This window comes from Clinocottus analis, unplaced genomic scaffold, assembly GCF_023055335.1.
Source record: "Clinocottus analis isolate CAN_PGR_092001 unplaced genomic scaffold, fCliAna1.0.p SCAF_23, whole genome shotgun sequence".
Lineage (NCBI taxonomy): Eukaryota > Metazoa > Chordata > Actinopteri > Perciformes > Cottidae > Clinocottus > Clinocottus analis.
The window spans coordinates 9743316-9880000 of record NW_027175965.1 but is presented as its reverse complement, the minus strand read 5'-3'; the positions used below and the strand labels follow the sequence as shown (position 1 = coordinate 9880000).

General features: G+C 42.9%; 6 protein-coding genes, 2 long non-coding RNA genes and 4 other non-coding genes across 16 annotated transcripts in view; 3 read left to right on the top strand and 9 right to left on the bottom strand.

Moving 5' to 3' along the window:
- Positions 1–24041: 24041 nt before the first annotated feature.
- Positions 24042–30869, bottom strand: mfsd8l1 (major facilitator superfamily domain containing 8-like 1). Its single transcript, XM_068589824.1, has 11 exons — positions 30629–30869; positions 29750–29935; positions 29089–29151; positions 28801–28920; positions 28433–28512; positions 27998–28346; positions 27821–27894; positions 27353–27566; positions 26958–27080; positions 26727–26857; positions 24042–25723 (listed from the first exon to the last, which is right to left on the bottom strand). The coding sequence occupies exons 1-11, from the start codon at positions 30702–30704 to the stop codon at positions 25643–25645; spliced, it is 1497 nt and encodes a 498-aa protein (XP_068445925.1). The 5' UTR covers positions 30705–30869; the 3' UTR covers positions 24042–25642.
- A 1824-nt stretch (positions 30870–32693) lies between these two features.
- On the bottom strand, positions 32694–35539 carry polr2h (RNA polymerase II, I and III subunit H). Its single transcript, XM_068589831.1, has 6 exons — positions 35335–35539; positions 34882–34974; positions 34347–34430; positions 34068–34161; positions 33866–33949; positions 32694–33098 (listed from the first exon to the last, which is right to left on the bottom strand). Exons 2-6 carry the CDS (start codon positions 34952–34954, stop codon positions 32981–32983), a joined length of 453 nt encoding a protein of 150 aa, XP_068445932.1. The 5' UTR covers positions 34955–34974; positions 35335–35539; the 3' UTR covers positions 32694–32980.
- Positions 35540–35963: 424 nt separating this feature from the next.
- LOC137793387 (lisH domain-containing protein ARMC9) lies at positions 35964–60472 on the top strand. Of its 5 annotated transcripts, none has more exons than XM_068589485.1 (26): positions 35964–36127; positions 36359–36512; positions 36969–37094; positions 37415–37585; positions 37952–38107; positions 38320–38412; positions 39462–39486; positions 40090–40247; positions 40560–40658; positions 41282–41317; positions 42502–42536; positions 42619–42730; positions 42927–43019; positions 44303–44393; positions 44872–44995; positions 45304–45443; positions 45789–45865; positions 46404–46478; positions 46755–46845; positions 47163–47215; positions 47611–47709; positions 47945–48060; positions 48828–48997; positions 49094–49193; positions 51964–52154; positions 60423–60472. In XM_068589485.1, exons 2-26 carry the CDS (start codon positions 36438–36440, stop codon positions 60455–60457), a joined length of 2541 nt encoding a protein of 846 aa, XP_068445586.1. In that variant the 5' UTR covers positions 35964–36127; positions 36359–36437; the 3' UTR covers positions 60458–60472. The 5 variants fall into 5 exon arrangements, with proteins under 5 accessions (XP_068445586.1, XP_068445587.1, XP_068445584.1 ...); XM_068589486.1 differs by lacking the exon at positions 60423–60472 and adding an exon at positions 54238–54741; XM_068589483.1 differs by lacking the exon at positions 60423–60472 and having other exon boundaries at positions 36449–36512; positions 51964–52406.
- Positions 60473–61486: 1014 nt separating this feature from the next.
- Positions 61487–64924, top strand: b3gnt7 (UDP-GlcNAc:betaGal beta-1,3-N-acetylglucosaminyltransferase 7). The gene is made up of 2 exons (XM_068589863.1): positions 61487–61682; positions 62482–64924. The coding sequence occupies exon 2, from the start codon at positions 62483–62485 to the stop codon at positions 63731–63733; it is 1251 nt and encodes a 416-aa protein (XP_068445964.1). The 5' UTR covers positions 61487–61682; position 62482; the 3' UTR covers positions 63734–64924.
- A 972-nt stretch (positions 64925–65896) lies between these two features.
- LOC137793389 (uncharacterized) lies at positions 65897–68182 on the bottom strand. Its single transcript, XR_011078217.1, has 3 exons — positions 67874–68182; positions 66860–66925; positions 65897–66770 (listed from the first exon to the last, which is right to left on the bottom strand). It is a non-coding gene; the product is annotated as an uncharacterized lncRNA (long non-coding RNA).
- Positions 68183–68607: 425 nt separating this feature from the next.
- On the bottom strand, positions 68608–75723 carry ncl (nucleolin). The gene is made up of 16 exons (XM_068589487.1): positions 75564–75723; positions 74445–74543; positions 74248–74356; positions 73902–74012; positions 73321–73518; positions 72924–73085; positions 72699–72782; positions 72428–72551; positions 71901–72037; positions 71538–71664; positions 71024–71160; positions 70769–70898; positions 70318–70457; positions 70000–70126; positions 69505–69797; positions 68608–69385 (listed from the first exon to the last, which is right to left on the bottom strand). The coding sequence occupies exons 1-16, from the start codon at positions 75579–75581 to the stop codon at positions 69321–69323; spliced, it is 2061 nt and encodes a 686-aa protein (XP_068445588.1). The 5' UTR covers positions 75582–75723; the 3' UTR covers positions 68608–69320.
- Positions 70558–70688, bottom strand: LOC137793804 (small nucleolar RNA SNORA75). The gene has a single exon (XR_011078240.1). It is a non-coding gene; the product is annotated as a small nucleolar RNA SNORA75 (small nucleolar RNA).
- LOC137793806 (small nucleolar RNA SNORA57) lies at positions 71280–71416 on the bottom strand. Its single transcript, XR_011078242.1, has one exon. It is a non-coding gene; the product is annotated as a small nucleolar RNA SNORA57 (small nucleolar RNA).
- Positions 71737–71873, bottom strand: LOC137793807 (small nucleolar RNA SNORA57). Its single transcript, XR_011078243.1, has one exon. It is a non-coding gene; the product is annotated as a small nucleolar RNA SNORA57 (small nucleolar RNA).
- On the bottom strand, positions 73651–73788 carry LOC137793805 (small nucleolar RNA SNORA57). The gene has a single exon (XR_011078241.1). It is a non-coding gene; the product is annotated as a small nucleolar RNA SNORA57 (small nucleolar RNA).
- A 3971-nt stretch (positions 75724–79694) lies between the features above and the next one.
- nppc (natriuretic peptide C) lies at positions 79695–82731 on the bottom strand. Its single transcript, XM_068589966.1, has 3 exons — positions 82519–82731; positions 81223–81516; positions 79695–79841 (listed from the first exon to the last, which is right to left on the bottom strand). The coding sequence occupies exons 1-2, from the start codon at positions 82609–82611 to the stop codon at positions 81244–81246; spliced, it is 366 nt and encodes a 121-aa protein (XP_068446067.1). The 5' UTR covers positions 82612–82731; the 3' UTR covers positions 79695–79841; positions 81223–81243.
- Positions 82732–135785: 53054 nt separating this feature from the next.
- Positions 135786–136685, top strand: part of LOC137793435 (uncharacterized) — a 1509-nt gene continuing 609 nt past the window's right edge. The window contains exons 1-2 of the long non-coding RNA XR_011078221.1: positions 135786–135904; positions 136026–136145. This is a non-coding gene — a long non-coding RNA (uncharacterized lncRNA). The remainder of the gene's footprint in view (positions 135905–136025; positions 136146–136685) is intronic.

Here is a 136685-nt window from a genome sequence, read left to right as displayed (position 1 = left end):
GGTCTCTTTTAATGTGGTCTTAATCAGAGAGAGGGAATGATTTAACAGAATTCATTACCCCGAGCTGGCAGGCCCATGCGGTTTCTGCGCACACAGCAGCGGGACGCTGAAGTCTATAAAATGCTATAAAAGCCTAAACAGAGATATAGCGTCGGTGGGAGAGGCCGGGGGTTTAATGACTATAGTCAAGTCAACGTGTTCATTCAATTACAAAGATTAATTTCCTCCCGCACGAAGCGGACGGCTTTGATTTGCCGCATTGATCGGATCAAACCCGACCACGGCGGTCAGAGATGGAATGAACGGATCAAAACCTGCACTGCTGAGTACATTACCACTCATACTGGGGGAAATAAGTTGAAATGTACCTTTTAGAAATAAATACACTGAGGTTTTTTGGCTTCTGCACATGCAAAACACACAAAAATGATGTTTCACAACAAGCCGTCTGTGCATCTGTTTGGGGAATTAAAACGACGGGACGAGTAAAAATCAGCATGTTGTTGTTCTCGAGGCTTTCTGCAGCCAAACCTCACATCCTGGAGTTATGGTAATATGTGACAGGCAGCAGCACAACACTTTATTGTTAAATCTTTTAATATAGCCTCTACAAATATGTATTTGTCCTGTATTGGGCTCATGAATAATTCAGGTGTGACGAATAGGGAGATGTTGTTGTTGTTGTTGGTCTTTGTTTGGCCGAGCCGGACCTCTCCTCTCACTGCGTATCTGGTTTTCTTCAGAGGAATAATCACTGACGGTGCTTTAGTTTGCAGAAGGAGCAGCAGCCGTTACAGCCGGCTGCTTCCTGAGGAGCGAGATGGAAGTCAGTCATGTTCAAACTGTTTTATTGGTTTTAAACTTCACCGACACGCTGACGGCGCCGTGAGGCTCTAAAGGAACAACGGAGCTGTTTGCATGTGGACCGCCTGAGTTTATATTTTTAGCATGCTAACATTTATTAATTAGCACAAAACACACAACACAGCTGAGGCTGATGTGTGTTTTGTGCTCGCTGAAAGACAAAGTGTTACGAATAATGAAGGTAATAATTAATAATAATAATTAACAAGTAATCATCAAAGTGATTACAATCCATCCTGAGGGCGACGTTCATGCTAACGCCATGTGTCATGGTGATAAGAAATGCACTGAAAGGGAAAACATTTACCCATTTTCATTGAGCGTTGTGTATTAAATCAAACGTATAAATGAAGTAAAAGCATCCTGGTTCTGCAACATCTTCAAATGTTTGAATACTTCAAAGGGAAAAGTTCCAAACAAACCATTTTAAATGTCAATCAAACTCCTTCCTCTCTTCCTCAACAACTCTCCTCATCCTCTGCTCTCAAAGTCCGTCCTTGACTTCAACGTGCATTAAACCTTTCTAAGCGCTCATCGCTTCAGCGTGGTCCGAGTGAGTGAATTACAACAACAGCAGCAAACAGCCGTCTCAGGAAAAAACCTCCATCACGTCAGAGTTTCCTCTGCCTGCCGCCCTCGGCCTCTCACGGCTCAAAGCAACCGCCGAGTCAGCGATCGTCTCTCGCTGCTAAACAAATGCAGGAGGAGGAGAGCGGACAGAGTGCTGATGGTGAGAGGAGCGAGCTAATATACATCTGGAGGATTCAAGAGTGAGCGGTGAGGAAAAGGGCAAGAGAGGTGGAAACGTAGCGGGAGAGAGACGTGAACTCAAGGAGACGAGGAAGCAGGAAGTTGAGATCGGCAGAAGCAAATTTGAGTTGAGCAGCTGATGAGTCAGCGCTTTGAGAGCGTTGCAGAAAACAGAAGGAAGAGCGTGAAGCGTGTCAGTGGAGGTTTATTTTAAAGGTGAACTCAGAGAACGCAAAGATACTTTTGAGATGCTGCAAATTGCAGATTTCATTTGCAGATATAAGGAGGCAGAAACTAAACCTGATCAGAGTGATCAGAATGAAAACAGATGCAAATGTTTCTACAAATACTAGATTGTGACAATGAGAAAGCAGAAGAGCATGCACTCAACTCATGCACACTCTGAGACGTCGCATGTGTCCTCTCACTAGAGCAAATTCTGTGCTTTTGATTATGAAAATGCTTAAAGTCACAGATCAGTAAAGAAAGATCAATATTCATGGTGTCATTGCTTCCTGGCTCTCAAACTAAAGATGAAGAATCTTTAGTTAAAAATGAATCCATGAAGACGGGAGCTGGTGACGCTTTGCTCACTGGGGAAAACTGATTCACAAAGATACACAAAGATACACAAAGATACACAAAGACACGCAAGGACAACACAAAGATGCACAAAGACACGCCGGCGTCGCGGCGGCGAGCTCGGCCGGATGATTCACAGTAGAAAACTGTTAAAGCTCGTTCGATCATCCTCAGGTGAAACACAAAGTCAGGTGAAAATCCCTCGAACCACAAGACAAGAGACTTGATGGTCGACGGTTCACAGTTCATCTGGAAGATGAACCTTCACAGACCGGATCAGTTCATTTTGCACTATTAAAGACCCGCGCTGCTGCGCAGCGATCAATACCACGAACCAGGCTCCGGCTGCGAGGCCTCTTTTCCCACAATGAAGAAGAGTGTGTGTGTGTTCTTCAACGTCTGTGAGGTCTGTGGAGCCGGACCACCGAGAGCTGTCCTGCTGCATGCAGACAACGAGAATCTTTTACTGCTGCAGACGCATAAAGATAAAGAATCTGCAGTGGAACATGGAGAGCGCAGGATGGAAGATTTAAGGTGTTGTACCCTCCCTGCTGAGCCGCAGAGTCAAATGTCTGTTTCCTTGATCTCCCCCAACTGGTTTATAGGCCTTTTTTTTATTGCTTTTACAATTTTTCCCTCCATAGGTTATCTGGTCAACTGTGTTCATGCATAAAAGCACTTTGTCTTCTTCTTTATTCATTGGCTGCTTCACTCTTTGGCTGCAACACAAAGACAGTGAAATGTTTCTTGAAAGAAGCAGTGTTTACTTTATAGAAGATAGCCACGAGTCGATTGGAAAGCAGCGTCTTTTCAGGCTTCAAAGAAACAATATATTCACTAAGAAAGTTGTTGGATCACATCCCAGAGAAGACTTGGAGGAGGAACCTGAAATACTCTAAAAGCAGCTCCACATCACTGAGACTCTGCAGAGTCACCTGTGATGTGAGGCGACCCGAAATGAATCCATGAGAATATTGCTCAAAAGTTAAATTGTCTTCCACTTTCTGCCTTGGTGTCATTTCCACTTTATTAACCACACTCACACTCACACACACACACACACACACACACTCACTTACACAACCTCCATCTGACTCCTGCACTTCAACTCCCCAACAATCACGTCCAGGATTTACAGATCGGCGGCCGGAGTCACTTCCACGCCGGCCTTTAAACGCTGCGCTCACATTCTGAGACGAGAGATTCCAGACCTGAAATATTTTCCTCTTTTTTTTTGTGAGTCACCAGGGACGCAGAGAAACACACCGACATAGATCTCGTAGATATCGTTCAGCTGTCAAACGACTGTCTCCCGGCCGTATTTAAGCTTGTGTAATTATTAAAGCCGGGTGACAAGTTGCTGACAGATGGCAGATAGATGCGATGTGCCCTTGAGTTTGGACTGCACCCACATTGCCTGTTCATCAAAAACATAATATTACCGTCGGTGCAGAGTCACACACAGACACCGAATCCAAGGACGCAGGAGCAGTGGAGGTTTCTGCAAAAACTAGATGACTGTTATACACTCCAGTCTGAGTGTTCAAACTGTTTCTCTCCCCAGGAGATAAATACTACCACAAGTGCCATAAATGTATCAGCGCATAAGTATCTTTGACAGCGAGTAGTCTGTCCTGGGAGCCGTTTAGTTAATGCTTGTTGGGCGAGAAAATGAAGGATTTTAAGACGTTGCATCAATCCACAGCATCGTTTCCATCTGAGAGGAGGCGGGGGCGGCCATGATGTTACGTCATCTGCCAATACAACGCTCTCTCGCTCCCACGGCAGCCGTGCGGTGCCATCCTGTTCGGAGCAGATTTAAATGCATATCGTCTTACCCATAATGCATCAACTATGTGGCCAGGAATATTTTCTTTCAGCTGTTTTGAATGAAACAAAGGACGGCGACCGATATCATATGCACACACGGCAAATGTTGCCGTTACGTGAGCGAGCAGTTAATTTCTAGCCACACATTGCGATCATATTAGTCAGGTTTGGCCTCGCGGTGACTGGCCCCGTTTCGCTGCAGGAACTCGGTCATAAACCTTTCATAATTCAGTCACTGCAATATTATTCCAGCTGCTGCGGCCGCTCACAGCGGGGCCAGAAGACGCTTGACGTCGCCGTTGCAGTGCAACAAAAGAGCGCATCAGAAAGTGAGAAGCGCGGCGCCAAAAACCCTGAACCATCTCGTCTCCTTGTGCTCTGCTTCTGGATCGCTTTCATAGTCGAATCTGGAAAACTCCGACTTTCACTCGCGGTTGCAGCTACTGCTTCGTGTTGCGGTGAATAAAACCAAACTATCCTGTGAAATATGCCTGCAACGCATCTGTTGCTCACACGTTGGTGACGAACAGGAACACTGAACACATCCCAACAAGGAAACTGGATTCAGCTCCTCAAATCACCTGCAAGGCCGCTGCCACATGGAGGCCAGTTGCACTTTAAGAAGGTGGAAAAAAATACAGAACTTGCTTTAGGTATCATGAATATATCATTAACGAGGGAATTAAAGGCGTCTGTGAGGCCCAGCGACGCACAACACTGAGACACTCCTTCTGTGAGCTATATCACACAGATAAAGACTAAATCAGCCATTTGTTTATTACCCTGGAGGACAAGGGAGTGAAATGTTTACGAGCACACATTACGTTGTGTCTCATTATTTGCAGGCAATCACAAGAAAATATTTACTGGCGGGCTTTTAATTTCCTGCCTGGTTTCAGCGACAGTCTGCGAAAGGTTTAAACATTCTCGTCGGTTCGGGTCTTGTTTCTGGTTGTTAATCAGACGGCGGAGCTGTTCAAATATTTCTGTTCACAAAAAGATGATTTCACACGTTATGAGGAGGAAAAGTTCTGTCAAAAGATTTTGTAAGAACACTGAGGTTCATAGAGAGATAGTTAGCAAAGGACATGCCGTCATTCGGTCAATGTGCGTGTGTGTGTGTGTGTGTGTGTGTGTGTGTGTGTGTGTGTGTGTGTGTGTGTGTGTGTGTGCGTGCGTGTGTGTGTGTGTGTGTGGCGCAGGCCTCTGTACCCGTCATCCTGTCTCCAGAAGGATTTAATCTAGTCCCTCAGGCCTCGTGCTCAAAGGCAGTGACTGACAACTGGCAGAGGCTGTGAGAGACACGCACCACACAGTGTACTGTAAGAGTGTGTGTGTGTGTGTGTGTGTGTGTGTGTGTGTGTGTGTGTGTGTGTGTGTGTGTGTGTGTGTGTCTGTGTTCTATATCCAGCAGCACTGCACTTCTTTGCAGTATACCTGCATGGCCAGACTGTCTCCTGAGTGAAAGTCCACCCGTGTGTTTTACAACTGTGAGGTGTGTGTGTGTGTGTGTGTGTGTGTGTGTGTGTGTGTGTGTGTGTGTGTGTGTGTGTGTGTGTAGCAAGAAATGGAAATTCAGCTAATATGGAATAGCAAAGTTTTTTTTAATGGCCACAATGTTAATAATTCAAAAAAGTGTATCTGGAGCTTAAAATTGAATATCTTTAATACAACAGCAATCAGCAGTTCATATATATATATAGTTATAGTTATAGTTATAGTTATATTTACATGTGTGTGTGTGTACAACATAGGGCGTCTCCTAATGTGTTAACTTGTTTTAGCTTCCTGGTGCCATCCCCGTGTCTTAAATCAGCTGTAAAATACATTAAAAACTATTTTCTATCATCCAATGTGTTTCTCATCTCTTGGTTACCTTCTTAGGCTTCTGATCCATGAAAATATTGGTTTTAATATTTTTGGTGGGGCCTCTGGGCCTTTTCTTTGTCAGTAAACCTCAATTTAAAATTAAAAAGATGGTGAAATGAACCTGAAGAGAATCCTGTAAATAAATAAAAGGTTGTTGTGTTACCTGACTGTTACTGTTACTGAACACATCTCCTAAATACATTTGTTCAACTTATTTTTTCATTTTAAGGGCTGAACTAACTGTAAATGTGTGTGTGTGTATGTTTATATAACCGTACAGCGTGCACGGCCTGCATGTGTCAGCACACACACACGCACACAGGAGTGTGTGTGCGTGTACCTTGTGCGTGTGTTGGTATCAGTGTCTCCTCAGTCATCTGTGTGCTCTCCATTGTGAGAGCGTGTCAGTGTGTTCTGGCACATTTTCAGATCCTGCGCCGACAACAACAGGACGCCGGCTTCCAGTGCCAAGTCACACAGTGCCCCCTAATTCCCATAATCCACTCTGTCTCCAGGCAGGTGATCCTGGTGTCTTTGTGTGTGTGCATGTGTGTGTGTGTGTGTGTCTGTGCCGAGCCCTGCTGCTCTGGTGACATCAGGAAACTGTGGCTTCTCTCTCTCGATGCCGTGGAGACTCGTTCCCCATCGGCCTGTCACTCCGCACAGTAACCAGAAAGCTAAGCCTGTCACAACCCTGGTTAAGCCTTATCATGTGCTTTGTCCCTCACTGGGGGGTCAGGGGGCTATTACATATCAAAACAAGACCACTTTGGTCGTGCCATTAGTCATTTTGTCAGCTACTCGTGGAACATTTCTCCAGCGGGGCTTTTCATTGGCTGCAACGGCCCAAAGTTAAGCAGCTGTCTTACTTCAGAATATACTTTTCAAATATCAAGCAAGTTGAGTTAGATTGTAGGATTACAGATATATTTAAGCTTATTGTTGAATGTCAGACATGTCCATATTCAGAACTCTGCGTTCATTTATTTGAATACATATAGCTTACTAAAAAGTGAACGGATGGAATAAACAAATGAGATAAAATGTTTTTATTCGTTATCTTTAAAAAGTGATTGTAGGCATTTGGAGGGTTGCTGAACATCTCCTGCCTTCAGCTTCATATTTAGCTTACAGACAAACAAGTTGAATTTGTCTGCAGATCAAAAACTAACTAAATTAATCCATTTCTTAAAACGTTGCACTATTCCTCCGATAAAGCCGCAGAAAACTTTCCTCTGTGGAGACCGCCGGCATTCAATATCAGTATTACATCAAGAAAACCCCCAGTATGGCTGCCAGAGGATGTGTTACATTACCTGAAAGTTATTTCTTGCTCAAATAATACCAGATGTGGACTATAGGAGAAGCTGAGGCCCACGCTCGTGAACGCAGCGAGGCGAACGCATGCACTCAGACATATGTTCAGACCCCAGAAGGCCCACATGGACATCTGTTCGAGAACACACTCTTGCAATCACACCAACGCGCAGGACTCCATCGCCCCCCACCGCAACGTCACCCCCACCGACTTTAACATGCCCGCCGCGTTGTCAATCACCCAGTCAGTTAGGCCAGCTGTCAATCATCTTCGCGTGCTGACCGGCCATCACGCCGTGCAGCCGGGGCGAGCGCCGCCCCCCCGCCGGCCCCCCCGCCGGCCCCCCCGCCGGCCCCCCCGCCGCTCTCCAGCGTGAACTCCTCACCTCAGCCATAATGCAGTTGGCCTCCCTCCAACCTCCCTTCAGCCTCCCAGCTTTTACCTTTCTCTCTCTCTCTTCACAACACCAGCGTTTATGGACCCGAACAGATCCATCACTCAGAGTAGTCTGTACCAGACCCCCCTCCCCATCCCTGGTTCAGCTCTTATCCAACTATTCCTGGTATTTAGCCTGAGTGACAGTGTTTAATAATGTGTTCAAGAATAAAAGGGCATTATTAAAAGGGTGGAGGGGGAGGGCGGCGTCTAAAGGCCAGCCATGAGGACGGCCAGGTGAGAGCGCACGTTTGCATGATGGCCGCTTGTTCACGGGCACAAACGGGTCACTGCTGCTGGTAACGTGCGCTGGCACGGACGTGTAATTAAAAAGAAAGCGCACAGGAAGGTGTAACAGCTCGCACGATCAACGGACATCAATCCTCCCATCAGACGGCCCTCAGTGCGCTCAGCGCAACGCCGCTAATGTCCTAGCGGCAGCGCGCCGCGGCGGCAATGCGCCGTGTAGATCTATGTGAAGTTAGCTATAGTCAAACATCACAAAAGGCATTACCGGCACGTCTAGGAATGTGCGCCGCGCGGCCGATCCCGGCCGGTGATAAGGCGCCATCTGTTCCCCATGAGGCCGTGCACGCGGACGCAAACACACACCATTCGTGTCACTTGTTCCAAAGCCGCCCTGCGTGGCCTCGATGAGGGGTTTTTGGGGCTCCGAGACGTTTTCTGTTACGCTTTTGTTATTGTAACGACACACACACACACACGCACACACACACACGCACACACACACACACACACACACACACACACACACACAGCTCTTTGGTTTCTAGCCGGGATCACGAGCAGCGAAGGGGGGTGAAGGAGCGGCGCTGCACTCCGGTCTCTATCTTCAATGCATTTAGAGACACATGGCCGATCCTTCCAGTCTGATTGGATGTGCCAGTGCCAGCAGGAGAGAGGCTCACACTGAAAGCGGAGGAGTGACAAGAAAGAAGAAAAAAAGAGGAGAGATCACGTTCTATCAGTTTTTCCTCATGCTGCGTGAAGGCCCTGCTTGTTGTGCTTGGAAGCGGTTCAGGCTCGCAGTGCGGAGACGGTGACTCCAACTTAAAATAGTCCCAGGATTGTATTTCCACAAAAAGCTTTAAAAAAAAAAAACACCACGGCTTCACATTCTTTCTGACCTCACTTTGGTTTAATTAAAGTGCAAGTGAGATGAAGGTTGATTCGTTTTGAACGTTGTTTTTTTCCCTCCTCGCTTGCTTTATAACACACGCGACACTGAAGCAGAGAAACACGTCTCATCCAATCAAATCGTCAGATTTACTTTCTTCAGTTATCTGATGAAGGGTTGGACTGAAACGCTGTCCACAGATAACCGGCTCAGACCGGTCTGGGCAAGTCACTGCTGGACCTGTTACCATGTGCCTGATATGAGGAGGGGAATTAAATATGAAGAAAAATCTGTGTACTTAATCCAGCAAGATCATTTATTCACGTCACCTCTTTTAGGTAGAGGGGACTCTGACGCCATCTTGTTAGTTGATGGTTCATTGTGAACATCGCGGTTAAACACGGCGACTTCAATTAGATTGTTTTGGTTTTTCACTTTTGCGCGATGGGAAAAGAATATTTCAGGTAGAAAAAAATATTCCAGGCAAAAGAGTTAAACACTGTACTGATGATCACACATCAGTTCACCTCAGCGCTTCAACTTCCCCGGCTCACCTGGAAGTCTCTTCTAACTTTCCTCCCATCACCTGGAACTCAACGATCTCCAACTTCTGGTCCCCGAGGAGCCGCGCGACGGAGACGGAGGGACCAGAAGTAAGATGGTTGAAGGAGGACTGTCGCACAACTTGTCAGGAGTCTGGTGGAGAAGCAGCAGGAGGCTGACACACAACTCATCGGTGACGAGGTCTTCAGATCCGTGGGACGCCACCGGGGAAGCACCAGCAGGGGGCGGAGCGAGAGAAGTCAGCGATGGAGCGAGAGAAGTCAGCCATGGAGCTGGCGGGTTCCTCACTGGAAAGATGTCACTTCTATTCATCCAACCAGCTCAAAAGATACGCAGAAGGAATGAGTAATGCAGACTGCTCTCATGAACACACACTACGTTATTTATGATATTTATATTCACAGTTTCTGTGACCTCTGACACAACTTAGCCTCTTTTTTCACCTTGAAACATGTGTTTTATAAAACTAATGATGGTTGATGTAGAGCTGTGTGTCCTGCCTGCAAACTGTGTGCTGCTAGTGGGCATGCTATCACTCCACTATCATGCTATCACTCCACCGTCATGCTATCACTCCATCATCATGCTATCACTCCACTATCATGCTATCACTCCACTATCATGCTATCACTCCACCGTCATGCTATCACTCCATCATCATGCTATCACTCCATCATCATGCTATCACTCTATCATCATGCCATCACTCCATCATCATGCTATCACTCCACCGTCATGCTATCACTCCATCATCATGCTATCACTCCACCATCATGCTATCACTCCACTATCATGCTATCACTCCACTATCATGCTATCACTCCACCGTCATGCTATTACTCCACCATCATGCTATCACTCCACTATCATGCTATCACTCCATCATCATGCTATCACTCCACTATCATGCTATCACTCCATCATCATGCTATCACTCCACTATCATGCTATCACTCCATCATCATGCTATCACTCCACCGTCATGCTATCACTCCACTATCATGCTATCACTCCACTATCATGCTATCACTCCACCGTCATGCTATCACTCCACCGTCATGCTATCACTCCATCATCATGCTATCACTCCACCATCATGCTATCACTCCACCATCATGCTATCACTCCATCATCATGCTATCACTCCACCATCATGCTATCACTCCACCATCATGCTATCACTCCACCATCATGCTATCACTCCACCATCATGCTATCACCCCACCATCATGCTATCACTCCACCATCATGCTATCACTCCACCATCATGCTATCACTCCACCATCATGCTATCACCCCACCATCATGCTATTACTCCACCATCATGCTATCGCTCCACCATCATGCTATCACTCCACCATCATGCTATCACTCCACTATCATGCTATCACCCCACCATCATGCTATCACTCCACCATCATGCTATCACTCCACCGTCATGCTATCACTCCATCATCATGCTATCACTCCACCATCATGCTATCGCTCCATCGTCCATCTTTACCCACTGACAACCTGCAGGTACTTAGAAATGCCCTTTGGAGGAGGAAGACATGTCATGTGAGCATGCAGGCGTCTTTCCATCCTCCCTGTTCTGTTTTTTGTTGTTTTTCCATGATCATTTCCTTGTTTTCCATCATCTTTTCCCAGCATTGCAGTCCACCCAACCGAGTATTAGCAGTGACAAGTACAAGTGTGTTTCTCTGCTTAATACGTTTGTATTTCTTCGTGTGGGTCTGTGCATGTGCGTCTGGAGTGCATGAAGGAAGACAATATGGCACGCAGACTCCATTTTCTAACCCGAACATCCCGCCCTGCCTCTCTTCACCTCGGCCTGCTCTCCACGCTGCAGACGCCTCAGCTGTCCTGCTTCTTCTCTGTCAAGGTGCTAACAAACAGTGAAAGGTGTCAATATGGAGGTCCTCTGATCAAACTTTGGCATGCACATGAAAGCTGTCATACATGTGTGCCGGTCTTTGCCCCGGAGCGCTGAGCTCTGTGCGTGACGGCAGGTCCACGGCTCTGGGAGGAAAAGCCTGACGGTGGGCCAAACGGCTCAACACACTCTCGATGCACATGTGAGCAATGCTCTGGCTGAAGCAGCTCGGTGCTGATCCAAACCTGCAGATCTGATACCAATTAGTGTCTAATCATGTGCCTCCCGGTCCTGGCTTTTGTTAGAAAACTAAATAAAGAGATGGAGAAAAGAAAGGAGATGGAGCCAAATGAAAGGGGGGTAAAAAAAAAGAAAAAGTCCAGAAAGTGGAGAGAGAGAAGAAAAGAAAGGGACCAAGGGATTGTTTAGAGAAATGATCTCGCAGCAAAAGGCTTAAATAGTCTCAATTTAATCTGTGGGGAAAATGTTCCCTGTGCTTCATCTGTGGGAATAAGCTGGGATACGACAAAGTGCACAAACCGGAAATTAGGGATGAACAAGACCTCGTGTTTCCTGCGCTGCCGGCCACATGTTAGCATGATCCACCACACCCAACAGCTCACCTAGCGCTCACTTATTGAGGAATGCAAATACAAGGACGTGCACACAGAATCACAGCCGCTCACACACACACACACACACACACACACACACACACACACACACACACACACACACACACACACACACACACACACACAGACGCATCTTTGTCAGTGTTGTCCAGGCGCAGGTGGAGCGTTGGCATTTCACCAGTCAGCGATGCCCCGCTGGGCTCGCAGCAGATTTGCAGTTCATCACAGGGTCACATCTCTCTCACTCTCTTCATCTCTTCAGTCATTACAGCAGCAGCAGCAGCAGCGAGGTAAAACATCGCCCCCTGGTGGAGCCTCTCTGCCACTCGGCCAACAGCGGCGTCGGCCCTGAGACTCCTCCAGCTCATTTGAACCGATGGCCTTTGTGTGAACTCGTGTCAATCAGAGTTCATGCTGTCTGAGTTTACGGATAAGCTCCTTTTTATTCCCTCATAATAAAGATTACACACATGTCTTGTACAATGCACGAGTTGAGAAATGTGTTTGTTAGTTTCAAGCGTTTTATCTGTTGGCGATGATGTCAACGGGCAGCGTTTCGCCGGCTGAAGGTCGAACCGCTGAGTAATAAACACGCATTCAGAAAGAAGAGAAGATATGAATTAAATATCTGTTATTTTTATAAAGGAAAACCTCCCAGGTCGTTTCTTTAACCTCCAGTCGTTTCGCTTTATTTATGATTTCCACCAAAAGCTCTTCTGAATGTTCTGATGTATTTTGCTGAAGATTTAAACACACTGAGGTTATTTTGCAGTTTCATTAAATATCACAATTTAATGTGGTTCAGTCTGGTTTTTACTTCTTGTTATTTATTAGTAACTACAAATAGTTCACTTTTATTAAATACTGTGTGCGTGATCATGATGCGTGTTTCATGAACATGTCCATGCTTTACAGTGTGAATATGTTTTGCACATGCATATTACATATTTCATTCAGGAAGACTAATTAATATTATTAACATGAATAAGAATTTTTGTAAGTTGCTTTCAAAAGAGTCAGAAATAAGAGAAAAGAAATATTAACATAATAAACACAAGACAGAATCAGAGCTTCAGAGGGAAAAAAGCAAAAGTATTTGTATTTAGAAACATAAAGTATTAAATGTGAAAATACTTTTAAAGTTTAGACGTCAGCTTCTTCAACCCACCAAAGAAATATCTGCAATTTTATAATTTCACAAATTTCTACTGAAAGTTAAACGTTACTACTTTAAGTCTTGAAGATTAGATTTTAGCTTTTAATCAACATAACTTCTAAAATTCATGACGGCAAACAGTAAAATGTGTTTATGATTAATGTTCGTACGGTTTGACTTTCAGGGATTTTCATTTATGTTTTTTGTTGTTAGTTAATTTTAATTAAAACATGTATATTTCTTCAAATCTTCAAGTGTTTTGAAAGAGTGGGTGTTATTAAATATGTGTTAACATTTGAAATCCTTCATTCATTATTATTCAATAATAAGAGGGAAAACAAACATCTAATAAAAATAAGACAATTAGACATTTATCTGTTGTATTTCATCAAATGTTTTGTGGTTTTTATTTCCTTTTGTAATAATTGATAGTAATGACTTTCATGGTTTTAAATATTGTCTACAGATAAAGTACTAAAACATGTAAGTATTATAAGCCTTTAATTCATATTTGAGGAGGGTGAAACGTGTCCAACACTGAGGTTTCTTTCTCTTCTGCACGTTCTGCGCATCACTTCTGCTTTGTGCACATCAGGAACACATCTGGGCTCATTGTCAATGTTTATCACTGTTGTCGTCCTGCTGACGTCCACACGTGACGGGCAGCGGTGTGGACGTGGAGATGCTAATGAACGTGCTCAGTGTGAGCTCTGGAAAGCCACACGGCTATTTACAGAGAAAGAAAATGGCCCGGCAGCATTTTCAGCCAACAACTGGTCTGCTTTAGTGGACGCTTTCATCTTAATGAGGTTCAATCCTTTGTTCGGCCCACACGGATCCACAGATAGGATCGTTTTTTTTAACCGGCCCCCCACGTTCCTCGTGTACCTCTGTCGGCTCGCTGTCTGCGCCGCCGTCCATGTCTGAGCTGCTGAGACGTGATACATCAGTGTCAAAGTTGTCATCTATTCTGGGACCGAGAGCCTGTTAGGAAAGTTGTCTCTGTTTGTCTTGAGGGATTGAAAAGACATTTGGTTTAACTGTCGCCCTCAGCCAGGCGGGTGCATATTGAGGAGAAGAAGGCGAGGCGGGACGATGAATATGCTGAGTCCGGGTGCTTTGAGACGTCATAAAGGGGAGTTTGTCGAGCGTTATAACCGTCTGTTGTATCTGAGAAGCAGGTGAACAGAGTGCAGGATAGCAGAGGTCAAGAAGAAGTCACGCCGACTTTTACTGTGAATCCAAAGCCATGGAGGACTTCCTCGGGCAGAAAGACATGAACCCCGATGTTTCCGCGGGCAGCGAGTCGTCGTGTAAAGGCTCAGCGAGCTCGGGCGTCTACTAAAAGTCATCACTTCCACCTCGACCCAGTCCAGATCTCTGCAGCGCGTCTATCTCCTGATCGCTGGCGGCCATTTACAGAAAACAATAAAACTCAGGGTGAAAAGTTCATCGGCTGTGCGGCACTTTGCTCTTTGCTCCTCGTCTTCATCCTAACGGTTACTGAAGGCAGCCGGCAGCGACACGTGAAATGTTAACTCATGGAACATTGTGTCCATGTAAACTCCAGACAAAACCTTCCATGTAGTTTAGCTGCTGCCCACAGAAACGTCTTCAAGTGAGAGAACATCAACACTCGTGTGTGTGTGGAGCTTCGACCGGCCGGCGAGCGCCAGAGAGCGACTCTGAGGGCAGATCAAGGTTCAATGTTCAGCATTTTGTCTCAGATGAAGTCCAAATTAAACTATAATACAACATCAGCACATTGACAAAAATAGAAAACCAAAAAGTTCCACTTTAGAGTAAAAAAGGCCATTAAATGTGTTAATATTCATAATCCAAGGAGATGAAATATTCACACTTTTTTTTCTTACCATTTAAATTACTTCTAGAAATGAGACTCAGCAGGTTTGAAACATCTGACTTGTTTAATCTTAACGAGTAAAAAAGTCTTCAACTCGCTGAAGATGACGATGCTGAGAGGAGGAACATGGAGGTAAAGGTAACGCCTGACAGATTATTGATGAAAGATTATTGATGAAAAGGAGAGAAACAATATTAAACATTAAATATGTATTTTATTTTATGGAGGAAAATTGTGAATGTAGTTGAACTTCTATCAAGCTGCTGCAACATGTACAACATGTACAATATGCACAACGTGTACAACGTGTACAACGTGTACAACATGTACAACGTGTACAACGTGTATAACGTGTACAACGTGTATAATATGTACAACGTGTATATTAAACTATTAATTTAATACATGTAATTCACTTCTCACCAGCACTGAATACAATATGAACATATATTTGTTTTAATGTATTTGTTCTATTTGTATTAAAACTTAATAAAAATACTTCAAACTTACAACCAAACCATTAATTTCTATTGTATTATTGTGTATTATAAAATGTTAAACATTTATTAAATATGACTATTTATTAAATGCAATACAGAAAAGAACGAGTGTTTCGTATTTATTTGAGTCATTTATTTATTTTTATTCAATGTTGGATTTCACTTTTCCAAAGTAATGAGTAAAGTTAATAATTCATTCTAAATAGTGTGTATTATTAAATATGAAATGCTTCATAATTCATCTGTAATATCTCAAAACTTTAGCATTAACTGCACTTATGAAGATATAAAGATAACATAAAATATACTTCAACGTATTTCTTTATTTTTAAATACTTGAGAGGATGTTGCTGCTTTTTAAATAGTTTTAATTAAAATGCTTTTGGCCGCAACAACACAGTCAGTGTTTGAGTTTGACGCTTCAGTCAGAAACAATATTCCTGGTAAAGCAGCAGCTTCATTAATCAAAGGCAGTTAAATAATAAATATATATGTTTTCACTGTTTGAGTCCATTAAAAAAAACTTTCATTGTTTTCCTTTAACAGGAAAAGAAGTGAAGAACGTTTCTGCAGCGATAACTCAGAGACTGAAACCAAAGCAGCTCCTGAGTCCAAAACAAGTCATTTAAAGCAAAAAATATAAAGATAATAATATAATATAATCTGTATTCAGACCCAGAAAGAACGAGTAAATATCTACAGAAAGAACAGAAAGATACGCGAGAGCAAAGACGCTGATGAACATACACGAGTTAAACTAAAACATTATGAAAAGAAAAGCAGATAATACAGAAATAAAGCTCAGCACATTAAACTCTGAGACCCTTCCAGCTGTAACACCATGTCACACGTTTATATATTATAATTTATAAGTTATTAATTTAGGTCCATTTCAAAAGAAAGTACAGTTTCTCAGTTAGCTACATGATAAATACCTTATATGATCATACCTTAGATTAACAGGCAACGTGACAGATGAGGAAAAACAAAGAGCAGAAGAGCAGCGACGTGATGACGAGTAAACTATGACGTCACAGATCAACAGACCCACAGAAGAGGCATCAAAGTCTCTCATAATGCGTCCTGCTTTGTTTGTGCTTAACCAATGCACTCTATTTTCTATTTCAGAGACAAAAACATTATAAACCATGAAGAGGAAAAAGATTAAAATGAGAAGAAAGCGAAACTGCGAGTGAGGAAACTGAGGATGGATTATTAAAGAGCTTTGTTCACGACGAACTCTCACAGCGAGGTCGTTGAGAGGCCTCAGCAGGGCGGTGTTGTGTGGTGTTGTGTGGTGTTGTGTGGTGTTGTGTGGTGTTGTGTGGTGTGGTGTGGTGTGGTGTTGTGTGGTGTTGTGTGGTGTTGTGTGGTGTTGTGTGGTGTTGTGTGGTGTTGTGTGGTGTTGTGTGGTGTTGTGCGGTGTCATTGTGTGGCGTTTGTCTTGGCACAGCTCCGGTGTGACTGCGCTGTCTCGGCACAACACGAGAGCAACACTCAGCCGATGGTTTCCTGTAATTTAAAGAGACGTTCATTGGCCTGACGGTGCTGGTCCGACCTGTTGCTCTCTGTCGTGTCCGCCACCATCACAGCTCACCACGACGGCTCAAAGACAAAGGGAGGGGGAGGAAGAGGAGGGGGAGGAGGAGGAGGAGGAGGAGGAGGAGGAGGAGGCGGAGGAGGATGAGGGGAAGAACGAGGGGAGGAGAAGGTTGGGAAAGAGAGGCGACGTGGGGAGTCCCACCACAGGTCAGGAGGTCAGAGTGTTGTCACCTGCTCGACTTGGCACGCAGTCTTCCTCAGGATGAAGTCCGCTGCCTCCTCCACTCCCTCCCTTCTGTCTCCCTCCACCTCTCGCTAATTGGATTTAATGAGCAATTTAACAACATAGCACTGTCCGATCACATCAACCTGCTGCTGTCCGCTGCGCTTCGTCCCGGGTCGCTGCGTCAACTCCTGCTGCCTCAGTTGCTGCCTCTGTTGCTGCCTCAGTTGCTGCCTCAGTTGCTGCTTCAACTCCTGCTGCCTCTGTTGCTGCCTCAGTTGCTGCCTCTGTTGCTGCCTCTGTTGCTGCCTCAGTTGCTGCCTCAGTTGCTGCCTCTGTTGCTGCCTCAGTTGCTGCCTCAGTTGCTGCCTCTGTTGCTGCCTCAGTTGCTGCCTCTGTTGCTGCCTCAGTTGCTGCCTCAGTTGCTGCCTGACACGTTGCCTCGCTGCTCTCTCAGCCTGCTGTCTGAGTCTCTCGGCGTCCAGCCGGACGAACAACAGGCGGAGAAACACGACGTTCTCACACGACGCTGGTACAAAAGGAGGATGTCCTCCAGTGTGAGTTGCTGAGCTCGAGGTGAGTTGCTGCAGCTCTGAAGGAATCAATCTGCAGCAACTTAAGCTCAGTTTGTGGTGCAACTTAAAAAGAGTTCAGAGCAACTGAATAAAACAACTTGACTGCAGAGGATCATCTGTTAACTACTGCTCAGTGTGCAGAGGCTTTACTTTCTGTTTCAGTTTGTTCACTTTAATTTCTCACTTCTAATGAAACAAACTGCAGTTTAAAGCTGAGACTCAATGCTTCAGGCTTTTAGTCTTTGTCAAGACATCAGAGGAATGTTCCCATCAGACAGAACAACATGGTTTATTGATATCAATAATAATAATAATAATAATAATAATAATGTGACGACATCCGTCCAACACGTACTGACACATGAATGTACACAAAACACCTAAATATAGGATTTTAATATAAGAACATCTACATTTTTACTTGCAGCCATTTAGTCCCCAAGTAAATGTTTCATAACTAGTAGTAATAGTTTCCTATCATAACTAGTAGTAATAGTTTCCTATCATAACTCGTAGTAATAGTTTCCTATCATAACTAGTAGTAATAGTTTCCTATCATAACTTGTAGTAATAGTTTCCTATCATAACTAGTAGTAATAGTTTCCTATCATAACTAGTAGTAATAGTTTCCTATCATAACTAATAATAGTTCAACTGTTTCCTGAAGTGTTTGTGCACCTTTCAGCACTTGAACTTTACATTCATGTAATCTGCGCTGCATAGTTTCAGGATTTGTCAAAGCTGCGTTATCGTTGAGAAAACACACTCCAGACTTTTCCTATTAATCTGCATTTAAACAGGATTACCTTGTAACAATAAAGAAACTGCTGGAATCAGTGACTGTGATGGATTACACAACCTCAACCAGTTTAAAGAGTCTGCAACTGATTTTGATGGAAACCAAAAGCTCGTTGGGCTAAAAACAAACTTTAAAACCACGACGGCGTCGTTTTAAAACACTTCATTGTCATAAAGGATGTTTGAAGTGAAGTAAATGGGTTTCAACTCACTGCTGTTGTCCTTTAATCTCATTTCATGATGTTGTGACGATGACGAGCTCGTCCTCTCTACGTCTCGTCTCCTGCAGACTCGCTGCTTTTCCTCCAGTTCCACGTTCAGGCTCCTGAAACAAAGCGACCGTCATCAAACCTGCAACTCCTTCAAATTAAAACGTCTCTCCTTCATGAAACTATGTCAACAAATATGAAACATACTCTTCACTTGGATATTTACGCTGTTATTGTACGCAGTGTGATGATAAAACAGTGTGGAGTTTAACAAAGGAAGCAGGTTTAGTTTATAAAACCAAAAGCTTCATTATTATGAGAAATATCAGGATCTGATGGAGGGAAGAGACAGAAATCAATGTTATTATCTCTGTGTTTGTTTATTGTATATTTCCAAATATATAAAATAATAAATAATAACAACCCCATCCCACCATGACAGCCACAGTGACATGTTAATAGTCATTTTCTTATTTTTTTTGGCACATTTAATATAATTTGTTTATTATAAAAACCTTAACTGCATTTAAAAAATTGGGCCTTTATTTCCAATAGAAAGCGTGTAAAATAAAGCGTAGTGGTTTATTTATTAAGTGCCTAAATAGATCCAATTTTAAGTTTAAATTCATACGACTCGTCTACCCAAATGAAGTGAATAAATGAAGTGAATAAATGAAGTGAATAAATGAAGTGAATAAATGAAGCGTCCTCTCAGTCTGTGTGTGGTCTCGGTTGTCGTCGGTTGTTCGGGAAGGAAAAGCCAGAAGTCTGATCTCTCTGACTCTGGACAAGCGTACAAACCCACGACTACGGACGCTCACATGGACACTGGGAATGAAAATGGTATGCATTCCATAAATATCTGCACCTATATTTGATTTAAATTGTAAAAACACACAATGTATTGTCTCTGAACCAGATGAGCTGAGAGCTTTTCCCCGTTCAGGTGCAGCAGGTCTCGTGGGTTCAACGTCCAGTATTTCTACATGAAGCTTAAACTCCAACACACAAGATGAACTCCTGCCCGGCGACACGCCCGACGGCTTCCTGTCAGCTCGGTGATGTCACGATGACGATATGAAGGCCGTGACATCTGGTCTGACTTGACCTTTGAGACGCAGCCGCTGGCGGCGACGCAGAAGAGAGACGAGCGGACGCATCTTCATGTGCAAGCAGATCAGATTTAAGTTTCCTCTGTGAGAAATGATTCAAAGGACACCCAACTGGAAGGCCTGCGTTATGATTTAATACGCTGCTGTGTATCTCCTCCCTGTTAAATGTTATCCGACAAGGAATTTATAGTCTTTAATTATTTACAATACGAGCCGGTCGGAGCAGAAACAATCCGGGTTCCTCTTTTGTCCTCAACTCTCAGCGAGTTGGGGACAAAACACACAACACATCCTTATTTTAATGAAGGGAAATGAAGCTGGTCTGCGTTTACAAAATGTAAAAATATGCAGCAAACATAAACCCGTCTCTTCTGTCATGATGATGTCACTATAGCTGAATCTTTCATGTCCTGTTGCATCCAGCAGCTCTGCAGAAAAACACTTTATGTTTTAACGCTGTAGTCCATATTGTAACCAACACCCAGTTTTCAACACATTATATATGCATATATCTATATATATGCATATATAAATATATGCATATAAATATATGTGTATATATGCATATATGTATATATATATATATATATATATATATATGCATATATATCTATATATATATATGTTCCTCCAGCGTAATATTTAGAAGCGTCAAGCCGCCTTAATCTCTTTGAATCACTCGTTTTTAATTGTTTTCACTCCTCTCTCTCTCTCTCTCTCTCTCTCTCTCTCCCTCTCCCTCTCCCTCTCTCTCTCTCTCTCTCTCTCTCTCTCTCCCTCTCCCTCTCTCTCTCCCTCTCTCTCTCTCTCCCTCTCCCTCTTTTCTTGGCTCCTGTTCCCATCTGCCGTCCCCAAGTTTGCCCGATTCCCTCCGGTTCAGCGGCAGGGCAGTGGGTCACGGCGCTGGCTTGATTTTCACACTGTTCCCTCGACTGAACGCCACATCAAGTTAATCAGGGTTAACAATGGCGGCGGCGCCTCGCTGAGCGGGGCTCCCACCGGCTTAGCGAGGCCGGGCTCTGGTGATGCAGATGGGCTGTAATCTGTGCTGTGGGAGCAGAGGGGGCGAGGATGGAGGAGGATGGAGGATGGAGGAGGATGGAGGAGGATGGAGGAGCATCGCTGGGTGGGATGACGCTCGTCACAACTTGTCAGAAGTGTGTGACAAAAATAGGGATATTTGTCAACTCTGAATAGAAAATATATTCAGGAAATATTCCCGCTCAGTAAACTTCAAAGACAACAAAAGACAAAGTATAAGGCGATTATATTTTCCTGGCGCTCTCGCTGCTCGGTGGCTCCTCTTCTCCTTTGTTTCGTTATTTCTGGGCCAGAGTTAAAAAAAACAACTTTTTGACTCCATTCATAATGTGTTTACCTCGACAAATAATCTCATTTCTATACCTCCAGAGCATCCAACGCATCCAACCAAAGGCTTCATGTGAGGAATTGGGCGATTCAGTGAGATGCATGAAAGAAAGGACAGAAGAAAGAATAGCAGCGCGATGAAAAGCACAACTTGGTATTTTTTTAATAGACCAGACAACCTGAAGAGTTGGAAACGGTGTCAAATGGGACACAAGCGTCCTAAATCCCTCCCGAGCCGCTCCGCTCTCGTTGACCACGCGGGTCAGGCCTTGAAACAGAACCAGCAGCTCGTTAAGGATCAAAAAGACCGTCGGCGTTACGGAGCGAGAGCGAGAGCACGACGTCTTACGATCAAAGGGAAGGGGAAGGAATGTCGTTAGGAGGAAACTTCCAGCGCTGAAGACGACTGGAGCGTGACACAGAACTCTCAGCACAACAACAGCAGCCGGCCGGCCGGCTCGCTCCACCCGGCCCGAGGCGGCCCGGCCACCGGCCACCAGACTGCATTATTCATCCAGACACAAGAAGCGTTGCACAACCTTTCTGATAGCCGTCCTGCACGCCGCACAGCCCTGGGTGACAAGAAATAGAGTGCAATTTTCCTCTGGATTTCCATTTCTCACAGCAAACTGAAGCAAACTGGATCCTCTAGATGACCTTTTGACCTGAAGCAACGAGGTTGAAGTCTATTTGTGGCATGAGATTGTGTTTTACCCTTCGTTGTGTCTGGCAGGCGTCCCGCAGGCTTTAACCACAACTCAAGCACTGTGCTTGTCCCTTTTTTTCTTCCCATAACCGACTTGCTCTGCGAAGTGACATATGTATTATTAACACAGGTTTCAAGCGCCGCTCGCGCGGGGACACTCACACACTTTCACAGGTTTCTGTCCGTGCCACCATTTTGATTTGAGCGCGGCTCGAGAAGTTTTTGCGAAAACATTAAGAAGCCGCGACACTAGAGCACAAACTAAATATTTCATCCGCTCGGCAGCTCGAAAAGCTTTGAAGTCCGGCTTTAAGAGCCCTTCAGTCCATTTATTACCCATCTCAACCGCCGTCATGAAAGTCTTATAATGACCAAATTGAAGGTGTTTTTCATGACCGGCTCAGCTGTGAATGAACGGAGGGTCTCGTAAAGGGCAAGAGCGAGAAACAGCGGCGATGTGGAGAAAGTGGCGGCTGAGGCCTTTACTCCCAGGAGTAAAATATGTATGTGGGACTGAGCTGGCCTCCGTGTCGCAGTGCATCACCAGATCCATCCCCACGATAACCAAACCCAGCGAGGGGAATGCCATAAACCTTTTTTTTAAAAAGACGTTTAAGTCCCACTGAACTCTCGCTGCCCTCGCGTTGAAGAAAAACACAGTTCATGGGAAGTTCACGTCCCTTCTCATCGTTTAATTTGGCTGTAAATGTCTCGTCTGCGTCCCTGTGATTGGCAGGAAGGAGGAGCGAGCGCATCAAACTCTACCCGACAACCGCTGCCGCTATGACACACAACGTGTTCTGTACTCGTGACCCCGATACGCGAGGTCACCGCCCGGTCAGACGGCCGCTGCAGGCTGTGAGTGTGTGTGTGTGTGTGTGTGTGTGTGTGTGTGTGTGTGTGTGTGTGTGTGTGTGTGTGTGTGTGTGTGAGTGTGTGTGAGAGATCGGGGGTGTTCCAGTTAGGGAAAACAAACAAATATCCCTTTAACTGGCTCTGTGTCGTAACATTTCTGAGCCCCGCCCAACACGAAAACGGGTTCAACAAAAGTTCACGTCCAAGGCCACGCCCCCTCGCCACCGCGTCAGCAGGCAGACGCCGCCTCGTCACGAGAGAGGAAGACACGGCCGCGGCCTACTTCCTGCTTCTGGCGGCGAGGTCACGGCGAGGTCACAGCGACCCCCAGCGGGCGCCGTCCACTCACGTAACCGTCCAGACGGCGTGAAGAGCAGCCGGTGAGAAACGTGCTCGTTTGTAAAAACATGCTGAAATGTAAAATCATTTGCAAATAAAGGCCTGAGGTTCATTTATTAAATCAGATTCCTTGTACTATAAATTGAATATATTATGTTGATGTATCAATAAGCAAATGTTGATTAAAATGTATTTTTTTGTATAATGCATGCTATTTTTTAAATATAATTGCAGACAAACACATTTCATTAAATTTGCATTATACAACTGCAAAGAAAACTAATATTTATACATTATGTAGTGTAAATAAATACAAATAAATTATGATTATTTGTACATTACAAATTGCACATTTATAGATTATTATTACAGAAATATCCATATATTAAAAACAAGAAAATTATGTCACTTAAAATGATTCTACAGGATGGTAAATTTAATATAACACATGCGGTGGAAATGAACATTGATAACAAAAAGACTTAGATTACAGATGATTATGTTTTTAATTAAGATTTAGATTAGACAGTCATTAATATTATCAACATTATTGACAATTAGTAATATAAACTCTGATTTGTTACAATTTATGTTTAACATAAAAATAAATTATATTTTGTTTGTATGAAAAAATACTAGACCTAAGAAATAATACATTTAAAATGAAAATATAAAATTAGAATGATGATATCCATGTTAGGAATCTGATAACCAAACATATTTTTAAACAATCGTTAAAAAAAACATCAATGAATTGAATAAAATTATTAATTAGAAAACAAAGAAAAGATGTTTTCGTAAAATTAATCTGGCAACACGATCTCAAACCAAATTTTTATATATATATATATATATATATATATATATATATATATATATATATATATATATATATATAGAACCTGTATTGTTTTAAGAAAAAAAAAACGCATGATCTTAAACACTGTATATTAAATATAAATGTATTACTACATCATATATATACATATACTTTTTCTTGTAAATTATGTTACAATTAATACCATGTTTTATTTTAGGTTTTAATAATTAAGCACAAGCTGATGTCGTGCAATAGAAGTTACAATCTTTTGTCTAGAGAAATTAAAAACAGGTTTCATGTTCATGTCAGAGGACAAAACATGTACAAAAATTAAATAAATGCATCATACACATGAAAATAAATCTCAAAGCTTATAAAATGTTTTGTGATTATAATCATTAACCGCAACAAATTACATGTCAAGTCTAAAACAGTCATTTCCCTGATTGGTGTATATTTTGTGTACATTTTGTGTACTGCAACCCAAAGCTAGTATAATATTGATGCACAACAAAGTTCCCAATGAAGCAGTTTTCCCCAAAAGCGTTAGTGGGAAAGAGCAGACGACCTCATGGAGTAACTCAGTTTACACTACGACAGAGGAAGACGGGATAGAAAGACTAAGAGCGCCCACTAGTGTTGACGTTATGTACTACAAACAATGAGGTTTTTTGTAAATCAGAACCCTAAACTCATCCTGTCAGCCTTTAAACCAGGAAGATTAGAATTATAATCTCCTTTGTGTTTCACGGAGAAGTTTATTGCCGTGAGGCTTCAACCGCAGAACGAGATGATAAAAACTAACGATAAATAGTTGAAACAAGAATTCAGTTCTTTTATGTGAGTGTTATAGTTATTTTAGACAGCGACTTATCACACCGCGCCAATGGAAGTATTAATTAACAAAGCACAAAACTCAATAGCTAAAAGAAAAAAAGACCTGAAGCAAAATAAAAGTTCTCACATATTTCTGTACTTCAATATAAAACAGACGCAGACGGAATAAATATCAGTAGATTTTGGTCTAAACTACTAAAAGTATTTTAAATTTGAGGATAATAAGCCGGTTTTCAGTATTAATCCCGACACACAAAAAACATTTGGTAATTTCATCCACCAGATTCTTTTCTGTGAGCTTGATAAATATTTGAATTTTTTTTTTTAAATCAAGTATCAAAACATCTCATTTATTTCCTTACAGCTCAAGAGCTCCACAAACACTCAGCGAGTCATTCAGAGCACAGAAGAATAGAAATGTTCATCTGCAGCCTGCACATGCAGCAAGAGTCCATATTTCCATTGGAAATGTACATGGAGACATATTAGTGTTTTCATTAATCTCTGCAGACAAAGCAGAGCAGTTGGATTGTAAATGAGCCCGAGGAGGACGGAGGCGTGTGCTGCTGCAGGAGAGGGAATCTTCCGTTGTGCACAGGAAGAAGGGAAAGAAAGAAGATGGAAGACAAGCTGCCATTCAGAGTCTGGAAGTTATGACAGAAGATGTTTGTTTGCCAGTGAAACCAAAAACATGGAACATAAATGCATCACGAACAAAGTGGTCCAAAGTCCCAGCGACCATTTTTATTGTTCCTCGGTCATAATGTGTATACATGCGAGAACGCACAGTGTCTCGCATTAAGAAAATACAGATCGTCTTTGGATACAGATATTACGTTTGTAAGAGGCTACCTTCCATCTCTTTTACTGCACGGCATTAGCCGCAGTGGTCCGAGTCGTCCGCTTGCTCCTCTGGAGCCGGAGCGACCAGCCGGTCGTAAGAGAAGGCCAGCATCACCTGAGAGAGACGACGAGTTACAACAAGAAGAGACAACAAGAGAAAACTACAGTGTTGGAACGTCTTGTTCTTCTCTTTCATCTTCTCAGATCTCTGGGATTAACTCAATTTAAATCTCATGAAAATAAGTTTCTAAAAAAAGATTTTTCAGGAATCTGAAAACTATGGAGGTCCATTTCCGCACAAAAATAGTCATAATTGTGACAAAAAAAAAATCACGACAAAAAAAAAAAAAAAAAAAAGTATGACCCAAAAAAAAAAAAAAAAAAAAGACAAAAAAAGTATGATTAAAAAAAAGTCATAATCATGAACAAAAAAAAAAAGTCATGATAGAAAGTCAGCAAAATTTTTTTTTTTTTTAAAAAAAAGCAGAATTTTTTTGTGTGGCAGAAATGGGCTTCCATAGAGAAAATGATAAATTAGGATAATATTAAAAAGTCTGATGCCTGACCAAATAACAGATCTTCACACAAAGCGCTGTCCTGCACTCGGGTGTCAGGATTCATTTTGCAGCCGACAGATTTGGAGAAACCTTAAAGCTTCAGACCGTCGGTGATGTCACGGCACGTCATTAACAATGAAAACATGGACAGAGACGACGGCTGTGAAGGGAGCTTCCCAGTGGGCCCAATTAAAAAGAAAGGTGGACTCAGTTTCACCTGTTTCAAAGTGCACACACACTCCTAGCAGGCGTACACACTCAGCTTCTCTTCCTCTCAGTGAGGGGAAACATCCGGCTGCTGGACTCTGGTTTGCACGCTTCAGCTCCATTAGAGGCATCATGAGCATCTCGATAAGTTGGTTTGTTGCAGAGCGCAAGACGCTGCTGGCTATAAGACGTTGACTCATCTCTTCCTACATGGAAACCCTTTCATGCGCTGTGTTTCCTAGTTATTCTAATTAAATTATTGCTGCAAGAACAATTCAAACTGTCCTTGTAATTTGAGCTTGAGACAGAAACTAGAGCGACACATTCTCTGTCCTCCAGCCTGCTGTCGCATACCGTTATCAGCATCAGCAGCGCCATCATCACACCCATCATGATGTACAGGTTCTCGGTCAGGCCGGCCGCCCACAGGGGGCCCAGGATGGTGGCCAGACCTCCCACAGAGCGCCGCACGCCCTGACTGAAACCTGCAAAGCAAGGAAGGCCCAAAGACTCAACACGAGGGACAGGATGCACTTCCCAACACGCAACGCTTTCTACCCTCCAACAGATGGAGCGGTTTCTCACCTTGTGTTTTCTCTGAAGTGATTTTAGAGAAGAGGGAAACCTGAGCCACGGCGACAAACGGCAAACCCAAAACCTGCAGAAATACTCCAATGATGAACTCCGTCAGCTGCAATTCGAAACCACCTGCAGCAGAAACCACGAGACACTGAGACGAGCAGACAACTTCCAATGGGACATTTCAAATGTTTAATCAAGCAGATTGTTGTGGAAACGTCGACGGTATTCAAGACCGTGTTTGGAGGCTTTAAGAATGTTCTACATTAGTAAAGTTGTTCATATAAACAGACTACACCAGTGAATTCTGCACCATTAAAGCGACTCTTTGTGTGAGATCAGGTGTTGTAGCAGCGTCAGGTACAATTGATGAAGACATACGTGTACAATCAAAGTCTGACCTTGAGGGTTAGCCATGAAGATGATGCACCAGACAGCTGAGATGTTGCAGATGGCCAGACCGACGACCAGGACGACGCGCTCGGTGACACGCTGGCTCAGCCAGCGCACAAACAGGAAGCCAGCGATCACCTCCACGCCGCACAGGCAGTACATCACGCTGTTCTCCAGCTCGCCGTAGTTGAAGTACTTCTGGGTCATCGGGGTCACCATGGTCTGAGGAGGAAACGTGTGGAGCTCTTGGTAAAGTGCATACAAGCACATATTAACACGCCATTTGTCACAAAGTGCAGAAAACAAAAACTTAAAAAGTAAAACTGTCTGAAGCAAACTCAGAATAATTCATATCGCAGCATGGTTTCACTTATGAATCAATCAACTCATTGAAAGCAGAAATACAGCTGCTAGTTTTAGGAAAGTGATCTTTAACTAAAGTGTGTGTATGTGTGTGTGTGTGTATGTGTGTGTACCTCCAGCGCTGTCTGATTGAAGAGGGTGGTGAACTGAGCAGCCAGCAGCACGACCACTTCTTCTCTCATGAACTCTACCAAGAGGGTCAGAGACATTATTTTTATTTAAAATTTCCATTATGTGTTTTAGAACTTTTCTCTGACTGTTTATGATATTGACACGAGGTCGCCGCCCACCTCGGGATATGCTGAAATTCTTAAACGGGCTGGAAGACGTTGGGCCCTCTGGCGGCACCGGAGACGCCGGCGGCGAGGCGCGACTCAACGACTCGTTGGAGGCAGAAGAGGAGTCGTATCCGGGCGGGTCGGATGCCAGCACCGAGCCGTAGGAGCCGCCCCGGTCCCGCGGCCCCATCAGCGGCTTCTCCTCGCCGTTGTCCTCTTCCACGAACCCTTGGTCGTCGTCCTGCTCCCGGCTGCGGCTCGTCGGACTCCCTTTGGCCTTCTCCTTCTCCAGAGGCAGAAGGTCCCAGTACATGAAGATCACGGCCACTTGAAGAAGAGTCCACATCAGGCACATGAACAACTGCAGGAGATGATGAAGAGTCAGAGCGTCTTCGAGGGAGCAAAGGATGCACTAAAGAGAGGAAGCAGCTGTGTGCGGACGCTTACCCCTGGGGCAGTGTACTTATTGATCATGAAAGGACCCAGCTGGAAGTCACACAGCCGCAGGAAGATGTTAAATGCTGGACCTGTGTCAAACAATGTTAAAACATGCATTTTAAACACATTACACTGCAATAGTTGTAAAGTAATCTAAAAGCAACCACAATCATACAGTCCATGTGTTGGTTTTCAGCTGCATTGATAAATTATTATCAACATTTTCTCGTGAGTTCGAAGCAGTCACTGTGTTGACTGTGAAAGGTAATCATCTTATTTTCTGTGTAAGGATCATAACTTGATTGCAGTTCATAACAAATAAACTCAAATGATCCGCCGGCAGACTTTGAAACGCGTCATAAGAAAGCAGAGCTGACCAATCAGAAGGCCGGCTTGTCGACATGCCATGACGGCAGCGAAGGCGGTGGCGCGGTCCTGAGGGGACGTGCTTCGGGTCAGGAAGCCGAAGATGGACGAGCCGGCGCCGGTGCCGATGCCTGGGGAAAATACATATTTCATGAGTAAATTAAAGCACTGAAACATTGGGGTTGGGTTGAATATGAGTCACATCTCAAATATGCTGAACCAAACATTGTATTTACAAGCTAGAAGTGTAATCTTTACATGAACATTTAGGCTAAATGAGTAATTCGGTGCATTCCCACCTGCCACGAGTCTGCTCGACAGTAACAGCCACTTGGAGAAGCCCATGAAGTACATAAAATTACCTGTAGAGCAAAACGTTGGAGAAAAATAAAGTCAGCCATGTATAATAATAACACACTTAGAGAAATTATGTTGTGCTTTTAACCCGTTGAAAACTGAGGAACCAATTTTTGTCTACAAGACTTTTTTCCCTGTGTTTGAGTCGTCAAATTACTTCCAGTACTTGTGTTTAATGTATGCATTTCTTCAGCAAAATCTTGGGGAAAAAAATGCATTTCTGCAAGAAAACAATAAAAATAAAAATCACTTAAAGATATTTTGATGGTAACTATGAACATCCAGCATGATATGAGCCAGATTACCCAAAATGCCTCCTGGAGCGTCAATAAGACACCTTTTTGGAAAGATTAGGACCTAAAGAATCAGAACCTGCAACAACAATCACAATAAAACAAAGTCTTGTCCTGTTAGGAAGGAGTTTCAGTCCAAAAATGGTTCATTTTTGGTTCAAAAATGGAAAAAGTACATATTGTATGCCAAGAGATTGTCTGGATGGGGCATGCTGGGACTTAAAATGGGCGCAGGAGTTTCCAAAAGTTTAAAATAGGAATACGGTTTCAAGGCGCTATAGTAGTGTAAACTCAAATACGATGGACTCACCAATCATCTCAAACAGGTTGGCAAACAGGATGATCTTCTTGGTGGTCCGCGTCCGGTCGGACCAGAGGCCGAACAGCGGGCCCGTCAGGAGGCCGCTCAAGCTGAACGCCGACAGGGCCAAGCCCAGGAAGTAGGGCGGTGCATCCAGTGTCTGCAAATACTTCCATATGGTGGGCAATATTACCGCTGAGGACTCAAAAGAAAGCACAATTAGTTTGATCCGCCTCCTGAAGTAGTGCTACACTTCAGTCTGGACACACATGAAGTGAACATTGCAATACAAATCTGCTGATCCTACACTTCTGATATAACTCAGCGATGCCGAGTCATCTGTTGTCATCAGTTCCTTTGTGTCGTCAACGCTCTGTTGTGTTTGCATCCATGAGGCATCTTATCAGTTTCTATTGCAACACTCGTGATGTGTATCTGTGGCTGAAACACATTATAGATGTCTGTGCGTTTAGTTCTCGGTCCATGAGCTCCTTCTCCATGTCAATGCATCCATGGTGCTGACGCAATGCATCCAAATGAACCTCTTGGGTCATAACACACTACAGCCTGCTGGTGTCCAATGAGGAACCTCCATTATATCTACAGCCAGTGACCAAGAACAAAAACACATGTGCAGTGAAACGCAATCCAACACAAGAGTCCTGGAAACCATCTCCTTCTGGATTGTACTGAGGTGTTAAGCAGTGTGGTTAAAGGTGTTTCCATTATAACAACACCGAAGGACCTTTAAAGCACTTTACATAAGGAACCATTGTTCAGTTATGAAGCGTGAGAACTTTATCTGCAATACGGAATCAAACATGGCAACACAAACATTTCAACATGTAGATTTTAAAGGGAGCGTCATTCATTAAAAACGAAGTTTACCATATTCCACACCGCTCAGAAGAAAAATGAGTCCAATGGTGAAGAATGTCAGCTTCCTTTTGCGTGGATTATCCATCGTGTTTCGCTGCTATAATCCTACACCTGAAGGTCCATGTTCATTCCGGTCTGTGGACATGAATCACGCACGCACCGCAGACTGATCCACGCGCAGCGACATCTCACCAAGCTGTGCGCAGCCAGTTTGAAATGTGTCTGACTTGTGGAGAAAAGCAGCGAGTATTGTGCTGCAAACCGGTGAAGTTCAGTAAAGTCCGTGGACCGGTTTGACTGGAAGCACCAGCCCCGACGAGCAAGCGAGCGGCTCGGGAGCTCCTGCGCAGTCTGACCCGAATACATCACTTCCGGCGGGCTGGAAGCAGCTGACCCCGCCCTCCCGGAGGATTGGATGCACGTGTGCGCAATTGCCCGGCAGTTTAATGAGGATGCTAATTGATGGATCCTTCTGCGAGTTTAATGTAATGTTCACGGGGAAATTATTGGAAATAAGGAAATGTCCTGAGGGGAAATTATTAAATTAAAAAGCTTTGGGAATGCTCCCAAGTGTTGCAAAGTAAACATTAGTTGTAGAAAATTGGCATAAAGAGGCAACAGAAGCTAAACCTAGTCAGATTACACTGCAGAAAAGCAAATAATCCAAAATGGGAGTCTTTCAGTTGGATCATCTAATACAGGACAACACAGCCAGGACACCATTAATGCTCCAATGTTGTTATTCTATGTTTATGTAAAGGAAAAACTATTTAGAAAATGCTGTTTCGGATGCATGTCCATCCTGAAAAGAGGACTCATGGTGAAAAGCACTGAATTAAACCATTCACATCCATTATTTATGATAGAAAGCCCAACATTTATATTATTCTAATAACTTGGTCATTGCAGTGATATCATGCATTGTTCTTTTTTGTTGAGGAAAGCTTATTCTTCAGCTACGTTCCAATGTTGTGAGTCGTGAGCAATGTTCCCCCTCGTCCTGTGACAGCAATTACAGCTGACATTAAGATGCCTGTTACACACACAAGCTGCCTCTTCACCCTTTATTGAATCTTCTGTCTCATGAGGATCCACATTTTAGATTGCTGCAGTCGGACCTTTGCCTATGGCATGCTGGGTAATGATGTACCATTACACAAGTTAGACATTCTAACTTCCTACATTCTTTGCCAGAGGATCTCGTCAACATCTCAACTTGGAATGTTTTACTCAATGATTCATCTGGGGATTTATTCATGTTACACAAAGCTCATCAAGTCAAGTCTTTCTTTACAATCTGTCTGCAAGTTTAACACCAAATCTGCAGATTGACTCAACAGTCAAACGAATGAGCAAATTAGGTTTTATACAATTTGACAAACGATGAGATCCGATCTGACTTCTATATTTGTCTCTTCAAAAGATGAAACGGCAATTAAAGCATTCAATCTTCTCCTGTCTTTTCGTTCTTGAACATTGTTTAAGGCACTAGTAGTTTGCCATTTGCAGAGACAAGCAGTAAGAACAAAAGGCCGCTCCACATGTTCTGCTTGATCACTGCGATAAGGAACAAAGAGGGGTGAAGGAAGGTGTCAGCGTGGGTCTGTGGGATGGAAGAACACAAGGAAGACGTTTGCAAAGCGGGAGAACATAAAAGCCAAATAAAGTTGCAGCTCCTCGTTCTGACGACAGCAGGATAAACATAATTATTGTCTAACCATTTTAATTATAAACCTTTTGCTGCGAGCGGTTTCCAGTAACTCTGAACCCCGTTTTAAATTTGAACTTTTCAAAGCTGTGTCTGGATCACAGATCCAGCAAACGTGTCAAGGCTTCATTTACTGGTTGGAAGAATGACTGCATACATGTATGCTATGAATTAATACTATTTGATGTGGTTCAAGATTTATCAATTATATATTTTTCTTCTATATAAAAATACTTTCCCGCCCTTTTCACTGCAGTACAAATATTGCGGAACGCCGTTAATAAATATAACACATGTGTGAGAGCCTAAAACAGATGCTGAGGTATATGATCAGTTAATAAAACAAAAAGAATGCCAAGATAAAAACAAATATATATTTAAAAAGGTGAGAATTATGTATAAAAGAAATTTTTATTTACAGTTTGCCGGCAGATGGAGGTTGCAGTAGTTCTTAAGTCTCACAGTCTAATCTGTGGTCCATCTCTTCGAAGGAAACATTTTGTAACTAAAAGAGTAAAAAACTAAACGTGTTTTCTTCAGCCTCTACGTGGATGATGATCGTGTGCTGCAGATTTGAGAATACAAAAGCTTCAGTGTACAGTTCTTAGGGACTTTAAAGTTGATTGTGGCCATTGAGGATGCAGCGCTGAGCTTTAGAAGGCCAGTTTCTTCATGAGGAGGTAAACCCTGGCGTCCACCTCAAAGCCGTGGAGGTTGTTGGCGTCTCCCTGGAGTCTCATGAGGAGGCCGCCAAAAGACACATAGGCAGAGCTGAAAGAAGGGCACATCCATGAAATGTGATGAAAGTCACAAATGAATGATTCCAATGTCGATAACAACTGATACATAATATATCATCATCATCATCATCATCATCATCTCTCACAAAGATGATTGTTGTGCAGGTTAATGACTTTGAATCAGTGAGAGACAACTGATGGTGATCATTTGCAGAAAATAGTGGACGAATGACAATCCACTGAAATGCTGTATACGATGTTTTTCTTCTCATAATGTCAGATGTTATTATAGTATGAATATATATCTACAGTAGAACCAGACATGATTGTTTTTCTGGCATTTATTTAGCAGGATAATATTTTTGTTTTTTAACTTGTTTTCGTCATGAAAACTTTCACAAAGATCACAAATATCATTTCTGCAAAAAAAGTGCAATAGTTTATCGGAACAAGGTGGATTTTTTAGAGCTTTCGTCATGCCAATAAAGGCATCAAACAATCCAGTTGGGCTGTACCTAAACACAATAAGAGCCCAAGACAGAATCTTTTAAGCAATTATTTTTAATTTTGTTTAATGTTTTTTTTCTTCGCCATGTCTGGAGGCCAAAATGCTGAAAAATCATTTGCATCTATGTTTCTGTGCTAATTTCAATATAGTTCTGTGGAATTATTGCAGAAATAACCTATCAATAATAACTGCAATGCTACTTAACATTATGCTAATGGTTTATGCATTTTGTATTATAATAACACTAGCTTCACGTCATAGCTTAAGTATAAGAGGGAAACATCACTCACAGGCGCGTCGCTGCTTCTGTTGAAGTCTCATCGCCCTCAATCTTGTAAACCTTCCCGTACATCACATAATCGAACTGGTCCGCTCTGGGAATGTAAACACAGTTAAATGAGAGTCCATCTCTAAACATAAAACATTGTATATCACAGGAGAAAATACATGCACTGATGGCATGCGTCAATAAGTGAAGAGCAAATGTCTTACCGAGACGGCCGGTCGTCCTGAGGATTGTACTCTCCGTCGTCTGGCGTTCCATCTTCGTACAACGTGCTGGCAATAACCAGCCTGAACTTGTCACCTTAATGAAATGGACACATGCAAGAAAGTGAGTTTCTATTGTGGGCATGGACACCCTGGGTCATTTAAGTATACTACTTGGCTTATGAAAGGGTGCCAACATAGGAGGTAAGAGTAACATTTAGCTTTGAATCTTTATTTACCTTGAAATAAATATCCAAAAAAAACCCAACATATTGCTCTTACCAAGATCAACCGGATAGATTTGAATGTTCACATCCAAGATGAGGTCCATCTTAAAAGATTCACTTTCACAATGCAGACGAGATACTTTAGAGAGAAAAACAAGCGGCAGCAGATGTTGAATTAGTTAATTAGCAGTTGAATTGAAACTACACAGATTACACAATAGTAACTAAATATGAATATAGGTAAATACCTTTTGCAGGTGAAATACATAAACATGCACATGAATCACATCAAAGGAAAGAAGCGGCATCAACAAAAAATAACTAAAATGTAGATGGTTGAAGCTGTATGATTGACCACAAGCACCATTACAGTAGATTTATCTGACACTTTCATCCAAAGCAATAAGTGCATTCACCCATGAGTACAAACTCAGAACAAGAATCAATCTACAAATATGCATCTGGGGCTGTAGCTTGATAGATGGTCGACTTTATAATGACTTTTAAATCAAGTCATATTTGGGTTTATTTTAAGAATAATGTGGCTGATTGTTGACTACCTGATCAATTTATAACGACATTTCACGCACCTCTGTCAAACTTCTTGCCATCGGGATCAATGTCTTTTACATCAAAGATATCTTCAAACAGAATTCCAGCCATCTCTGTCCTGGTTTTTGGACCTGGGAAGGAAAAATACAAAGAATATCATTATGCCAGCTTTGTTGAGATCAACTAAACAGATACACTAATAGTGATAACAGAGAGAAACACTTCACGACACTAACACTAGTTGAATAACACTGACGAACATGAACCTCCATAATGTTAGAGTCCATGCATGAGCATCAACTCTAGCTTTACATAACGTTTGAACTCTCAGTCGGTGTTAAGTTAACAGAGTTGATCCAAAGAGAAGCTGAGTTATCACTTGACCAACTCTGAGGGTCTCGTAACGTGCAACGTTTCAACTTCTAACGAATCCCACAACCAGGCTAGCTGTTAGCTTCAGCAGGTTGTGAGCACACGCTTCCCAAGCTTACCTCAGATAAGATGACGTCTTGGTGTTGTATTGTGAACAGAAGTAAGTCAGTCACCCCGGTTCTCTCTGTGGCAGCGTTACGGTCTACAATGTGCGCTAGAAAACTCGTTTGAGTACAACTTCATTCATTAGCGTCACTGTCTTGAAACCCAGTTGTACCGTCACACCAGACTGGAGGATTGTGCCGCGGAGAAATGTGCTCGACCTCAAACAACAACTACTTCCGGTTGAAAATAGAAATTAAGGTGGATTAACCGACTAATGTTGAAAATGAATTTAGATTGGATGTGTTTTGTATGGTCTATGGTAAAAAATAAATAAAAAAATAATTAAATTAAAAAAAAACATATACTATATCACGAGTATGATGAAACATTAACGTCGTATCTTTCTTTTATGTCGTATTATGTTTAATACATATATAATGGTACTTTACGAGTTATTTGTTAAATACAGTAGGTATGAACCTTTTTTAGATTAATATCGCAATTGTCTCTTGCCAGTTTTTCTAAGAAATTAATAAAGTTATAAACCCAGATCCAGTTCTTCCCGCGTATACAGTAAAGTGTCATAATGTACGACACTTGCCTCCATTTTCCGGCCTACATTTCCCAATTGTTTGGTTGCTAGGTGTTATAGCGTCCTATCTGTGTACTGTTGCTAGCTAATGGCTAACTGACTAATATTGTAAGTGAAGCCAACAAGCCTTGTCGAAAATGGATTGTACACGTTTTAAACGCGGACGAACACGCTGAAAGCGACAATAATCGATTTCTACGAGTGTGTGAAAAAAGGTGAGAATGACGTTATGTTCGTCTTTAACGTCAGATAACGGTAACTGATTAGCTTGTCTGCTGGAAACGTTACAAGCTCGCCATATTTTTGCTAACGTCGGTGTTGTCGCTTAAGTTGAAGTAGTGAGTTAACTTTACATGCTTTCTGATGAAGTTGTTTGAGTGCTCCTCTCACATGAATATGTAATCGTGCCATGTGTGGTTGTTGTTGTTGTTGTCCTATCCTCACAGGCTCTGCAAAATGTTCGTTATTTAATGAGTGCAGACGTCTTTGCTGTCAGTAGACGTTTTAAAGGTTTTGGTCACTCACATGAGTTCCAGGGAGGCAGCCAAGATGGGGGACATCTTGGCAACAGAAGAGGATCTTCTTGGGATGATCAAGGAGGTAACGAATGAGCCAAAACAGTAATTATGTTTTAGAAAATGCTCAAAATGTCCCCTCAATATATAGATACAAATATAAGTTCATACACAATAACCCCAGGTTGTTTGAATGCTCTTGATATGCTCAAGTGTGGTAGGCCGCTGTCTCTATCGTTCATTACTTTTAAACTGTAAAGGTGTATCTTTGGAACATATTACAAGAAGTATAGCAGTTTTTTTTCCTACCATTAAATGACTTCATGGCTATGGCCTTGGAGTGATCATCAATAGAAATCTGCTAAAATAAAACAAGATTGTGCGCCATGTTTTGCCAGTACACCATGCTTGATGTTACATGACATTATAGAGTTTTGTAAACCCAAGAGTTGGGCTGCTTAGGATGACCTAAACACAACTTAATTCTGCACTGGTTAAGGTTGATCAAATGCCACTTTTGCTTGTTTCTGTCTTGTTGTAGTACCTTAAGTTTGTGGAATTTGAAGAAACTGTTGACAGTTTTGGCAAGGAGTGCAAAAGCAAAGGCAAACTTGTGCTGAAGCATCAAGGAAATACTCCCAGAGACTCAAAGGCTCGTGGCATTCAGGTAAATTGTCCAATTATTTTAACACGTTATATTCCTTCAAGTTTCTTAATCAGTTATGTTGGTGGCAACTACGGGATGGGTCGGATGATCCAAGAGACAGGGAGTCAAGACTGGCTCTCTTTTTTTCAACCTTTTTTTTGTTTAAGAAAGAATTGTAATTGGCTCCTTCTCTAAATGTTGAATTTAAATTTATATTATCATGTATCTGTTATAATGGGGTGATATGTAAATTACATTACTGTTAAAAAAAGTACCATATAGTTCTGTATTTCCACCCAAAACTTTCTTTTCTTAACTTTCTTTAACTCTAACTTTTCTAGAAAGACCTTCTGAGCTCTTTTGATGATGGAGATCAGAAAGTGTTCTTTGAACTGTGGACAGAGAATATTCCTTCTGAAATAAAAGACACGGACACTGAGGCCCAGAGCCTGGAGTTTTATCTTTACATCCACTTCACTATCTACCCACTGAGGAGGCACCCTGGCAGACACGTATGTAGATCAGTTTTTTAGTTGTTTCTTTAGGTTTTAATGTTTAAATAACAAGAGCATTACATAGTTTAGATTATTTTCAAACTATATCACGACCAGCTGAACATCACCATGTGTTCTTTGTCAAAATGTCCACTAAGCTGTGCTACAGGCTCGTTCTCATGATGTTAATAACGTCTATAATATGCCTGTCACTGTGTAGGTCTTTGCCGTTTGAGTTTTCAGCGCTGGTAGCAGGCCAACAAACATATCTACTGGAAAATAATATGTGTATGAAACAGAGGAAATGTTTTAAATATTAGATTTGGCTTAACTGACATTTTTTAATTGACTTTAATTCATTTGAAAACCTGAATTTTTTTCCAGGACCGAGCTGAGTTTGAGGAGAGGATTTCCCACTTCAAGCAGTACCTGGAGACTCGCGGAGCAGCTCTGAGCCAGACCGCAGAGTTCCTGCCTTACTACGCCTTGCCTTTCGTTCCCAACCCAACCATCCACCCGTCCTTCAAAGATCTTTTCCAGGTACACAGCTAATTATGGACAATGACCTAGTTGGTTATAGTAATACTGTAATGTAGTGTAGTACTACTACTTATACATGCAACATTATTACCCAAGGCCACCTTCATATTCTATTCTATCTTCTATTCACTTTGTCCTCACCCAAACCAAAAGGTATGTACATAAAGTGATCATAACCATGTCTTCTCCCATTCTACACTCTTCATATGTAGGATTCCTGGATTCCACAGTTGAAGGATAAGCTGGAGCCGTTTCTATCCGTAACACTGAAGCCGTCCAACACCCCGAGGCTGTTGAATTTATACGTATCCTCTACTGTGACTCGCAGAGAAACATATCAGAGGAGATGCGTGGCTTCATTTTTCAACTTTCAGGCCGATGGGTGACACAAAGAACTTTATGTATTTAAAAAAAGAATATATATAACACAGCTAAATAGCTTCAGTGGAAAAATAACTTTGTATTCGGGGTGCTGTCTTACTGGAATGACTGTGACACACTAAATATAACATGAATGTTGTTATCGTATTCCTCCTACGTTTACCCTGCTATTCCATCTCAAAGGGTCTTTTGGCTTTAAAACAATGAATGAGTCAGTGGGGAAAACAACAAAATCTAAGGGGGAACATCAGCGAAAAATCATTCTCTCTTCTGACTGAACTGCACGTTTAGAATCTCAGATCAAATTATTTTTGTAAGTGACTAAAGAAGTCATTAACATTCAGACTGACCTGGTCAATGCTTCAAACATAGCCTGTCTGATGTGCATCTAGAAATGTCCGTGTTTAAGTACAGCGGAGCCTAACCTGACACTATCTCACCCTCACTCCTACATAATAGAAGGGAAAGCGAATGATAACAAGAATTGTTTCTTTTACTGAAAAGCCGACGGGTCGACTTTCCTCTTTACGTATGAAAACTAAACCGTGAAAATAAAACCATCTCCCTCCTGGCCAACGATGAAAACATACACATCTATAAAGCAACGATCATCTCAAGTGCTGACCAAAGAACATTTGTCCACGTCATACTCGCAGATGAAAAGTCACTGGTCGAGTGCACGCACATACATTGCGTACGTGCATGTAAACATTCTTTATGTCCAATGTTTGCAAAGGTGTTAGCCCATAGTCCTTTTTAAAAAAGATCCACCCCTCCCTTTAAAACAAACTAGTGTTGTTCCCTCTGCTTCAAACAGGATGTCTGACTTATTCGGTGCTTGTTTTCTATCCAGTCAAATGTAAGCAAGACACTGTATGCTATGCATCTTTGGATCAGGAAACAAATACAGTAGAAATGTTTGACGTGTGTTCCATTGAGTGCTTGTGCGTAGCCTTTAACAGTAATCATGCAGAGGGAGGGAGGAAGGAGTACAAAAGGTAAATATCCCCCTGAAGTAATCTACCTTTTGTATTTATTATCCATGCAATGATTAAGTCTGTCCTTTTTTATTATATCTGCCATGTGATGATACAGATCCCGACTGCCAATAGAACCCTTTGTGTTTGTCGGTGCCAGTCTCTCAGTGATTTTTTGCTTTCCTTTAAGGCTTTCATTTAACTCTAAGATCCTTTATTATGTTCTGGAGAGGAACAAAGTCTTTGAAATCCCCAAAATCTTTAGTCCAGACTTGCTTAATCGTGTTGGATAAAAATTCCAGAGAAAGATTTAAAACCTTTTTCTCCAAAAGCGTAACTGAAGTCATATTATTTGAGGTTGATAAAGATTCAAAATTACTTGATGATCACCTAAAGATGCACCCAACATCTGAGGTATTGACTGGCAGACATGTAAAAAGATGATAAGCATCCTACTTTGAAATTATTTTAATTTCAATTCTCAGATGACACATTTATAATAGTATACAAAAACATTTGGACCTTAATTTATACAGAGATCGTCACTTATGATATGATTGTTGCATATTTGTTTGTGTTTACGTTGGGCAACTTGTTCCCGTGTGTGTTTGCGTGTCTGTGCAGAGGCCGTGCAGCAGTTACAGCTCCAGTTAGTGGAATCGGACCGGCGCATCACCAGCTACGTGCGGAAGTTCAACAAGATGCAGGCGGACTACCACAACCTGATCGGAATCACTGCCGAGCTCGTGGACTCACTGGAGGCCACCGTCAGTGGGAAACTGGTACGTCAGCTTGACTGTGGGGCCCGAGCTCGACACACAAAGAGACACACACACACACACATAAAAACTAGACAGAGCAACAAAACATGGTTTAATTAGGCTATTCACAGTTGTATATGCAAACATTTGAGATAACAGAAAGGCTTTTTTATGCACAGCAACGTCTTCAACCTGTCCTATTAACGCACATGCACGCTCTTAAATACGAGATGAGAAAGCTGTTAAACTGGGACCTGAACATTGGCATCCCCGCCCTCCCTCTAACCCACAAACGCTGTCCTAAAGCTCATGGGGCCTCCTGTGTTTTTGCAGATCTCCCCTGAGTACCTGCAGAGTGTGTGTGTTCGCCTGTTCAGCAGCCAGATGAGGCAGAGTGTGGTGCACAGCACAGACTTCACCAGGCCTGGCACTGTGAGTGAGAGCACACAGACACACCTCTCTTCTCCCTCTCTCTCCTCCACACCTCACCGGAGGGACAATGACGACCCACAAGGCTTGAATAGTGAGCTATCATACGAGCAGAGGAAGCCCTCACGTCACAGATATTGGTCAAGATAAGGTTGCGTTTGAAAAGGGTTCGTCTTGACATTGAGCAGCCGACCGTGTCGTCATCCTGTTGTTTGGACCCTGGTTTTGCTTTAATACACACACAGTTATGAAGGCTTGTTGAAGTCGAGTTAATTATGCATGACACGACTCTGAATGCAGGAAAAAACACCAGTCACAGTGGCTCACAAAATCTGAAGTTGAAAGGCTGAAAGTGGTGAGAATGGATACTGTACACATGGTAGAGGATAACTCCTCAAAGAGCTAATAACATCCTTAATAACCTTGTTGTTGCTGTGGTTATGACAGCTCTCACAGTGTAACTCTGCTCCACAGATAATCAAACAACTGTTCACACTGAAACAATCCCGCTTACTGTCAGTGGCCTTCATTGTGGTTTGTGAAATCTTGTTTCCTTCTGTTTTGAACTGAACAACTTCTTCCTGTGTGTTTGTGTTTTTCCGTGCGTTGTGCTTTTGTCCACAAAGGGATATTACTCTATGAGTCCCTATGACGATGGCTATGTAAGTTTCATATGTTTTCATCTTTACTTCCCGTCATCGCTCAGGTCCCCACTCCTCATCTTGCTTATGCCTCGCCGTGTCTCCTCCTCCTCATACTCATCCTCTTCCTCCTCCTCCTCCTCCTTCTTTGTACAGTCCCTGTTATCGTCCTCTGGTACCGCTTAGATTATTCTAGTTTATATTGTTCTTCCTCTCAACCCTTCCTATTGGATGTCTGTCTTCTTTTTTTTTTTTTTTAAAGGTAAATGTGGTCCGTTTTGTCCCCACACCGTTTGTTTAATGGTGTAGTTTTTCAAGATCTTCCACACATCTTTAGTTGGTACTCCGCTGTGGTTTATCTTGCTGTCAGAGGAGAGAAAACCTGGATCAGACTCAGGGAGCAGAGACGTCTACTTAGACAATAACACCAACAGTAGATGTCCTTCACTGTCCCCTCGGTCATAAAAGAGTTAATGGTGAGAAGAGGAGACGAGAGTAAAGGCATATCTTATGGAAACTGCATAGTCATATTATTCAGGCCAAGCCTTTTCTTTGTGAGTAGGATTATCTGAAATCTGAGCATACAAGTGAATACAGCTTGAAATTCTTTTTTTTTTATTTATTAAGAAATTCCTTGATATAGTTTTAGCTCCTGCCTCTTTGATATTTATTTTGATTTCTACATTCAACATATGTGTATGTTGAAGGACAGCAACGGGGATCATTTTATTTCATTGTTATGTACAGTATGTGTATCACCTTCATCATAAGTATGCACTCTGTTTGGTCGTCTGTTTCTTTTTCTCTTAAACAACACAGTACAAGTACACGAGGGTTAACAAACGGGATGGCTGTTTCACACTAACATTTATTCAGTAATTACTATTTAATGGCTGAATTGTCTTTTGCACTGACTGCATGGGCGACGTCACCAGACCTCACACCTGTATGTGTGGGGATTCAGCATGTACACACGCATGATGTATGCATGTCCAAAAAACCCCACAAATGACTTCTTTAGACAGCAGCTGACTTGAATGTTTTAGAAGGATAACACTGGGTAAGTCAAGGATGAAAACATGATGACATGGATCAGTGTTCTCCACACTTTAAAGTAAGAATGTCATGAACAGAGTCTGAAATAATCAAATCCTAAAATAATCTGCTCCTCTGTCTTCTTTTCCCAATGTTCCTCTCACTCACAGGCGTCCTCGATGCTACGAGCATCCATCGTGCCGCAGTGAGTCTTACATTTGAAGCTGCTAATAGTTTAAAAAGCGTCGTGATGAAAACATGGCTGACTTGTCTTTGTTAACCTCCAGGAAATCCAAGGAGGTCCCCATGCTGCCCTCCCTGGACTACGAGAAGCTGAAGACGGACCTGGTCGGGGGGTCGGACAGACTGAAGTCCCTGCTGCTCCAGGCGCTGCGCTGGGTGCGTATTCATATCCTCTTTTCAATATATTAGCATTTCATAGAAAGGACAGTGTTATACACTGTGCAGTGTATGTTGTAAAGGTTTTAACAAACAATATGCTTTTCACATGGCTGCCTAATACACCTATTTTATTTACATATTCACTTTGCATGTTCTCCTTTGAGTCTTTACTGGTCTGTTCCTCACGGTTTAGAGACTGACTCGCTCGCTCCCTGGTGAGCAAAGAGACACCGTTCTTCAGGCCTTCATCAGTAACGACCTGCTGGAACGCTTCAGCTCCAAACAGGTGAGATTGTAGGACAACCGCTTGTAATGCAGTCTTAACACTTTATATGTAGTTTACTATTTACATTTCTACTAATGTGAACTGAAATGACAGTGATCTTGATTTCATGCAACCATCAGAGCCAAAGGAGAACATAAGTTCTTGTCCATTGGCCTCGCAACCTAATTAATCCCCTGACTCTAATTTCAGCACCTGAGTTGGTGGAGCGGCACCTTGTTGGGTGCACATAGATATTTCCATGTATGTTATGTTGCTCCTGTTGACGATTGCATACCCTGTAGATGGAAAGGACACGCTCTTTGCTTTCTATGCTATATATAGAGTCACTTTTTATAATGTTCTGGAGAATTCATCAAATTCTGGCACCTGATTTCCCACAATGACACTTAACCCTCATTCTCTTGATAACGTTCCTCTTTGTGCTCAACAAAAGGCCAGAGCAGGAAACCCAGGTTTTATTTCAACTTTCTCCCTTTGAAAAGGCTTTCACGTGTTTGTCTTACATGCTTTATTGTTATTTTTCTTTTCTTTTCACATTCCTTTCCCCTAAGCATTAGTCGTAGGGCGCCATGTTCGACACAATCCCTTTACAGGAGAGTAAGTGATCCTCATCTCACACCTGAGTTCTTTGTTCATGGACTCACCGTGGAGCTCCACGCCACCTCTAAATGACCTTTGAGTCCTTCCCTGTAAGGGCCACAAAAACAGTGGAGGGGTGTCAATTTCTGGTAATTAAATAACATGAGTGACTGTTCTTTGTTTGGCGATGGCCAAAAGCAATAATTACCAGTCCACTGGTCGGCTGGTGGCCCTGCGGTGACACCAGCTCTGTGAACATCCATAAAGCCGTGTGGCTCTCATTGCCACGCTAACTTTACTTCAGGACATTATTATCAATTCTTTAGTTTTACCTTTTGGGAAGCAGTTCTCATGTACAATGACAGTTCATCCAACAGCAGGCAAGTGGATACAAGACAAAATAAAACATCCAATCTCATACAAACATTACAACAAAGCGTCACAATGGAGAGCCAAATCGTGAGAAGACTTTGAATGACCTCGTTAACGAAACTGCTGGAGCGTAAATTGCAGAGATGAGTAATGAGTGGAAATACGTGATGGTAGTTTTATAAATGAATGGATACCAGTGGATTAATCCGCTGGTATTGAGTGAAGGCCAGGCGACAGTGATGAGTTGAAAGGCTCGTATGTTTATAATGACTGATTTGACCTGGCTGCAGTAGATATCGCTCTAAACTTTCCTACGTTTTGTGTTTTCTCAGAAAACTTTGCTTCTTTTGATGAGATCGAAGAACGAGATCGTCCGCCAGTACACGGCTCGTCTCATCAATGCACTGGCCTCCCTAGCAGAGGGTAAGTGCTCCAGCATCATTATTTCTCTGCAACTTGAGTCATTGACTGGATGCATTTGGAGACGAGGATTCACGGAAGACCTCAATGGCTTTCCATTTGGGTTTGAAACCACTAATGATCTCCTGTAGCTGCAACCGTTGGAGACATTTTGTAAATATATGCTGACACAAATTACTTTGATTATGCCCTGAGTGGTTGTGGTATGATTATTTCCTAAAGATTGAGTAGTTAACAGTCTGAATAACAAGGAAAAGGAAAATCTCTCTTCGGCATCCTGGAGTTTTAGGGACTTAAATGCTATAATAATATAATTGTGTTGACCTCATACAGTTGCACCTCCAAATTAATTGGGATATTTAGAGATTTTTATTGTTGAAGCCACTAACTTAGATAACATATAGTGTATTTCTCTGGTCTTTAAAAAAAGAGACAATGTCTTGTCTTTGATCTTAATTTAATGTTGTGTAAACGCTTACAGGTCGGGTTTACCTCTCCCAAATCCCCAGTCTGCTAAGACTTCTGACAGAGGCGCTCAGGACGGAGGAAAAAGACTCTCTGGCGAGAGAGAACGTGCTCGTGGCCCTACAGAAGCTCAGCCTCAGGTAAATGAATATGTTCACACATTTAACATCCTCATACTTTGTGTATGTACCTATATATTTATATGTGGATGTATTCTCTTTTTTTAATCACATTTTATAATATGTATACTGCTCTATATATACATTTTTTTTAAAGCCTCCTGTGGACAGGTGTTGGAATTTAGCATTAGCTATATACACTCAACACAGTGCATCTGCTTTTCTTTTGTGCATAGATATGTGCTATATTGTGACGTCCACATCACATGAATAAAGTCAAGTCTGTTCAAATTGCTTTTAACCCTGAATCCTTCATCATGTGTTGGTAGGAGGAGCCAGCAGACCGCCATGATAGCAGCCAATCTGATTGGCTGGCTGGTGGACGAGCTGCAGGACTCGGACTGCCTGAGCGACTACACCCTGGAGTATTCTGCTGCCCTGCTCATGAACCTCTGCCTGAGAACCAAAGGTAACGGAGACACAGGTAGAACAGAGACACGTCGTGTCATGGCCAACACTGTTAGATATGTTGCTTATACATTCACTTAGATCATGTCCAAAATACTATGCAGTAGATCTGTTTTAGACAGAATCATTTAATGACATTTTCCAAAATTCTGATGAAGGCAGTAAGATATTATTTTTGTGTATCTAGCTGACATTGTGATGCAGGACCAGGGATTGTTTTGGGTGTCGATGTTTTTTCTTTTAAAGCCACAGTGACTCACTGTCTGACTCATGTTTTCTGTTGGATTATTTTATTACGGCCATTAACAGAACATTGTCTGTGTGTGTGTGTGTGTGTGTGTTACAGGAAAAAGGAAGTGTGCAGAGAACGCCAGGCATGTGCTGAAGGTTCTAACTGACGTCCTGGGACACGAGAACCACGAGGTGATGCACACGTCCGTCAACACTTGCACACAGATGTTAGTTCCACAATACATGTGATGTCCGCGCAAAACAAACATGGACGCCGCCTCCGAAACGCTCATCACTTCATTAGTTAACACATTAACACATGAATGCAGCTTCACCGCTAGTTAATCTGTTGAAGTACCACTGTGACCCACGCAGACACACCCGGGACGTCATAAAACTATGTTTATGACGCCTTCAGAGTGGTTGGTTATCTTAATAGGGGGAAGTCTATAAAACATGTCTGCCTGTAATTTTGGAAGGTAACTAAAGCTGTTGTAATAACACCACTGCTACTATTATTATTATTATACATGACATACTGTAATTCAATAAATATATATTTGTTTTTAGATCCACTGGATACGCATTATTTCCTCTTTTTATCCATGTTTCCTTCCCACTGCATGTTCTAACAAGCGGTTACCATCTGGACTGGGATTGTTAATATAGAAGATGTGTGTGTGTGTGTGTGTGTGTGTGTGTGTGTGTGTGTGTCACTTTGCTCTCTCAGATTCGACCGTATGTGAATGGAGCCCTGTACAGCATCCTGTGTATTCCCTCTGTGCGACAGGAAGCCAAAGAGATGGTGAGATAGCAGAAATGTCTTCACCTGCTTGGAGGAAACAGACCCAGTTTGTTGTTTTCTGCTCTGCATTTGTCTCCTTGTGTCACCACACAACCAGCGTTTGGGGGGGAAGTGGCAAGTGTCCACAGGCAGATGACACAGTCATCGTACCGGATGTCAGGGCTGGAGGGTGGGGATGTGGCTGAGCCCCGTCCTGTCCAACAAATATCATATTCAAGCAGATTATTAACACAATTACAAAACATTATCATCAAGTGTTTTCCTCCTCGTGTGCAGAGCGTGGAGGAGATTCTCCGCTGCTACAGCAAAGAGGAGAACCCAGACCTGAACAGACAGATCGAGTTCATCATCAAACAGCTGAACTCAGGTCAGAATGGATGTTTTCTCTTCTATGGAGGTGTACGCATACAATGTGTACTCGCTGTATATGTACATTGAAGAATACAATAAGGGACAATGTATTAACTTGGAGTTTGGTAGTGGTTGCCACATCTCATGTTACATAATAGATCATTGAACAACTACATGTAAATGTAAAGTAAATGGTTTATAATGTGTCAATAGCAGTTATTGTTTTTTTTTAAATACTTTGATCATTAACACTATATAAGCCTTCAGAAAGTATTTTACAAGATGATGCAAAGTGACTTCTGCTGTTTAATCTTCATGTTTGTGTCCCAGCAGCTGATGAAGAGGGCCCCGAGTCAGATGATGAGGAAGATGAGGACGACAATGATGTAGGCGCTGCCCTCCTCGACCGTTACACACTGATATGTTACTGCTTTACACCATCATATTACACACCCGTCTATTATCCAAACTTTATTTTAACTCAGAGCTACATTGGGGTCGAGACCTCATTTACAATAAAGCCAAATAAAAACAAATCATAATCATCAAGAAACACACAATAAGACACTTACATGATAACTACTCAAAAAGTAGAATTAATAAAGCCATAAGAATAACTAAAGCAATTTAAATTGTAATAAATTAATCAACTAAAACAAACTGGAAGAGAAATAGGATCAAGTTAAAAAGTTTGATTGCCCAAAAGGTCAAAGTGTCCAAAACACTGTGTGACCTGCTGTTTAACCTAATCATCTGATTCACTGTCATTGTTTGGTGACAGGAAGACCTCATGGAGACAGAGCTTGATATGGAGGAAGTTCTCCAACCACAGCCCAGAGAACTGTCTGGAGAGAGTCTGCTCACGACCGAGTACCTGGGAGTAAGAGACAAACACTAAGTACACCTCGCACCATCCAAGTTACATAAACACACTGTTTTCTAAGAAGAAACGTGAAGGACAATGAGGCTGATGTTGAACAGTACCTGTGATGACAGGAACTGGTGATGTTTGTACGTCAGTGTGTGTACCAAGGAGACGTTAGATGCTAACCCCTTGTGAACTTCAAGATGTGATGTCATTGTGCACGTTATCTTGTGTTTGTTGTCTTGAGTAGATTATGACCAACATGTCAAAGGTGAAGAGGAAGCCGACCCCTTTGTCTCAACCGAGTGTTGATGAACCTCTGCAGCGGCCAGTCACCCCAAGTTCTCATCGTAACTTCAACGTCGCGTAAGTTAAACACACACACAGACAACATCAGTCTAAATGTCAGTTCTTATGCTTCTTAATGCTGTCTGTGAGTGTCAGGGGGACTGGAACCGTGTGGTGAGGTTTAGGCTCTTGCTCAAGGGAACTTTAGTTAGACATTGTAAAGTAGGCAATTATTTTTTACGATGATGTGTAAAATAGCAGAATGCCAAATCTAGAGGAAGTCATGTGACGTCCAGCCTCGTTTACACACGGTAGCTCGTAGTCAGACCATTAGATCATTTTGACAATGATCGGGCCTTCCCTTTGTTCCTCCACATGGACGAGGAAGTCCCTGCATCTATTAAAACTAGTGCAGAAGGTCAAAGAAAATACATTTTCCCAATAATTATCACAAAGCCTGAGTTGTTCAAGTACTGGAAAGGGACGAGACAGCAGCAGCAGACTGACACTGGAACTGGAACTGCTTTGTCCTGAAAGGCAGATTATTATCAATCCAACACTGTAATCCAGACTGCACAGATGAATGTTATTCCAGAATAATGGATATGACGGCTGTAAGGGAGCTTTGACTAACAGCAAGTTATGATATGCTGCTTTTATAATTACTCACTAGAACGGTAATGCTCATCTTTATTGATGTGGCATGTGAACAGCTGCACGAGTGAAGTTCAAGGAAAACCATGAAGATGAAGTTTTTTAAGATGCGCCGTAAATCCAATAATACAAACCGCAAATATGAAAATCCAGAAGCAACACATGAGCGTTGTTGTCTGTGTGTTGTGTAGGGACTATCGGTCCAGCGGCCAGGGGGACGAGGGCAACCAAACCAGGGAATTCCCCTTCAGCAGGCAGAAGAGCGAGGAGGGAAGTCTGCCTCCTTCGCAATACAACTCCAGACCTCCGACGCGCTCCGGCAGCCGGCCCAGCACCGCCGACTCCCTGCGCCACAGTATCGGTGTGTGGACCGTGTCATTTACCTCCCAGAAGCTCATTATGATTTATAATTCCCAAAGTATGGAGATAAAGCTCTCGTATGTCCTCTTCCCCTCAGACTCTGAGTGTGGCCGGTTGTCCCAGGAGTCAGACGGGCCGTATGAAGGGAGGGCCAGGAAGGGATGCTCCCAGGAGCAAGAGAACGGGCAGTCTGCCAGGTAACTGACAGACGTATGTTATCTACACACACACACACACAGACACACACACACACACACACACACAGAATGAGGGACTGTGTGGTGTTTTCATTTGAATGGTTGAAACAACAAGAGATCTTCAACTTGAGCATCATTCCATGTTTATTCCTGTGCGGCATCATATTTCATCTCTCTCTCTCTTTCTCTCTCTCTCTCTCTCTCTCTCTCTCTCTCTCTCTCTCTCTCTCTCTCTCTCTCTCTCTCTCTCTCTCTCTCTGTTACAGACTGAGTAACATTTTCTCAGCCAGAATCATTGACATTCAGTCAGAGTGAGCTTTGGGTTATGGAAATAACAGAAAAGATGGATTTAAGATGAATAAAGAGTACAACGTAGGAAAGAGTTCATTAGTAAGTGAAAAAAGAAAATAATACATATACAACAAACTCCTGTGTGTGACTTCAAAAGAAGCAGAAAAATATAATAAACAAAACAATAACGCAATAAAACCAAAGTATCTCATGACAAGTCTTCATTTTATACGTGCATTTAGTTTCCTTAAAGAGAGCCACAGTGGCACTGAAACGATGCAAACAAACATAAACATGGTCAGTCAGCGAAGGTTCCTGCAACCCTGAGATGTGTGTGTGTGTGTGTGTGTGTGTGTGTGTGTGTGTGTGTGTGTGTGTGTGTGTGTGTGTGTGTGTGTGTGTGTGTGTGTGTGTGTGTGTGTGGTGTGAGTGTTGTTTTGCAGCACTCTGTGACTCAGCACCACCAAGCTGCTCTGTGAGTCTGTGACATGCGTTTAAATGAGCCGTTCCCACAAAGAGACCCATTCAATCAAAGCTCCCCACTTTCTCCTCTCCTTTAAATCCAAGAGGAACTTGACTCCTGAATTCCACGAGAGTAATGTGTCCCAGGAAACCGCTTCATCCATCCCTCCTCCCCCCATACACGTAAAACACCTCCACAATACAGACTGCAGTCGCCTCATTTCACCCCCGTTTGGAGGCAGCACTTTTATCCTGAGAAAACATTTCAAGACTGTCGTTAATGTTGACGTGAACAGAATCTTAGCAACATGGCAATTTGGCCAAATATCAAAAGAGACGATGTACTTTGCTGACTTTTTTGTTTTTAGGTTATTTCGTTCCTTTTGGGGGGGGGGGGGGGCACTCAACGTCAAACTTATTCAAGGTGACACCTCGGGGTGCAGCCAGAGGCCAGAGTCCATTCAGACTGCAGAGTTATAGAAGGCTGTGGGTGTTAATGGAGGCGATCGCTTCCAATGGACCAATGTCAGGGCTCCACCTGTACGTCATCACCCTCACACACATACAGACACATCACACACACACTCGTACATGGACACAAGGGAGGAGAGAGAGATCTGACACATAAAACTTGCGAGACTATTCTGCTGTTATCCTGCAGAACCATCGTAAAAACAAAAGGACCCGGGGTTACAACACAACTTGGTGGCCATTTTTGCAACTTGTATGCAAATGTCGGCTCCCTGCTCTACAGGGCTGAGCCTGCCGGGTTGTTAGAGCCGGCTGGCGTTCATAGAGCGACGTTATGCTGCAACATTCAACTAGAGGAGATGTATCAGGGAGGTTGGAGCCAATGTGAGCAGAAACAAGAACGAGGTGCCTGAAATCCATCCATCTGTTATGGAAACACAATTCTGCACCGGATATCAGTCATTCAGCTCCTGTCTGATAAGGACATTAGCAGACATGATTACAAAGTCCCCTTGTTGTGGTTTCATTCATACAATGGCGTGCTTTACCAAAGCAAACACTTTTATAACCTGATGCAAAGTAGCTGCCAAATATTGCGTCATTTGTGTAAAAGGATGCAACTCTTAAGTGTGAATACATCCCTGTATTGTGTCAGAGCATGTGTGCACACCGGGAAAATAGAGTGAAGATGCATGTTTTGTTTTTTATGTCACTGCAGGAGAGTCGTGCATCACTGACAGGTCAGACAGAGACACCGGCCTGAATGTGAATGTCAAAGTTTAGATTAAAAAAAAAATCGTGATATTGCAAAGTCAAGTCCAGAAAATATGCAGGTGCACTTTCCTTAAACACATGCACGTGACATTAGTTTTGATCATTCAGAAATGTTTAACCTGGTCCTTGAAGACGGAGACACTCTGCTTCTAATTGTAATCACATTATGATATTAAATATTTTATATGTTTTATAGTATAAAAACCTGCAATTCTGAGGTTAAAAAATAGCTTGATATCCCCAAACGTAATATAGAGTTGCAATACATGCATATATTTATGAGGTCTGTACGGTATGGATAACCCTCCTGGTGTCTGTACACACTCTGTCTCGTCTGGCACGACGTCTCCATAAGTGGAAGCTATCGACTGAAACGAGTGAAACGGATGCGATCGTGTGTCGGGGGCGAGAGGCTCGTGCGAGGTTGACGCCGTACTCAGGAATGTCAGGATGTCAATGCCGTGAAACCTTCTGTGAAATCGGATCTGCTCGTGGCTCTCGTGTCCCATGGTCACTGAGCAGCTCATCAGATAAGAGGAAACCTCTCAGAATAACTCCTCCAACCGACAGCAAGTGAGAAATAGAAAGATTCATAATGGCTGCATTCAAAAGGAACCAGAAGAAGTGTGTTATAGTTTGACTGTTTCATAAGCCGATGTCTGTTTACACGCTACATCTTTTCATTGGCTGTGACCTATTGCTGCACAAAGCAAACACTGAGCTTTATTTCTTCTCTGTCTCCCTCTCCTCGTCGTGTCCTCGTCATCATCAGTGATTTTGTTCCTGCGTTTTCGAGCCAGCCCAACGTTCCCCGTTCGCCTGAAGCGGCGTCCGGCCAGAACAGCGGCGCTCACCGGGCTCGAGGCCCGGCGCTGGCGCCCCAATTCTCCCACTCGGAGCCTCAGCAGAGCGGCCGGCCGGACTCCGCCAGCTCCACGGGAGGAAGAGGACCGCAGAGTGGAAGTAAACACACGCACACCGGCCGCGCTGGGAAACTTTGGCTGATTTTGAGGTCCAGTGTTTGTCCAAAAAGTTGGCTTAGAAACACTCAATCGAAAGATTAACGAAGGAGTGAACAGAACAGAAGCTTTCTGTAACTGTTTGTCAGTCTCTATTTCAGTTTATATGAATAAAATATCCCTCAAGAGAACATGAAATCCTTATATTGCTATGCTAATACTATCACACAATAAAACTAGCCACAAATACGTTGGATACATTTGGACAAGACTCTTCTCTCCTGGTCATTAAACAATCTCCAGGATGCAGGAGAGAGTCCTTCAAATGCAATATTACCATAAAGCTCATTGATCTGGTGGTATTGTGGGTAATTACCTGATACTACTGAAGGTATTGAAGGCTCCATCAGTATGGATGAGATGGCACAATCTCCACCATCACAGGATCACAGATCTAGTGGTTCACTTGACCTTTGACCTCTGTTATCCGCCTGTGCAACTCTTCCACGATCACAATTCAACTTTGCTCCTTTAAGACTGGGACATGCAACACGTCTCATAAGAATAAAGACGTCTCTGAAACGTGTTTAATTAGAGGAAGATAAATACAATAATAATAGCAACAACGACAGACAGTTGATGGTTTTATTCAAATCACAGCGTGGACATTGTTTTTGTTGGCAGTACATACACATGACTGTAAAAAGAAATAAAAGGGCGACGTTAGTTTTTTCTGCCCGCATGTATTTGTGGTTATCTCCACATCTTAAACTTAAAACTTGAGTCGCTGCAGGGCCCGACCCGCTGCTCTGGTGCTCTTAGTTGGGTGATAACATCTCCCCATGCTCTCATGCATCCTAACTGCATTTGATGAGCGAGTACCTCCGGCTCTTACGCCGGCTGCCCTTCCATAAAGCCTGTAATAGAGCCTAATGGGACGTCCAAGCCCCCACATCCTCTGGGTGTGTTGTCCTCATGAGGTCTGGCAAGTGTCAGACATCTATCGACTTATAGGGAAGCCACTTAATCGTAGCTCCACTTAAAGGGCAATAAGCAGGCAAACTAAATAAGTACACTTTTACTGTGAGCATCTTGAGCTTTTATTGGTATGTTCCCAGCAGGTTTCGTTCACTATCTTTTTAATTTATTTTCACTTGAAAGCAGTTCCTGCGTACTGTCGGGCGTCGTTAGGCCTAATGCGCTCTGCTCGGTGCAGTGTGGCTGCAGAGAGCGACCACACGCTGAGACGCGACCCCCTGTGGGCCCGATGCGGTGAACGCATCCCATGTGACCGGCAGAGACGCTCTTTTGGCTGGAGAACGACGGGGGGAGGCGAGTTTGTAGCCCGACGGAGCAAACGGCGGCGTGCTGCACGATCCTCGTTGACAAGGCTGACAGATGTTGTGTTGCAGCTCGAGAACGTGCAGGAAGTATTTAGACTGTCGCTCCGGCCCCGAGGGAAGAAGCGTGACGAGGAAATCAGGTTTTCTTTTCTCACAAATAGGAAGAAAAGATCAAAACAGAAACCGTCATTTTGGATTTGAAGTTTTATCACGATGACAACGAATAACGTTTATTCTTCTTGGGTGAAGTTGAATGAGGACACGTTTCCGTGTTTGAGGGAAAACCTTCCTGTTAAACTGCTGAAAGCATTTAAATAAATATAGTTTTACTGTCAAAAAGTTTGACGAATTAAAGCATGTTTTACATTCATCTGCTGAACAGAGGAAAATAATCAGGCCAATTTATTATTACAAGCAAATTTATTTTATACAAATGCTCTATCCGGCATTCAGAATATTAATATCGGAGCTAGCAACTATTTGTTGTCTTGTCTTGTATATCTTGTAAAGATATAGAACAGTAAGGTCATAAAACAATGGTGTGCGTGTGCGTGTGTTCTTGTTCCGCCGATGGGGACTTTAACCTTAATGCACACAGCCCCGCGGGGACTTCTTTAAAAACGTGTCCGGACCTTTAATTTTCTTTTTCATTGATAAGTTCAAATCTGATTGTCCTTCACCGTCTCCTCCTCTCAAACCTCCCGCCCCTCCCTCCTCCCCTCCGTCTTGTTGTTCCTCCGTCAGGCAGCCAGTCAAACAGGAGGTGAGGCTGTCGCCGTGAAACAGCAGCATCGGGCTTCCTGTAACATCATCCCCCCGAGTTGTGATCAGGGTCAGGGCAGCAGAGATGGCCGACGACCAGCAGCAGCAGCAGCAGCCGGAGTCGGGCTTGAACAATGCGAAGCCTTGTGGCTCTCCGTCCTTTTCTTCCCCCGTTTGGCTTCGGCTCAGACTTCTTCTGTAACGTGATATGGACAATAACCTCAACCCCCAGCCGGCCGCCCCTCTGCAACTTGTTGTCTCCGTCGGCTTTGAGTTCCTCCACACGCTCATCCAGGTGATGGATATGAGCAACGTCCCCCAGCCAAGAAAAACTAAACAATCTGTCACAAGATGCAGGTGATCTGGCTCAGACGTAAAGCTCTGAGTTCAAGAGGAAGTACTCGATCATCTTTCTGTGTTTCTGACAGAAGTACATCACCATAATGTCTGTATTTAAGTCTGAATACAAGCTGACGTGAATGCTAATTTCTTTCAGTTATCATCTTAAATCCAACAAATCTGTCATCTTCTGATTTTCACTACATACTGTATATATATATATATACATTTTAGCCATCCGCATGAATAAATCACTTTACCGCCTTTTTAAATATAAGATTGAATAGCTGCTTGTTTAACAGACAGACTCCGGTCTTGACTTGAGCGGTCGGGCTAGTGCATGTGTTTTTGTTTGTTGTATATTTAGAAGTGTTTATTGCTATTAACGTACAACACCATCCATACAGGTGTGAACATCTTGAATCCAACATTGTTTGCGTTGTACGTTCGCAGTGTTTTCCAGGTGATGTACAGTATATTTAAGTTGACTGCTGCTTTTCTGTTGTAATGTGTTTTTGATGGATTTTGATACCGTTCAAGTGGTTTTAAACACGTGTGACATGTCCTCTGTTTTCAAGTCTTCTATTAAATTGCTGATGCAGTTGAAGCTCTGCGCTGCGTCCCGTTGGCTCCTGCTGAGAGTCTTGAATCATAAAACTCCTCCTCTTCCATAATTACGCAGCAGGAAGACGTCTGCTCTCGTGACGTGTTGTGTCGCACTCGGCTGTCAGCTGTCAGCCCTGTGGACCTGCTGAAGCTGAAGCTGTGAATGAGTCCCTGTGAAGGAGCATCATTAGCATTCAGGAGCGACTCTCAGATCTGTTGTCCCTCATTGCCACTGGATACTCGCGGTGGGTTGACTTCAGCGCTCCTCGACTCAACCCGCCGGCTGCTCGCACACAAAGTGGACCAGGTTGAGTTTCTCATGGGGCAACACGGAGTTCAAGGCTGGAGACGCAATCCGTATAAATGTGAACTGTTCAAGGTTTTGCGAGGTGTTGAATCTGTAAAGCAAACAATGAAACCGCCGTTCAACGTCCTCGAACTACATAAATGCAACGGAGTCACAGACCCGACAGGGATGAAGTGCTTTTCACAGTTGTGACGAGAGATGCTGTTGGCGACGGGACGTTGCCGGCAGCGACGTTGCCGGCAGCGACGTTGCCGGCAGCGACGTTGCTTGCAGCGACTTTCACGTACGCAACCACTGATGAACGTCATAAAATCAAAATCAGAATCAGAAACGTTTTTATTGCCACGTAAGTTATTACAAACAAGGATCAATAATGATAATAATAATAAGAGTAAAGTGCAATGAGGGAATGAAAACATGTAAAAAAAGAAAGAAAAAGACGTCTTATGCCCTCTTCTCTCAAATCAGGCAATGCAAGTGTCTAAGTATGTAAAGTAGTAGTAGTACTAGCAGTAGTAGTAGTAGTAGTAGTAGTCTAAAAGTACAAAGCCATGAATTCCCTCTTCCTCCTCTTCTTGGGGAGGAAGAACTCAACATGGAGTTTCTCTCCTGGTGTTGCATCAGTGACTGATTACAAGTGAACTCTCATGTGTGACATTAAATGAATGACAGACGAATCCCACCGAGCACATGAAGGGTTAATGTTAAATCCATAATGATATTAGTAGTTAAGTCCACATGCCTGCTGTGTAAAAGGGCTTCAAACAGACGTCCTGTCCATCACAGTGCAGTGAGGTTCCTGTGATCAAGGCGTCGTCTCCTCGTCTTCACTGTCAGCTTCCCTCTGACATGCAGCGGCTGCAGGGTTCATGTTCTCGACAGGTTTCCTGTCCTACACGCGTGTTCTCTTGAGGCGTGACGTATGCAGCCAGCGAGCCGCCGCACAATGTGAGGAAACACGCCGCACATGACACACTGACGCACTGGCGTCCAGCTGGCCGTGTGACCCGAGCTGCTGCCGTCCAGCTGCAACGAGGACGGACAGGAAGCTGCTGCGATCCATCAAAACAAAATGTGGATAAGGACTCAAACGGGGTTCACGCACGGTGAGAAAACCATCAACAGTTACTGCTTTCATGTCACTGAAGAGTTCTGACTCTCTGGGCCTCGACAGCAGCTCCTTCAGGAGCCATTGTACTGTTACAACGCTGGATTAGAAACAAGCAACGTGCAACTCCAAGAGGCCGGAAAGCTGGCGATGATTATCCAGCAACACAAAGAATATTTTCATGTCTTAAAACAATATTTCTGCTTTTTAAAATCTAGGTTTTTGTAGTTTCAGTAATCACATCCTTTAGTCGTCACACCGACTCATCTGAGGAAGCAGCTGCAGTTCATCACAAAGAGCTTCATGTGCTCAGACACACACAACTTTACCCACTTTGAACTAAAGTGGATCTGGATGATCATCCACTGCAATGGCACGGCAAGATTATGTCATAATCCTACCTTGATTTCACTTATAAAAAGTGTTTCTCGTAACCTGAAGACTTGTTTCTGCATTTCCTTCAAAGCAGAGTTGAGAAAGCAGAACGTTAGTGATCATAACTGTAAGAATGTCGGCCACAGCTACAAAGCTAAAGGACCCAGATGGTCTTGTTTTTAAGACTCAAATCTTCCCCAACAGGAGCATCCTCTACTGCAGAGGACCAGTAGCTCTCCAGATGTGTTTATCAGCAGACGGCCATGTGCTGCATGATAACAGGTGACGTCAACCAAGACGACGCGACGCATCAGTGTCTCCGTCTGCTGAACCCGTTTCCTTCAGAACGGACAGACAAGTGACCGTCGTCCTTTTGGCCGAGGACACAACTCATTAATAAAACATCACATATTGACAGACAACATTCTTGTCAGAGCCCTGAAGAAAGAAGCTTTTGTCAAAGTTAAAGAGACATTTAACAAACACACCAAAGACTGAAGCTTATTTGGAATTCACCTTTTATATTTTTGACCTTCTCGGGAATGTCCTCACAAACTCCCCGTTAACTTTTAGCGTGAAGACGCACACACACCTTTTCTGTGTGTAGACTCAAACACAACACAACTGGGTTTGCATGTGTTGTGGGACACAGTGCAGTCTGTGTGGCTGTATTCTCCAACAGGAAGAGGATAAGGAGATTAATCACTGCCACAGATGAGACTGCATCAGTCGACCAGCGAGCCACGCTGACGGCTTTCCTCTGGGTTTCCTGCACCAGGTTCATTGTCTGTGACACTTCTGGTATTGACGCTCCAGGTTGAAAACAACAGTTAATACTCTAAACTCAACTCGGAGACCCTTCAGAAAGAAGACAGGGTCAGTTTTCTGCATCTGTGTCATATGAAGAGTCCCATTAGAGAGAAGTGTCGGGTCCTGAGTCTCGCTCAAGACTCACATCAAGGAAATGCCCTCTCAGGAGACAGGAAGTGGATGCCGTTTCAAACCGCTTGTTATGCGTCGTCTTTGCTTCAGCTGCGCTTCTCTGCAACCTGCAGGGCCCGCCGGGTGTTTCCAGCTGTCAGGTGGCACCAGACGAGGGTCGAGGCAATAAGTTTATGGTTCATAGAAAACAGAGAATGACAAAACAACCACCAATTAGCTCGATCTAAAGTGAGGAAACAAGAGTTAAGAATGTTATCGTCAGTTTCTGAAGAGGTGTGGATGCTGCAAGACGCCGATCACAAAGTGAACACAGCAGGTTTCCCAAAATCATATCATGTAAATCATTAATATCTTCATTATTTGTGGGACGCTGACGGCCTGAATCAGTAATGTATTTGAAACCAACAGGAAGGTGTGTCAGCACTTCAAAAGCCAGGAACCGCAATCTGCAAAATCAGCAATAAATCTGTATTAAGTGAATCCAGTTTGGAGTGTCGAGGGTATTTTTCCGATGGCCTCGTGCAGCCAGGTGCTGGTGACCTTCTGAAAGCTTGTTGTTTCACCCCGCGGGGGCCTCTGGGTGTTTACACAGGGGGCCGGTGTTTACCTGCAGCCACAGCTGTCCGGGACGTTCACCACACAGCCCGACCACGCCGCCTTTGTTCCATCGGCCTTTTCAAAGATGAACATCCTCAGATGACGGCTGAGTGGAAAACAGGGAGAAGAAAAGCCTCGTCCTCTTCCCAGCAGCGCATTCCTTCATGGTGACTGTGGAGCTGAAGGGCCCCTCACTCGAGGAGGAGGAGGAGGATGAGGAGGGGCCCTGTGAGCTTCATCTCAGGCTTGAAGAGTCGGCAGACTGAAAGGTAAAGTCCCCCAGGTGAGTTCACCCAACAGAGGATTAGAGCAGACTTCCTCTGAGCCAGAAGTAGCAGCAAGATTTCATTTTTTCTTAACAACTGTTTATTTTTCTTTCCCCCCCTCGAACCCTCCGGCTCACCTGGACTTCCTCATACCTGCATGAAGCATGAACAAAAGGTGAACTGGTACAGGTGACTGAGTGATTGATCACCAGTGACAGAGTGATGCAGGGAAGGACACGGCCGGGTCACATGATGTCATTTCATAACTCTGCTATCTTATCACAGCTCATTCATGGTGAAACAAAACGGTTTTGACATTTTTGACATTTGTCAAACAAGCTCAACTTATAGAAGATTAATTTAACCTTTCACATAGAAATCAGCACCTTTGCAGCTGCAGGTCGCATCCCGGCAGCTGACTCGTGTGGACGTGACTTCCTGTCCTCTGGGTCCAGTTCTTCTGGGCTCTGTTTCGGCATCAGTGAGCGGCGCTGCTGCAGCCGAGCGACAGAGGAGCGACTCCGGCGTCCATCACCACCTCGCTCAGCGCTGGCGGAGCCCGAATCTGCACAGAGGAAAAAAAACAACTAATACGGGAAAAAACAGCATCAGCAGGCAACAGGATGCACATGGTGAAGGAGAAGGATGGAGGGCTGGATCCAGGAAACAGAGAGAGGAGGAGAGGAAGGAGAGAAGTTGGATCGCAGCTGTGTTCGGACATTTTGTTGTTCTTTCCCCCAAAAGAGGAAGAACACAAGTCTGAACGAGGGTTCATGCCGTCGTGCACGCTGCACTTCAGACTGGCTTCTCAGATTTGATCACTTTAGAAAAAGAGAAACTGTCTTTTGGTTTCCAGTAAACATTCACGCTGCAGCGACGCTTCCCTCTGAAGCCTCACCTTGAACCGTCGCTGTGAAGGTGACACATCAGATTTCTCTCCGTCAAGTGTTTGAAATCCTTTGTGACAGGATGTGATGGAGAGCAAATAAAACCCAAGGACTTGGCTCCTCAACCAGGAACTCTTGAAAAGTGTATAAATATTACTGAAAGTGAAGTAAATCATTGTGACTCTGTTAGTTATTAGGTGTGTGTGTGTGTTGATGGGGGGGTTTATATAAACCTAGGAAATTTACAACTCATTAATAAGGTCCCTTCCTTCTTTTATGATGCTATTCTTCTTCATTCCTATGTTTTATGAGCTTTACTTAAAGCCGTGTTTGTCAAATTGAGATCAGAAAAGCATGAAGACAAACATCATGAAGGTTAGACGTTAACACGTTAAGCTACGTTAAAGAATTAACACTTGACTTTCACGCAGGACTCGAACAATGGAGTCCTTCATCAAGGTCCCGTGAAGGTCAGCTTGTGTTTGTTTGGCTGGTTTGAAGTGTTTGTTGTGCAAAATAATACAAGTGAGAGGAAAAAATATGTATTTGACTAATGCGGAGAAAAGTACATTTAGTGAGTCCTTTGGGTATACAACGTATTAACTCATCCCTGCATCCTGTGTGTGTGTGTGTGTGTGTGTGTGTGTGTGTGTGTGTGTGTGTGTGTGTGTGTGTGTGTGTGTGTGTGTGTGTGTGTGTGTGTGTGTGTGTGTGTGTGTGTGTGTGTGTGATCTCTGCAGCCTTGCCTTTAGCAAGCCGGATCCCATCAGCGTGAGTCCTCAGCACCTCGGACCTCAGCTCACATCTGCATTTATCATGAAGGATTCTTTATGGACGACATTCATCTGCTAATCAAACAATGTGAGGCCGTTGTGACATGTGCAGTTATGGGTGTGTCTTTTTATGGAACAATAAAGCTATGGTCATCGCATGTCAACCTGCTTCCAGTGAGACAGTCGAGTCAGAGTAGACACCAATAGAAACAGATGATGGCAACATGAGAGTGACATACATTATATATTTAGGGTTAGTTTAATTGTGTATTTTATGTAATCTTTTAAAATGTAAATTGTTTATTGATCATCTGAACTTCTCCAGAGACGAGAGAGACGCAGGAATCTGAGTGCATTTACTTTCTTATTTCCTTACTTTCCTTTACTTAATACTTCAACTCCACATGTTTCGTAGGGAAATCGTTCACTTCTCGCTCCTCTGCAGTTCTACAGCTGTGATGCAGATGCTTCTATATGGTGACGTATGGTGCCACGTGCCAGCCCCGTATGAAGTGGATCAAGCTGCGCTTCAGTCATTAAAGACTCAACCCAATGAAACCGGATGCGCAACAAAACAAACGGAAAAAAGTTTTCTGATGCAGCAGAACGTGTTGACTTTGTCACGCGGCTGAATGCGCGATGGAGAACCACACACACACTGAGTCAGTCCTGTGTGTGTGTGTGTGTGTGTGTGTGTGTGTGTGTGTGTGTGTGTGTGTGTGTGTGTGTGTGTGTGTGTGTGTGTGTGTGTGTGTGTGTGTGTGTGTGTGTGTGTGTGTGTGTACGTAACTCCAGCCTTGCCTTTAACAAGCCGGACTTCAGGAGCTCGGTCAGTCCTGCTCGCGCGCACCGCAGCGCGCACATCTGCATCCAGACTCTCTGCAGCCTCGAGCCTCCGACATTTCAGCGAGACGTTTCCACGAGAAGGATTATTCTACCAGTGTGTGAGCGGGATTATTCTACCAGTGTGTGAGCGGGATTATTCTACCAGTGTGTGAGCGGGATTATTCTACCTGAGTGTGAGCAGGATTATTCTACCAGTGTGTGAGCAGGATTATTCTACCAGTGTGTGAGCAGGATTATTCTACCAGTGTGTGAGCAGGATTATTTCCATCAGTGTCCAGCAGCCGAAGAGACGTCGCGTGGATCCGCGCCGCGTCCTCAGGGTCCACATTTCTGTTTCAGTTGTTTTTTATCCTCAAGATCATCGGAACCAAACGAGAGAACGTGAGTGTCTTCTTGTTTCACAGCGAGCTGATGTCAGAGTCTATTGTCTCTTTATTCTCTACTTTGTTCTCTACTCTTTAAGGCGCCAGCTACCGAGCTTTAACCTTCTGACGTCACTCATTAAGATTCTAACTTCTGTGAATTAAGTGCGCGCTATTTTACCTCATTTAAAGAGTTTATTTTAGCGCACCAGCATCGGTCAGGATTCGTCTTGTTCGCGGTGCTTTCGGCTCCTCGGTGTCCTCTGGTCTGGACATGGCACGTTAGAAATAAGAGAAGAAGAGTTTTACTACTTTAATACTCTAATACTCGTTCCTAATAATTAACACGCGATACAAAACGTAGTTCCAGGTAAAGCGCACCGTGGTCAAGGTGCCATGTCAGCCTTGCTCTGATTGGCTGGTAAATATTTATCATGTTAACATGTAGGAACCTTTCTGTGAATCTTTTCCTTCTCTGCTTCTTTTATGTCCTATATTTTAATACTTTTTAGTGATTTTGTTTCAACTGTTTCAAATCATTGAGACAAAGTTAAATTATTGATAAAATTTATCTGAGTTACATTTGATTCAGGATTTTTAAAAAAAAGTAAAGGAAAATATTTAATGAACAACAAAACCACTTTCTTTGAGAAACGTCTGATCCCATATTGTTCATGTTGGTTGACACTGAGGGACTTCTGGATATAAAGACATGGATGTTAAACGTTGAAAAATGATATTAATGACTTTTCCTCTATCGATCGCTATTTGAGTTTGATAATCAAACAATCTAACTGAGCGCCGTCCGTCTCCTGCAGGATGAACAGAGACCGCTGGCGGGTGTACAAGAGGGGGAGTGTCATGCTGGTTCTGGCCATGGTGGCGCTGACCGTGGTCCAGAGAGGGATCCTCAGCATCGGGGGTCCCTTCCAGCTGGAGCGGCAGGCTCGCACGGGCGCCTCCGAGGGAGCGCAGCCCGGCGCCGCTCGGGCCGACGCGGCGCCCTCGTACCCGGGGATGAACGGCTTCTGGAAGGCCGTCAAACGGCAGCCGGCGCCGAGAGCCAGGACCAACGCGCCGCGGCCCAAGACCACCGAGCAACGCCGGCCCAGGACCTGGGACGTGGCCGACTCCAACTGCACCGCCAACCTCAACTTGTCCAGCCAGGACTGGTTCGCCAGCCTGGAGGACAACTTCAAGCAGTTCATGCTTTACCGACACTGCCGCTACTTTCCCATGATCCTCAACCACCCGGAGAAGTGCTCCGGGGAGGTGTATTTGCTCACGGTAATCAAATCTGTGGCCACCCAGCATGACCGCAGGGAGGTCATCCGGAAAACCTGGGGCCGAGAGCAGGAGGTCCACGGCAAGAAAGTGAAGACCCTCTTCCTTCTCGGGAAGCCGTCCAGCGCGGCGGAGGCAGTGCACCACCAGAAGCTGGTGGAGTACGAGGACTACATCTACAGGGACATCCTGCAGTGGGACTTCCTGGACAGCTTTTTCAACCTCACGCTGAAGGAGACGCACTTCCTCAAGTGGTTCCACACTTACTGCCCCGCCGTGCGCTTCGTCTTCAAGGGGGACGACGACGTCTTCGTCAGCGTGGAGAACATCTTTGAGTATCTGGAGAGCACCAGCGACGCCACCGACCTGTTCGTGGGGGACGTGATGGTCAAGGCCCGGCCCATCCGTAAGAAGGAGAGCAAATACTACATCCCCCAGGCGCTATACAATAAGACGCTGTACCCTCCGTATGCAGGTGGGGGGGGCTTCCTGATGGACGGGCCCCTGGCGAGGAGGCTCCACTGGGCGGCAGACACCCTGGAGCTCTACCCCATCGATGACGTCTTCCTGGGCATGTGCCTGGAGGTGCTGCAGGTCTCCCCCATAAAACACAACGCCTTTAAGACGTTTGGCTTGGTGAGGAATAAGAACAGCAAATTGAACAGAGAACCTTGTTTCTTCAAGAGCATGATCGTGGTGCACAAGCTGCTCCCGTCGGACCTCATGCACATGTGGAATCTGGTCAACAGCGATCTCGTCTGCTCGCAGAAAGTGGAGATCCTATAGCTCGACGGGAGCGCCGGGTCCGGACGGCGGCGCCACGCTGAGCTGCAGCTCCAGAGTCCCGGTGGACTGACGCTCCTTCGTGGGGGGAGGGGCCACGGACAATGCGAACGGACTGGTTCTGTGCAGGAGTGCCACTTTTGGAAGAGTTTTTTGTTTTCCAGAAAAGTCAAGTAAATTATTCAGAGGTTGTAGGATTGTGTATCTAAATGGGCTTTTTGAACGCGTCACACTGTCAGCGCGCAGATGCAGAGACGACAACCTGAGTTGTTGCATCAACACGATGAGGAGGACAGTTACTTGTTCTCACTTACAGGCTTTTTATTCTTTGACTTAATGTTCGTAAAGGTCTGATCACAGACACACAAACAACACCTTTCATTCTCTCTCCTTCTGGTCGGAGACGGCATCAGCTGCCGTCCAACCGCCAACGACAGGAACCCTTTAATGTGAATACTCTTCAGAAAGGTAGAAACATGACGATGAGGCCCAGAGGTCAACACAACCATGAGGATGTATTTGTAGCTTTGAGATCGGAGGTGAATACTGTTTGATTTAGTTTCATCGTGAAAGTAAACGGGCGGTTCCATCAGTCGGTGCGCTGCAGTCGAGGGTTCAGAAGCCGCTCGTGCTGCTGACACTTTGTGTTTCTACTTTGTGTGACGTAGTTTCACACGTTGCCTTCACGCCGCAGAGGCCTCAAGTCGAGTAAGAGAATGAAACACGTCTCTCTACCTCAGTGATGCCGGCCAAACAAATCCTCTGAGCTCATCGCTGCTCAGCTGTTGTTCCCTCCAGGACGCCGTCGCCTCCACATGCAATACACGGAAGAGAGATTTGAATGTCGTTGGTGTCGTAGAGGTCTTTGCACTTTGTTTTCTTTGGGGACTTCCGCCGCTCCGCGCTACTGGACTTCCTTTCTTTTTGTTGACGTGTTTGCGGTCAGTGGATTGAAATGTGCTGACTCACTTGACACGTGTTTGGTAGAGGGCTTTACGATGACACTGTGAACTAAAACTACTGCTGGTACGAGTCATGACATGTTAATTTAAGGCCTAATGAAAAGGGGGCCAATGTGGGACGGGGGTATTTAATATAAAGCGTCACGGGCATGTTAATGGGTTCATATGTAGCTGAGTGTTGTGGGTGTAGCGGGTTATGATTATGTCGAGGTGACGTAAATATATCAAAATCAAAAAGTACATCCAATGTCATTTGTAAATAAACATCTTGATTATGGACTGGACTGGTTTCTTTTGAGTTTGAGCATCGTGTGTTTTCTTGGCTTTGATGTTCGATGCTGATTACGCCAAACAGCCAAAAAGTAATAACAATATGTCCTGTCCTCCAGACAGCTGTTGTTATTTATTTCTAAGGTCCACTTGATATCTGTTTCATCATTTGCATAATCCCACCACTGAATCCTACTATAAAGTGTAAAATCACAGTCGGCGATCTGGTGTTCTGTAAATGCATCAGCGGCCATTTAATGTGCAGTTCTCATGATGTCTCACGCTCGAGTCAGTGAGCTGAGGAATGTTTCTCATTTCAGCCCAAGCTACGACATTTAGCCGCGCAAATGATGGGGCTCTTTGAAGAAAGTAGAGGGCCGGTGTGAAAGCCTGCAGCTCCTCGCAGCCGAGCGGCCGACATCAAGAGCTTCCTCCAATTAGTGTCAGTAAATAAGCAGCTCGTGGTCTGCAGGCAGCTCGCAGGGTGTGGCCTCACATTCTGTCACATAGCATCACCGCAGTGGCACATTTACACCAGAGGACAGCAGCGCTGGTTCATGAGTTCATTTGTTCAGCCAACAGTCAGGTTTCTAAAGGCTGCAACACGACGGAGTTCACCTGTTTATCTATCTATTGATCCATCCATCTATCTATTGATCCATCCATCCATCCATCTATCTAAATGTATATCTTTATATCTATCTTTCACTTTGGGAAGTGGGTGAGACTCATGCATACACACTCTCACTCACTCACACACACACACACACACACACATGAACATGTTTCATGAACATGATGAATAAAATCGATTTATCGGGAAGTTAACGAAGAAATTAAAATCAAACTTTGGTTTTAATGAGTTTTACTAAAAGTATCACTAAACTCACTGTGAACTGACCATTTTCAATCTGCCACGAGTTCAATCCAATTTAAAATGAAAGTACAAGTTGGTTTCTCCTCACAAAGGCAGCGTTGCTTTGAAGAATTCACTTCCACCAGTAAATGACATGACACCCGAAATTTCACACACTTATGTCGCCCTGTATCTTTCCCCAGCGCCCAGAGAAACAGAGGAAATTGAACCAATTGGCTTCCAGCTGCTAATAAAACAAGTACTCAAGTCCTCACTGTGCTGCTTCTTCCCTTTAATCGGAGTAATTTAACCATCTTTGTGACGTTTGCCCTCAAGAGAAACGTGAACGATGTGGCCGACTACAGCAGCGAATGAAGGCTGCAACAATGGAGCTGATTCAAGTGAATCTGCAGTAAAAAACTAAGTTCATCCAGACAGATTACTTACATTACCAAGAAGTCCGTCTAAAGATATGTTGTTTTTTTAACAATAAAGCTATGACACTGGTTTAAAATCACCAATGAAAGATGTAAATGTGACTTCCTCAAATTATTCAACCCATATTAGTCAAAACTGAGACGCCATCCTTGCTGGTGGCCTTATGCAAATAATATGAATGGAGAAGCATCGCTGTGAGCGTCAGACTGCACGTTGTTCAGGGTCCAGTCTCAGCTCCCAGTGGTGCACACTGGTGATAACAGTAAACTAGATCAACTGTTTGTATTTCCAGTCAGCTGGTGCAGTCGGTCCCCGACTCCCCCACGTCACGCTGGAAGAGGCCGGCGACCGCGTCGTACATGTGTGCTATAGGACACCGTGTGCTCGACAAAGATCCATTGTGAGGGGCTCTGGCTGCACGGCCCCTTTTAAAGAGGGTCCTGTTGAGATCAGCTGCTAACAAACGAGAAAGCATCGCCCTCCGTCCGCTCTCCTCCTCCCAGCGCCCTGCGGACTGAGCACCAAAGCTTTATTTAAAAAAGAATGATGCACGTGGTTTGAAATTTAGTAGCTCAAAAGAAAGTAACATTGCTGTCTACTTACTTCCTCACAGCGTCCTTTACAATGCTGAAAAGAAGAATTACTATTTCAACGTGCACAACGGCCGGCCTGCAGGGCAGAAACCATAAAGCGTTATGAAACTGAAAAACAGCCCTCAAACATGAAATGACAGATGGAAAGATAAAGCGCACAGGTCATGCTAGACAGCGGACATGACCTCTTTCACTGGTCAAGGCCGGTGGCAACAACTCTGTAAATGAAAGTATTCAGGCTGCCATCAGCAGAGACGCTGCTCAGGACCATTAATGAACAAAGAGCCTCGTTCAGCGGCGAGGACCCGGGATGACGGCATCTACTGTCTGCTGGTCTGACAGAGACACGCCAGCAGCTTCAAGTCCCACTGAGTCCTGTTACCTGTACACATTGCACATTATGAACACATGCATCTCCTTCACTAACTTGTCAGTGCATGAATAATATTGCTTAAATTTGCGATCCTCGTCTTAGCTGAAGGTCTATAGGAACAAACGTTTGCTTTACTTACTCCTGAGCATACCGGACCAGTAACACACACCAAAACCCTGAATTATAGAACTGAGTGTGAAAAATATGGCAGAGAAAAGAGTCCAGTCTCTAAAGCTTCTCAATTCCCAATCTAGGTCAAATTCATCTTCTAATTTAGCAGCTATGAGTTATCAGAATCTGCAGGAAGTCATTTTAAGTGCTCAATAACTTTGTTATGGAGAACGTTGCATTCACGATTAGTAGTTGAATTAGCAAAGACTCATTGCCATCACCAGCACATGAACAGTCAGTATGCAGCTTCATTTAAAGTCTGATTGTAGTGGTTTGACTTCTCTCCAAAGTCTACTTAGACACTGCCACCTAGTGGAGAAAGAGATCAGCTCAGCCACTTAAGATTAATGAATGAATCACAGCATCAACTGGGTGACAGTTCAGCCTCCATGGTTCCTTGTACGTGTATGTTGGACTCAATCAGTGGGATATGATTTAAATACCCTTTTATATAAAGCACATTAAATCTGTTCTACTCACATTTATATCAGCTGGATTAAACACTCCCATTATTCAGACCTGCAAACTCATGAGGGGTGAAAAACGTGACACCAGCGGGGTTATAACGTTAGCTAACGTATGTTAGCTAACGTTGTAAACCCGTTACAATCCCGCTGGTTAGCCGTTAGCTAACGTTATAACCCCGTTATAACCCTGCTGGTTAGCCGTTAGCTAACGTTACAACCCTGCTGGTCAGCCGTTAGCTAACGTTATAACTCCATTACAACCCCGCTGGCTAACGTATAACGTTAGCTAGCCAGCTTGACGCTGTAGAGAACGCTGATTGGCCAAGACTCGACACAAAGATGTTTTATTTGCGAAGATCACTCACTACATCCACTTTTCTCCGCGTCTCACTCCGATCTCAGAAACGCTGCCCGGCCAGATGCACCCCCCCCCTCCCTCCGGCTTTCTACGAGCCACGTGACGGCATGTTTTGATTTCAAAACGGCGGATTTCGCCGAAAGGTGACAAGTATGCAGGTATGATTATGTATTACCTTCAACAATGCAATACAATTTAACCGCACCACAAATCAGTCTTTAGAATTTGGAGTTGAATCAACAACTTGATACTTTAAGGTAGAATTTATTGCAGCGATGTTATGTTGCATTGCATTACAATATCCCTACTTTCATATTCACAATCACGTCCCTGCTGATCCGTTACAGTCCAATCCTTCAGATTGACACGGGGTGCAATGAGGACAGGCATTTAAAAATCACCACCTACAAGGTTTTATTCAATCACGTGAAAATCTTGAGATTCTCAGATGGGGAAAAACAAAAAAAATTAGTCAATGCACTACAAATATTTTATGTTACATAGACGAGGCCTTTCAGCCCCTGTGACTCGACACTGACTGTGCCCCACCAAATAAACATGACAGAACATCATTGCCATTTTCTTAACACCCAGCTCTTGAGCACTGACTCAAATCTGCTATCAAAATATGCTTTGCACATTACAGTAAAACTTGGCAACTAAAACAAAACTAAATGACAAAATAAAAAACATGGATACAAGTGAATCTTTTTTGTTTTTTTTACAAAAGGTAAAATGAAATCATACAAACTGTTTAAATTTACACAATGTATCTGACAAAGACAAGCGTATTTTTCACAGCAAACTTGTTTGCCAGACCCGTTCCATTTTACTCCTTCGGAAAAAACAAGTAAGCTAATGAGGGCGCGAGGCGCAGGTTTGCATTCAGGACATTCAGTACTCACACAAAGCTCTCGAGCTGAGAAGGTCAAAAGTACCATTCTGGCACACAAGGGTGGGGAAGGTTTGAGGGGTCTAAATAAAGGGCTAAAATGCCCGTTAACAATTAAATATATATCAATGACGCTTTCTGGAATGTCCAAAAGCTCTGAAAAGTGATGAAACCAGAGTCCATTCAAAAAAAGTAAAACAGACCAAGGAGTTAGTCATCGAACTTAGTTTTCTTTCCCTGGGGTTTGGCTCCGAATCCTCCACCACCTCTTCCACCTGGATCGAGAAGAAGAAAGGGGAAAATGAATGTACTGGCAACTCAATATATTCAGAATATTATGTGTGATCCAGTCAAAGAAAAAACATTTTAACATTAACAACAAATTGTATTTTACCTCCAAAGCTACCGCGCCCACGTCCTCCTCCACGAGGGCCTCCTCTTCCTCTTCCTCCGCCTCCACGACCACCGAAACCGCCTCCGAATCCGCCGCCTCCGAAACCTCCACGGCCTCCTCTGCCACGGCCGCCGAATCCTCCGCCGCCGCGTCCTCCGCCGCCACGGAAGCCGCCTTCGCCCTTGGGCTTGGCGTAGTCCAGGGTCACCTTCCTGCCGTCGATCTCGCCCTCCTCCATGGCCTCCTTGGCTGCCTTGCAGTCGTCCTCATTGTTGAAGTCCACAAAGCCAAAACTGCGAGGAAGATGAGGAAGAGGGCTTAGTTACACTTCACTAAAATGATCATATATGGTTCTTGTTGATAAAATTGCTAAACTTATTTAATATTCCACCAATAGCGACACTACACAATACTTTGGTCAACTCCCACTAAGGAAGCTGCCATTTTAAACTACTGCTCACGCGTGAGGGAATATTCACTATTTTACAAACTCACCCTTTTGATGACCCCGTCTCTCTATCTGTGACTATTCTGGCTGCTGCTGCGCCCTCGAACGCGTCCTTGAGTGTCTGATCGCTGGTGTCCTCAGAGAGACCCTTGACGAAGAGGGTTTTTGTTGGACCTGGTGGAAAAGAGGAAATCATTAAAACTATGGCTTCAATGGCACTTAAAGATTAATTCACCGCAATGATCCTAATCTGGACAAATAAACCCTCAAAAGATCAAAGCCTGACACGAAGACCAGTTAGAGGACTTTACTAAGAGCTTGAGTCTTTATTCAGTTCAGATGCACATGGAAATGTTTTGGCCTACCTGAGCTTCCTCTGCCGCCGTCTCTGTTGCTGTTCTGACTGTACTCCAGTCGGACCGACCGGCCATCGATCTCTGTGTTGTTGAGGTTTTCCAGAGCATCCTTTGCCTCGTCTGTGGTCTCAAACTCTACGAAAGCAAAACTAAGAACAGATGCATGACATTAGAAGGAGGAAAACAATACGACGTGTTGCAATGTGACAACAAACACAAAAACGTCAGCGCAATATATCCCGTCATTCTGCTTGTCGCACAACAGACATAAGCAACACCCATAGCCGAGGGTGAGCCTGTTCGGCCTGTACATTGACTTTGCTTCTCGTGCGAATCCATCCAAAATCATTGGTAAGATTAAGAGGAGCTCATGAGAAGGTCTAGCAGTCTGAGATTCATTGCTGAGCATTTCATGGATGAAAAATGACCTGATGGAAAATGTTCTTTGTTGGACACTTACCCTTTAGGTCTGCCATCTCTCTGGGGGATCCGAATAGAGACGGCCTTCTCAAACGTGGCCTGCAGAGCTTCCTCCGTGGCAGTGAAGGAGAGATTGTTCACCACCAGGGTTTTACTGGCTGGTCCGGTCACTACGGGGACAGAAGGAGAACAGAGATGAATACAACACTTTGATTCTGCTTTACTATGCTTTGTGACTAGAGCTGCATGGTCCAATGACAGCAAACTGGCTTTATAAGATGTCAAAGGCGTTTACCTGCTGACATGGACCCTTTCTGGCTCTTGTCTCCAACGTAGTCAACCATGATGGACCTCCCCTGTACATCTGATCCCTGAGCCTCCTCCAGCATCTTCTCTGCTTCAGCCTCAGTTTTGAACTCGATGTAGGCAATGCTGTGGAAAAAGATATGGAGCCGGTTTTAGTACATGGAAATAAAAGTTGGGACACTCCAGAGTCTTCAAAATGGCGACGCCTTTGTAACGTGTACAATTGATTTTTGCTATGAATGCAAGAATGTTACAGCGATTGAGGATAGAACCGGCAGACGATAACACACACCGGCACCGAAGACATAGCACTGCGTTTATTCTTCCTCCGTACATTTCACACACGAGTACAGACAACCACGCGTGTGCCAAGAAATGGAGGGTGTGTTGCAATGTACTTGTGTCTAATTGTAATTATGAAATTCTATGATTGTTTTCCTCTCAACATCATCCAGATTAACACAAAATGTCCATCACTTTTAGTAAACGCTGGCTTTTCTTACCCTCTGTTTGAGCCGTTCTGGCCTGGCGGTAACCTGACCTCAACGGCATCTTCAAAGACTTCCTTCAAGTCCTCGATTGTCGCAGAGAAAGGAAGGTTTTTCACAAACAGCGTCCGTGCATCTCTCTCTGTGGGAACAAACGGTAACGTCAGCATTGAGACCAGCTTCTTCTCAGAATTGATTTTTGCAATGAATGAAAGAATGTTACAGCGATTGAGGATAGAACCGGCAGACGATAACACACACCGGTACCGAAGACATAGCACTGCGTTTATTCTTCCTCCGTACATTTCACACACGAGTACAGACAACCACGTGTGTGCCAAGAAATGGAGGGTGTGAATAGACAGAATGTTGCTTTACCTTTCTTGCCGTCCTGTGCGCTGTCCTTGCTTCGGGCCCGGTCCAGCTTCACCTCCTGACCCATGACCTTCTTGCCGTTGAGCTCCATGGCCTTCTGCATGTCCTCCTCAGATGAAAATTCAACATAACCGAATTTCCTGAAGAAATTAAAACAAGGGTTAAAAAAAAGTATTTTGTAGCATCTACAGATCTTTGAGAATATCACTAAAGTTTGAAATATGTAAAAGTCTGCCAACATGCATTTACAATGACAACACCTTAGAATAGAAACTAGTGAATTTGACACTGACAAATGCTAGGCCCAAAATCAAAAACCACGAAACGAGAGTAGACGAGTACAGACAACCACGCGTGTGCCAAGAAATGGAGGGTGTGTTGCAGTGTACGTGTGTCATGGTAGTTTTCTAATGTCATTTATACATTTATATGATGAACTGGTGCACGGAGCTCTCGCGTTCAATGCATCGTTAGAAATGTCCATCAGCATTTGCTACAACCCATTAAACGTGTTTTCATTGATCGCTTACTTTGATCCACCCAACCGAACCTCAGCAACCTCGAGGCTGTTCTTGGAGAAGAATTTTTTCAGGGCTTCTTTGATTTCGTCGAAGTCTTTGCTGGAGTTCAAGTTTCCAACAAATAGACAGAAGCCTGGTAAACCAGAAAGAAAAACCCCAGTTTCATATTTTGTGTAGCAATCAGTTGCAAAGTGAAGGGGATATTACACATCAGTGCAACTACTTTGCTAAACGATGGAAAATGTTAAAAGTTAATTGATGCGCAATGCATAATTCTTACCGTCTCCTTCTGCCTTGGCTTTCTTTGCAGCAGGTGACTCTTTCTTGCTCTCTGCCTTCCTCTTTCCAGATGTTACCGGGACGTCTGGAAAAAGAAGGGTTGGAAAATCTTGAATTCAGACGTCAAATTATGTTAAACTGTAGTCAGTCTGTTCGACTTAATCAAGATGTTACACTTTTCATGGTGTATTCCACTTTTTAAAAATCAAGTTTCACCAAAACTCACCTTCTTCCTCGTCGTCATCTTCATCATCGTCGTCGTCATCCTCCTCATCGTCATCATCCTCCTCCTCATCGTCCTCCTCAGATTCTTCCTTGGCCTTGACCATGCCTGCTTTCTTTGCCTTTGCTGGAGCGGGAGTGGTGTCCATCTCTTCCTCCTCAGAGTCTGGAGAAGCAGAAGCATCATGGAGTTATTATCGGTGTCAATGTGACTGAATTCAAACCTACTGACCACCGGACAACATCAGATTCATAATAAGGTGACATCACACAAAATCAGCATTAAGTCCCTTGTTGTTCATCATATATTCTCCCATGACAGCAGCACACAAGTCAGGAATGTCACAATGACTTTATGTCTCAATGATTAAGATAATCTCAAAAGGAAAGGATTGTTTTACCATCTTCATCTTCGTCAGACTCCTCTTTGGCAGCCTTTGCAGCTTTTTTGGCAGCTGGCTTGGCGGCCTTCTTAGGTGGGGGGGCCTCTTCCTCCGAATCGTCTTCCTCAGAGGACTCCTTTGCAGGTTTACCCTTCACTGGTTTGGCAGCAGGTTTAGCTGCTTTCTTAGGTGGTGGCACCTCTTCTTCAGACTCATCTAGACGAACACACAAAGTTGAGTGCATTGTAAATAATTAAAATCACAAACAGTTTTTTGTACACAGATGTCAGACTCATATTGATGCATTACACATGCAATATGATAAATACAAGACCCAATCAAAAACAAGAATGTTACAGCGATTGAGGATAGAACCGGCAGACGATAACACACACCGGTACCGAAGACATAGCACTGCATTTATTCTTCCTCCGTACATTTCACACACGCGTACTGGACAACCACGTGTGTGCCAAGAAATGGAGGGTGAGTTACAATTTACTTGTAAGTAGCATAAATGCTAACGTAAGAAAGGTAATTATTACGTGATTTCAAATGAATGTAATAACTGTTTTACAATGAACACAAACAGTACATACCATCTTCATCATCATCCTCATCTGACTCCTCTGCAGGCGCTGCCTTGGCTGGTGCTGGTTTACCCTTTGCTGGGGTCTTTTTTGGGGGGGCTTCATCTTCTGACTCCTCCTCTGTTAATTCACAAAGTATAACAGTTAGTTACCTTAACAAATCTGCCTTTACATCACCATTTTTTGGAATATGTGTCTCAAAACTGCTCATCTTGAATATGGGTGCATATGTTTTTTTGCAGCTCATACAGACAGCTTCTAAGAATGATTGTGCTATACAACCAAAGATCAGCTACTCAATGGAGTTTTTTTTTAAACGCGGACATCAAATGAATGTGTGCTTTGTGATGCTTACCAGAATCGTCATCATCCTCTTCACTTTCTGCTTTTTTGGCAGCAGCACCATTTTTAACTGGGGCAGCTTTTGCTGGTGTGGCTTTCTTTCCCACTTTAGGGGGTGGAGTCTGGAATAAACAAAAACACATGAAATCTACATTTTTACTTGCATTACTTTATTGAATACGAATAAGTACCCATATTATGGAATTATACCTCTTCTTCCTCACTGCTTTCTTCTTCACTAGATTCCTCCTCCACTTCTTTGGGGGGTGGAGGGGCTTTTTTCTTCTGAGTTGCCTGCTTGGTTGCTGCCTGGAAGAGGGGAAAAAAATAAAAATATATATACAATTGATTGCATTCATCACATTTTGCTTCTGTGGAAAATTCAGCCTCATGCTTCCCTGTGCATCCGGTCTCCGTGTGCTGGGTGACGCCATTATAGTGCCAAAGTTGACGCCAAAACGAATTTAATCCCCGTGCCAATAATGTTTGTGGGTCAAGACACGAACCACGTTTAGTGATCGCCACATGTCTCGGCGGTAATGTGGTTCACTCGGTTTTAGTTTCTCACCTCGTGGTGTCACACGGAGCAGGCGCACAACCCACGTGGAGCCCAGGAGGGCGGGCTGCTAGCTAGCTAGCTAACTAGCATGCACGTAGGCTAGTTTGCCTTTAGGCTCTAAACGCATGCATAGCAGAAAAGGATAAAAACTGCTGCATGAGGACTGACAATACAATTAAAAAAAGTTATGCCCAAGAAAGCATGGTAAACCACACGGCGATCATTAGGCCAACAAGTCGACAGAAAAATTCGCTTTGCAGGACTATTAAAACAGCACACGATTGCTAATTCACCACAAGCTAGCTGGCCTAGTGAATACATTTTAGATCTTACAATATTTTTTGGGGGCAGATGTTTATATTAGTTTAACACTGTACGACCTCACGTGCAATGCTTAATCTGAGCCTCTTTAAAAAGCCATGCTTACAAATCGAGCGCGCGCATGTATGCCATCTTGACTCGCTACCCGCTAGCAGGCAAGGCCAGAAAACCAACAGCCAGGTAGAAACATGGCGGATCTCGAACAAGAGGGAATGTTGTAAACGCTTTCAATTGCACCGTGCCTTTTCACACACTAAATATTGCTTTCATTGACGGTGTAATTCACGGACAGAAATAAATTACGGTGAGACATTTCCCCCCGGTGTCCCTTCCGTTTTTCACACAAACGCAGCAACTTATTCGCGAAGGCCTCATGCGCTAACAACACAGCTTCCCATCACAAACAGAAAAGCTGTAAAGACAGTAAAATGGATGCCATGTGGTCTTACCTTTGCTAGTTTCACCATGGTGCCGATGTGCGTTTCGATGAAACACAAAGAACTGGACGTTTGGGAACAAGTAACGAAAGATCTTAACGCAGACACGTGGCTCAGCCTACTCGGTGGGACATTGGGCAGGAAAGACTGAGAAGTCGACGCCGCGCTCGTTACTCTCCTGCTCTGCGCGTTCACTGCGACGGCTCACGTGACTTTTTCCGCCAATCAAGCGGTGGAGAATTTGCATCGTGCCCGCGCATCGCTAATACGGACATGCGTTAACGTCCCCGTGCAGAGGTAAACCACGTTTTCATGAATACATACGTCAACGACCTTAATAAACACGTGGTAATGTGTTCGTTGATTCAGCATCTGTACAGCAATGCTGTACAGAAGACCATAGGTATATGTCACGCTGAATTGAACTGGGTAGTTTAAAGGTATATCTATTTTAAATTTAAATGTTTAGAGAAATAAATTGTCCACAATTTTGATGAAATATATTATTCCATATTGTCATTGATTTATACCACTGTGTTTACTTTCAATGTGTGTTTAAGTTCATTAATATGCTGTTATTCCAATGTTTGAGAACATTAAATACATGTACACATACTGGCTGTGAAGGGAAGGAAGTATTGTATTGACCCTTTAAAAGAGCACTGTCTCTTTAAGAGAAGTTAGGAAGCCATGCAGGCTGAAGACACAACACATGTGCTTGTGTTTAACCGTGGGATGTGTTATAAATACAAGTTGCAAACTTAAGAAAGACGTGTTTGTGGACAGTTGGTTTTAAGGGTGCAACAACTGCATACGGGTGCACGTGTTGTATGATCGCCATAGACCGCGTGGACCACAGAGAACAGAGCATGTGTATCCCATGCAGCTGTTTATGTGAACCACGTGGTAGGAGCCAGTTGCCATCACTGATCAACCACATGGAGCACGCCATGCGGAACACCAGTTGCATGGAGCAATAAAAGACAACTTCATTTACTCGAATAACTTTAGGCTGCTTTACCAATACCTACTACTTTACTTTAGTACTTTGATGTTATCCTGCTGTGTGTAGCAGATCTATAGCATGCTGTAAAGGCTTGCTTCTTTTAACAGGAGTTGAATTGTTTACTACATTGATTTGCCATACAGTTACCAGTTGCTTTGCAGATTAATACTCATAAAGTAGCGTGCATTGTTAAAGGTTAGCCTAAACTACGTAAGTGTATAAAGTAGGTTATTAGTCATCAATGATATCTGTCTTTACATTAATGCATCATGAATTGAAAAAGCCTCTAAAATGTGTGTTCGGAGTATTTCCACTTTTGCTAGTTTAAGTACATTTTGTAAATAATAAAAAAACAAGGTTATAAGAAGTGCAATTCAAATGCAGGGATATTAATTTGTGGTGTTAAGGCTTTTACTCCAGCAAAAGATCCTTATCATAATTCAGAAATAGAATCTAAGGTAACACATGTTGATCTACAGCAAGATTACTGGTCCAAGCCTTTATACGCCTCGTTGACAAAACCCCATAAAGTCTATTTAGTCGCATCTCACCACTGGAATTTGTTAATGTATCCCTCAATCTTCCTCAGCAGATGGAGTTTGCCAAGTTATCATGGAATTGAATATGTTCAAATTTCTATTTGACCTCTTAAAATACTTTTCATTGTGAGTACATGGGCTTCAATGTAAATATTGAAAGTTCACTCTTGGCCATGGCAGATTAAACAACTTCTCACCACAAGATCCATAACTGTGTGTGTGTGTGTGTGTGTGTGTGTGTGTGTGTGTGTGTGTGTGTGTGTGTGTGTGTGTGTGTCTGTGTCTGTGTGTGTGTGCGCTACACAATGTAGCCTACAGCGTCTGAGACTCCACTAATTCCCAGGGGACAACAGCACATTTGAGTAATTAACCCTCAACACCACACAGAGGCAGCATTGCATCTCCCATCACTTATATCACAGCGCAGCGGTAAAGAAATCCTCCATTCCAGCTTCATGCCTCACAAGATACACCCATCATTGCATTAGTGAGGGGATGTACAACTCCTTTGTTTTGTTTTATTTGGTCATTCATTAGTTTTATTCTCTTAGTTTTTTTTGTTTTTTTTACAAAAAATACATTGAGCTCTTGATTTTTTTGCACACTTTTTTGGAGGGAAATTCACCACTAAAGTCATCTTTTTATAGTTTCTAGACATTTTTACTTTGACAAAACACTCAACAATGATCACTTGATCACAATGATCCCAGATGATGACTCTGGTGATTATCATCACAAGCTTTAGCAAACCTTACAAACTGTCTGTCACCTCATCTGTCTAACAACATGCATACAGTACATGGCTCTGACGCCTTTCAGACATGTGTATTCTGTGTTATCTTCTGTTCTTGCTGCAGGTTCCATGCTCTGTATTATAATGTAGTGACATGGTTACCACTCAACCAGTCAATGAGATCACACCTCAGGTTGAAGTGAGTGCTGCTTCATGTTTTTCAGTATTTACCTACTGATAAGGTTGACTTTGTATACTTGAATCTTTTTGAATTGCTCTTTGTAAAATGTATTTTGAGTTTGTGGATGGAAGCTGCTTCTCAAGACAAACTTTTTTAATGAGTGGACGGTCCAATAAGTTCAGCATGTAGCTGCTGTGGGTTTAATATTACCGTCACTGTAGTTAGAGCTATGAGATATGACAGAAGAGCAACAAGAGGTCCAGTTGGACACAAAGCTATAGGCCGCCTGGAAACCATGCATTTTATTATGATAGATTAAGTAAGTGTGATAAGCGTTTCTGAAAACTATTTGAATGTACGTACAAGATAACCATCGACACGTTCAGAGGAGTGTGCAGGCTTTGTAACCCTGACCTGGTTGTATAGCTCACATTTTAAGACAGGAAACCACCGTAGCTCTCACTTGTCATGAAGAACAACTCTGTGAAACACATTTAACACCAGCGCTGGACTCCTTCAGCGCCTACAGATATGTCCGTTCTGGCTCTCAACTCCCTTCTGGGTGATTATGCCCCGAGACTGTGGAACAACCTGTCTCACGAGCTCCGGCTCGCTAATTCATTATCACGTTTTCCTCATAAACACACTTTTATGGACTTGCCTTTAAATGTTTCCATCTTGTTCTCTCGGGTTGCTTGTTTGTTTCTTTGAATGTCTCATATATTTTGCTATTTTCTGGATGCTTTAGTGAGTTTTTTTCATGCCTTTCCCTTTGGAAAAATCTGCTTTAAGATACATGCCATATATAGAGAGATAGGTATGATTACTATCATCATAAAACCTAAAGCTGTGAAAGGTTTTCTTCCAGGTTCCAAGAGTTACTGCAACAACATCTGAAAATGTACAGCTTTAATAATCTCTTCATGTCTTCTGCCCCGAAATAAAAATATGTTGTTCTTCATATTGCATGCTGCACGTTAGAGGGGACGTCGTGAACATGTCTGCTTTTCATGCTTTGGCCCATGGATTTGGGAATTGAACCTTTTTTCTACTGGTGATCCTCGTTTGAAGATGCAAAGGAAAGATAGTTATATTTCCATTTTCTTTTGTAATATTTGTTTGCAGTTGTTTCCTCAGCTCAAGCAGACATCTCCAACACGCTGCAAAGCGCTCAGAACATGTTCAGTAACTATAATTCACCGACTTTGTGGGAACATAAAAACCCGAGAGGATGCATGTAAGTGCACATGGAATGTTCTTTTTATCATCTTTGAAAACATTTACAACTATTTGAGACAAAAGAAAAAAGTTACAAACAGAATTGACCTGCAGTTTGCATCCATTTTCAAAATGTTACATAAATAAAACTCATATTTATAAATATCTCTTTTTTTATAAACATATAAATAGTTTTTAAAACATAAATACATTTATGCAGGGGAAGATGAAGTACATGAATGTACAGCAGCAGCAGCAACAATATACAGCTTTGCGGTTTGTAGTGTTTACACTCTTGTCCGCCGTCTTGTAGTATGCATCAGTCGACCATTTGTATAGTATACACATATGTATATATGTATATATACCTGCATATATATATATATATATATATATATATATATATATATATATATATATATATATATATATATATATATATATATATATATATCAATTCATATGAGGGTTTGTAGCATCGTCGTCTCAGTCTTTGTTTATGCTGGTCTTGTTGACTTTCGTACCGAAAATCTGTCACATGGTGAGTTTTCCTTCTTTTCTCCTCAGGTGAGAACAAACTGAACTTTTGTTTTCCAACCCATCGTCCATAGATCTAGAGGAAGAGAGCAAACAGAAGAAGTAGGTTTAGACCGAGCCATTGATTTAGTTCATTCATTTTCAGCCAATTTAAAGCGCTTATCGGTGTATCATCAAGAGAAGAATCATCATGAGAAGCTTCTCAACAGTCTCTGAATGTTCCTTCAGTTCCAGACTTAAAGGTGTGAGATTGGAGATTGAGAGCGTTTTGATTGCCTCTCAACACACATCTAACCCAGACTTCCACATTAACAATACACAGGTAGAGTGTCAGTTGATGAAACACACACACACGCTCCCTGAAGTTAGTCACACACACACTCCCCATGAGGATTTCCCAGTAAGTCACAACCACAAGAAAACGCCTGAAGCCTCAGGACTAATTGTGCGTCACCTCACTTCCTCTTTCATCACCGTGCCCCCCCCTCCCCCTCCTCCTTTGTTGTTTTTGTTAGAATCACGTCAGTACAGTGAGCGGGTTTCCCAGAAAGATCCTGTTCACTGCGGGGTGCCGAGTGTCTGCATCCTCTCCTCCCTCCTCCTCTGTTTCTCACTCTGCTACTCTGATATACTTGTTTTCCTATGAAACAGATGGGATCATTTATGATGATGTGCATGAACACAAAAGTGAGCTGTCTCAATACCAACTGGATTGTTTCCCATACATCAGCTGACATCAGTTTAAGGGGCTTTCCTGCTGTCTTCAGGGGGTTCCTGGCCAGGGAGGGAACCCTGCTGAGAGGTCGAGCTTTGCTGATATCAGAAGTTTGAGGCGTCATGTTCTGTTTTTTACACAATGAAAAGTCCACCAGGCAGCGGTTGACCTACACTGTGTTGTGTTTAATATCATTTCTTACATCAAGCTGACCTCTGGGCAAGACTGCATTCATCCATCACTCTCTGTATGCTAGAAGCACTCTGTGCTCAACTGGCCTCACCGAGGACGCAGAGCGCACGCTGTGCTGAGACAACCGCCAAGGAAATCTGATTTGAACTTCTTTTCTATGTTTGTTCTGTCTTTTTTTCTTTCTTTCTTGTTTCCTCCCTTCCTTGCTTCATTTCTCCCTTTGCTCTGTCATTCTGCAACTTAACTCCAGAGCCATTAAGGAGCTTTGATGAAACAGAAAACATCTCGTCTGTCACCAAAACAGAGTCAAAAGAGAAAATAACTGAAAGGCTTTCCTGCTTTCTCTCCTCATCTGTTCCATTAGTTCTTCCTCGTGTCTTTTCATCCTGTTGCAACATCATTCCATAAACTGGACCCTTGACTAGAATTCATTGATTGCTTTTCTGCCCCCCTCATACATACATCACCCTTTGTCCTCGTTGTTCTGTTTATTTACGCCATCAGGTGCAAAGAAGCTGAGCGTGAGGAAGGTGGCTTGAAGACAACTCACCATGACAGCGCGCCTCCATCCCTAGCAGCCCATGCCGCTGATGGTTCCTATCCTGTCCATCTTGTGGCCGAAGCAGCCACTCCGCGACGTGGAACCCCCTTTCTTGTTCCCTGATTTGTGTCTCCTCGGTGCAGGTTGGTCGTTGAGGAGACGAGCCCACATCCCTCTGGCCCGGGTGTCCATGCGTAAATCTCGCAGTAACCGTATCCGGGAGCGCACAGCGTCCAGCCGCCTCTCCCTCTCCTCCGACTCCAGAAACTCCGCCAGCTCCTCGCCCAGCAAACTTCTAAGAGACTGAAACACAGATTGAGAAAATAAATAAACTGCGTCTCCTTCAGTCAAATACCTTGTGCGCAGAGATATTATTGTGCTGATATGAAAACGCACGCGCGGCGCCTCTTTGATCAGAGCAACTGTTTGAAACCTCAAGTTGGTGTTGAAGCTCCTTCAAACGCCGTGTGCTTTGGCCAAGAGGGACAATGTCATAATGTTTGATATTTTAACTTTATTAACTGTGTTGGACAGGAACTGTCCAATCAAAAAGCAAGTTAATATGTTTAATATGCTAAAGTTATTCAATTCAAAGGACGCCGTCATAGTTAGTTTGGCGCTCGGATTCTGCTCCTTCATCTCCACTAAGGTGACACTTCAGAGCTGTCTGCGTCCTTCCTTGAGGACTTGTGGGTCAGGTGCCTGCAGCTCCTCGGGTCTAAACTAACTTACAGAATATTCCACATGGTGCGATCTAACGAAAACTTTATTTCAAAAGCCAATGCACGGTTTTATTCTGAAGGATAAGATGTGGAATGGTGATTTTTTTCAGTGCAAAAACGTGTCGGTGTTTGTAGTTCTCTATCAAAGAAACATAAACTAATAATTCTAAGTAGATGATGAATATATGAACCGTTTAAACGAGCTTCTCATGTTGCCTATAACACATTTAACTTTAATAAGAGTTTTGGTTTCTTTCTTATTTGCAGTTCTTGTCAAATCGCTTCATTGGTGCTTAATGACAAATGGAGCAAAAGATGTGAGATGAATTCATCTCAAACATCCTGTCTCTTTATGAAATAAAGTGATACAAAACCGATTTGCTATGATATTTTAGATTCAGAGTGTGGGAAAAAAAGCCTTCCCTGAATTTCTAAACATGACTTCAATTATGAAATATGATGCGTAAAACAACAGTCCTGCGCGTCTGGACCACAGAGCAGCTGAAGAGCTCCCACCATGGCTGATAGCATGAAGCAAATGCCCTTCAGTTCAGCAGTACGACCAGAAGTGACGTGTTCTTACCTTCTGTTGCGTCTGAGATAAAGGTTTGGCCCCCATCCTCACTGGGAGCAGGGCGACCATAAGTCCACACGCCACCAGGTAGGACAAGTTCATGTTGCCCAGTCTTGTTTTCTTTAGGGTTCCGCTGCGCTGAAGTTGAGAAAGAGAGACGGTAACAGCAGCCAATCAGCTCCTAAACATGAGAGGCTTCAGTCTGTCCTTTACTCCAAAGCTCCTCAAGTGCTTCTCTAACTCTGTGTGTTGGTCCTCAGCCTTTATAGCCAGCCCGCGGTGATGTCATGATGAACCTGCGTAATGGTCCTCCTTCCTCGCCAACTCCCTGTTTTCTCTACCTGCCTCTCAGCGCGTCATGCCAGGGCTTAATTAGCCTAAATGATAAAAGCTCCAGTCATCGGTGCTTTGGAGGAAATGAGATCGGCTTTGAGCTTCACGATGTCTGTTTCTTCTTCACTTTCAGACCTCTGGCTGAGATGCCGCGACTGAAATTGAAGGTAGTTTCAAAGACTGCGCGTAAAGAAGTGAAGAGCGACTTTGGCAGAAGAATAAGTCATCAGGTGCCAGCCGACCGGTCATATATTCTACTGTGAGAGTGAGAATGACATATCTTCTTTGCAAGATCATTAAAATTATGCCAAGGGAATAAAATAACACATTTTTATTTATGTCTTGAGTTCCGGTGAATTATAGCATCAAGTGTCACGTTTGAAGACTTTCTTAAACATATCTTGAACAAATGAAATGACATTTCAAATGAAACGAGGTGTGTTTGTCTCAGTTGAGCCCCATTTATTTATTATAAGGACAACTTTGTGATGAAAACATCTGTGCAGGTTATGGAAAGTTGATCCACCACAGTGGAGCATCCACAGTTCAATGGATCTGATGGCTCGTACGACACAAATGATTCACATTAGAAGGAGCCTCATTATTAAGGAATTACCAATATGTCTTGATCGCAATGACGTCATGCGCAAAGCCGTTATGTGATTGGTTGATTTGTTTGGTGGATCTTGCAGATGTCTGAGATCCATTCAGACCTGTCGCACTGCAGCAGGTTCTCTCAGTGGAACCACACACACACACACACACACACACACACACACACACACACACACACACACACACACACACACACACACACACACACACACACACACACACACACACGCTGAGGGTTCTGTGTGTGTGTGTGTGTGTGTGTGTGTGTGTGTGTGTGTGTGTGTGTGTGTGTGTGTGTGTGTGTGTGTGTGTAATGAGGTATTATGATGTGATAGCTGCATTCAGAAACAAAGACAATTGAATCCTTTATTAATCATTACTACTACAATTTTAATCCAGAATATATCAATGTTCATATGTATCGTTGCCTTCCGCCTATTCTGAACCTTTTTTAGTCTTTTATTGAACATTGTCTCTCTGAAAAAGATGATATATTGTCGAGCCCTTTGGATGACATCGTATTTCTCAGCACAAGCAAAGGTTATTGGGTTCATCTTTTTTTTCAGGATTATGAGGAACTTTTTCCGAAATGAATCTTTGTAGCATCAAAACATTCAGGAAACAGGAAACAACAAGAGTACAGATGGTTTTACCACAGTAGAACCAATAAACTACAACCTTTCAGAACTATATCTTATATTTTATATATAACAGTTTGAGCCTGACATTATCTCACAGCATGTCACATGACTTCATTTGAGATGAAATGTGACATTTTTCACTTATTTGCAATGTTTAAAGCTTGACTCACACACACAGGTGCTGTGAGGTGTGAATGTGCATTCAAGGTGAAGTAAAAAGTCTGTAAAAAGCGTAACTTTTTGCAGTGTGAAGTGATTCTGGAGCAGAAGCAGCACCGTCTGCTCTGCAACACAGAGTGGCAGTGTTTGCTCTGCCGAAGAGTGAAACCACCGCGTCTACTGGATCAATACCGTCCTGTGAAGATACCTCGGTATTTACTGCAGATTAGGAGTTTATGGAAACCCCAATAAGACTGTAGACGTGTGTAATGTGAAGAATTTTAATAAAATCTCTGATCGTATGTTCCACATGGATCTTACTCAGACTTCTATGGCTCAACTCGTGCATGTGAAGTGTGTTGGGTTTCTTGACTTGAGGAGCGAAGGTGATGTTTGAGGCGTCGTCACAATCTGAAGCAAATGAGTTTCTCAATTAGAAAATAAAGTGTGCAAAAACATAAAAACAATGAGATGTCTTCCTTGTAAACCTCTGATTTGTGGAGCTTTTTTCTTCTGCCTCTCCACAGCTGTGGTGATCATCATTACTCATATTCCAACTAGCCGTGGCTAGTGGGTGTATGAGTAATGATTATCAGTAATGATTATCACAGGATGGAGCTGAGGAAGCGCTGCAGACTCAACAACAGACTCAACACCTTGTGTGAACTGGGAAACACTGTTGTGTTGCTTCAAGCAGCAACAGTATGTTGAGTTTCACTCACTGCTGCAGGTCAGCGCTCCTCTACCTGTGAGCTGCTTCATGCGCCTCCAGAGCACTTTTCATTCATTTCTTCCTTCTATTGATCTGAGATGTTATTCGACTTGACTGATCAATGTGATCCTCATTTGGATTCTGCCATAAATATCTCGATGTCTGATATTTTCTGCCAAAACCGACTTTAATGAATGTGAAAGGAGAGCGGGCAGCTGCGGTATGAACGTGGTTATCACTTCTTAATCGCAAGTAAATCAGCTGAACTAAACATGTGCAACTCCCTGCTGCATGAAAACAAAATGAGTTATGAAAAGACAACTGTTTCCTCCATCACCAACATGCAGAAGTCTGACATGAGTCACATCTCCGTACTTCCATGACATACTTTGGTGTCACACCGCAGTGGAACTTTCACCGGCTCACCAGTTTGTTGTCACAGACACATCGTCAAGGCATCTCTGTGTGTCTGTCTGGTCTCTGCATATCTCCTGAACAGCTCATCTCATCTCACTGGGATGGACCTGATGGAGTGTTGAAGTTGATGCAATTGGCATCGGCGGTTATGACCCTTCCACAGGTTCACCTCCAGAAACCTTGACCTGACTTTTACGTCCGCCGGCTGGTCGCGTTTGTCTTCTCGGCACTGCTGTTCAATATTAATGAACAGAAAATAAACAGGTCGACAGCTTTTAGCAGCGGGGGCGGAGCCTCAGGGCTCTGCAGTCTGATTGGTTCCCTTTTGCTGTTCAATACTAGATGTAGCATGCTAATTAGCAAAGGGATGGACGAGTCGGGTCCTCCAAGTGCTGGAAATGCATCCTAACGCCGGCCGCCACCAGCCATACGACTAAAAAACAAGGAGATAGCATGCTAAAGCTACGTGACGGGCTACATAAATTCATCACTTTTCACTTTTCTGGAGTCAGTGAGCATCAGGAGAGTTTGATGGCTGCTCTTTTGCGTCTTCGTGGCACTTTGGTGACGCAGCGTCAGGACTTGAAAGAAAGTCTCATTGAATTCTTTCTGAACTAATTGAGTTTCTCTTTTCATCCACTCAGCCACTGAGGTGGAAGCAGTCGAGGATGCTCGGTCTCACTCAGGGGCCACTTTTTATCTTCACTCATCCACAACAACAACAACAACATCGTGGACCTGTTAAAGTCTGCTGACCTCGTGTCCACGACCTCTTCTCTGATTGCTAATTCCTTTATTTTAACAAGTGAGTGCTACATTCCTCCTTAATGTCCCAAGTGTTGTGTCATCTGTCTTTTTTTTAAATATAGTTTAACGATGTTACACACTTTTCCACATGACATCACATCACTGAGCGCGCCGACTTCTCTCTGTCCTTTTATTCCCCTTCTGGCTCTGCCTTTGGAGTAAATTCCAATCCGTTTTTAATTTTCATTACATCTTTTATCTTTCATGTCGCTGTGCGTTGCTTTGTGTTAAGAAGCTACACAAACCGGCAAAGGAGTCATGTGTCGCAGTCGCCTTCGCAGCGAGTGTCTGTGTGAGGATTGAGTGTCTTCGTTCCTGCTCGTGGGTTTGTGGAAGACAAACTACAAGGCGGTTACGCTCCTATAAATAACGGTTTTATTGTGTGGGGAATTTTAATGTTTTTTACACAAGTGCTCTGAAGGCTTTCGCATGAGCCAACAACAGGAGAGCGACGGACGCATTCCTGCGTAGTGTGAACACACACACACTCGGGTCGACAGTTACATCTTCAGGAAGTCGGTTTTGCTTCCTTGATTTGATGTTTCGTGGCTTTATTTTTAGGTTTTAGATTCAGCAACATGTTTGCATGTATCCTTGTCGAGTGGTACAAGATTTACAAATGAGGTTTTGTGTACTGTTGTTGATCATGATTTGTGCATCTGTTTGTATCATTGTGTACATTCAAACCCCCCCCCACACACACACACACGCAGTTATGTTTTACTCTCTCGCTGTAGAAACTTGTAAAATATGCACACGTGTATTAACTATTGCTGTCATATTGCTGTCAGACATAATGACACATGACCTCCACAGATGCAATGAAGATCTGCAGATCAATCTGTTGTATTTATATATTACTTCATGTAACCTTATTGGTAAATATCGCAAACCTTTGAAAATGCATTTCTTTCAGTTTCAACATCCACGGTTTGATTTAGGTTCACATCTTTTAACTGGTGGAAACCCGTAAAGCCACGGTGCTCTGCAGCAAACATCCCATAATCACACAGCTTTCACGGCTCCATCATTTCTTGCCTTTGAACATCTGCATGGTGCCTTCGTTTGTTGAGCAACACGCCGGACACGGCGCCAGAGTTCATCAGCAAAGATCATTAACAGTCAGATTACTTATTTAACTAAACATAAAAAACACATGAATAAAAGTCACAGAACCAAAAGAACCAAAGGAACCAAATGACCCCCAGCAAACAAACCCGGACGCCTGCAGAGTTTTCTCAGGAAACTTTCATCCCTCCTTAACGTTGTTCATGCACGAGGCCGAAGACAAAGACGAAACCACAAGTGGAGCACAGTCACATGAACAATAGAGTTTTATTGCAGCCCAAAAGCATGCACTTGTTTTGTTACTTTATTGAAATTCCATAACCAAAATATAGTCATGATTTTTGAGCAGACAGATGTGAAAAAAAAAAGTGGAAAAAGTTTACGCTCACAAACAAGTCAAAGTGTCTGTGAGCTTTTACATCGTATGACATCATCAAACATTAATGGCATTGCGCTTCAAAAGTGCGGCTAAATTCCAAATATGCCAAACGTGTCTAAAGTCTAGAAGGTTAATGAGCAATATAGAAGATTTTACTATAAAAAACACTTCTAATTTTAACGACATGTCACAGCTGACTGGTGAGCGTACTGTTCTTCCCTGTGCGTCATTTTTTGCTCTGATGGCTTCAGTCAGAAAAACATTCCTGGAGGCGCGAGGACGCAGCACATGAAAGACTCTTCGGTCAGAAGCTATTCTTGCACAGATATTTAGTTTTCTGGACCACAAGAGATGCTGTCTGGGCTCAACTTTACTGGGTTTTTGTTGAGAAATGACACATGCACCAAATGCTAACATCGCCTAACACTGGGCCGATGACATCACTGCGACAGAACACTGTTCTCTCTAGTGGCATCCTTAAAAAAAATAACGACAATCTTCATAATAATGATTAATGTTGTCAAACTCAAGTATTGATGCTATTAAAAGTGATAATGTGCAGATTGTTTTAAGAGCATTTGTTCCAGTGTGCGCAGCATCGACACACACACTCGGTGGCAGAAATGTTTTTTCCCAAAGCCACTCCGACACCGGTGTGTGTCGCTTGTGTTTTTCAGACCGTGTGGAAAAACGCGTGTTTGGGGTTTGGGTGGCACGAGCTGCGACAAAACCACATGGAAATAGGACATTTAATCACAGATACACTGAATACTCTGGGATCACAGTTCCACATCATGTGTTTGACTGTAAATGAAAAGCGCTAATGCTAATGCTAGACAAATAACACTGCATAAAAACAATGCAACACACGAGCCCCGATTAGTATTTCTTTCAATATTAGATTTCCCCAATATGTCATTTATGGTAATTGCTTTTCAAACTCACACCAGGATGTCACACATTTTACTGAAACATAACCTTTAATCAGCGGTGTAGAGTAGAGCATCAGAGTAATATTCAATTAAACACGTGGCACACAGCATCATGTATTTAGTTTTAATAATAAAACCAGCCAAAACAAACAAACTTCTTCCTCTGTGAGAAGAAATATTTGTATTCACTCATGTCCTGAAAAACAACCAGGACGACCACATGGCACGTTTAAAGACTCTCTTTAAGGGTCTTAGGCCATCGAGCTTTTACCCAAGAGCTGCTTAAAATGAGTCAAAGGATACGATAATTAATGTTTTATAGGATAATGAAAAAACAGGTGTTAAAAACTGATGTTAAAACAGTAGAAACTGATGTTAAAACAGTAGAAACTGATGTTTAACAGTAGAAAGTGTCCTTTCATGTAATCTGAATAAATGCATCATGAACGTGAGTTTGCATGTAATTGATTTTTTTGCCAATGCAACGGGATGAGAAATGAGGGCGCTCACACTGTTCAGTGTTCTTTTCAGCGTCTGAACACGTCTAAAAACAATCTACATATCTTATCCACTTGTAAAAATATGTTGAAATGTGTGTGATTTTTAAAAACATTTCATCCCATCATGTTAGTGGTATTGACCCCGGTGGCGAACACGCTGAAAATGAGCTTTTAATAACTGAAAGTATTACGAGTTGATTTATTTCTGTTGCTTTACTTCACAAATTATCAACCTAAAGCATATATCACTATGAATAAAATGTTGCTCCTCGTCTTCATGTTCATGTCAACCTCTTTTAATCAGTCAGTAGAAAGTGTGGATTTCTTTCCGTGAAGGAAACCCTTGACTGATGTCCCTGCATGTCATCATAACCTACATTGTCAGACTCTCCCCGTTGAAAAACTTCACGAATTGTCGGGTTGACTGGAAATGAGCTGCCTGATGGCTTCGGCTTCCACTGAAACCTGCATTTAGAAGCCGAGCTGCCGCTTGGAGCCGTGATGGCCACTTGCACACCAGAGTAATTCCAAACCAGATGAAGCGTTTGACAAACGGCGTGGTGACGACGCGAACCCAGATCACACAAACCAGGCCAGTCTGGCAATGGAGCTTTCAAAATAACCTTCATTCCTAACTCCCATGTGCCTCCTATTTAGTGGGTGATTTCTGACGTCAAGTTACGTGGACCTGCGCAAAGGCCACACAGGTCCATAATGGGAACGCTAGCGCAGAGCAAAAGACAGAGTCTCTATATTTACAGTGTGTGTGTGATTTGCATATTCTGTATTTTCGTGTTCCTTGGTAAAGCCAGTGTGTGTGTGTGTGTGTGTGTGTGTTGGTGAATGCAGCACATTCAACTTGTTTTGGAGTCGTAAACTCATTTAAACCTCAGATTTCATTTGATATGCATGGATTCAATCTTGTATGACAGTGCAGATGCAATATTGTTTAATTGTGTTTAATTGCTTGATTGGCCAGAACGAATGCCTCATTTACCTTCGCGTGACACGCGGCGCTGACGCACGATGACGAGGCAGAGGTCTGGGATCCTGACGCATCGAGAGAAACCTGTTGGCCGGAGACCTGAGGAAAAGTCCTGCGCTTGATGGCAGTTACGTTTACAGCGGGGAGCTAATTTAATAAAGATCTTTTTTCACCCAGTACGCCTCTACAGACGAGTCTAAAATGAGAGAGGATGGAAGACAGAAACTCTAGCGCTGCGCGAGGGCGTCTGACTTGACACATTAAAGGAAAACTCCGGCCGCTGTCATGCGGCGTTCAGCACCGCTCTCATAAGCTCCTGTCACAAGCTATCGACTGGCTGTGGATGAACTGCTCCGTAACCTGCGGTTGACCTCTTCCTCTGTGTTGTAATGCAGAGGTCAAAGACAGTCTCAGACAGAGTGGTCAGTGTTCTTTCACCGGCATTATGATATTTAATCTGACTGGCACATACTCAATCAGAAATTGTCCCCACCCAAATTAAGTGTAACCATTAAGTAGACTAATAACCACATAATGCCATCGACCATCCAGTGACGTCAACTAGGATAACAGCTCAGGACCGTGGCCAGTGTGGCAAACGAGGGTGTGGTGGTGACTGTGTGGCTAAATGAACCTCCAGGCAGTACATTAATAACTGCATAAGGTCACACACACACACACACACACACACACACACACACAAGTATATATTACCTAGTTTAAGTGTGTGCAAATAGCAGAGGAGAACTGAGAAATTGCCTGGCGGAGGAGTTGAAACCAATTCATGCTTTCTGAGTGTGATCATTGCAGGAAACTAATCTGAACACTTATCTGAAACGGTGCACTGTCATTCTTTAAATTAATTCTCTATTACCAAGTTTATCTAATTATTCACACTATTGATTTGTATCAGGTTTAAACACATTTTTAATTCATGTTTACTAATTTAATGAGTGTGAAACTGATGATTATGTTCATCGAAAGGTCATTTAAATTCTGACGTAATTCTTTCGTCACTTTCCTTTTAAAGTCTGTTACTAAACACACTTACACACTTCAGTAATGGTGATACATACAGTATTATGACCACAAAATAACAACAGGCTACTTTGATTGCAACTTCCATTGTCGTTTGCAACCTCAACAAGTATGAAATCGAGTATGTCCCAACGATCGTGATATAGTAATTTACTAATTTGCTTTGTCTGCATTATTTATATTTTTTCCTGCACAGAGACCAAACTCCTGGTAAGCTAGCCAACATGCTATATACCTACTACATGTTGGAGCACAGAGTATTGGTAAAACAATTGTCTATGTAATATTTTCTTTTTCATCCATTTTTTATTCTTGCATCGAAATCTAAACAAACAGCAGGAAGTTCTGAAAGTAGAATCTAGACCGGTTGAGGTGCTAGCATTAGCTTTGAGTTCAAATTAAAGCTGCAGCTTTAGCATCAGGTTGGAGGTACAATATTTGACGAGGAAGGGGAAGAGGGCTGTTTCTGCCGAGCCAGACCTGACGCCTTAACCAGGCTTTTACAGTAGGAATGAGTCAAGCACACCGAGGTTTACCGCCATGCCGGGATCACCAGTTTAATGGAGGCTCGCCCTAGCCCACATTCAAACCCTGCATCTCTTGGCTCCCTTCCTGCTGCTGGGGTATACTGGGGAGCGTTCCCATGGAAAAGCTGTTAAACTGGCCACGGTAGTGAGGATGAGGAACAAGTTTCCATCATGTTCTAACTAGCTACGAAGAGATTCACGTACTGCACTGCCATATAGACATCTCTCCTGTAAGATTATATTACTGCAATTGTGATGAGTGGGCTTTAGTGGCCAGTTGGAGGTTTCGTCTGCATTTTCTTCCTGCCTTTCTATTCCTTCGTGGCTGCAGGTGTGTGCATTGTCAGGTCTGAGGCCTCCTGGCGTTTCTAGCTGACCTACAAGGCGTCTGAGGGAGCTTGTTTTTGCATCGTCTCCATGTTGCTATGCAGACTGACTTTTCCGTTGGCTGGGCTTCACCAGTCGTCCTTAAAGACAAGCCTGGTCTTGATTGTTCGGAATCGTACGACGGAATCAAATTAGGGACTTGTAATGGCCATAAAGTCCACGTCTGAGGCATTATACTGGAGGGCGTGGGCCCACCTCACATTTCCGATCGGCATTTCCGTTGGTCCCCGTTGCGGAGCGGGATCGTCAGCTTTTTTTCATTACCAACTAATCTGGAGGATTTGTAACTAAAACAACAAACGGATCAAAAAGCACAAATCATTTGGAAACAGTGATGTTCACCAAATTACCTATATGTTCATAATTGGCCAACTCGTGCATCATGCTTGATCTTCCATGAATGGGCCCCATGCATTGCAGTTGTTTAAAAACGTCACCATGTCTCAAGGTGCATGTCCTGCTCTGTTTCTTTCTTTTTTTTGGTGGTGGAGCAGTAACACAGGAATCCCACAGCGTTTACCCTCCTGAAAGCATGAGTAACTAAATGACCAAACGTCTCTGCATGGACTGTATCACAACATGGGATCATTTTAAACTACTAATATGCAGACAGAAGCCACCACACACTAACTAATGACTCATGTACCCTCTTCTAAGAGTATTGTTTGCTTTAATTAATAATTATCAAAAAGAGCCAGCTTTCCAGATTCCTACTTGAGATATCTTAAAGCAATTTTGTTATCATAACTTTTCATAGTTTCTCCTAGTTCCCTCAGGCTTTGATATTATATTGTGGCATTTTGCTGGCACGGTGCTAACAGGTGGATATCAATCCTGGGTTTCTAAAAATGTACTCCTCACTCCTTCACTTCCTTTTGATGTGTTGGATCGGCACCATAATGATTACCTTGTTGCTCAAAAGGTCCTCACATATTCTGACTTGCAGAGTTCACATGGAAATGACAGCAGATATCGTTTCTGTTTATTTTGCTGTAGTCAGTCTCAAAGCGCTGATTGCTCAATTTAAAGACACAACAGTAGCTTCAATGCCAACACGTGTGCTGTAATCAATAATCCATCGTGGACAATTTGACTTTTCTCTCAGTCCAAAAAAATTCAAGCCTCTAGTTGTTTGGGGCAGGTTGCAACCAACTAAATACCCCTGAGCCCATCCCTCCCCTACAGTGGCCTTCAGGTGTCAATAGATATGTAAAATGTTAATAAAATAAAGATAATTAGTGAGCTTTCTGAGATGCTGTCGAAACATGGAGGTGCAAGATCTGTGAAAGAGGAACCGTCCCTTAGGTAAATGTAAATTACTTTTTTTAAGTGAAAGAAAACACTTAGAAAAAGTCTTGAAAAAAAGTCATGATTCTTAGTTTAGAAAAAGATAAAAGTATGAAAAAAAGTCATGAAAAAAAGTCAACAAAAAAAAGAAGTCATAATGATGAAAAGAAAAAGGTTGAAATTATGAGATAAAAAGTCTAAATTATGAGATGCGCTTGTTCTGTCTTCACATGTCTCTTCATCCGCTCGCCGGTCTAACATGCTAACTATGCAAGCTAACTGTTTACGCGTTAGCTCAACAGATATTAGCATTGCTTTTAGCTGCTGCTGTGTTTCTCAAAGGGGGCGACTGCTTCCTCAGACTGCACACAGCCCTTAAAACAGGAAGTGATGTCATCACAGTCCTGCTAACGCTAACGCAGTGTGCTCTGTGGGTTGCAGGCTCCAACATCAACAGCATGCTCACTTACTGTCTCATCATTTCAACTTGGGCTTGGGAAATGGGCTTCCTTACCTTATCTGACATATTATAAAGACCTTATTTTCTTCCATCCAAACACACAAGCCTGCATTGCTTCTTTTCATATTCCTACACCTCGCTGACGGCTGAACTCTAGTTCCACTATGTGTGTCTTTCGCATCAATGAAATGTGGTATTACTGTTCAGTGACCACATGCGTTGTGATAAATTCTTTTTGCATGTTTATCTGCTCTATGAGTCACAATGCTTTTTTAGGCCCTGACGTTCTAGTTTTAATATGAGAATTTAAAAAACACTCCACTTAATTCAGAGCGTGTTAACATGTGGCGCGCGGTCATACCCAGGGTGACTTTCAGTGACAGAGTGGTTTCAGCATCTTGCTGAAGGGCTCTTGGCCAGGATGTACGGCTGTTTCTGCAATTGAACCCTTGTCCTCTACATGATGGGACCGTCACTGTAACCACCAGGCCACCCTACCACCCTGAATAATCGTTATTAGGTTCTCCAAATAAGTAATACACTTGGGGAACGGAAGGGAAACCTTTCAGTAGACATCGAGTGGGTGGTTGTAAAAGTAAGATTTCTTCACTTTATAAGACCTGAAGCTGCCCTCACATCTGGGTGGAGCTTTTTTCCTAAATTATTGCCATAATTTCTCGCTGTACTAGCAGCTGGCGGTGAGCATTGGAAGTGGACGTTTGTTTCCTAAAACAGTGCCGCGCCGGATGGTGGTGTCAAGCACTGGAGTGGTCCGGTTCCTTTGGCGTGTAATTAGCCATGAAGCAGTTCGGTGACCGCATTGCTCCTTTGTCACTGAGCTAATATTAGCTTACCTTACCTCACTGGCAATCCAGCCATGTCACCTTTTACTAAGTTCATATTAGCATAATGCTAGGCTGTGGCCACCGTAAATTGTGTGTATCCTATTAGTAGAAGAGTAATAAACACCCGCTCGCTCACTCGGTCCTGCAAAAACTAAAATACACAGTCACTGTTTTTTTTGACAAGACATGAGCTCAACCTCCAAAAGCTTTGCTGCAGTGAAGGCGTGGCTTCTGCCCCGCAGCTTTGAACCTTACAAATATGATGATTAATGAAAATATGATCTCCCAAAGACTAAGGGAAGCATGTTTGAAGACATTAGATGTGTTCTTCAGGGCTCATTTAAAATGGATGTCTCTCATATCTATATTCACATCAGTTTATCTTAAACAGTTGTGTGTTTAATCATTTCTGTGGCTGGTTGATGGAGCCGTGGGGGATGGACTCAGGACTGTCCCATTGTCTTTTAAATCTCCAGTAGAACTTGTTCAGCTCGTCTGCCAGGCGGAGGTCCTTCACAGAGTGGCGGGGTTTAGGCTTGTCCTTGGTGAGTAGAAGCACTGCAGACAGATAAGAAGTAGAGTCACTTTGTTGAGAGCTGAGTACAGTCGTTCAGCGTCTCTCATGCATGCTAAACCTGTATTTTATCTCTTTGTACGAGTCCTGTCCCCACTCCTAAAGGTGCAGCCTTAGCTGCTTGAGTTCTGCTGTAAACCAGAGTTTGTCGGCTCTGTTTTTGGGAGAGGAAGGCCGAACACGACAGAAGCTGTCGTGGAGAAAATGTAAAACTTGGCATGCATACAGCGATGGAGCACTGGCACATGAATGCAAACACACGTATAAACACATAGACAATACTTCAACACACTCAAAAAAAGCCACTTGCACAACATACTGCATCCTAAATCATCAGCTCTCTCAAGTGCAGTCTCTCAAATCAGATCTCCCTCAACCCCAAAATCAGACATCACAGTCAAAAATGTGTGATCGGCCTCTTGCGGTCCCTGAGGAGGACATGAGGATGTGACTCATAGCTCGCTGGATGCAATACTCTTTTACCACCTTCAAACAACAACATATTATCTTACTGTTCAGGCGCAAATGTGCACGCTTTGTCTTTCAATTGTAAAAACAAATGTGTGTGTGGTATAACTAGTACATGAGGAGACTATGTGTGCTAATACTCTATGCATATACATGGTTGACGTTATATGGGAGATATTCTTTCTATCCCTGCTTTTTTAGAATTAAGGTTAAGGTATGGATTAGCATATTAGAGAGAGGGAGAGAGTTTGGGGAATAGAGGCAGTACATGAAACTCCTGACGTGATCGAGCGTGTGGGTGTGCACTGCATCTTTTTGTGTGGTCCTTTTAATACTGTCTGTTTTGGCAAGGCTTTTGTTTCTGTGACAGCATGCATTATTTGCATGCTGTTTAACAAGCTTAATATAGAGTACTGTCCTGTCTGACCGCAGCCGATCTGTGTGTGTGTGTGTGTGTGTGTGTGTGTGTGTGTGTGTGTGTGTGTGTGTGTACATGCATGATGCAGAGGGAGCTTGCTTCAGTGTAATATCTGTAAGGCTTAACCAAAGAGAGCTCGTGGCTGCTGCAGTGAAGTGCTTTGTCAGTCAAGGTCCACCAAACTGCTGTTGGCAGTCGGCCATCTTCTCCCAGCGCTGCTGCTGCTGCTGCCGCGTCGTCTCCTGATCCTCCTCTCAATGTCTGCCTTTGACTGACATACTTGCACAATCGTATTGTTCAGATAATATTATTATTAGTATTATTATTAGGATAAAATAAAATAATCCTTTATTAATCCCTCAGTGGGGAAATTACAGGATTACAGCTGCATTGCTCACAAGTAAATATGGTTTTAAAAAAAAATCAAGTAATATAAAAATACAAACGGTAAAATATATATATATATATATAATTATATAAATAATAATACAAATTAATTTGATGTATTGAGCCTTACGAGGCCTTTGGTTACTATTAAAAACAATATAATCTAAACTATGTGAGCTACCACTTCTTTCAACATCACAGATGAGAGGTCAGTGTCTTTCAGATATTTAATAACCAACTGTGGTTCTTTGTCTCCGCCTGCTGTGGTTTTGAGGTTTAACTCAACAAGTGAGATTAGATCAGGCTCCACTTTTGCTTCAGAGAAAAGTTAGTACCATTAAAACCTTCTGGTAGCCTTCAACAGTCTGATTCAACAGATTCAATGATATTGAGTTCCAGTAAACAGACAACCACTAATACTACTTCCAGTGTTATGACTACTCTACTCCCACCATTTACATCAGATTATAATCCAGGGGTCATCAGTTACGGACTCACTTTTCGGCTTATCATCCTGCTACTATTGTTGTGAGTTTCATTCACTATTTCTACACATTTTAATTCACATTCAGTTGCTCGACTAACTGAACAGGAAACACAGCAAAGAAAAACATCGAGACTTTTGATCCGCCTCTGATCCGCTGAAGGACTTGACGAGGAGAGGCTCCTCTGAGGGCTTTCAAAGGTCATAGGAAGCCCGGCTGGAGGCCTGGGCTCATCCTGTGTGATCTGTTTTGAAAGTCATCTGAGGTAGACCATTTGTTCTGGGTGGGGATGTTGATTTGAACTAAATTAGGGTCTGGAAACCCAATCGTGGTGCCTCGAGTGCGAGGAAACACCTCAAGGCGTCTGACGAGTGAAATTTGGCTTTGAAAAACAGGCTTGGTGTCATTAAAGCAAGACTATTAGTTTATATCATGTATTTCTGAACTGCTCGGCACAACATCAGTCTGAAAAGCGTTGTTAAAGTGGAAATGATCACTCCCAGAGTTTCGATTGATATCAGTACGTAGTGGGTGAAGGAGTTAGTTGACATTAAGTCTCTGTTATTTCGACTTTTTAGATCTCTACAGAGTTCACTTCTCTAGTTTCTTATCGTGTCTTTTTCATTGGAACTCTTGGAAACCACGAGTGTAGATACTGAAAAGACGTTCAATAGTTTGTAAGTAGGAAGAGACAGCTGAGATTGATCTGTGAGGGTTAACCTGTTATGTGTATGTGATGGTTTGAATATAAGCAAATAAAGCAGCTTGAGCTGCTGCTGCTTGTAGGTTTGTGAACTGCAGCTGTTTCCCACCTTAGAGGTAAATTACCTGTGGATTTGGTATTCACATGGATTTTCTGTTCATCTAGAACTGATCAAGAAAGAGAGACAATCAATGGAATATCCCCCCCAAAAAGAGACTATTTTTGGAGCGGAGATGCTAGTGTGCCTCTGCAAATCAGCACGTATTCAGCCACCACATTGTTGGCTGAAGATGCCAGCCTGCATCTCTTCAATGGACTCAATGCCTGTCGCAAAGAAATTGAACTCTCTGGTCCAGCCCTTCTTGGTGAACCACAACTTTTAGGCAGGAAAACGGACAGCAGGAAAAAACTCATCAAACTGCTCTCAACATCTTTGGAAACTGTTACTCAGACAATGATATTAGACTAATCGGACTTCACCGCCGTCCAGCACGTAACCGTGCAGCTTAGCAGACAACCTCAGCGCTCTTTCTGAGAAGACACGACTGCGTCAGGTTAAAATCATCAGTTGTGACACTAACCGGACTTGGCACTATGATTTCAGTGAAACTGGTGTCACTACCACAAGGTCCAGCCACAAGAGGCTAGCCTGACGGGCATGAGCTAAATCGCTACCATATGTGTGTAATCACCAAACGTGTAGCTGCACTCTGGTTTCATGAGCACATGGTTATGGCAGCAATGATGATATAACATGCTGAAAAAAAAGGCACCTCATTTGCTTTTTTGTGTCAGTTTGTGCTCATCTGGTTAAAAGTTCAAGTGGTAATCCACAAGATCCTTATTTTGTCATTCTGGCAGCATCTTTGGTGTGAACCGTTTATTGCTGTGGTTCATTGCTGCACTCCCCAGAGTTCACTTGTCAATCAATGCAAAAACTTCTGCCGTGATGTCTTTTCCTTGGATTTCCTTCGGTGCCAATGTATCTTGTGGCTGTGCGTCTGTGGGCTGCAGGTCTTTTATTTGATGTATTATTCTATTTAGTCGAAAAGAAAAGAAACTGCTGCCAAAGCCCCAAACTGCAACGCTTACTGGGCGACACAAGGTCTTTCTCCACTAAAGATCGACCAGAAACTAACACATCAAACATGTGTTGATGACCTTTTGTTGGCATATAAACTAGAGAAGCCCAAGAGAAATATTTTGGGAAAAAAGTGTTCGAGGTTAGGCCACTCTGATAAAAGATCCTGTACTATCAAAAGGTTTTCAATGTTCAGGACAGAGAGCAACGAAGGCCGACTGACGTTAGTCCAATCACAAGGTGGCATTTCCATTAAAGTGATCCTGTTTAACTTTGTCTATTCAGCCTGTAAGTACCAGCGTCTCCGGCCCATGTCCTTTAAAACAACATAAATAAGTTGTGATGACCATACTGCTGCTAACAACATGGACAGATGACAACATTTTTGTCATGTCGTATTAAATGCTTGACTGAAAGCTGACTTGAAACTGATGAAGCATCACTGAAAGAGTTCTTTGGTAGTTTCATTGATAGTGATCTGAAACCAGGAGCCCCGTGTGACAAACGTCTGAAAGGTGCAAATCTATCTTCTTTTTAATAGAAACACTCAATACAAGTAGAAAAGATGATTTACATGGCGACACTGCGCTCTCCCTTCAGGCAAATGAAACTGAAAGATCAGACTGTCACCATTTCTCTTGTCTCATCACGACCGCTGAGTCAAGACTCATCTTTTGTGTTTCTACTTGCATGCTGGAACAGTTCCTCAGTGTAGAGAAGCACAGAAATCCTGTTTCATCCCGGCTGGGAAAGAAACCTCCCCGTTGGATTCTTTGGGCCCGTTTCGAGTCCCTGATGGTGGTTGGAGTCACCTCTCACCCGTCGCCTCTCATGGCTGCAGACGTTTCTGTTTTGCATCAGCTCTGTTTTCCATGTGTGTGTTTTTGTGCAGCTGTGTTGCCTTCTGTGGAAGCGGGTACACTGTGGGCTCTGTGATAATGTGCTTCAGAGAGCGGTGCTCCACTCCAATTATGCTTTCATTCAGCCTGCATACACACACACACACACACACACACACACACACACACACACACACACACACACACACACACACACACACACACACACACACACACACAGTGGAGGGTGTGTGTGTGTGAGTGTGTTGAAAAGTATGACTTTTCAAAAACTGTCTTTTGTCTTTAGATAAGTGCATGAAGTAATTTCTCTTTGTAATTATATAAATGATATGCTTATATTAAAAAAAAAACATGTCTTTATTCAATTAGGGCCAATTGGAAAATCTGAAATTCCCACAACCAAATGCAGGAAAGGAGCTCTGTTACTTCCAGGATAGCAAATGCAAATCACACACACAATCCTGAAGTCTAGATAATCTAATCCTAACTCATATTTGCTGGGTATTGAACAGTTTTGAAGCAAAACCTGGTAATGGTACTAATGAGCCTCTGTTGTAGAACCAGAGGCGTCCAAGGTCCAGGAAGTAAGTTAGGGCATTTTGGTGATCAGCGCATCCAAAATTACGATTCATAAAATGTGCACTAAATAAATTACTTCACTTAATCAAAGTCAAACCTTTTATTCTATGCTAAAGCGATGATATGCATCATTTGAATGAGGAAATACATCCTACAATGTACTTTTATTTTATCCTCAATGTTCTATCAGGAACCAATAAACCAGTAACACATACACTGCATATGAACCTCTTACCGAGTCTCACAAGTGTTTTATGTACGTTATATATTTTTTAATTATTCAAATAGTCCTTGTGGTTAAGGAGATATTCTGATCTGGATTTTTTGTAAAAAAAAAAGTCTCAACTTGGCCTAAAAGGGTTGCTTTCTCTTTGGGAGGGGCGAGGATTTGATTTCACAAACAAAGGACATGATCTGTGTTCCTGTGAGATCATCGATGAAGCGTGACTGGAGGGAAATGTCAGCAGGAGCAGCTTCCTGTCCAGTAAAACCCAAAACTACTCACTCAGTTCATGGGTTTTATTTCTTTGTTTCAGAGGAAACAACTGTGTTTAAGTGGCTCTTATCTCTTCAGGTCATATATTTTAAGTTTACCAGAATTTCCACCCGCAATAGCTTCAGACTTTGTGAACACCAGAAGACACCAAGGTCCTGGGCTTGCAGCTAGAGACCCTTGAACTCAGTAATCATTTCGATGTCCCTCCTTAAAAGATAAAGGACAGGAAGAACTCCACCAAACCCTTACGCATAAGGAACCTCAACACTGTTTCAGTGGTGGAGAACCATGAGACTTTCAGACAACTCCCACCCAAATGACACCCAAATGAGTAGCCCTTTTCCTCATCCTGTCCCACCTTCTTTTACTTCATTTTGGCCTCTTTTCATGCCCGGCACTGCTCATGTTCGTCAGATTGAGTGGTGACACTCTCTTTGTCTCATTGGCACTCCAAAAGAAAAATATCTCTGTTAGTCCCTTAAGTCTACGACACCTTTCCACCTGAAAACCATCCAAGGCTACATCAGAAACAAAACTCCATGGAGCTCAGCTCACAATTAGTACCAGAAACCACAATAGTTCGTAACAGTGACAACCGATGCTTCACATTTCCCCTGATGGCCTGGATTGGGGTCTGCTTTCAGAGTCGATTTAATCCTATCAAAATAAACTTTGCAGAGTGCTCTGACTCCTGCAGCACCTGCAGCATTTTAGCTCTAACTGCTTCAGTCGTTCCGACGAGGGTTTAATTGTCTCGAACCGACCACCACCCAAGAGCAGAACACACATTGTTTAATTTTCGGGCTTATCCGCATGTTTACATTTCAAACCACTGAAAAAGTTACACAAATTTTCATGGACACAAACCACATTCAAGGAGACATGAAATTCATATCAACACTTTCTCCATTACAGAACTTAGCTCAGAGACTGTGAAATTGGCTGAACCTCGGGGAAAAAAAAGTCCACATTTGCAGAATGACACGACATAACAAAAGTTCTTTAGTGCTTCAAAAATGCCACCAAACCATAACAACAAAGCACTTGTCATTAAAACAAATGGCTTGCACAGCTATAGTCTATAAAATGAATAAAATAGAACGCTATTACTCGTCCAGTTGCTTCATGTGGAAATGGGTGTCGGCATTGGAATAACAAACTATTCAAGATAGAATCTGTCTGAGAGATGAGATGTTTTAATGGAATAAGAGGGAAAGAGCAGCCCCAGCTAACCTGCCGGTGGTGATTTCTGACTCCATGAGATAAGCCAAGGAGTCATCATGTTTTCCACCCCTCCCTTTGAATGGAGCATAATGGCCAATATTCACTTGGAAGCCGTCCTAATTCTGCGGCTTGACACTGAATATTGGAAAAACAATGAAATGGAGTGGTTTGCAAATCACATCGTAATGGCCATTATTTTTTATCGAAGTTGCAGATGTCGCCAAAGTTGTCACGACCCACACACACCGAGAGGAGCAGATCAAAATAAGAGCGAGGAAGCGAAGAATAAAATATATATATATATATATTTATTTAGCCTAAACATGGCAGACTGCTACTGCATATGTTTGTAATATGCAACAAATGGGTTTTTTAGAAGAAATTAAAATCTCCCACGTTTCAGAGCTGTTGAAACATGTCTTGACATGTGCACGCCGTTTCTCTGGATACAACAGAACCAGGCAGCTGATGGCCACACGCGTCTCGTTTAGCACGATGTCCTCATTAAAATGTAACTGCGATTGAAGTGTCGACTAAAACGGTTTCACACTATCCAAATGTCCAATTAGAGACATTGTTTTTACGCTGTACAAAGGAAGGAGTTTGAAAGGAGGGCTGGGTGGGAGGGGGTCTCCGTCCACTGGTGAATTAGCTGGAAATGTCTTTTGCTTTCTTTGGCGCAGGACCGCTTCCTCTCGCAGTGTGTGTGCTGTGTCCCAGGTGTGCTGTTCTGGACCTCAGAGCTGCGTATTAAAACACATGCGGCAGACCGCACTGGGCAACCGGCACCAGCCACTTAGAGCTTTACTCAGACTCATTGCTTTTTGTTTTTTTTGCTCTGATTGTGTTCAACAGGGAGTATCTCTCGTCAGCTGGTGTTGTTGTCAACAGGCAACTGTATGGATTTATTGTTTTTCATCTGAATGTTTAATCTCAGATTTGTATCTCCGTTTGTATCTGTCTTACAGTACCGCTGTGTCGCCTGTTGCAATATTATTCATCAATATCAATCTGGGCGTCCAGTTTTTTTAATTCTGTGTGTAGCTCAGCTTTAGCTTCAGTTCATGCGCTAAGAGGAAAAGCACATGAGCTAAACTTTAAATATGTCCAGTATTCATGTGTAGGCATTGCAGTAGTGAAAGAGGTATCATTAGGTCTCAGCAATTAAATATATAAATGCAAACTCCATGTATGTTTTTAATGCTTATTATGCAACCCAAATCAAATTGAAGGTCTGATCAGCTTTTCCCTTTTGGAAGACGTGTCTCAAAGGGGCACTCCCATCCTTATCTCAAGTCCAGATTCCAGTTTTCCATAGGAGAATGTAGCTGGCATTAACCCGGGTCACTTAAAATCAATTTGCCCCTCCTGTTGATGTCATGCTCTCCACTGGGAAGGAGCCAAAGAGGCGGTCTGACAAAGGAAGTATCTTCTGTTCTGGAGATCTCACACAACATTCAGTACAAAAAAGACAAACTAATATGTGTTTTATCTTTAGTTGGTGAACCAAATTTGAACATCTTTTTTTACATTCATCATTTATATGGATATTATTTTATCTTTGTCTGTATTTTGACTGCCTCCAGGGGGAAACCCCTCGGCCTGAAAAGTGAAGCCTTAAACTTGAATTATTTCTAATAAACCCAGCAGCGGGCAACTGTACATATGGCTATGAATACATTTAAATGCAATATATTTGTAAAACTCAATACTAATAAAAATCACAAATTGGCCTCAGAAGGCTCCACCATACGGCGTACGGCATCAACTATCATTGATGTAAAGGTCCAGGACTCAGGATGTTGATTGTGTACAAATTGTAAAGCCCACTGATGCAAATTTGTGATTTGGGGCTTTACAAAATTAGACCCTTGCAACGAAAAAGGACTTATTGTGTCATTGATTTGATTGCAAAAAGCCAAGATGTCAATGGCTAATACCTAAACACCAAACTCAAGGTTTTAAAACGGGTGACACCACGGTGACTACGTCCACTTCTTATACACACACTCTGTGGCTGCCTCCTCTCAACGTGTACAACTTTGATAACGTCACAACGTCCTTTAAAATAGAGAGGTTGCATCATTGGGACGTTAGCTTTATTTTCGGCTTATATGCTTTGCATGTAGGGCCATTTTCCATGTCGAGGCTTTAAAAAGCTGTACAGTATGTGCTGCTGGCACAATACGTCTAAGAATGTGTTTTCAGTGTTGTCATTGCCACTGTTCAATGGACGCAAGAATGAACAAATACGTCTCAACTGATCATTCAAATACAAATTGTTTATGATTATTTAGGAGCATTGACGAAGGAACACAAAGTGCAACCGCATCCCAAACAGCACGCCTCTGTTTATGGTTACCATTTCTGCCGTCTACTGAGCCACTAATGAGTCACCAATGTGGCTCAAGATGCGGCGAACTTCAAAAAGCAAACATAAACCAATGAGATAATCAAACCTCGGGCTCACCATGGAACCAACGGAGGCGTGGCCTCGGGCAGACCCACTTTGTTTTGGGATCCCAATTTGTTATTTGTCTCATCTTTCCCTGGCTGTTGTCAACTGCCAAAACATGGCAGACGTCCACAAAGTAAAACACAGCGAGGCTCTCCCTCTTGGCGACGCTTTCAGGAATTCCCCTTGAAGCTTCGGTTCCTGTCACTTGCTGTTGATGCGATGGGGAGAGGAGGGATGGCCGGCTGCCTGGGTACCACGAGCAAGCACAGGTCCAGCTTAGGAAGTACTTTGGTTCTAGTCCTGAGCGATGAAGTGAGGCTGCTTAAAGTTCTTATCTCGGGGGTTTAAGGTCTGCTGTCGGCCCGGCCCACAGGAAGGGGATGGTGACAGAAATCCCCTGCTCACACTCCCATGACGACTGTTCCTCTGCTTGACATTAGCTGAACGACGCTGCCCGTTTCCTTCCCCACAAGGCTGGAAGAAAGGTTGAAGGGCTATTTTTTACTGTAATCCTCAGTGAAGCTTTGCACTAAAAGGGCCTCATCTTTCAGGGACCTACAGTCATTAAAAAAGGAAGTTTGTGTGGTTCAGGAACACTTTATCGCAGCTTATTCAGTGGTACTCATGATGACCAGTAAACCAAGCCCTCAACCGGTGCTGGAATCCCACATTTGATGACACAGTGATGACCACAGTCTCACGGTGTAATCAGCCTCTTGGCTGCGCTACAGAATAAGCACCTGCTCTACTATTAGCAAGGTGCTTATTCAAGACGCTGTCAAATTAGAGTGTCTGGAAGTACGTGACAACAGCAGAGCTACGATCAAACTCTACTTTATGAAGCTTACGAGTTAGATGAGAAACTTGCACCCAGATAAAAAAAATAAAAACAGGTCCTTTGCAGCATTCATCCTCATTTATTCTAAAGTGTCTCAGCTGTGATTTAAAACATGAAGCGAGTCAGAGACTGTGACTGTAACACACTTGCCAGGTCAGATGCAATAAAGTACATTTTTAGCAGATGTTTCAATCTGTTGTGCAACTCAACCCGTCTACATTTAGACAAGTGAATGGAAATACTAGCATTCGGTTGCTAATAAAATTCCCCTTAGTGGTGTCGAGCGTTTTGGGGTCATTCTGACCTGATGGACTTTCAAAGGTGCACTTAAAGAAATGTATTCACAAGTTGGTTTCAAACATGACAAGTAATACAACTGATTTAGGACCAGATCTATAATTCATAGCATTTATTACCAAAATTGAATGCGGATAAATATATAAATATATACAGACATGTTATCTGCCAACTATGACAAGTTGTTGTCGGTGGTGTTCTTTGCACAAGAGTATGTGTAAAAATAAACACAACTAAACAAAACACTTTCTAAACTGGCAACTATTACGCATTGAGCAGTTTGGTCTGGAAGTGATGCAGTAATGTGGTGTTGTCATAATACAAAATTGCATCAGCTTACTAATAACATTGCATGGTGTAAACAGCAGAGACAGCTGATATATACAGTGTCCAAACACATTATTATGAAATATAGGTGAGCCTTTTCTTTCACAAGGCAACTGATTTACCCAAACTAAACCTTTCCTATCAGGCTAAACAAGAGGTGACGTCAGATGGAACAACATGTAACGTCACGTTTATGCAGGATCATTTGTCCCGTCAGACATTACTGAAGAGCCAAAACATGTGGACATGATCAGTGTTCGTATATTGACAATATTCTCTGTTTGCACAACATATTCAATGGAACTGTACCTCTACTACATGACAATGCTAAAGCAGCCTTTTATGCTGCATTATGTGGTCATAACTGTGAATGAATACATGATCTCTTCTTTAGCTGTTGCCACCTGCCACCTGAGAGATTGTTCTGAAGCCTTGCTGGTACGTGCAACACCTTTGGCCAGAGATCGATGATCAACTTGGTAGTTGTGTTGTAGGACCTGTGGTTGCGTATCTTAGGCAGTCATGTGACGAGGGGAGCAAGCGTTTCCAACTGTGTAGGACCTGGTGTTGAGTCCATTGATGGGGGAAAGCAGACCTGGTGAACTCAGGAAAGACGCCTTTTGATCCTTGCCCGTACCAAAGAACGCCTCAACCAGAAGAAAGGTTCAGTCGGCCATCATGTGGCTGTGGAAGCAACACACGAGTGTGGGGATGTTTGTGGATACCAACATTGGCCTTAAAGGGGTACTGACCTCTGACCTCCAGCACCTGCTGATAACAAATGAAGGAAGATCTGTCACACACACTGAAGGATCTGTCAGCTCTTTCCATTCCTGAAGAGGATCGAACATTTTTATTGATTTGGATCCTAAAACACTTGTATGAGTCCAATGTCTTCACTTCTTCTTCCAGGATGCAAACCATGACAGGTGCATTATACATATCAATGTAGAGACAACTTCCATTTGATCAAAAACTACACATGATAGCTTTCGTTAAGTCTTTACGGCAATATATCATCGATGTAAATTGCAACCTGGCTGGTTGGCGAAGGCCCGCCAGCCCGAAGCGGTAATTTTAGTTTCAGTCTGTATTATTGTTTCCATCAAAGTGTCGTCCTCGTCTGCGACATCCGACGTCATATCGAACAGCATGATTCCAGAATAGAAGAATGCTGCATTTCTCACTGTTATGGATGCGTCTTAGTTGGCAATATTGAAAGGAAAAAACCCCCAAAACAACAAATCATGTCATAACTAACTGAACAGACCACAGCGTAAAGGTCGGGCTGACTGATGCAGCCCGGAAAAGAAAGTTCTGTTCGACTTAATCCAGGATGAAATGTCAAGCACACATTGTACAAATGTGGAACTAAAACACACAAAAACATGAATAATAATTAGCTTGTGATAAAAAACATTTATGTTGACATACGTATCTGGATATATTTAAAGATGAATTGTGTATTGTCAGCTTAATAAGAAATACAATAAAACAAAAGTTAAATAACAATCTTCAACTCTCTGATCTCTGAACGTTAAAGCCTTTGAAGTGATGTATTAGTGGGATCGGGTGCTTTGACACAGCAAAAGGTTCAATAATGACTTCCATACATTCCTGTTTTAAACACTATAAACACATTATATTACAGTTGTTTTTCTAAGGAAATCAAAAAGTAACTCATCATTCTATACAACAAATTCATAGTATAGAGTTATTTGAAGACAGTTTACAGACATTAACTACATCCCGTTAATTTGAATTTCAATTTAGAGAATACTTTCTCCTGTTTCCTTGACTTTCTCCACAATCTTTTAGAGTGTATTGACCAGAGCTCCCAAGCACCAAGAGTTCAGAGTAAATTACAGGCCTGATAAATAAAGAGGGAACGTCTGGCCGGGGTCTTTTCTCACTAGATTTCGGTAACCAGACCTCCTGGATCTGCCCCTTCAGATTGAAGGATGATTGAGAGCAAAACTGCCCTCTCATGATAATCAGAGATCCGTTGTGAGTTGGCAGCGGGCCCAGTGTTGTGTTCCCCCGCGGTGCGCTTTCATGTCTTTGCAAGTGTGAGACACTTCTTCAGGCTTGTTCAAAAGACTGACCTTATTTGTGTTTTGCTCCTGACTCTGCACTTCTCAGGCAATTAGTGTTCAACGGAGCAGAGGACTGGAGGGAGCTATCGCTGAACAACATGCGCGCTGCGTCGGCTGCACAGCGGGGAACGAGACCAGCGGCTTAAAACCTCAACAGATGCTGAGAAAATCCCACCGCTTGACTTTAAAGCACGACAAACGTCATTAAGCTGAAAGTCTTGAACTTTTGATGATGTCGCTGTCAGGCAGAAACCTTAAATGTCTGAAACTGTTCTTTTTCTGAGGACATGTAAAAAAGTAAAACATTTAAATTAATTTAAATAATTCAGCACTGTTATCATCTACGGCCAGATTGTACATGTCTTTATATTATTATTTGACCAAAATCTAAAGGTTTAGGTTTTTGCCCCGCGCCGTGCTAATGTGCTAATGTGCTTCAGAGAACTGCATCCCAGGATTCTGTCCATTCTTTTGTATTTCAAATGAGACTTTTTGTTGTTGTATTTTCCAAGCAAACGTCCAGTTTTTTATAAAACAATAGACTGATAACCTGTTTTATCTTCCTGAAAATGTAAGAAAACAAATATGGAGTAGCAGTGGATTGAAGGCCATGCAACAGCCATGTGGTTTGTTCAGTCGGTCACAAGTCTATCCCTTTTCTATTGAATTATGACAACTTTTATAGGCATTATAAGAAAAGAAATCCCGGAAGGGATATTTAAAATCATGGGCAAAGTCTGCCAAACAGCTGGCATGCTCTCATTGTTGGCCTAAACACCGAAGTTGGAGGCTCAGTAAGTGTCTCTATCTTCCTTTAAGGAGCGTTTGTGAGCAATATTATTAGACTTAACGACAGCAGGTAATTAGGTACAATGTGGCTAATTGCTCTAATTACCTGATTAGAAAAACAATTGTCTCAAAGGGAAACGTCAGTCTGCAGCCGAGGAAGGAGACGCAGCTGTAACTGGCCTAATTACTGACAGAGTCACACACATTAGTGTCTGTCTAAAGCACAAGAAGCGTTGGGTGATGAGGGCGTCATTTGCTTATTTTTCACACTCAGGTTTGGACGTCTCTGCTCACTGTTACAACTCATCACTGAGAAAGATTGTTGTTTTAACGTTTATCACAAACAACGTCTATCTTCAAACTCCGATCACTATTTCCAAATCTCATGCGGGCCTTCACCTCTCTTTCACACCTGTGGCCCGAAACACTTTTCTTATCACTTTTGTTTTACCCAACAAACAAATCCGAGTGCCATTTTCTGTCATGAGCTCGTAAGCTAGCCTTTGGCTAAGTGAGATCAATGCACTTGGAGCTGGGGGGATGCGCCTGCCTTTAATTCCTTTAAGGATGTGACCTCAGACACCAAAACATTGGCGGCATGTTGAGCCACTTACCACGAGGGAACTTCAATAATGCCGGACTGTTAGTGGTAAGCACATTATTAGTGCTGATAGGAAAATGAGTGCTGATTCACTGAGATTTCTCCACGGACCCGTGCAGTGGTGACTCATTCCAAACTGACTGCCTCTGTTTGTGTGATCTGCATGTGTGTTTGTGTGCCAGGGTAGTGTGTGTGTGTGTGTGTGTGTTAAATTTGTTGTGTTTAGTTACCAGCAGTACAAAGGGAACATGCAGACGGGTCAGTCCGTCATGCTTGTCTGCGTCGTGTGTGTGATCCAAGAGCCTCATCAGTCCAAAGAGTCTCAGAATATCTCTGGGATCTCCAGGCATTACACTCTAATTTGTTCCATACAACCTTGGAAGTAGGAAATTTCTCGTCAGGCTTCCAATCTGCCTTCACTTAATTCTCAGGTAGAGCTCCCAGTGGCTGCTACCCATTTGAATGCTAACAGGTCTGATAGAACTGTGTGTGTGTCTTTGTTAGTTTGATTAATCAAGCAATTCAAGACACACGTGGAGATTATTACCAGCCGTGACAATGACGCTGGTTTGGTTTTCACCCGTCTGTGTGTGATTCACAGAGACACAGAGACACCTTCTGCAGCAGGAAGTACCGCAGAAGAGGTTTTGAGGACTGTTGCCAGATGCTTTTATTTCTGGAGACAGATTTTGTCAGCGGCGTAGCGTCGCTATCAGCAGTGCTTGATGCCTTCAAGAAGCTTTGTGGAGATATTTCGATGAGAAATAGAGTAGGCAGTAGTTTGAGTCATTTTACTACCGTGAATTTCAAATTGAATGTTTTCTTTTCACGGTTTTCTCAGTGTTCTCAGGCTTGTATTTTTTAATTTGTCAAATTTGCTGATTACACCTGGACGATTATATGTGCCTCCAGTATGTGGAAGAACGTCACGAGCCTGTCGCACAACATTGTCCATGTAGAAAATCAACATGATTTTAACTTACGTATTTGGACACCATGCCCCTGGTACTCCACACTGACAGCAGCATGCATTAAACCTACAACACTGTTACTTACATGTTGTGTTGGCTAAGATGCAGATATTGTCCCAGAAGGTCTTTATACTAACAGGACCAATCCAATAATCAATGAAGTAATTCAATTCAGTGTATTTTTACAGCCCAAAATCACAAATACAAATTACAGTCATAAAGTACATAACTTCCCTGTAAGAGCATTTTCTTTATGCCATTAATCATTCGTCACAGAAATTCCTTTATAAGAAATAAGCTGTTATAAGAATTAACCTAATATGGCAGATATGTCAAATCTATTACCTTCAGATATGAAATAAACACATTTCTCTGTATGTATTTCATTAATTCTCAGGTAACATGTCTATTTGAAGTCATAATCACACCCAGGCTTTCCTCGCTTTACTTCTTTAACATTCAGCTTTATCATGACTCAGCTCAAAAAATACACTAAATTGTACCAAATGTGTACTTCAGATATACTAACAGGTGGTGACACATCTCGGTGATGTCTTGATATCGGGTTCCTGCTGTGTAGGATTCAACCTCGAGGTTGGTAGCTTATAGATTATATTTGCTTTCTGTGGCCATGAATAGGTCTTTTATTTCGGCTCCACATGGCAGCCATGGCACTATTTCTCTTCGACCACGTCTTCATAGGTTCAGTACATTGTGTGGCCTGGATATCTGTCTTTTGTTACGCCTCTGCTGAACCAGCATCTCAGAAAGTATTCTCATTCCTAAAGCACCGGGGGATTCCCTCGCCTCACTACACATTTCCACCAGACCCCCAAAATATACAACAACTGCTCTTTGCTCATTACGTGCTTGTCAAAGGGTGCCTCCTGGTTGGAGTTTCCACTTCTCGGGCCTGAAAAACAACCCCTCCTTTGCAACTGCTTCAGTACTTTGAAGGAACGTGGGGTGTAGCTCCAGATCTCGTGGCCTTTGAGAGGCTTCCACTGCTCCCTGTTTACATGTTCCACTGGCACTTCACATCGGCTGGGGTGAAAACAATTTAATGACACACACAGACACACACGTTGCATGTTGGCATTGTTTCCAGGGACCTTCGTGCAATGTTTGGCGCTTACCTGCCATTTGTTTTATTATAGAGTCAGCAGTTTAGTATATTGAACGGGGGACTCTGTTCTTCCCCTGCAACAGGTTTCTGTTTTACTGCGTCTGCTCTTTGCACAGTTGTTGTAATTCAGTCCAGAAAGGACTTGCCTGTGATTTGCATGCAAGGAATTGAAATTTGCATGGAAATCAAATTGCCTAGAACTGTAGCCGCTCCGTGTTTTACTCTCATAGTCACCAGACGATGCTCAATATACAGTGTTTGAGCAAACTCTCTGACCTTTCTGAGACACATTCACTACCTTATAGTCACATAATCCTCCATTCAGCTTTGTAACATGAGTCTGAATGCCCACGGTGGCGTCAGTACGGGCTTTTCTATACGTCCTTGTCAGCAGTGAATAATACATATGTGATGCCCATCGAGCTCGGCAGGTTTTGATGGAGCTTTCAGCGGGACATGACTGGAGGAGCCTGGTTGCTTTCAGACTCGGGGTTGCCATGTTGGTTTTATCAGTTTGCTTCCTGCCAGCTGTGGAGGCCTCTTTGTCTCCATCCCTGTCTTTTATGGGCAACAGTGGCATTGAGGAATTAATGATTCATGCTTTTAATTGATGTCTTTTATGGAGGACTTCAGAAATGCATGCTTCTTTATTGGTTCACTCGGAAATGGTGGCATCCTGCTGCTCCCTGTGTGGTGAAATGGCTCAGAGTGTGAGCTGAATTGTCTCTTTGCACACGCTGCAGAGGATATGGTCACTCTCAGACTTGGATACCATAAGTATGAGATGTTTTACCCGCTAGGTAATAGGCATGCGTTATAGCTTCCCTGTGATAAGTAGCTACATCAAACACATTCCTCCCGGTGTGAAGTCTGTAGTGTTTTTTAATTGATACCAGTACTTTCTTTCTTAATAACCCATCTGAGATTAGAAGCAGCCTCAACGTAATCACCCGTCGGCTTCCAAGGGAAAGAATTTGTTGGGACGAAATCTGTTTTTGATATGGGAAGACAAATAATCAGGTCATTAAGGGTAACCATAAAGTGTGTCGGAAATTTAAGCAAAACACATGGAAAAAGCAGATTGTTGTGAGCCTGGAGAAGCCTGTGTGGCAAAGAGGCTCTTGAAAAAAACAGTGTCTATAAATAGTGTGAGGCTGAACCTTTCAAGCCAAAATAATAAAAGCATATTTTAAAAGATAGTTTCCATAAGTGGGCTCATATTTTTGACAGATGACCACAACATATGAAGTACAAGTGTTGTATCTAAACTGCTTGGATTGTAATGCATTTCATAGTTTTTCACCCACTAGATATTCCTCTGGCTATTATTGGGCCCTTTGTTTTCATACCAAGTGATAAAGACACGTGACAGGGGTTTGGTTTCTCCGGCGCTTTGGTACGTGCATCTTTAAGATTACAGCGTGGCAGCGGACGATAAAGCCGATGAATAAGTTGATCCAGCCTCACACTCGTTATCCGACCGGCCGAGCACAAAGTCAGAGGACAAAGCTCTCACTGCCACGTGGTCCTTATCTGCTCGCTGCACTTCCTCCAGACTTGTGGGGTCTTTTATGCAGCTTTCAACGCCAATAACTTACTTAAAAGGTGTTTTTTTAAAACATATTTCTAGTAAATCAGTCTCATCCTTGAAGCACTAGATTTTATAAATGGAAATAAGATATTCTTTAAGTGAAAAATGCTCCATTAGGTAAAAGTTTCCATCTGTTGTCACAAAATGATAATTGTAACATACAGCGACTGTATTGCTTTACCAAATTCTTGCAGTCAGAGCCACTATATTTAGGAGGAACCACACTCATACATTTCAAGGAAAGCATTTTTCTTCCAAAATAGTTATGTGAGCATTTTTGGAAAATATCTTTTGAAATATCTTTTGATAATAAATTGGATCCCGTGTTAAAAAAACAACACACATGCAGATTATCAGGATACGATAGCATCAGGCATCTGCTAACTGAGTTACTGAGTGGAACTTATTGCCGTTTAAGAAAAACAGTGTTCCAGTGATTAACTGCGGATTATACAACAGGTAGTCGCAGCCAAGCAATCAGATTTTTACATTAACATAAACAGACTTTGCACTATAGACACACACTGGAACATTTTTGTAAAAGATGACTTTTCTGCTTCGAGATCATTCATTATAGTCCATGTGTCAGATTCATAAAGCAACGAGGGAAATCAGAGTCGGGGGCAGGAACAGGATGGGTTTTCCACTCCGCTGGCATTTATGACTGAGTTGCCCTTAAGCAAGGCATTGTAAACTGCTTTAGTACTTAGTGGCTGACGATGCGGCCCACGTTCACGTGCGCATGCTTCCTGACTCTTCACCATCACAGCCTCCTTCACAGACCTCTGGGATGGACCTGCCAGGACAAATGAGGCTTCAGTGCACGTGCATTGTGTCATCAGACAGTGAACTAACGCTGGTGCTGTTCGATGGCTCCAAGTTCATCACAGGATTAACCAAAGGGACTTAAAACAAGATCCCAGAACTACCTTAAATCTGAGTTTAATGCTACGCTAAAACATTTTACTCCTTAATTATAGATAATGAACTTAATGAAACTGATAAAAATCAGACACCATTTTATAATGAATACTTTAAGCATGCTTAGTTGTGGAGGAAAAGCACAGATGAAGCTAGAAAGATTAATTCACCAAATCATTTGCGCGTTATCAAGGTGAAGAATCGCCTCCCTCCTTGTGACAGCCACTGTTTTCCAGCTCAAAGCCACCTGAGTCGGTTCTGGTCGTGGTTCTAACAGCGAGCGGCTGGTTGGTTCATGGTGGTGTTTCCCAGTGAGCCCGCAGCACCGCCGTAACACTTGTTTTGTTTTTTATCCGGATTTTTGGAAAGAATGTGTTTCCAGCGTGGATGAACCGGGCCAAAGACGCCTTGATGATGCCTCGTCCCAAACAACCGCTCCCAGATGCTGAGAGTTTTACGAATACACTTTCCTCATTATTTGGGGCTTAACTTGTTTGGCTCGGCGCTGGCCGTGTTCACCAAAGTGGAGAAATGAGTAGGTTTTTATTATAAAATGTGGGAAAGTCAAAACCTTCAGATATGGGCTCCACTTCAAAGTGTGTGAGCAGAACAATGTCATGGTAGAGCGTAAGTGAAATGAGTTATGCAAGTGAAGGGAAAGAAAAACAGATGCACATCAGGAGGACTAGTTCTCATAATTGTGTTAATAAATGTTGTGAAATGGGTCATAAGTATTAAAGATTACTAAGTAGTTTTTAGCTTTGGGCAAAGATTTGGAGTTGATTTAGACACCTTCAAATAATAAATTAGAACTTTTTAAAACATTTTAGGCTGGCTAATAAACCCCATGATGCATCCTGGCTCGGGTATGTCATAAAATGTACGGTTTAATTAATACAAAGGCAAACATATGAGACATTCTTGTTTCTTCTAAAGCTAAACCCGCCCTCTCCCTTTGTAAATAAAAGAGCTTGAACCCACCGCTGCACACTGAACACCGTTTCTTCCATGATTAAGAGGCCAAAGCGGCACCTCGGTCGCCGCTCGCTCGATGACGTGATTCTCCGGCGCAAAGATCTGCTGGTTCCTCCTCAGCCAAGCGGGATATCCAAGCCCCATACCTGTGGGTTTTGAGGTGGAAGGAGAAGTGTTTCTTTGCATGCAGCATTCATTTGGACTGTATGAAACACACTGCAGTAATTTTACTGCTCAAAATAGATTTCCAGTGTGGAATAACTGTGGGAAATGGAACTGTGTTATGTTATAAATCCAATAGCTATGTGTTTTGTTTTTTTCTTCATATTTCCCATCATCTTGTGCTTTAAAAAAAAAAGTAAAAACTTCATAAAAGGTTTTCTTTATGCCATTCACAGCATTAATATAGCAGCAAAAGCATGTAACCATGCTTGCATTCAAATATCTGATTTATTAATGATTTTAAGTGGTAATAAAACTGATTATCTATCTGCATACTTCAGTATAACAGCTGCCGGATCTAAAATGTTATTTTACATCACATACTGTAACTCCCAGCTCGATACCAGTGGCATGAGTTAGCCATTGAACGCCTCACGCCCCTGGTCTTCACTGTCGTTGTCATCCTGGAGCTGCAGTTGCTTCAGAAAGGTTGACATTCCCATCACAATATGCTAATATGTCATGTCTTCTGTGTTTTTTATTTCCCAGGAATCAGTCGTCAGTCAAACAGCGTGAAAGGTCCCGAGATGTCTGACTCTGAGAAACAGCTCTAGTCAGTGCGATAAAGCAGAAACTTCTTCTTTGGCTCATTTCAAGCTGATGAGAGAAACATTACCATATCTTCATATGAATGTTACATTTATCAAAACGTACATGAAGTCAAATTGAAAAGAATTCATCAGGTTTTCTTGTGTTAGCAGAATAAAACAAGGACAGCTCTGCAGTGGCTGCCCTGCAGAAGTTATCTTTGTCCTCAGCTGGTCTCGTTGGAGTCGTCCAGCTCTCAGAGTCTCCATCGCCGCTCGATCTCGCCCACAAACACCGCGACACGGCGTCTCCTGACATGTTCTGTAGGACTTTCAAAACAAACAGGTGATTAGCATCCGAGGGGAAACAAACAATCCGATTCGGAAACCAGCGCCGCTGCCTTGTAGGGGAAGATTACTGGCAGGTGGGGCAAATTGGCAAACAATGGCCCAGTCTGGGGTTTGAAGGGCACATGATTGCTGACAGATGGACGCCTCCGAGTCCAAGAAGAAAGCAATCAAGTGGCGGAGGAGAGCGAGGATGTGGGGGGTCGGTGAGAGGAGGGCAGCGCCATCGCTACCAGGCGGATGAAAGTCCAGCATGATGTCAGCCTGACTCAGCGTGCACATCCACACTTACCGAGGCCGTAAGCCAGGCTGATGTCATGCCCCCCCCCCGCCCCCCTGTAATGCATAGTGGGGTTGCATGTCGCTGTGTGGGGGGGGCAGCTACAGGAGATAAGTGTAGACGGGCGCCACCAGCAGCTACGTAGCTTAACATCCTCTCAGATGAAGCCGCCATCTCTCACCGCTTCAACGTTTGTCTTTTTATCTACTGTTTTCATTCATTTTCATCATTTTTGCTTCTAATTTATTCAGTTTTTGCTCCTGATTCGCAGTCAGTTTACGAAAATGTGCCACTTCAGTGCCGGTGCAGCAGGGTTTAGGGATGATATTCTCATTCGGTCCGTCAGTATTGATTACTTCTGCAGAACAATTTGTAAATGCAATGACAAAGTTGAAATGTTTTATTATCTGGTCCATGTGAATGCTCTGTGAGTTGGACCCGGTATTTATTGTAATTTATGTATAAAACACACACATACAAATAAGTAAAACACAAAAAGTGTTTCATGTTGGAAAATGAAGAAATAAAGGGAATTTCTTTGTATTTTAGGAGCCGTCCAAAATTCGTCAGAATTGTAATTGTGTGTGAAAGCAACGTGGAAACATGTTGAATTCAGGACTGTCATGCACACATCATGTTGTAATGTGAGCTGGAGACGTTGGCGCACGAGTGACTGTTCTACTCTGCTTTGTTATAAAAACATGACAGATGAAGTAATGGCAAGTTCGTTTAATTATACAAATTACAGCCTCGGTGTTTTGATTCCAGCAGAGTTTGTAAACATATCACGATGCTGATAATAGACAAATCTTTTGATTGGTGTGGAGCGACAAGGAGACTGTAAATCACATGAAACAAACACATATTGCATATTTCCATAATGTAATCACCTGGTTCTCAAAAATCTGATGTATTGACTGACTCTTGTTCGACTTTTCTTTTCACATAGTTCTAAAATATGAACCAAATATCTAGCAGAGGATATAATTCATTCACCCTTTTACCAATTGTCTTCATATCCGGTTAGAATTCACTATATTTAGATGGAAATCTGGATGAAAAGATTTCCTCCAGTTTAAAATATGGCTTGTTTATTAAAGAACAGCTTGACTTGTGTGACGGTCAACAATGACGGACTCATGAATCCAACATGAAGGGAAAGTGCAGATTATGATGCAGCTATAATTAAACATTTCCACAGGAGCTTCACCTGGATCTCCTCCCGATGGAAGAGACGCTGAGCCTCACCAGCTCGACGCCATAATGACTCTAACACTGCACTTTATTCTGACTGTTCCCATGACAGCCGAGAGAGAGAGAGAGAGAGAGAGAGAGAGAGACTAACTTTCAGGTGTGAAGATAAGGATTACTTCCTTAAACATTAATACTGTTAATAATCTATTCCCAAGAATACGTTCTTGGGCTTCTTGAAACTAATTTAAAGTAAAATACTGTTTATTTAATTCAAAATGTTCGAGTTCAACCAAAGAGGGCATCATTATATGAATTTATATTCTATTTGAAAATGACAGAGAGGTCAAGTTAAATTCTTCCTAATTCTTAAAATAAACTTTTTAAATGGTTTCTTCTTGCTCCAGCTTTATTACTGCATGTCACGACTCTCCTGTTCAATGTCTCAATGATGAATGTGGAGCAATAACATGTATGTATATATGTATGTATGTATGCATGTATGTATGTATATATGTATGTATGTATGTATGCATGTATGTATGTATGTATGCCTGCATGTATGCATGTCTGCATGTATGCATGTATGTAATTGTTGTGCAGCATTGTGTTCTGTTGTTGGAGTTCAGATTAACTCATTTCACAGATAATTCTTCAGAAACTTCTGCTGAGATTTTCAGATTTTCTCAACAAGACAAACAACGTAATTAAGATTCACAACACAATAATATTACAGGTTTCGGCACAACAATAGTGATTTATTTGCGTCGTGAAGTATAAACTTACTTCTCTCCGGTGCCAGCATCACGCTCATGTCTCAAAGTCCAGCATCATTTAGCTGCTATCATCACTTCTACGCTGCGGCGCTGCACCAAGCGTTTCTTTTTCTTTGTGCAGGATTGTGACCATTTTCCAAAGTGTGTTGCACAGGAGTCGCTGGCTCTTCTGTTCTGTAGCTGAGCAACATGCAAACACACAAAGCTTCATTTGTAAAGCAGACTGTTACACGATACCCTTCCACTTTAGTCATGGTCTGGTTCCTGGTGTTCTTATCCATCGCAGCAGGGCAAAAATGGAAAGTATGAACTCAATTTATTGTATTTTTCTGCTTTTCTGTGTTCCAAAATAACGTTCCAGTCATTGCGCCACTATACTGTATTTTTAGCAATTGAAAAAACAGTATTTTTATTATTTGGATATGATTTAGACTGTTGTCAAGCCTGTTCAGTGTCTTCTAGCCTGAAGCCATCCCTGCATATTAATGTGTTTAGTCACTAATGTATGATATGATTGAAGCATCTTTTATGCATGTGTGAATACCTTCAGTGTTTTAAACTCATTATAAATGTCCAGTTCTGCACAATAACCAGACGTCAATCAAACGTGTGCCAATCAGGTTATTTCTCCAAGCAAGAGGACGATGCTGTGACGACGTTGTGATTTCCATGTCTCCAAAAGCTTTCAAAGGGCATCTTTATTTGACTATTGAACTCATTGAAAGCTTAAAACCATGTAGAATATAACGATTAAGAAGCTGCACGTGGCCGTTACTGTACATCCATGTATGTTAGAGCTTTTGTAGCTTCTGCATATCATCCAACAGACCCACTGATCTGTTGAGAAGAGGAAACTTCACCTCGGCCGTCACCAGAACAAACAGACTCTGGTCAGTTGTTTACATTTGATTTTTTAACTGAAAAGGTGAAGAGAGAGAGAGAGAGAGAGAGAGAGAGAGAGAGAGAGAGAGAGAGAGAGAGAGAGAGAGAGATTGTGGTTGAAAAAAAGAAAACGTGGAATGGAGCTCAGATGAACTAATATTTCAGTAAATGTAAAATCAGCTGGGTTTATTTTAAAGCAGCCCTCTATTTTTATAGTAATTTGTGCCGCTCATTTCATAATGTTAGTCTTGGACGTGGCTTGGTGAGAGTGCAGAGCCGCATTAGATTAGCCATCTGCACAGTGTAAACACAGAGCTCCTCTGCTAAGAAAAGAAGTGCAGATGATGTTAGCGCTAGCATGTTGAAGCCAGTAGCATTACTCGGGCTTTGCAGTCACACCTCACCTTGTGCGAGCGAGAGGCGATGGGCCGAGCCGGACTCCATCTCCTGCACGGCTGTGATCGGCTGCAATGAAACCGAGCGCGTACCTGACGTGCGGCCCGAGCTCGGCCTCATCAACACAGTGTGAACCTTCCCCTGATGAGCACATGGCGAGGGCGTTGTCCATTAAAGAAAACCCCTGACTTTTCTCAGAGCTTCCTGGGTTTGAAGAGTTGCTTTTTAGGTGGTCCTGCGGAAAGCCAGGCACCGGAGGGCTCAGGTCTGCACAGTGTTGAGCTGTTTCCCCCCAGTGTAAAGGCTAAATGTTATTTTTCTCTCCCTCGCCCATTCAAGCCCTTTTCCCTTTGCAGTCGTTGCCTTGATGAGATATCAAAGACCAACGAGCCACAGCTGGGATTTGGGGGAATCCGTGGTGTGTTGGTGTGTTGGTGTGTGCCGGCGTCGGGTGAAACGTGCACGTTTGTGTTGAGTTAGTGTGTATGAAGGTGAAATAAGGAGGTTTCTCGTGGTGTGATTGCAACGCTGTTTTCTGCTATGATGCAATTTGAAGCGATTAGTTTCCTTGTTGGCCACACCTTTTACAATCAAACATGAGTCACAAGGATCGAATAACATTACAGATTCCAGTTTTGCAATTCGCATGGTGGAGGTAACCTTGAGCCAGACGATGTGGATATGAGCATCAGAGGACAACACGGGAATATCCAACCAGAGGATCCAGAACTTCGGTCTCCTCGTCCTCTCTCTGTAACGTGAGCTGGAGGAGCAGCCCAGCAAAATCTCTTCATTTCCTCTTTTCTTCGTCTCACACTTTGAAACTTTGAAGTCCATCTTGCTGACCAGCGTCCTTTCCAGCCAGGAAAGGGCGGGGTCTCCATTGTTCCTCGGATCAAATGTAAAGTTCAAGAGACTGAGATTGTTTTTTTTTAATGTATTTATTTATTCTGACACAATTTTTTTTCCACTTAACCTTATTTCTGATTATTTGCTAAACTCAAGTTAGATCAAATGAGAGTAATATATAAAGTATCAGTGGATAGTAAAAAGGAGGGATCGCCTCAATTTACACAATGTTTACATGTTTTATTTCATTGTTCAGTGAAAACATTTCTTCAAACACAAACGTTCCACAGCGCAGTGACTGTTTTCACATGTTTTCATTATTAATATTATCCGTATGTTTGACTGCATGTGTTATCCTGGAGAACCTGAACGCAGCGTTTGTTCTCAGACTGATTCAAGTCTAACAGAATAATTCATGTTGATCCGACACACAGAGAGTCTCCCACCTCGGGCATGGAAACAATGACCTTTGGCCGCTATCAAGTCCCAGCATGTGAAGTCATTAATTGAAGTTAATGTCACGGAGACGAGGAGCCGAACGAGAGCAGGACGCTTTGTTAAAAAGCATTCAGCGTTGAATCAAAACTACTTTTCTCTCATTTAGATTGACATGAATGTGTTGAAACAGTCCCATTTAGTAGAATTTAATCTGACTTAAACATACAAACACATCTTGTTTAAGGGAGATATTCATACACGTATGTGAGTGAATGAATTAGAAAGCATTTGCCAGCAGATTGCCCTGCAGAGGACTGCATGTGCTCTCTGCGCTAACTGGATTACAGATGAATTAGATTATTTGATTTTGCGTCCTAAACACATTCCAGACATCGTTACAGATCTGCCATGTCATGTTTCTCCTTGACTGCACTTTCCCCCCAAAACAGGTTAAGTCATTTCATTTGTTTGTTTCAATGGATCATCTTTATGTCGTATTAATAAACTGCATGAGCGAGCCGCTGTTTCCGAGCTCTCATCTGCTTTTTACTCCTTCCATCCGTTCTCTGTGAGCTCATCCTATGTTTGCTAATAGAAATGTTCTTCTTCCTAAGAAGCCTCTGAATATTTCCACATACGTTGAAATGACCCCACCAGCGATCGCTGCACTCGATACCGCGACGAGAGGACATCCAATCACGGGTCGGCCTGGTGACACAAACACTGAAGATGCTTTGGGATGCACAGGAGAAAACATGTTGTTTTTTCCGTTTAGCAACACTGAACAGCAGTTGTCTTGGTTTGTTTTTTTGTGTACTGTTTGTATATTTGTGCTGTGATGATCTCAACGGAGGAAACTGTGAGTAATTATCACTGCAAGCTTGAATAGTAATACTTGCTGCTGCACAATGTATCTGACATAGTTGCACAGTATTTGATCAAACGATTATCCTCTTTGTTTTGCAGAGTGACGGATTCACTGATGTCAGTGCAACAGACTGAATCCTTTAGTTATTAGATTCGGGGTCGTCCCGTGAGGAAGCCCTGTCTCCACAGCGTCAGCGCTAAAGAGGCTCCGCACGTTATCATTCAGGTGTTGGCGGGAAAACGCTGCGGCTTGTTTGTATTTCTTTAAACAATCACAAACGTCTTGGGTGGCGCTAAACACAGGACGCTGCGACTGTAGGTAGCCAAGGAGAACGCCACGTAAAATACATCAATGGGTGTAGACTTCATGGGCGGCGGAGAGTCAGACTCGTGTCACACGGCCGTGATCCACCTTCATGTTGGAGTATGCTAGGAACAGCCTTTAGCTGAAATAAGCTCTTATAAAAACTCACACTACTATTACGATATTATCAAAAAACTCCAATGAATGAGCTTTGAAATGTTTCTATGGATGTCTGGTGTTTGTTAATGTTATAAAACACAGCATGTTTCAGCTCCCCCAAACCTTTAACCCTTTATTATACAGCTTCAGAAAGGACAAAGGAGATCCTCTTTGAAAATAAGACTATTAAAAAGAAAAAGAACATTGGCTTGAGTTTCTCAAGCTTGATGCTAGCTAGCGTGCTAGGCCTTAGCGTGCTAGTCATTAGCTTGCTGTCGCGATTTGATTTGATCCATTCCAAAGAGACTGATTATGGACAAATGGTTTATTTCTATCTTCCAGTGTCTTCCCTTTCATTGGGAGACCCTCCATGTTCCCTCCATTCTGTATCTGATGTGGGCTGGTGGTTTATCCTCAGGGATTTACATGTGATCACAACCCATCGACGACTCTGTTTTTCCCTGCTGTGTCTCACCAAATCAAAGTGAAAGTCCTCAGTGGGAGCGAAGAGAAGGAGGGCAGCGAGAAAAGAAGAGAGGGAAGGATGGAAGGATGGTGTCATCTAGCCATGGGGATGGAGATGCTTTCTTCCACTGTACAAGCTGGATAATGACCTCAGCTGGTTCTTTTCATCAGCAAATTACTTCCATTAACTTTAGATTAATCATCATCATCGCTGTCACTGAGAGGAAGACCATGCTGGATGAAGATGGGTAGAATGGTCTCGTATGGTTGGTGGAATCAGACTTCAGCATTTGATTGCTTATTATTAAGTTTGGATCTGATGTGGAACTATTCTGACCTTCTGAGATGCGTTGTGTTCTTTTCCTTCAGCTCCTTCGTGGATCTAAGGAGGTTGCGTATTTTCCATGAAGGGTGTTGGCCTTCACCTCGGTGGCCCAGATATCGTTCTGATTAATAAAATGCATTTGTAATTTGGTGGGAAACGAGGAAAGATGGGGGAAAAAAGAGAACAATCTCTTTCCATCACGTGGCTGTTGGTGCAAGGTCTGAGAGTCGCTGCTTCCACGTGGAATAAAGTAACTGTGTTGGAACAGAAGATCAGCGCTGTGGGTCTGGTAGGATATAGAAACCTGAACTTCCTAAACATGCTGAGAAACTCATGTGATGGACAGGTGCAAGTGGCTTTTTTCTCAAAAACCACATCCTGAATTAGTGTAATTTATGATTCAACACTTAAAGGAACGCTTTCTTTGTAAAGAGAAGCTCTGGAGCATCAAACAGCTTGACTTGACATACATTTTAATACTTGTTATCTGAGCTAATTATTACTAACGTAGGTTTAGTTGAACACATACCCTTCATAGGAAACCCCATATCAACACTGCATAAGAACACTGAGCCCCTTATGAGTCTATTCCTTCATTAAACACCTGTCAACTGTATTATATTCTGTCTGAACGGACATGAAATGCTTCATCAAATGCTGGGATCTTTTGCTCAAAGCGTCGGGTGCCTTCACTAATCACTGTATATGCAGGACAAATGATCTGATGATGTGAGAGATGTCGCTGCCAACTCACGCAAAATCTTAGGTGTGTACACTGGGATCAGTTACGCACCACCCGTGAACCCCAGATGCACAAACACAGAAACAGTAACGCGATCCGCCATCTTTTCGCCACTAGGCAGATTTATGCACATAAATCATTTCCTACGCTGTGTTTTGGGGGATTTATAGCAATAATAGCCCATCTTTGCCATTCCCATCCTGTTCCCTCCCTGGGAAAAAACCTCACAGGTCTTAACTTTTGGTCACATCGGGTTTCCAGTTGCAGCGTTACCTTTTCCTAACCTCCAGGCCCCTAAACCTAATCATGTGTGTCCACGCTGTTACCTGCCCAGTCTAATCTCACAGAGCTTTGAACCAGTGGCCGGCCGGTGCTAACAATGTTTTGGAACCTGTCCGTGTGACCTCTTTCTACTGTTTGATCCTGTTGGTTTTACTGGGAGGGTCTGCTGGTAAAACATGGAGGCCGTTTGTACAATATTATCGCCACTGTCACGTTTAATACATTTCTTTATTGTGTCATTCGCAGCTGAGAAGTTCATGATTGTTTTGTCTGTAGTGGAGTTACTTCATGCTGCTTGTAACGAGACTCCATGATGGATGAGTGTGAACTTTTTTTTAAAGAACGAGGGCGTTTTTATTGTTTATTTTGTCCGGCGGTCAGGCTCATGGGCGTGTCCATATCCTGCTGAGAGTTGAATTTTTTTTGTGTGACAGAAATGGGCTTCCATATGTTAATGTTATATGTTATGTTAATTCTGCCTTTCATAAAAATGAAATACAAAAAAATCTCACTATCTCATTTATTATGCCTGAAGTGGACTGGCTACCTACCTACCTACCTACCTACCTACCTACCTACCTACCTACCTACCTACCTACCTACCTAACTACCTGTCTACCGACCTACCTACCTACCTACCTGTCTACCTACCTACCTACCTGCCTGTCTACCTACCTACCTACCTACCTACCTACCTGTCTACCTGTCTACCTACCTGTCTACCTGTCTACCTACCTACCTGCCTGTGTGTGAACATTTTGCCTGCCACTGGAGTCCTCCACAAACTGCGACCTTAATAACTGTTTTAGAGCCCACTTTAAAATTACCGGAAGAGAGCCAAAAAAAATTGGCTGAAAGTTGAAAGTTGTAAATAATCAGATGGGAAAGTTCATAAAAACAAAAGTAGCAGTTCAGTACTTTTACCAGACGAGAACCAGACGCCTTAATTTGATGAAATTATTATTATGACGCAGTTTAGCCGATGACGGTCATCTGCAGGGATTAGCCAGCCATGTTGTATATGAGTCAGCCATGTTGTATATGAGGCAGCCATGTTGTATATGAGCCAGCCATGTTGTATATGAGTCAGCCATGTTGTATATGAGGCAGCCATGTTGTATATGAGGCAGCCATGTTGTATATGAGGCAGCCATGTTGTATATGAGGCAGCCATGTTGTATATGAGGCAGCCATGTTGTATCTTAGGCAGCCATGTTGTATACGAGTCAGCCATGTTGTATATTAGGCAGCCATGTTGTATATTAGTCAGCCATGTTGTATTTTAGGCAGCCATGTTGTATATGAGTCAGCCATGTTGTATATTCCAACTAGTTTAAGACGTCAAACTCCAATTTAGTTTCTGACAGTGAAATGTTCCTGTACAGTGAACAGTGTCTGTGTAACGCACAAAGCTGTTTAGACTCACTCTCACATCAACAACACGCTACTCTGTCAAATCTCAAAGACATGTTAACTATCCACGAAGCTTCAATTTCCAAATGCTGCAGAACACAAGAGTTTATTTCCAGTGCGCTCCAGGTGTAAACTTTAAGTTGAGAATGGACTGCATGCACACGCTCCCGTGCCAGTTTAATTTCTCTGTGGCCTTGTAGCTGTGAGTCACTTACATTCATCTCATTAAAACGTTGGCCAAGAAAGCAGAAAGAGTCAACGCCACAGTTGAGTTCAGTCCTCAGCGATGGTAACACGCTCCAGTTTTGAGGCAATTGTCTAAAAAATAAATGTCCTTTTCCTCTAAATGTGCTGTTTAGTTGACCTCCAGCGCAGATTTGATGTCCAAAGTCTTCTCAGCTCCCTCCATCCATTCCCATCTTGGGCATTTAGCCGACGCTCTATTCCAATAAGTCTCCACATGAATAGGTTTCTTGGACATTTGAAGTGGACACGTGGCGGTTTATGCACTCGTTGACATGAGTGGAGAGCGAATGTGAACTCCTCTGCACCGGGCCGCCTCGCCGCCTGACGCAGGCGAAGGCGGAGTAGCCTGAGCGATAGATGTGGTGGGTAGTAATGGAGGATAACATCATCCTGAAGCAGGGAAGCCCATCAGGGTTCACGCCTTTTTATGGCCATCATAAATGGATACTGCATACTCATTTCCCATGAAGCACCTGCATAACTGGCCTCGTCAAGCTGCGAAATTCTAATATCAGCTGGCTTTTTTCTCTCTTGTTTTTCTTCTGGAAGGTTTTTGATGAGCATCCCCATCAACAGGATTCATCACTGGAACAGTTTAAGAAGTTCTCACCTCTCAGGTGGAGGAAACTGGTATTGTTCAGTTCCTCTTGTGCCGCTTCACTCGGTTGGACGCCAATTGGCGACGGGCCCAGTTCCAATACTTTGTTCCTGCTCATGATGAGATTATCGCGTGTCTCTGTTTCAGAAATGACAAGTCTGGAGCAGAAGACAAAACATTGACCTTTGTTAGAGCATTCGCTCCTACATTTATTAGATTTTCTATTCATTTGTTTTCCTCCAGGATGTGAACGGATGCTGGTGAAGTGAGTCAGAAGACATTTTAAACAAAACACATTTACTTTATAGAGTTTATATCAGATTATCTAAAAAAAACAGATATTTCTGTTAAATGGGTTGTGTGGATACGTTTCTAATACAATCAATAGTAAGTGTAAAACAGGTATTTTACTTTATATTTGGTCAAGGGACGTCTTGATGTTTCATTTATCAATTTTCTTTTGAACATTAAGACTGAATTCCAAAATAGTTTATATAATTGTGTCAATCTCTTGTAGATTGAGGAATAAAAACTTCAAAATGCTTTAAAATGCTTCTAAACTGTCCTCGTGGTCTTCACTGTGTTTGTTCAGTCACAGTCGCAGATGATCATGTGATTTTTTTTCTTTGACATTTTGAGTTACGGTGCTAGCTGTTTTGAATGTCATCAAGACCTTTTTTTTAAAAGACAATCCATTAAACTAAAGTAGGAGAGGAAGAACTTGTTTTCATCTTCGCTGGCCTTTCCTCACGCTGCCAGAAGCTGCTTCACCGCGGTGAAGCAGATGAGACGCTGCGCTGCCCTTCTGAAGTGAGGAGCCATCACCAAAGTAGTCGGAGAGATATTTTGGTTCAGCCACTCAATGACATCATCATCGAGGAGTGCACCATCGTTAGCAAGCGGGAGGGAGAGCAATCGGCCGGAGCAATTAACCTTTAAAAGGCCGCCTATCTGAAGGGAGCGAGGATGAATGATGGTTGAGTCCCGCGTATAAATCCAGGGCCTCGCCATCAGAGGACCTCCTCCCTGGAGACTCCGGATGTAAATGAAGAGCTTAGTGATTCAGGGATGAGAGGGAATGATAACGCACGCACATTTTGTGAAACTTCCTTCTGGAAAGTGTCCGTTGAAAGTCGCACCATTTGCACCTTTTGTTGGAGAGATTGGCAGAAGATGGTGGAAAGAGGCCGACACGGGAGACAAACAGCTCAGTGGGACGCCGTCACGGTGACGTCTGAGAGCGCTGATCAGGTGGGTGTGTGTTTGTGTATGATAAGGGTCAGTGTGCATTGTGAGTCATTGTTGTGCAGACGTTAACCTCCCACCACCACATCAGCTGTTGCCGCCCACCCGCTCAATTACCGCTGGACAAAGGAGGCTGCGTGTGGAGGTGTGAAGGAGATAGGGAAGGAAGGAGGAGCCGAGGTTTCCTCATGGTGTTCATGTACACTTCCAAGGTATCCATATGTATGCATGTTTAGGAGTTATTTAAATTAAATTCAGTTCTGAGTATTCAGAGCACAAGAAAACTAGTCAACACAACTTCTTGAAGCAGCAGATGTTATAAGTTTTGACAGCTACTAATTCATGGATTAAATGTACATATTTTGGGGAAAAATGTTTTAAAAAACAACAACGCTGAAGAACCGTGTGTGTGTGTGAAATTGAAGCAATTTTCAGATGTGGAAATGCTGGTAACATTTTTTGTTTATATTTTTCTACGGTTAACTTTTGCGCTTGCGTTCATACAGTATTGATTGTTAAAATAGACAATAGCAATTTCAGCTCATACACGAATCAGTGCTGCACAGTGAAGAGTTCACGCATGTTCACGACTGTAAAGTCCCAGAATACCTCACTGCTTTCCCCAACAGAGCGACCAGAAATGATTACTGCAGGCCAATCACACGGGTGAGGAGGTGTGAAGGAAAGAACAATAACACCAATTATCCCTGCTAATTGTTTTTGCATGCGCTGGCATCCATCTAGTCAAACTATTGTTCCTATTTGTGGGCAGGCTGGCTGCAGAACAACCCAAAGTTTATTTATAACGATGACAAAATGCCAACGACCCCCTGCTAAAGAGCGGTGGCGTTCGCCCACACCTTCACCAAGCAGCACGTGAAACATCTCAAAATGCACACGCACATTTGTACAGAAGTTTTACGGCGTGTTGACTGAAACCTGGAGCTTGTCCTCAGATGTCACGCTGGACTGTATTTCACCCTGTAAGGGCATAAACAGTTTTCCTAAAGCAAGTGTAATGTTTAACAGTTGCGCCGCTGCTGCCAAGTTTCTGGTCTGGTTTAATGCTTTCTGGATGGTGGGACTGCGTTTCTGGAAGGTGCAGAGGCGTGAATCACTGATTGAAACATCCATTTGCTTCCATCGGGTGATGGCGACGCTCAGAGCTGATCGAGGCGGGCATAAATTTCTTGATGTAATGGGTCGCTCTTAAACGCCGCGAACATTAAGTGTGATGATTTATTGTTTTTTAATTGAAGACGAGTGCAGGGCTCTTTAAGATGCGCCTGTCCGTGGTGGAGCGATGGCGAGCAGCTCTCAGCAGCTCGCTTCCTCAGCGAGCTGCACTCCGCATGCTGTTTGGTGCTGTAACCTGTGACGTTATAGCGAGCGCATGCCAGAGAGCTTTACCCAGCATGCTCTTTGGCAGTGAAACCCTTAAAATGAACTTAATCCAACAGGCAGTGTGAACGCAACACGCTAATATTGCACTCGACCCTGCAGGTCTCCGGGCCTCAGCAATGTGCCGCTGAGGGGGAAGATGATCGGATGGTTGTTGTTGAGAAAAGCGAAGGATGGACGACGTGCACACACACATGTACTGTACACTCAGAAGCTCCTCCCACCTGACAGACAATAAGATGTGGACACAAACAGGTGCAACACGGCGTAGAAATGAGCTTGAGAAACGTTGTTTTCTCTGCTTCATAACTGAAGAAATGAAACAATGAAAAGTCTAAAGTTGTGTCCATGCTCATGTTCTACGTGAGTGTGTGCATGCGTGTTTTTATTTTGTGTGTGTTTGACTTGTTTGTGAGTAATCCAGACCAGATTTTTCTTCTTCTTAATCAACTTTAAGCGCTCCTCATCAAACCTATTTTCAGAGTTGTCAGCTCAGCCAAAACAGATGCAGGATAACGCACGTAGCGCAATCTCATATCTTATCAAACACAACGCTAACGTTCCCTAATCTCTCCTGCAGCGTTAAAGAAACAGTCACAGACGTTACTGAAGCTGTTTGATTCCCTGCCAGCGAGCATGAAATCAGGGCTGAAGCAGGTGTATCCCCACCGACATACAAGATGGAGATAGCAGTAAGGACCCCAGGCCACACACACACACACACACACACACACACACACACACACACACACACACACACACACACACACTGGATATTGACTGATGCATGATAATGTTGTTGCAAATTGTGTCATGAAATAGTGATAAAAGTGTAAACGTGGGCGTCAGGGCTGAGTGAATATGAACACGTTCACGAGGCTGAACGTCTCAGATTTAAAGTAAAACTTCAGTAACTCACATCAGCGGATGTTTTTTGAGGGTTTCATGGTTTGTTGAAGTCTGCTTCCAACAGATGTGAGCCATTAGAGCGCTGGTACACTGATTACAACACACACACACACACACACACACACACACACACACACACACACACACACACACACACACACACACACACACACTGTTTCTTTATAACAGAGTTGTGAAACCTCTGTATCAGGGACAGAAGACCTCCAGGAGATCTGAGTGTGTGTGTGTGTGTGTGTGTGTGTGCGTGTGTGTGTGTGCGTGCATTTGAGCCAGACTGACATGTGTTTTATTTATTTATTATTTGCGACTGTATTTATTGATTTTCTGATTGCCAATTCATTATTTAACAATACAGGTTATCAATAAAAAGTCTCATTTTATTTACGATAGACAATTAAAATGTGTTTATTGCTGACAGACCACACATCTCCTCTTCCTGGCTGTAATACATAATATTAATACAGATGAACAGGTGAAATAACCAACGAAGAAGACAAAGCAATATTTCTGATGAGCAAACATGACAGTGCTTGTGTCAGGTGACCAGGAGCCTGATGGCTTTGACCTTCAAGCGTCAGCGTTATGGAAATGAAATGAAAGGAAACTTTATTTTCTCCTCCTCTTCTAGCGTTTTGTTTAACGTACCAGATGGCTGATATTTTCAGCGTGGGGACGACTCCGATGGCCTCAGGTAGATCGTCTCAGAAGAGTGTGTGGAACTGACCTTTAATCATCTCGGAGTCCTCGTCTAAACTTTCCGGGTTTCATTGTATTTCCCCATATGTTGATTTCCAGCCATCTGGCAGCAGATCGGACAAAATCAAACCAGAAGCTGCCAAACGGTGCTGAGCCCAAGTTTCCCAGTGGCATCTTCTTTTGGAAGATACGACTTTATTCCAGTTATCAATGCGCTTCCTTTCATGGTACGCAACCCTGATAGAAGTGAATATGGGAGTTTATCTTAAAACAGTCGACAGACAGACAGCTGGAGACGGTGTAGTAACTGATACCATATTGGTCGTGTCAGGTCTTTTTCTATCCAAACTAGTGTGTGAGCACCTGACCTCAAAGAGGGAAGACGCACAAACATTTTCTACGGGCTGGAACCTTAAGTGGTTTCCCATGAAAATGTAATTCTACAACTATTACTCTCTGGGTCCTCGATAAGAGCGGTTTGATGTGGCTCCCTTTGAACACCGGAGACGACTGGATGTCATTCTGCTCTGAAAACAATCGGCGGCTTCGCCACCTCTGAGATGTGTGTGTGTGTGTGTGTGTGTGTGTGTGTGTGTGTGTCCCGAGCTGCTCGGCTGCTGGTGATCAAGGGTGAAATCGCTCAGATCTCCCAGAGCGATTGCGGCGAAAAAGATGAAGAGAAAGTAAAAGAGGTGCACAGGGACAAAGCGAGCAAGAGTACACCGGTGACCCTTGGCTGAGCTCCGCTACCAACAACTAGCACCAGCGGAAACGGGGGAGGGGCAGTACCACTAAAGAGGGGGAGAGAGGAGACGAGTGCAAGAAGCCACAGAGCAACAGAAACAGAGAGCGGGACTGGAAACAGATAGAGAACGAGAGCGAGCGGGCGAGGCCACGAGAGGTTCAGGTTCACCAAAACATGACTGAAGCCATTAACCGTGAGCTGGAGGTCAAAGGGCCGAGGAGCGACTGAAGACAAAGCAAATGATTTAATCCACTGCGTCCGATTGGTTCATTGTAGTTTTACCGCTTTTGCCTTTCTATAAATGGTCCGATCTTTGTTGGCAGCTGTGTGAGAGTCCACTGAAGGAGGAAGTATGGAGGATTGGATCATGGCTCAGTGTCTTTCCTCTCAATGGCCGAATGATTGAATTTTCCTTCAGTCCCAAAGAACTGTTCATCCAGACGAGCAGCAGTACTCAGAGGGTCTGATTTCATGCCCAGCTTCAAATTGCCTTTCCTTTTTTCAATAAAATGATCAAATAACGAATCAAAGAAATGTACTTCAATGGGTACACAGTAACACAAGAAGAAAACAATATATGACTCAGTATGTTCTCTATTAGAGACTACAAGAGCTTCACAACCCTCCATCCTTCTGGGGTGTCAACATGTGTTGCATCCACACATACTTTTGAAAGGTCTCATCACAACACAAGAGGACTTCAGCATCGTTGAAGATGTCCAGTAGTATTTGTAACGCTGAATGTCTGACTTGAAGTTTATCACTGATGGATTTTTTAAAAGATGAACTCTTCAGTTTCATCTTACATTGAAGGAGGCAGTTGTTTCTTCCAGCAGCAGTCCTGTATCTTCCTGTGAGGATGCTTCTGGAGGTGTGTGTGACCTGTTTACAACCTTGTTAGCTGTTTTCTTCAGGGTGCGCTACAGAAACTACAACATGAGTACCAGACGGCCTCCGCCAGCCTCCTCTCTGACTTCTGGGGCAAATTGATTAGAAATATGAGGCGGATGCATCATTTCTTTGTCCTAACAATATGAGATGCTCTTCCTTGTTACCAATGTCTCCCCAGCAAGACATGTGTCCTCAGCATGTACTGTATTCATATTGTAAATGATTATTCTATCATATTATTGAACCTGCATGTTCATACGTCATCAGAAATCCGTAGAACTGCAGTTATATTTATAACCTTTGTATTGCTCCCAACAGGTTGTCATCCTCCTGCAGTCGTGCAGCTGTTCTCCATTTCCATTGGACGGTTAAGTGAATCATTTAACACGTCGTTAAAGCGCTCCGACATTCCAACCTACAACGCTCTCTCACAACTTGCATCTTTCCACGTTAAACTTGTGATGTCGTCAGAACACTTAATTGTTTCCTTCTCGCTAAAAATATACAAATAGGCTTGGCTCACATGTCCATTAAGTTGTCATCGTAAAAGCAAGGTGTGTTAAATACTCGGTCGTAAATGATACGCCTCAATCACAATGAGATTTTTTTGTAATTTGAATAACAGATCTATAAAAATACTCTCTAATGGTTTAAGAGATCTCTTTTGTGGATTGCACAGCAGTTTCATAAGCATTTCATGAGCGGCCCGATGCGTACAAATACTGCACATGTGAACCAACAGCATGAAAATACACCTGTATGAAAAGTTAAGACGTACATCTTCAAAGTCAAACAATAAACCATCGTGAAAACAGAGCGACTGACGACTGAAGGTGCTGCAAAGCTGGATGTGAAGTGGTTTTATAGACTGGAAAGTGAAAAATGATGAAGGAACACCTGTTAGGACGTGTTGACTGGCCTTCACATCGCCGTGTTTTGACTGCTTTTTCTTTTCCGAGGGAAGTGAAGGAGCCTTATAACAGGTTCATTTGTACAATGAACAAAAGCTTCCAGACTGAAAGAGGCCGAAAAGAGAAGAAAAGACGGCCTTTGAATCCGTGATCGATGAGATGGCTTTATTTGACTTCGAGAAGTTGTTGAGCTGTTCAGACTGTTGGCTCTCTCTTTGCTCTTTCAGCGGTTGAAGTGATGCACGTGATGTGCTCGGTCCTCGCTGGAAGCCTTTACCCCCGCTGCTGCAAACAAAACCATCGAAACAATGCTACTTTCTCTCAGTCTGGAGCAAAATGTCAATGGCTATTTGCCCCGTCCTCCACGTTTTCCCCCTTTTTTCCTTCCTTTTTGGCAGTCAATTTTATTGGTGGCCTTGTTTTGTACGCAGGGCCCAATGGTCCCAAAGTAACAGAAGCTAAAAGAACCCTTTCCTTTTGTGTGGCGGTGCGTGCTGTGAATATCTATGGCCGCTCATATCAGAGGTCGTGTAAACCCTGCCTTTGCACTTTGTGGTTCTGGCGTTCTTTGTGCTGGGTCTGATTGATGTGGAACATTGTGACTCAATCGGGCAACAGCTAATTTAATCAAGGAGGCTAACACAGTTTTCATGTGCAAATGTTGGCTCTCTTTGGGCTTGTGAAGAAGGTGCAAGAAAAAGGTTCCACCTCCAATTATGAACGACAAAACATAACTCATACGGGGCGGACAGATGGGTGCCTCAGCTCGTTACTTAAATACACTCACAGCTGAGTAAAGTTACTTCTACACTCGCAGCCATCGGCCTGGAGAGGCTCAGAGATGCTCAACGCTGCAACGCCTGACAGACAGGAAGCCGCTGGTGAGGAAGACTCATCTCTAGAGCTGCGATACACGTTGACATGGAGGTCGCCCCTCGTCCAGCGTCATGCGTGTTCCTCTGCTTCAACATGCTTTTGTGTGATCGAAGTCAACCCTGCTGAAGAAATATGTCATTATCAAGGAAATAACCATGTTCAACTCCCTGTTGATACTTTCATACGCACTAAGATGCTTTTATACATGTAGATATGTACACATATAACACTTGAAGTATTTATTCAAAGGTTTATTCATGTAAGAATCCAAATAATTTAAATACATTTTCCTTCATATTTTACATCCCTGAGACAACCAAGACAACACTGTATACTTGTTCATGACTAAATAATTAACTTTTCTTTAATATTGGATACCTGAAGATATGTTTTACAATCTGGAAGTCTCCGCCTCCCTCCATCCTTCTGGGCCCATAACATCTCTTAGGCGCTGTGACAGATCCCATCCCTCTCTCTAACAGACAGACCTGTCCTCTTCCCACATCATAAGTCTGCTTGAACATGTGAACACAACAAGCCCACTTCCTGTCGGCTGTGATGACTCAGAGGATGCGTGTTCCTCTTTTTCATGTCGGGTGATTCACCGTCTTTAGAAGCTCGTCTCCACAATCCAGGCGAGGACGTCGCTCCAAACGGCCTTCCATGGTGACATTAATTCAGGTGTTGATAAAGAGACGTGAAGCAACTGGAATACAGTTTCACGGTCAGTGCATCGGCAGGCTCCAGCGATCAATAACATCACATGTAGTGTGAGGGTTTTCCAGAGCGAGGGAGCTCTCACATTTACATTTTCAAACATGTGCTGCCAGTTCTCCTCTTCAGACGAGGACATCTGAGGTGCTTCTTGATGGATTCACAGGAGGGATTGTTCATTTCCTCGGCAACCTGAACCTCCAGGCAGCAGCGCTGAGTGCCATCAATAAGTCATAGAGCCCGACTCCAAAACACAAAGCACTTTATGAATATATGCACGGTCATTATCCAACCGAAGCACAGGTCCAATGCGAACACTTTGGAGCAAACATGTCAGGAATTTTAGTCCCCTGGGAATATTTTTTTATATTCCTTCCTGTTTCATAAGCTCAGTTATATCCAGGCATATGGATGAAAGAATATGCAGTTCTTTTGTTCCCATGGTTTTGTTTGTATATTTTATATATTTGTTTGTTTTCTCCTGATCTTTTTGGCTATTTCTTTGGTTTGGATGAGTTCAATGCTCTTATGGTCTTTTTTGTTTGCCGCCATTTGGGTCGTGTTTATGCTTTGAATATCTGTGAAAGCACTTTGTAAACTCTGTTTTTAAAAGTGCTATATAGTGAATAAAGTTATTATTATTATAACATCCCCACAGGCTGCAGCAGAGCAGAGACGTCCATCAGATAAGTAGAAACTCTCTCCCAGGTGAGGCGCGCCGCTGCCAGCAGCCCTGGGAACATCCTGACATTAAGTAGTGCCGGGACAACTAGTCCTGAAAAGTTAAAGAAGTATAACTGCAGCAAACGCTCCATCAATGCACGCCCTCGGACAATTACTTGTGGTCTATAAAGGTTGAAATTTACAGGGCTGTTTTGCAAATCAAGGTTGTGGCAAAAAGTTAACTCACAAATGGAAAAGGAACCAGATCTAAAATAGAACGTGGCTTGTAATTTATTTTATTTTTATTTTTTTGAAGTCGATCAAAACAAATGCATGCTGATGGGTGGAATGTATGAGGTGCAGGTCTGCAAGAGCAGTTGACTATTGCTTTGACTCAAATATCTCCTGCTATGGATACAGTGTGAGGCGACTGAGTGCACGTGGCACAGCGTTACAGTTTGCTGGATTCTGGCTGAATTTCATTGAAACACATTTCAACCAAAGTCAGTGGTAGAATTCCATCAGTTAGTTAGTTAACAGTTAGTTAACAGTTAGTTAGAACACGTTATCCTGCAAGTTTTGACCATTGAAATGAGAGTAAATTCGGGGGCTTCTTGACTGATGATTGAAAGGATCTTCTTGTGTGCACCCTCGCTGTGAGTCTGTGTGAATGAGACATTGTGGACAGTGACACATGAAGGCCATGGACAGGAAACCATTATGGGCACAGTACATTTTAACAGGGACTCGTTTCCTGCCTTATTATCATCTGCACAGATGTGACACACAGGGTCGAGTGGAGTCGGACAGGACAGCGCTTTCCCATACTTCAGGTTTATGTCAAGACTAAGGCGAGGAGACAAGTTACCATCCAAATGTATGATTCATAATCCAAAGGTATGATTCAGAATCAGAGTTTGTCAGACATCGTTGGGTCAGGACCAGTTTATTATTCTGGGATATGACCCCAGTAGTACCGACTCACAGCTGTTATCATCTATTCTTCTGTCTTCTGGGTTTCCGGTGTGTCTTTAAATAATAATTTATAGGTTTTCATATCTTATGTAAAGCACTTGGGATCAGTGTTAGATTATTACATTTCATTTAGCTGATGCTTTTATCTAAAGCGACTTATATTTTGTAGCTGAGATAAACTTCTGAGCATTATCTTAACAAGTGCCATCACACAAAGATAAGCTTGGCAAGGTTCATGTCCCAAAAATATGCACAATAAATAATAATGAACTTAAAATAAACACTCTTTCCATTTTTGTGATGAATGCATGCGCACTTACTCATAATTATGCTTTTTTCGAGAAAAAAAATAAATGTTTTTTTGGTCGACTTATTTTTTATTGTCGCCATGATTATGATTTTTTTTTCTTTTTTTTTGTCATACTTTTTTTTTGTTGTCATAATTATGATTTTTTTGTCATA

Bases quoted from the DNA above. Each gene is read 5' to 3' on its own strand.
- mfsd8l1 (XM_068589824.1), bottom strand. From the start codon at position 30,704: ATGGATAATCCACGCAAAAGGAAGCTGACATTCTTCACCATTGGACTC. The intron at 28,921-29,088 runs GTGGGAATGCAC...TATTTTCCCCAG, and splicing joins GTCGAGCAGACTCGTGGCAG to GCATCGGCACCGGCGCCGGC. The intron at 28,513-28,800 runs GTCAGCTCTGCT...TGTTTGACACAG, and splicing joins ACAAGCCGGCCTTCTGATTG to GTCCAGCATTTAACATCTTC.
- polr2h (XM_068589831.1), bottom strand. From the start codon at position 34,954: ATGGCTGGAATTCTGTTTGAAGATATCTTTGATGTAAAAGACATTGAT. The intron at 34,431-34,881 runs GTGCGTGAAATG...TTCTCTCTAAAG, and splicing joins TGGCAAGAAGTTTGACAGAG to TATCTCGTCTGCATTGTGAA. The intron at 33,950-34,067 runs GTAAGACATTTG...TTACATTCCCAG, and splicing joins CAGGACGACCGGCCGTCTCG to AGCGGACCAGTTCGATTATG.
- LOC137793387 (XM_068589482.1), top strand. From the start codon at position 36,438: ATGAGTTCCAGGGAGGCAGCCAAGATGGGGGACATCTTGGCAACAGAA. The intron at 44,394-44,871 runs GTAAGTGCTCCA...AAACGCTTACAG, and splicing joins ACTGGCCTCCCTAGCAGAGG to GTCGGGTTTACCTCTCCCAA. The intron at 47,710-47,944 runs GTAAGAGACAAA...TGTCTTGAGTAG, and splicing joins TCACGACCGAGTACCTGGGA to ATTATGACCAACATGTCAAA.
- b3gnt7 (XM_068589863.1), top strand. From the start codon at position 62,483: ATGAACAGAGACCGCTGGCGGGTGTACAAGAGGGGGAGTGTCATGCTG.
- ncl (XM_068589487.1), bottom strand. The intron at 74,013-74,247 runs GTAAGCATCACA...GTGAATTAACAG, and splicing joins AGAGGATGATGACGATTCTG to AGGAGGAGTCAGAAGATGAA. The intron at 71,161-71,537 runs GTAAGAAAAGCC...CTTTTTCCACAG, and splicing joins CAGAACGGCTCAAACAGAGG to CATTGCCTACATCGAGTTCA.
- nppc (XM_068589966.1), bottom strand. From the start codon at position 82,611: ATGAACTTGTCCTACCTGGTGGCGTGTGGACTTATGGTCGCCCTGCTC. The intron at 81,517-82,518 runs GTAAGAACACGT...TCTGTGTTTCAG, and splicing joins TATCTCAGACGCAACAGAAG to TCTCTTAGAAGTTTGCTGGG.